The sequence below is a fragment of the Oncorhynchus tshawytscha genome, linkage group LG31 (assembly GCF_018296145.1).
Source record: "Oncorhynchus tshawytscha isolate Ot180627B linkage group LG31, Otsh_v2.0, whole genome shotgun sequence".
NCBI lineage: Eukaryota > Metazoa > Chordata > Actinopteri > Salmoniformes > Salmonidae > Oncorhynchus > Oncorhynchus tshawytscha.
The window spans coordinates 8,861,295-8,989,195 of NC_056459.1; the positions used below are offsets into that span (position 1 = coordinate 8,861,295).

Below are 127,901 nucleotides of genomic sequence, written 5' to 3' on the forward strand. Positions count from 1 at the left end.
CTCGCATGGAAAATTGATTGGCATGCATGGTTATCAATGCAATTGACTTTGATGGGAGAAAGGCATCAGCCTATAGCTCAGTGTATCTCAACGTTTCAAATATCTACTTTTACAATTTCTATTGTCTGTGAACAGGAACTTAATGTACATGACCAAATTCAAAATAATAATACAACGTTAATGTAGCCACTGTCCAGCTCTAGTACAAACATGACTGACAGCGACATCTTCTGTCCATATGGAGAACAGCAGCCAAAATGTATATACATGTATACAATGCACGCAGCCAAGTCCGGGGATACCACCATACCATAATATTTTAACTCTTAAATTGCTTATTTTTTATATGAACACATTGAAGAGGAGTATGTAGCTGCTTGTCACTGATGATTAGGCAGTGATACTACAATAACAATGTGACAAAGATGCTACACCCCTTAGAACACCTACAACTGATGCACACCAACAGTCAGTCTTAGGCTACTCCTCTGGATTCAGTGACCTTAGGACCAGGAGTGACATTGAATAAGCAGAGAGGTGGATGACTACACTTTTGATGAAGTACAGTGAGTTCGCCTCTAACTGTCTGTTATGATCCGATGAATTACAAGTGGGGGGGAAATACACATGATAAATTGTGAGAAAAAGTTATTTGCACTCCACTGCAGCATGCTCGCCTCATGTAATATTCATGAGGCAAAACTGGACCGCCATGGTGTCTGGGCACATTTACATACAAATGAGCTGTGAATTCATTATTAATACACCCCTCTGCTGCTGTCTTTGGCCCTGTGCTTCCACGTCTTTTCTTCGGTGCCACTGATGTAGTGGATGCCAATTATAAATGTCACTACCCAATACAGTATCAGTGTTATTGTAAGGCAAAGGAGTATGCACTCCGCTAGTGTTTTTTGAGCACTTCATCAAGTTTGTTGAAGTGATCATTTGTCTTCTTGTTTACGTTACCCTTGTAAATTTGTTGGTGCATGGAGCAGGTTGAAGGCACTGTGTATTTTCGGCACTGTTGCATCATCAGTCTTTTGATATTGTGTTTATTCAAATTCTTTCATGGATCCACCTGGTCTGTATAATAAGGCCCACCTCACCAGGCACACACACACACACACACACACACACAGTCATGTGCTGTTTAAATGTTTATGATTGCATGCACTGTGTAGGGTCTATCAATATTTAATCTATATAGTGATACCAGACCAAAGAGAAAGTTTTGCTTTGTAACTTATTTTTTTGTATGTATGTTACATCACATTCATATGTAAGTACATTTGGCACATCAAGCATGTTCTCTCCATTTTGGAATATCTGAGAATAGACTATTTATCTTGATATATCAATCACAACCTTCTGATATATATTTCAATGTCAGACATCAAAACTAAAGTGATTGAAATCTCACTTTTTCTTCAAACAGTTCAAATCTAGTTGTATTATCTATGGTAAAGAGTAACGCCTTGATCACACCGACAGAGTTTAGCGCAAAATGGTACGCAGATTCATCTGTATATTTGTGCAACGAAAGTTCAACATGCACCTTCTGCTACCATTTCTGTCAAGCCGCCTACCTATACAGTTTGACGCATACGTTCGATAAATCAAATGTATGCACCACACAGAACACACTGCAATTGCCTCTGCAACACTGCAAGGAAAACGCACCAGTTCCATTGGAAATAAATGTACTTCTGCATTTCTACCAAAATGCAATGACAATGTAGGTGTGATCAAGGCGTAGAAAGGGACTTCAGTAACATTATTTTTGGTCTAAACGATGAGACCCAATGATAACGTCAACAGGCACGACTAATTTGATGCTAATTTGATTGAATGCGATTATGAAAATCTAATCTAATTTCAAACAATCTAATCAAATTCCACATGCTCTGATATATTCAAATCCAAATGACTACCCTATTGGAAAGATTAGATCTTTTTAACCGGGCAGTTTGGCCCATCTAATGTCTTGTTCAAAACATAAGAATGACTGTGGTAATCACATTCATCAGACCTATCGTTATTTAGTGATCTGAGATAATGAAGTTCTTCAAAATGTATGTAACCCATACACATCCAATATATATCAAATAGAATAATATAATATATACAGTATGTATGTACAGCGCAGACATTTCTTTCCAGATCATGCATCATCTGAAAATCCACACTAGGTGGGGAACTAGGTCCAAATGTGCAAATCCTTTCTCAAGCTTATTATCAAGGCTGCAAGTTTCTCACGTTCTCTCACAGTGAAAGTAGAACAATAACATTTTCATTTACAAGATACTTCTCTACAAACGGACAACACAAGTGAAAAATATTGGTGTAAAACATGGTAATTGTGGCATCTTTATGTAACGCTGTGACTCAATATGTCATCGGAATGTACCTGTAAATTACCTGGTTGTTTGCTTTGACAGCTCGCACAGTAGAGAGCGAAACATCTGCCACTATGTATTCTTCCCCCGGATGATACTTCTCTTCCTTCACTTGACCTAAATACTTAGTAACCTAGAGGTGATCGTGACATGACTTGTCTGAAATCAGATAAAACATTCCTTATAGGGTGTTTATGTTTTTTGCGTGTTTCAGTTTGTGAAAGTGAAAGAGGAAGAGGGGGAGAAGAGAATTGGGAAAGACCAGGAGAAAGTGATTTGTAACTTTGCCTTTAGGGGATCCTTTTTTTGAGTATGTAGGCAGGCTCCTCTTCACATTATCGCAGTTTCTATTACGTTTCAAACGCTCTTATATCCCACAAGTAACTGAATGAAGTCTAAGGTCAGACAATAGTCAGGCATTCTGTCTTGAGATGAAGTTCAAAGGTACACTTTGACAATGATGTTATTTTATGCCTTCATTATACATTGCTAGACCAACTTTGAGCTATCTGAATTTCTATTTGAACTATTACAGCCTGTAAATAGCACATTGCAGTAGTCTACACTTGTATTCAAACTCCAAAACTGTAATTGCACTTACATCCAACAAAAGGAAGATGATTGATCTACCATCTACAGTTGAAGTCGGAAGTTAACATACACTTCAGTTGGAGTCATTAAAACTCGGTTTTCAACCACTCCACAAATTTCTTGCTAACAAACTATAGTTTTGGCAAGTCGGTTAGGGCTTCTAATTTGTGCATGACACAAGTCATTTTTCCAACAATTGTTTACAGACAGATTTTTTCCACTTATAATTCACTGTAACACAATTCCAGTGGGTCAGAAGTTTACATACACTAAGTTTACTATGCCTTTAAACAGCTTGGAAAATGATAGGCTAATTGACAACATTTGAAGGTGTACCTGTAGATGTATTTCAAGGCCTACTTTTAAACTCAGTGCCTCTTTGCTTGACATCATGGGAAAATCAAAAGAAATCAGCCAAAACCTTAGAAAAAAATTGTAGACCTCCACAAGTCTGGTTCATCCTTGGGAGCAATTTCCAAACGCCTGAAGGTACAATGTTTATCTGTACAAACAATTGTACGCAAATATAAACACCATGGCACTATGCAGCCGTCATACCACTCAGGAAGGAGACACGTTCTGTCTCCTAGAGATGAACGTACTTTGGTGCGAAAAGTGCAAATCAATCCCAGAACAACAGCAAAGGACCTTGTGAAAATGTTGGAGGAAACGGGTACAATAGTATCTATATCCACAGTAAAACAAGTCCTATATCGACATAACCTGAAAGGCCGCTCAGCAAGGAAGAAGCCACTGCTCCAAAAAAAGTCAGACTAATGTTTGCAACTGCACATGGGGACAAAGATCGTACTTTTTCGAGAAATGTCCTCTGGTCTTTTGAAACAAAAATAGAACTGTTTGGCCATAATGACCATCATTATGTTTGGAGGAAAAAGGGGGAGGCTTGCAAGACGAAGAACACCAACCCAACCGTGAAGCACGGGGATGGCAGCATCATGTTGTGGGTGTGCTTTGCTGCAGGAGGGACTGGTACACTTCACAAAATAGATGGCATCATGAGGTAGGAAAATTATGTGGATATATTGAAGCAACGTCTCAAGACATCAGGAAGTTAAAGCTTGGTCGCAAATGGGTCTTCCAAATGGACAATGACCCCAAGCATGATTCCAAAGTTATGGCAAAATGGCTTAAGGACAACAAAGTCAAGGTATTGGAGTGGCCATAACAAAGCCCTGACCTCAATCCTACAGAAAATTTGTGGTCAGAACTGAAAAAGTGTGTGCGAGCAAGGAGGCCTACAAACCTGACTCAGTTACACCAGCTCTGTCAGGAGGAATGGGCCAAAATTCACCCAACTTATTGTGGGAAGCTTGTGAAAGGCTACCCAAAATGTTTGACCCACGTTAAACAATTTAAAGCCAATGCTACCAAATACTAATTAAGTGTGTGTAAACTTCTGACCCACTGGGAATGTGATGAAAGAAATAAAAGTGGAAATAAATAATTCTCTCTACTATTATTCTTGACATTTCACATTCTTAAAATAAAGTGGTGATCCTAACTGACCTAAGACAGGGACTTTTTACTCAGATTAAATGTCAGGAATTGTGAAAAACTGAGTTTAAATGTATTTGGCTAAGGTGTATGTAAACTTCCGACTTCAACTGTACCTGCCACATGGTTTATAAGGGGGCTGTTTGCTTGTTACTGGGATGGTGGAGCCCTGTTTGTTATTGGGATTGTGGAGGCTTGTTTGTTATTGGGATGGTGGAGGCCTCCGCTTGTTATTTGGATGGTGGAGGCCTGTTTGTTATTGGACTGGTGGAGGCCACTGTATGTTATTGGGATGGTGGAGGCCTGTTTGTTATTGGGATGGTGGAGGCCTCCAGAGAAGATAAGTACTTCCGCCTTTGTTTCAGAAGCAGCCGCAGAGATTCTCACACCAAGGGACAACAGAACACCCAGGAGCGTGACACCCGCTTCTTGATGCCATCTCTGTGATTGTGTTTTTCTTTTGATGGCCTCAAAGCTCCACTGTAAAGCCAAGTGTCATCACCTACTGTAGTTTTCCTTAAGGCATGGTAGTGGTTTCCCTATGGCTATGAAGCACTTGAATGGAGGTAAATGTAGTAAATGCCTGGGCTGGGCTAATCATCTGGAAATTAAGCTTTGCCCCAAGGTGGGTTTGAGGGCAAGTTGCTCAATCTGGGCTCTGGCTGGCTGTTGGGAAGCAGCAGGATGAAATGGAGGAAGAGCATGATTGGAGATCGTAGAGGAAGAAGAGCGCGATTTTATCAGATACTACTTAACAAAAGCCTTGCACACTTAATTGCACATATTTCGGTGTGTATCTTTCATGACTGTGGCAATTACATTCAGTCCATGGTGTTCACAGCAACGATCTTTCATCACCTGGAGAAAAAAGGCAGACCAATGTACAGGGGTACCTGTCTGTCTGTATGTCTGTCTGTCACTAGGCCCCACTTAGCAGCGTGATTCCAGGGGATCTAACATCTGGCCTGGAGACTTCCTGGGTGCAGATCATGCAATTACACCTCCCCTCGGGAGGCGGCAGAAATAATAGCGAGGCAGACTCTACTCTCACTCTGCAATTAGACAGAAGGAGAACGTTTCTGGTGTCACACCGTTTCGGTGTGTGTCAGTTCCATCAGTTCATTTGGTTGTATGTCCTATGTAGAGTGCAAGATGCTGATGACGAAGGTAGAAAAGGGAAAAAGGCAATGTACTGAAAAAGCTGTGATAGTGTATAGCTTAGTGATTAAAAATAAGAAAGTATTGCCCACTGCTTGCTTGCAAAGTTTCAGTGCATCCCTTTTCCAGTGCCGATTGCTAAGAAAACCACGACAAGGATTAAGGATGTCATCTAGAAGACTCTCAGCTATAGCAAGTACACATTGCTTTGGAGTTGCCATCTGTGCGGGTCCTCTAGTAATGAAAAGTATTTTAACTGAAAATGTCATTTAAGTTCTACCATTGGTTCAATTGAAGTGCATGCTATTAGGCCTGCTAGTCGGAGAAAACAAACACATCCATATGAACAAAGAAGCAGTGTTGAGAGTACCCACTGTGACTAATGGTTATACTTCAATTTTATTGTTTGAAAAATCAATACCAAGTAAAAAATAAATTACTTTCTTGATAGAACCATATTCTGATGAGAGGGGCCACAGTGGCCTGTTCCACATAGTTTATCTCTTGAGCTCTGCAAGGCTAATAGACCACAGGCCTAACAACTCATCACAATACTTTAGGGGTTCTGGAGACCATATTCCGAGACACTTGCAATAAAACAAACATTTATTAAAAAATAATTTAACTAATAATCTTGTTATATTACATGTTTAGCGCCTTCTCAAACACCCTTTGAAGACATATCCTAAAAATACAAAGAGAGACATGTTTGTAGCGAACACTGCAATGGGGGTATTAGTTGGGCTATATGGCTTGACCCTGTCAAGATATGAACACATATATGTTGTATCCTTTGGCTGGGGACAAAATAGCACTATAAATTGATATGGAATGATTAGATGATAAACAAACACACATGCAAATATTACAATATGGGACATTTCCTCAAAATAAATAATAATAATTCGAGAATAACTAGTCATATTGAGTCTGTTTATAATGTTAGTTGGGTAGTTATCAATATAGGTAGTTATATTCACTACTAATATGACCAAGTAGTCGATCGTTAATATTCTATTTTATTTTCAAAATGTTCAAATAGCACTTGCTATCCATTCTTGAGTAATATCCTAGCCATAAAAGCTCCCATTGAACTGAAATATTACTACTATACTATTTACTATACTATAACATACTAAACTATATTATATTATACTACACTACACTGTAGGCCTTCCAGTATTTACTAAGATCATAAACGAGCACTTGAAGTAAACTGTGACCAGGAAATTGATAAATTGCATTAAATGAGATTAGGTGGTATGCTGAAAACGAAAATAAAACAACAATACAAATGTATCTCTTGATGTAACTGATTTACACACACAAAAATCTGACCACACTGGAACCAACAGTACATAACCCCTATCTACACCACCAACCACAACACTTCCAGAGAGAAGAAAAGGAGAAGATGGTCCCTCCCACTCTCTCCTTCAACCTCCACCACCCTTCCCCTCCTATATGTCCCTTTGACATTGACATCAGGCACTTTATGATAGTCCTTAGACCCCCCTTTGGATATTTCTCCCTCCAACTGAACAGTCCCAACTCCTGTCGTGTATCCCCGACTTCCGCAAGGCTCTCCTTAGCTTGTTCTCCCTCATGGGACAACCATCTTCCTCTCCCCTGGCTCTTCTTCTTTCTTATCATTCTTGTCAGCCAGGCTCCTGTAGGAGCGGTGGATCCCGGGGGACCTCAGCACCTCGTCGCCCTGGGTGAGGCCTGGGTCCCCGGGCACGACCGGTCGAGGCGCCGGGTAGTTGGGCTGATAGTACTCGGAGGGGTAGCCCCCCTCGCCATACCTATAGGGGTCCTCCTCCTCCACCTCGTCATAGTTCTGGTAGGTGTTGGGGGGCAATTGGACTAAGGGAAGATTGTGGCGGTCAGATGTGTCACCACCGATGCCACCCTCTATAGCCACCGTGGCCACCCCCAAAGCGTGCATGTGTTTGTTTGTTTTTGATTGGGTTAGCGGGACAGGACAGGAAGGAGGCAGAGACACACAGGAAGAACAGTGTTAGCGTCGACATCAAAGCGGCCAGAAGAGTTAAAGAGGAGTAGGGAGGAGCAACACTGACAAGGTAAGGAGATCTAAGTGGTTCTCTTACTAAATATATGAGAAAGCTCAACTGAATAACGCATCAAATGACAATCAGTATTAGTCAACCACTGGCTCCTTTTGGAATATAAAAACTGTACACATTCACTGCAGAAGCGTAGAGAAGCCTTGGATAAAATATATACTAAACTCAGCAAAAAAAGAAACATCCCTTTGTCATGACCCTGTCTTTCAAAGATAATTCGTAAAAATGACTTCACAGATCTTCATTGTAAAGGGTTTATACACTGTTTCCCATGCTTGTTCAATGAACCATAAACAATTAATGAACATGCACCTGTGGAACGGTCGTTAAGACACTAACAGCTTTCAGACAGTAAGCAATTAAGGTCACAGTTATGTAAACTTAGGACACTAAAGAGGCCTTTCTACTGACTCTGAAAAACACCAAAAGAAAGATGCCAGGGTCCCTGCTCATCTGTGTGAACGTGCCTTAGGCATGCTGTAAGGAGGCATGAGGACCGCAGATGTGGCAAGGGCAATAAATTGCAATGTCCGTACTGTGAGACGTCTAAGACAGTGCTAAAGGGAGACTGGACAGACAGCTGCCCATCCTCGCAGTGGCAGACCACGTGTAACATCACCTGCACAGGACCTGTACATCCAAACATCACACCTGCCGGACAAGTACAGGATGGCAACAACAACAGCCCGAGTTACACCATTAACGGACAATGCCTCCATCAGTGCTCAGACTGTCCACAATAGGCTGAGAGAGGCTGGACTGAGGGCCTGTAGGCCTGTTGTAAGGCAGGTCCTCACCAGACATCACCGGCAACAACGTCGCCTATGGGCACAAACCCACCGTCACTGGACCAGACAGGACTGGCAAAAAGTGCTCTTCACCGACGAGTCTCGGTTTTGTCTCACAGGGGTGATGCTCGGATTCGCATTTACAGTCAAAGGAATGAGTGTTACACCGAGGCCTGTACTCTGGAGCGGGATCGATTTGGAGGTGGAGGGTCCATCATAGTCTGGGGCGGTGTGTCACAGCATCATCGGACTGAGCTTGTTGTCATTGCAGGCAATCTCAACGCTGTGCGTTATAGGGAAGACAACCTCCTCCTTCATGTGGTACCCTTCATGCAAGCTCATCCTGACATGACCCTCCAGCATGACAATGCCACCAGCCATACTGCTTGTTCTGTGCGTGATTTCCTGCAAGACAGGAGTGTCAGTGTTCTGCCATGGCCAGCGAAGAGCCCGGATCTCAATCCAATTGAGCACGCCTGGGACCTGTTGGATTGGAGGTTGAGGGCTAGGGCTATTCCCCCCAGAAATGTCCAGGTGCCTTGGTGGAATAGTGGGGTAACATCTCACAGCAAGAACTGGCAAATCTGGTGCAGTCCATGAGGAGGAGATGCACTGCAGTACTTAATGCAGCTGGTGGCCACACCAGATACTGACCGTTACTTTTGATTTTGACCCCTCCTTTGTTCAAGGACACATTATTCAATTTCTGTGAGTCATATCTGTGGAACTTGTTCAGTTTATGTCTCAGTTGTTGAATCTTGTTATGTTCATACAAATATTTACACATGTTAAGTTTGCTGAAAATAAACACAGTTGACAGTTTCTTTTTTTGCTGAGTTTAGCTTGTATGCGCTGAAACATAAAAATGCATTTATGGCTAAATGAGTTATTGTCTCAGGCTCAGGTAGAATGTTTTTCTACAAAGAGAAGGACTTTGAACATCTTTATAGGAAACAAAGCAGTAGTTGTTGTTGACTGAAAAAAAACAGGGGATATTGGAAGGGGGTAGAATGAAGTGACAAGCCTGTCTAGCCTCACACCTCCACTACAACCCTTTTTGAATGCTGCTCGCTACCAATACTTTTGTTGGACTTCAGTAAGAGAAAGTAGAGGGAGAAAGAGGGAGACACACACATACCACAGGTCAGACAGACAAGACAAAATCACATGCTGGTATTACTCACACCGAGGAGTACATGGAGAACACCGCCGGCCTTTCTAGCCGTACAGTGTGCTCACCGTACCGTCTTTTCCTCAGAGAAAAGGGTGATAGAGACAGACATCATTGATGGTCTAGGTGTCCATGCACACATGCATTGACAGTTAGGGCGCTACAGATTGTATCCACACTCACAATATCCAGTATATTAGATGATGAACCATCTAAGAAATAAGGCTGAGGGGGTGTGGTATATGGCCAATATACCACAGCTAAGGGCTGTTCTTTTGTACGACAAACACGGAGTGCCTGGATACAGCCCTTAGCCGTGGTATATTGGCCATATACCACAAACCCCCAAGGTGCCTTATTGCTATTATAAACGGGTTATCAATGTAATTAGAGAAGTAAAAATACATGTTTTGTCATACCCGTGGTATACGGTCTGATATACCACGGCTGTCAACCAATCAGCTTTCAGGGCTCGAACCACCCCGTTTATAATGTTGAATTAATCATGATCACATGACTGTAAAGATGCAGAATTGTCTTTTTGAAACTTGGTAAAATATGGCCATACTTGACGCAATAGCGTGGTATGTACACGAACATACTGAAATATGACTTATCGTGATAAGGCTTTAAAAGTTTATAGATATTTTGTCGGAATAACTATTTTTGACATAAATACATGTCACAAGCATTGACAAATATCTATTAGGTCTACAGAACTTTAAACAAGCAAGATTGTTTGAATTCAATTCCACAACCTAAGATACTGGGATAAAGACATGGCGGCAAAATTTTTTTTCTCTCACATACCATTCATTGTATGAATTCAACACATTGTAAGTCATTGTTTGCAAGCTAAATTCTGCATCTTGGGTGCATTTTGTATTTCAAGGTGCTTAAATGACAACAGGAACTATTGGATTCATAAATAAACCATATGCTCAAAGACATCTTACTGTAAAACCATCAGATAATAGAATGGGCAAAAAAAAATCCTGAGCTGTCAAAAACAGAGAATAAAGGACATCCACTCATTTATTTTAATGAGGTTCCATACTGAGGTTAATCAAGGGAGTCTCAATTGATTTGAATTCGAAGTCTATTAAGTATAAAGTAAATCAGAAAATAAATGCCAATTACTTAAATATATCTCAGTATGGGCATCCAAATTAAATTTGGGTAACTGGTAAGTTAGTACTACAATAGAGTAGATGATTCTGAGAACTTTCTTTTCAAGATAGGTCATGTTTAGGGTTTAATATTTTCCCGGTATTTTACAAATGTTCCATCGCGAGAATAAATCAATTTTCTCCTGGGTAACCCGGAATTTCCCACCAAAACCTTAAGTATCATTCTAAAGCATTATAAAGCATATATATATATGTCTGAATTTGATTAGAGGGTTGATCAGCATGAACATTCAAGCCTGATGCTACGTGAGCCTGGTGGGCCAAACATTAAATACATGTTATGAACCCAAGCCCCAAAAAGTCCAAATGACAGTCCCATTATCAAATCAAATCAAATTGTATTTGTCACATAAGAATGGTTAGCAGATGTTATTGCGAGTTGTGACGGCCCTGAATTATTCTGAACCGTCTCAGTGCAGCTCCTTCCAATAGGGCGCTTTCCCTTTAATTCCCAATTAAATAGCCAGCATCAGCTGCGCAAAAGGGGGGTTGTGATGGAGACGTGAATGAGGATGTGTTCAACCCTCAGTGCCGAAGCTTCTCTATTCCGTTTGTTTTGTTGCCGTTAAACGTGTGTTTTGTAGCCTAAGAGAGTTTACCCAGGATCGGATCCACTCTTTGCGTCCATGGACTACACCTCTCCGTTCTTCGTGGCCTTTCTCCGCTGGAGATCTATTGGCGGATTGGATTGTCTGACTGACCGACTGACTACCACCTTTTTGTATACGGTATTTCATTTGTTTTGATGCGATGTATACTTTGATTTATGTAGTTAGTTGTAGTTGAGGACTTAGTAAGAGTTGATACGCTTTAAAGTTCTGTGGTAAAATAATTGTTATATTGATTGTATGTTTAATACTGGGTTTACGCTACACGGAATGAACGGACAAACATTGCGTGACAAAAGTCACTTGAGTTCACTGAACTCCTTTACCGGGCTGGACTCTTTTTAGGCCCGAGGTACAGGACATTTCTGGAGGAACCAGAACTCATTGTGAGATTATTATATGTGTGTAATCATTGTTGTTGCTAATACAACCCACGCAAAAGAATATAGTTGTTTTTGAAGTTCTTTCCAATGTTTTAAGGGTTTATGAAAAGTTTATTTCCATCCTGACTTTTACATAAGTCCTTTGTATTGGTGTAGACTTGACGGACCAGATGGGACTCATCCCCACCCAAACTAAAAGGAGAAACTAATGTTTTCTCTGGTAGGCACAACCTACCTGGCACCCCTATAAATAATAACCTCAAGTCAAAACCGTTACAGAGTGTAGCGAAATGCTTGTGCTTCTAGTTCCGACAGTGCAGTAATATCTAACAAGTAATCTAACAATTCCCACACAACTACCTAATACACACAAATCTAAAGGGGTGAATGAGAATATGTACATGTCAGTATATGGATGAACGATGGCTGAGCGGCATAGGTGCAATAGATGGAAAAAATACAGTATATACAGTTGAAGTCGGAAGTTTACATACACCTTAGCCAAATACATTTAAACTCAGCTTTTCACAATTCCTGACATTTAATCAGAGTAAAAAAAGTCCCTGTCTTAGGTCAGTTAGGATCACCACTTTATTTTAAGAATGTGAAATGTCAGAATAATATCAGAGAGAATGATTTATTTCAGCTTTTATTTCTTTCCTCACATTCCCAGTGGGTCAGAAGTTTACATACACTCAATCAGTATTTGGTAGCATTGCCTTGAAATTGTTAACTTGGGTCAAACGTTTCGGGTAGCCTTCCACAACCTTCCCACAATAAGTTGGGGGAATTTTGGCCCATTCCTCCTGACAGTGCTGGTGTAACTGAGTCAGGTTTGTAGGCCTCCTTGCTCGCACACGCCTTTTCAGTTCTGACCACGAATTTTCTGTGGGACTCAGGGCTTTGTGATGGCCACTCCAATACCTTGACTTTGTTGTCCTTAAGCCATTTTGCCACAATTTTGGAAGTATGCTTGGGGTCATTGTCCATTTGGAAGACCCATTTGCGACCAAGCTTTAACTTCCTGACTGATGTCTTGAGACGTTGCTTCAATATATCCACATACTTTTCCTACCTCATGATGCTATCTATTTTGTGAAGTGCACCAGTTCCTCCTGCAGCAAAGCACCCCCACAACTTGATGCTGCCAACCCTGTGCTTCACGGTTGGGATGGTGTTCTTCGGCTTGCAAGCATCCCTCTTTTTCTCCAAACATAACAATGGTCATTATGGCCATACAGTTCTATTTTTGTTTCATCAGACCAGAGGAAACAAAAGTACGATCTTAGTCCCCATGTGCAGTTGTAAACTGCTTTTTTTATGTCGGTTTTGGAGCAGTGGCTTCTTCCTTGCTGAGCGGCCTTTCAGGTTATGTCGATATAGGACTCGTTTTACTGTGGATATAGATACTTTGCACCTGTTTCCTCCAGCATCTTCACAAGGTCCTTTGCTGCTGTTCTGGGATTGCACTTTTCGCACCAAAGTACGTTCATCTCTAGGAGACAGAACGTGTCTCCTTCCTGAACAGTATGACGGCTGCGTAGTGCCATGGTGTTTATACTTGCATACTATTGTTTGTACAGATGAGCGTGGTACCTTCAAGCTTTTGGAAATAGCTCCCAAGGATGAACCAGACTTGTGGAGGTCTACAATTTTTTTTCTAAGGTTTTGGCTGATTTCTTTTGATTTTCCCATGATGTCAAGCAAAGAGGCACTGAGTTTAAAGGTAGGCCTTGAAATACATCCACAGGTACACCTTCAAATGTTGTCAATTAGCCTATCATTTTCCAAGCTGTTTAAAGGCACAGTCAACTTAGTGTATGTAAACTTCTGACCCACTGGAATTGTGATACAGTTAGTTATAAGTGAAATAATCTGTTTGTAAACAATTGTTGGAAAAATGACTTGTGTCATGCACAAAGTAGATGTCCTAACCGACTTGCCAAAACTATAGTTTGTTAACAAGAAATGTGTGGAGTGTCTGAAAAACAAGTTTTAATGACTACAACCTAAGTGCATGTACACTTCCGGCTTCAACTGTACATGTGAGAAGAGTAATATAAAATATATAAACATTATTAATGTGTGGGTCTCTATGTAGACAGCAGCCTCTCTGAGTTAGTGATTGCTGTTTAGCAGTCTGATGGCCTTGAGATAGAAGCTGTTTTTCAGTCTCAGGGTCCCAGCTTTGATGCACCTGTACTGACCTCGCCTTCTGGATGGTAGCGGTGTGAACAGGTAGTGGCTCAGGTGGTTGATGTCGTTGATGATCTTTTTGGCCTTCCTGTGACATCGGGTGCTGTAGGTGTCATGGAGGGCCGGTAGTTTGCCCCCGGTGATGCGTTGTGCAGACCGTACCACCCTCTGGAGAGCCTTGAGGTTGAGGGTTGTGCAGTTGTCGTACCAGGCTGTGATACAGCCCAACAGGATGCTCTCGATTGTGCATCTGTAAAAGTTTGTCAGGGTTTTGGGTGACAAGCCAAATTTCTTCAGCCTCCTGAGGTTGAAGAGGCACTGTTGAGCCTTCTTCACTACACTGTCTGTGTGGGTGGACCATTTCAGTTGGTCTGTGATGTGTATGCTGAGAAACTTAACTTCAAATCAAATCAAATTTTATTTGTCACATACACATGGTTAGCAGATGTTAATGCGAGTGTAGCGAAATGCTTGTGCTTCTAGTTCCGACAATGCAGTAATAACGAGCAAGTAATCTAACTAACAATTCCAAAAAAAACTACTGTCATACACAGTGTAAGGGGATAAAGAATATGTACATAAGGATATATGAATGAGTGATGGTACAGAGCAGCATAGGCAAGATACAGTAGATGATATCGAGTACAGTATATACATATGAGATAAGTATGTAAACCAAGTGGCATAGTTAAAGTGGCTAGTGATACATGTATTACATAAGGATGCAGTCGATGATATAGAGTACAGTATCAACGTATGCATATGAGATGAACAATGTAGGGTAAGTAACATTATATAAGGTAGCATTGTTTAAAGTGGCTAGTGATATATTTACATCATTTCCCATCGATTCCCATGATTAAAGTGGCTGGAGTAGAGTCAGTGTCATTGACAGTGTGTTGGCAGTAGCCACTCAATGTTAGTGGTGGCTGTTTAACAGTCTGATGGCCTTGAGATAGAAGCTGTTTTTCAGTCTCTCGGTCCCAGCTTTGATGCACCTGTACTGACCTCGCCTTCTGGATGGCAGCGGGGTGAACAGGCAGTGGCTCGGGTGGTTGATGTCCTTGATGATCTTTATGGCCTTCCTGTAGCATCGGGTGGTGTAGGTGTCCTGGAGGGCAGGTAGTTTGCCCCCGGTGATGCGTTGTGCAGACCTCACTACCCTCTGGAGAGCCTTACGGTTGAGGGCGGTGCAGTTGCCATACCAGGCGGTGATACAGCCCGCCAGGATGCTCTCGATTTGTGCATCTGTAGAAGTTTGTGAGTGCTTTTGGTGACAAGCCGAATTTCTTCAGCCTCCTGAGGTTGAAGAGGCGCTGCTGCGCCTTCCTCACGATGCTGTCTGTGTGAGTGGACCAATCCAGTTTGTCTGTGATGTGTATGCCGAGGAACTTAAAACTTGCTACCCTCTCCACTACTGTTCCATCGATGTGGATGGGGGGGGTGTTCCCTCTGCTGTTTCCTGAAGTCCACAATCATCTCCTTAGTTTTGTTGACGTTGAGTGTGAGGTTATTTTCCTGACACCACACTCCGAGGGCCCTCACCTCCTCCCTGTAGGCCGTCTCGTCGTTGTTGGTAATCAAGCCTACCACTGTTGTGTCGTCCGCAAACTTGATGATTGAGTTGGAGGCGTGCATGGCCACGCAGTCGTGGGTGAACAGGGAGTACAGGAGAGGGCTCAGAACGCACCCTTGTGGGGCCCCAGTGTTGAGGATCAGCGGGGAGGAGATGTTGTTGCCTACCCTCACCACCTGGGGGCGGCCCGTCAGGAAGTCCAGTACCCAGTTGCACAGGGCGGGGGTCGAGACCCAGGGTCTCGAGCTTGATGACGAGCTTGGAGGGTACTATGGTGTTGAATGCCGAGCTGTAGTCGATGAACAGCATTCTCACATAGGTATTCCTCTTGTCCAGATGGGTTAGGGCAGTGTGGTTGAGATTGCATCGTCTGTGGACCTATTTGGGCGGTAAGCAAATTGGAGTGGGTCAAGGGTGTCAGGTAGGGTGGAGGTGATATGGTCCTTGACTAGTCTCTCAAAGCACTTCATGATGACGGATGTGAGTGCTACGGGCGGTAGTCGTTTAGCTCAGTTACCTTAGCTTTCTTGGGAACAGGAACAATGGTGGCCCTCTTGAAGCATGTGGGAACAGCAGACTGGTATAGGGATTGATTGAATATGTCCGTGAACACACCGGCCAGCTGGTCTGCGCATGCTCTGAGGGCGCGGCTGGGGATGCCGTCTGGGCCTGCAGCCTTGCGAGGGTTAACACGTTTAAATGTCTTACTCACTTCGGCTGCAGTGAAGGAGAGACCGCATGTTTCCGTTGCAGGCCGTGTCAGTGGCACTGTATTGTCCTCAAAGCGGGCAAAAAGTTATTTAGTCTGCCTGGGAGCAAGACATCCTGGTCCGTGACTGGGCTGGGTTTCTTCCTGTAGTCCGTGATTGACTGTAGACCCTGCCACATACCTCTTGTGTCTGAGCCGTTGAATTGAGATTCTACTTTGTCTCTGTACTGGCGCTTAGCTTGTTTGATAGCCTTGCGGAGGGAATAGCTGCACTGTTTGTATTCAGCCATGTTACCAGACACCTTGCCCTGATTAAAAGCAGTGGTTCGTGCCTTCAGTTTCACACGAATGCTGCCATCAATCCACGGTTTCTGGTTAGGGAATGTTTTAATCGTTGCTATGGGAACGACATCTTCAACGCACGTTCTAATGAACTCGCACACCGAATCAGCGTATTCGTCAATATTGTTATCTGACGCAATACGAAACATCTCCCAGTCCACGTGATGGAAGCAGTCTTGGAGTGTGGAGTCAGCTTGGTCGGACCAGCGTTGGACAGACCTCAGCGTGGGAGCTTCTTGTTTTAGTTTCTGTCTGTAGGCAGGGATCAACAAAATGGAGTCGTGGTCAGCTTTTCCGAAAGGGGGGCGGGGCAGGGCCTTATATGCGTCGCGGAAGTTAGAGTAACAATGATCCAGGGTCTTTCCACCCCTGGTTGCGCAATCGATATGCTGATAAAATTTAGGGAGTCTTGTTTTCAGATTAGCCTTGTTAAAATCCCCAGCTACAATGAATGCAGCCTCCGGATAAATCGTTTCCAGTTTGCAGAGAGTTAAATAAAGTTCGTTCAGAGCCATCGATGTGTCTGCTTGGGGGGGGATATATACGGCTGTGATTATAATCGAAGAGAATTCTCTTGGTAGACACTCTATACTTCCGGCGCCGACAGAGATGGCCGCCTCGCTTCGCGTTCCTAGGAAACTATGCAGTTTTTTGTTTTTTTACGTGTTATTTCTTACACTAGTACCCCAGGTCATCTTAGGTTTCTTTACATACAGCCGACAAGAACTACTGAATATAAGATCAGCGTCAACTCACCATCAGTACGACCATCAGTACGACCAAGAATATGTTTTTCGCGACGCGGATCCTGTGTTCTGCCTTACAACCAGTGTAACCGAGTGGATCACATGCAGCGACCAAAAAAAAAAACGACTCAGAAAAAGAGGGAAACGAAGCGGTCTTCTGGTCAGACTCCGGAGACGGGCACATCGTGCACCACTCCCTAGCATTCTTCTTGCCAATGTCCAGTCTCTTGACAACAAGGTTGATGAACTTTCCACCTTCTACACTGCTGTCCCTTCAATGTGGATAGGGGGGTGCTCCCTCTGCTGTTTCCTGAAGTCCACGATCATCTCCTTTGGTTTGTTGACGTTGAGTGAGATGTTGTTTTCCTGACACCGCACTCCGAATGCCCTCACCTCCTCCCTGTAGGCTGTCTTGTCGTTGTTGGCAATCAAGCCCACTAGTGTTGTCTGCAAATTTGATGATTGAGTTGGAGGCCTGGGGGCGGGCCGTCAGAAAGTCCAGGACCCAATTGCACAGGGCGAGGTTGAGACCCAGGGCCTCCAGCTTGATGATCACCTTGGAGGGTACTATGGTGTTGAATGCTGAGCTGAGGTCAATGAACAGCATTCTTACATAGGTATTCATTTGATCCAGATGGGATAGGGCAGTGTGATGGCAATTGCGTCATCTCTGGACCTGGCGGTATGCAAACTGAAGTAGGTCTAGGGTGGCCGGTAAGGTGGAGGTGATATGATCCTTGACTAGTCTCTCAAAGCACTTCATGATGACAGTAGTGAGTGCTACAGGGCAGTAGTCATTTAGTTCAGTTATCTTTGCCTTCTTGAGTACAGGAACAATGGTAGCCATCTTGAAGCATGTGGGGACAACAGACTGGGATAGGGAGCAATTGAATATGTCTGTAAACACACCAGCAAGCTGGTCTGCCCATGCTCTGAGGACGCGGCTAGGGATGCCGTCTGGGCCAGCAGCCTTGTGAGTGTTAACACGTTTCAATATTTTACTCACATCAGCCACAGAGGAGAGGGGGAGGCGTAGTCCTTGGCACTGTATTATCCTAAAAATAATTATATTATAACATAACTCAAAAGAAATTAGTTTGCATTTTGCGCAGTCCAGGCAGTGCTGAGAGGGATATTTTAGCCTGCTCTTTGTTCGGGGAGCCGCAACAGTGGCACTATATTATCCTCAAAGCAGGCAAAGAAGGTGTTTAGTTTGTCTGGAAGTGTGATGTCGGTGTTCGTGACGTGGCAGGCTTTCTTTTTGCAGTCCCTGATTTCCTGTAGACATATGCCACATATGTCTTGTGTCTGAGCCGTTGAATTGCGACTCTACCTTGTCCCTGTACTTGCATTTCGCTTGTTGATTGTCTTGCAGAGAGAATAACTACAATATTTATATTCAGTCATATTCCCATTATCCAATACATACAGTGCATTCGGAAAGTATTCAGACCCCTTCCCTATTTCCACATTTTGTTATGTTACAGCCTTTTTCCCTCTTCAATCTACACACAATAACAGGTTTTTAGAAATCTTTGCAAAAAAAAAAACACGTATTTACATAAGTATTCAGACCCTTTGCTATAAGACTCAAAATTGAAGGGCCTTGGTCAGGGAGGTGACCAAAAACCCAATGGTCCCTCTGACAAAGCTCCAGAGTTCCTCTGTGGAGAACCTTCCAGAAGGACAACCATGTCTGCAGAACCCCATCAATTAGACCTTTATGGTAGTGGCCAGATGGAAGCCACTACTCAGGAAAAGGCACATGACAGCTCGCTTGAAGTTTGCCAAAAGGCATCTAAAGGTCTCTCAGACCATGAGAAGCAAGATTCTCTGGTCTGATGAAACCAAGATTGAACTTTTTGGCCTGAATGCCAAGCGTCATGTCTGGAGGAAACCTGGCACCATCCCTTCGGTGAAGCATGGTGGTGGCAGCATCATGCTGTGGGGATGTTTTTCAGCGGCAGGGGCTGGGAGACTAGTCAGGATCGAGAGAAAGCTGAACGGAGCAAAGTACAGAGAGATCATTGATGAAAACCTGCTCCAGAGTGTTCAGGACCTCAGACTGGAGCGAAGGTTCACCTTCCAACAGGACAACGAGCCTAAGCACACAGCCAAGTCCCTGAAAGGCCTTGAGTCGCCCAGCCAAAGCACAGACTTGAACCCAATCAAACATCTCTGGAGAGACCTGAAAATAGATGCTCCCTATCCAACCTGAAAGAGCTTGAGAGGCTCTGCGAAGAAGAATGGAAGAAACTTCCCAAATAACACAACTGACTAGGTTTCCCAGTGCCAACCTTGTAGCGTCATACCCAAGAAGACTTGAGGCTGCCAAAGGTGCTTCAACATAGTACTGAGTAAAGTGTCTGAATACTTATGTAAATGTGATACTTAATAATCTTTGGTTTTTGTTTTTTGCTTCGTCATATTGGGGTATTTTGTGTAGATTTATGAGGGGGAAAAAACGATTTAATCCATTTTAGAATAAGACTAACGTAACAAAAAAAGTCAAGGGGTCTGAATCCTTTCCAAATGCACTGATATATTTTATTTAACCTTTATTTAACTAGGCAAGTCAATTAAGAACAAATTCTTATTTACAATGACAGCCTACCCCGGCCATATCCGGCTATGATATACAGTAGACTACTGCACATTATGCACGGCAGAAAAATATAAAAGCCCATAGTTGTACTTGGCTATGCTCTCTTGGGGAAATAAATTTAACTAGCTCCAGTAGGCTAATCTTTTTGAGTGTGTATTGTATTGCAATATACTGAATTACACAAATCGTTCAAACCATGGTAAAGCAGAAGAGAACATGCAATTCTGGTGCGAAACATGAGGCCTAAAAAGTTACAAGTATACGCTAGCAAATTTGATTTTAATTTTGAAATATAAAGGGCTTGTAAGTAAGTATTTCAGTGTAAGGTCTACTACACCTGTTGTATTTGGCGCATGTGACAAATAACATATGAAGAATTTGTCACATGCGCCAACAATGCAGTCAAGAATAAATAAATAAAACATACATTTGTATAATTAGTAGGTTGACGCATATATAGCGTCAGAGGAAGGCCCCAAAAATTGTCAAAGACTCCAGTCACCCAAGTCATAGAGTGTTGTCTCTGCTACAGCACAGCAAGCGGTACTAGACCGCCAAGTCTTGGACCTAAAGGTTCCTTAACAGCTTCTACCCCCAAGCCATAAGACTGATGAACAATTAATCAAATGGCCAGCCGGACTATTTACATTGACCCCACCCTTTGTTTTTACACTGCTGTTTATTACCTCTGCTGTTTATTACCTCTGCAGTCACTTTACCCTTACCTACATGTACAAATTACCTCGACTAACCTGTACCCCTGGCGCACATTGTCTCGGTACTGATACCCCTTGTATATAGCCTTGTTATTGTTATTTTATTGTGTTACTTTTTATTTAATTAGTCATTTTATTTATTTAGTAAATATTATCTTAACTCTATTTCTTGAACGGCATTGTTGGTTAAGGGCTTGTAAGTAAGCATTTCACGATAAGGTCTACACTTGTTGTATGTGCATGTGACACATAACATTTGATTTGATATATCTTTCATAATATTTCCCCTAATGTTATTAGCCAACATACTCTTTCTCACTCTATTTTTGCTTTATTCCTTCCTCGCTTTCAACAGTTAAATGGAAAACGTTTCGTGGTCATAATCTTCCTCATTCTAATGTTATCCTTGAATAATATAGGACTAGAATTAGATGCAGAAGGCTAAATAACTGCTATAGCCTACCACCATCGCACATTCGCTCTTCCTTCAAACTACCCGTGAGTTCTATCGGCTGGAGGTATTTATCAATCAGCAAAAAAGAGCTTGCACCCCTCTTCGAATAGTCTATTGGTATAAGAAATGCTAAAAAAGTTATGTCCAGCAAGCTATTTAGTCTAGCTTTTCCTGCATGGGACTCCAAGAGCTAAGGAGAGTTTATTAAGGAGAGGTCTGCGGAGCACAGGTGCTTGCATACTGTGCAAGAGACAGAGGCATTAAGTTAGAAGCTTATTATACATAATTAGCTAAATATAAGGCTAATACTGCATTGAATTTATTACCTGAAAGAGGTAGGCTAGAACATATACTGTATATAGGGCTATGTATCAAATATAGAAGAGGATTATCTATTTTGTATGCAATTTGAATGGAATTGATGGAGAGAGAGAGACTGCGAGAGACTGCTTGCACGTGTTCTGATTTAAAGCAAAGATATTCGAGTGATATGCTTTTTTCCCCTGCAGCTGCAAATAATAAATAAAAATCTTTACAATTACAAAACAAGGTGACACCCGAAAGTCAGATGGATATGGGTAAATTAGAGGCGCATTCGGTCTTTATATTACTGTAGCATAGGCTATGCTGCAGCAAATGTAGGCCTACCTGTCTCACGAAAAAAAGTGACCACGATGAGATGATACAGTAGGTCTACATGCATTGTGAATTGCGCTCCATACAGACATGGGATGTCTGTCCCCACACTGAGCGTTAATTCATCATGCAGAGGCTGTAGAGAGGCCAGATTTAGACATTGCATATCCTTTAACAGTTCCATTTCACGCCATGCTGTTCAGACAAATAATTTATAATAATTGACAGTTTTCTCACAGTTATTTATCCTGGGAAAAGGGAGTGATTTTGGGAGGTAACCGGGTTACCCCCATTCAACCCTAGTCATGTTGTCTTAGCTTCACCTTGAAATACAGTGAGTGTGGATAAAGGTGTGATTCGGGTCAACACTCTGGCGGATTTAACCCAATGAGAGCTCTTTGCTCAGGTCTCCCTGTCAAAGAGCTTCTGATGGATTAAATTCGTTAGTGATTGATTGACAAGGTATGATACAATACATCAGATATAAAGACATTAAAAAAAGGCCAGATTCAGTCCGAACCCTTTGACATATTCTCTGATTACAAACCCTCAGCCTTACTCAAGACTTTAGGGTTTTTAAAGCATTCTCAGAGAGTGTATCCCCAGGTAAGTGTTATCTACCCAACAACATGATGGGAATGACAATGGAATTCTCTATATATGGCAAAAACAATTAGATCTAATGTATTGGACTTTGTATTTTATATCATTTTATGTTGCCTTGTTGTGTTTTGGTGTGTTTACAGTGGTAAGGGATGACGATTGTCATAATTACCTCCTACGTTGTAGCCCACACAGGAGTTCTGGTCACAGTATCCAGGAGGTCCAGCCGACCCCACTGGTCCAGGGATACCCGGCCGCCCAGGGGTTCCAGGGTTCCCCGGCCGACCAGATGGACCCTGACTACCTGTCCGGCCCTGACCCATTGGTCCTGGAGGAGAGGTAAGGAATGGTGAGGAGAAGGCGGAGAAAGGGAGAAAGGGAGGAAGTGTGTTTTAATACAACAAATACATTTTCAATTAACAATGAAGGTTTTAACTTTGAGCTACATTCCGAAGTGAAATCATCATGTGAAATGTTAAGACAAACCTTTGAAACATGATGGCATTATTATTGTCTTCATTGTGACTAAGAACACTGCATATAGAGGTAGAATTCACCAAGTTAAAGGGGTAGTTCACCCAAATTACACATTGGTTTCCTTACCCATTTGTGGCACAAATCCCAAACAAGTCACGGGACCGATATTAGCATCATGTACAAATAATACGAAAGTATCTAAAATGTATTATAAAGCTCAACAAAGTCATTTATAGATGTTTTGAAGATAATGTGCGAAAAATGCTAATATCAGTCCCATGACTTGAATGCGATTTGTGCCGCAAATGATAAAACATTAGCATGTGGAAGCAGTGGCAGATAAATTAAACCAAAGTATGGATTGCTGTCATATCTTATCCATAGACTGCTTACAGGGTTAGGGAACCAATAAATAATTTTATAATTTGGGTGAACTATCCCTTTAAATCTAGTAGTGTGCTTTGAAACAGAATCCATGATTAGGCCACTGATTGGCCAGACTTCCGCACATTTACCATTACCCAGCAGTCAGTACCAATAAGCATAAGCGTTTGTGTCTTTTCATCAGACCCAAAATGCTATTATTACTGAGCTGTCTCCATCAGGAAATGCTATGAATATCCTTTTTCAAATATCCTTGGGGGTACTCATCTCCCGCATGCCAGATTCCTGAAGTGTTCTCTGAGTTCTCTCCTGTGGCCCAACCTGGCAACTGCTTCAGGATTTCAATCAACACACTGTATCAGCTAGACCACAATCAATACAGGAGTCAATAGCTATGCCCTCTAATAAGGTTTCATTAAACCAGTAAGGGCAGCTTAATGAATAACAACCAAAGTAAATTAAATCAAACTCAAGCTACCCTCTCCATTTCATATTTTACCCTTGAATCAAGACGGGAGTGCTTAATCAAAAACAGATCGGATGACTTCCTATTTTCTAATCCACCTGCTCAACAGATGTTGATTTCCTCTGCAGAGGCTCGGTAGCAAAGGAAGTCCCTGGAGGAAAATTGAAGTTGGAACTGGTGCATTTTTTTTTTTGGGGGGGGTCAGCGGGCATTGTTTTGGTTACCTGGGGGCCCGACAGGGCCTCTGGGACCCTGGACTCCTGCGCCTGGGCTTCCCTTGTCACCCTTCTCTCCTGACAAACCTGGACAGACAGAGACCAAAGGGACACACACTTTGACAAAATGCAGAGAAGTGGGCATGCTTATCTCCTTTCCGTATTATATCACCATCAGCACTAAAAGTAGCATGAACAATATTGTAGATCTACCTGTGTAATCATTTATTCTGAATATATTAGTGTGTCACACCCTTATCTGTTTCACCTGTCTTTGTGCTTGTCTCTACCCCCTCCAGGTGTCACCCATCTTCCCCATTATCCCCTGTGTATTTATACCTGTGTTATCTGTTTGTTTGTTGCCAGTTAATTTTGTTTCATGAAACCTACCAGTGTTTGTTCCCCTGCTGCTGTCTGTGCTTGCTCCTTTTTTCTAGTCCTTCCCAGTTTTGAATGTTCTGCCAGCCCTGACCCTGCCTGCCATTCTATACCTTGCCCCACCTCACTGGATAAATGTTTTTTGTTATTTAAAAAAAGATGTTCTCTTTTTCCTGGTTTATAATTGGCAGTTACAGTCTTGTCCCATTGCTGCAACTCCCATATGGACTCAGGAGAGGTGAAGGTCGAGAGCCGTGCGTCCTCCCAAACACAACCCAATTGAGCCGCACTGCTTCTTGACACAATTCCTGCTTAACCCGTGAGCCAGGCGCACCAATGTGTCGGAAGAAACATGTACACCTGGCAACTGTATCAGTGTGCATTGCGCCTGGCCCGCCACAGGAGTCGCTAGAGCTGCGACAGAGCCTGGACTTGAACCAGGATCTCTAGTGGTGCAGTGCCTTAGACCAATGTGCCACTCGGGAGGCCCTGCCTCACTGGATTATTGACCCCTGCCTGCCCTGACCCTGAGACTGCCTGCCGTTCTGGACCTTTTGTACCTTCTCTGGATTACTGACATCTGCCTGCCTTTGACCTTTCGTTTGCCTGCCCCTGTACTAGAAATACATTTTTGTTTCTTCGACACTGTCTGCATCTGGGTCATACCTGAAACCTGATAAATTATGTTTTAATACGTTACCTGGCAGTATCATTTACTGTAATATCGTATCCCACAAGCTTATGGCATAGGTTACATGACTATATCTTCACTTGAAAGCTTAAGTTAAATCGGAGCCTTCTCTATACAGTACCTCTGGCTCCTGCTTGTCCATTTTCTCCGTTGGACCCGGGGAACCCTGGTCTGCCCGGGGGCCCCTGCTCTCCCTGTGGTCCTGGGCCGCCCTGCCGCCCAGGCTCTCCTGGGGGACCTGGAACGGTGCGGACGGAGACGGGTGCGCTGGGGATGTGGTTAAGGATGGAGCTGTAGCGAGCCATGTGACCTGTGGGACAGACGTCAGGCAGAGGTCAGTGGCGCATGAACGGATGACAATGGCAAAATACCCTTACACTTCCATAAACAACACTCACATTTCATGTACTGTATACCCCTTCCACAGAACACACTTACACTCAATGACACAAGACCTATGAAATCACACATCCACACACACACAGGAAGAGAGCCAGATGGAGGATAAAAAAAATGACTCACTCTGTATCAGTTGCTCACAGACCTGCCGGGCGATTGCTTGGACCGATGCCTGGGATTGCAGGTCACCCTGGAGAGGAAAAAACACATGGTGACACCAAGTCCACGGCTACACTCCAACCTGTTTTATCATCCCCACAGGTAAAATATCCTCCACCATTACTTAGGTAGAAAGCATGCCAGCCATGAATTTGACATCAACTCTTTAAATTGGAAAACATAGCTGTTGTGGCCAAGCCTAGATGTTGCCTTTTGAGCCTTGTCTAAAAACCTTATTAGCCATTCAATGCTGTTACGGCGACACCAATCCGTAAAGTACTTAAAACAAACCGCCCTTGCTGTCTCTGCCTGGCCGGTTCCCCTCTTTCCACTGGGATTCTCTGCCTCTAACCCTATTACAGGGGCTGAGTCACTGGCTTACTGGTGCTCTTTAATGCCGTCCCTAGGAGAGGTGCGTCACTTGAGTGGGTTGAGTCACTGACGTGATCTTACTGTCTGGGTTGGCGCCCCCCTTTGGTTGTTCCATGGCGGAGATCTTTGTGGGCCATATTCGGCCTTGTCTCAGGATTGTAAGGGGGGCTGTGCTTTGGCAAAGTGGGTGGGGTTATATACTTCCTGTTTGGCCCTGTCCGGGGGTATCATCGGATGGGGCCACAGTGTCTCCTGACCCCTCCTGTCTCAGCCTCCAGTATTTATGCTGCAGTAGTTTGTGTCGGGGGGGCTAGGTTCAGTTTGTTATATCTGGAGTACTTCTCCTGTCTTATCTGGTGTCCTGTGTGAATATAAGTATGCTCTCTCTAATTCTCTCTTTCTCTCTCAGAGGACCTGAGCCCTAGGACCATGCCTCAGGACTACCTGGCATGATGACTCCTTGTTGTCCACCTGGCCGTGCTGCTGCTCCAGTTTCAACTGTTCTGCCTGCGGCTATGGAACCCTGACCTGTTCACCGGACATGCTACCTGTCCCAGACCTGCTGTTTTCAACTCTCTAGAGACAGCAGGAGCGGTAGAGATACTCCTAATGATCGGCTATGAAAAGCCAACTGACATTTACTCCTGAGGTGCTGACTTGCTGCACCCTCGACAACTACTGTGATTATTATTATTTGACCATGCTGGTCATTCATGAATATTTGAACATCTTGGCCATGTTCTGTTATAATCTCTACAGCCAGAAGAGGATTGGCCACCCCTCATAGCCTGGTTCCTCTCTAGGTTTCTTCCTAGGTTTTGGCCTTTCTAGGGAGTTTTTCCTAGCCACCATGCTTCTACACCTGCACTGCTTGCTGTTTGGGGTTTTAGGCTGGGTTTCTGTACAGAAATTTGAGATATCAACTGATGTAAGAGCTATGTAAATAAATTTGATTTGAACACTAGAACAATAGCTCTTTAAAACATAACTGCTGTGAAGTAGAAACCCCTTTTCTACAGCTGAGTAACACGGCTCTAAAGCTTTAGCTTAGAAGGTATGCAAAATGGGTTCTGGTTGCAGTACAACGTGTGATATTTCTCTTCAGAAAACTTGTTGTAATGGTAATTGTTTACTGTCAGACTGTCAGAGAACCCCTATAACCCCAAGCTGAGGAGCAGCAATTACTTGAAAGGAGGGCATTACTTGTTTTGACAATTGATGTTAAGAACAGTACTTACACCACATAATTATATTATACAGAACAAGGTAAGTATCATAAGATATCTCAATTATATTTAATAAATGCTGTTTTGGCATGAATGGGTGGTTGCCACTGCTGCCAAAGCAATATGTTTGTTATCTATGACTTACTCTTTCTCCCTTCTCTCCTTTGTTTCCGGCGGGACCCTGCAACAGAACAAGAGGTAGAATGACAATGGACAGAAAATAATGAAGTAAAACTGTACAAATTGTTTGAGTTGTCAATTGCTGTTGTCATCTTTTTCCTTTTTGCTAAGGTCATTATTTGAACCCTGGCATAACCATTTCTCTGCAAAGGTCATATAATAACTATGCAGTACCAGTTATTACATAGAGGCACTACTATGTAATAACTGCTAACCTTCTCTGGCTCTTGGTCTTTGGTTGGACGATAAGCTGTCCTAAAAAATTCATGTAGATAATCATGTGAGGAAGTTTAACTGAAATTGTGATTTTATTCTCGTAACAAGGCTTGCTTCCCATTTGAGGCTAGAAAGATGCTTGTTCAAGCCACTTTTCTTTTGGAAATTAATTATGGTGACTTAATATACAGTGCATTTGGAAAGTATTCAGACCCCTTGACTTTTTCCACCTATTTTTTTAATGTTACAGCCTTATTCTAAAATGGATTAAATTGTGTTTTCCTCCTCAATCTACAAACAATACCCCATTATGACAAAGGGAAAACAGGTTTTAACTTCACTGTGTAGTTCCTTAAATAATTTTCCCTGTCTCTGAATATCCCCACTGAACTGTTACCCTCTCTCCCAGATCCTTACACATACACATAGAAATATGGTATATTCCTGACCATGTGACCTGCCCTAGAATAATGCCTTGTGTTCGTTAGAGTGTGTAACTTCCGTTGGTCAAGTCATGCAGTCAGGAAAAACTCTGGGTCTAATTATGATAGATACACTGTACTGTAGGACTATGTACAATATATTTACATACTATATGGCTTTGCTGTCTCCCAAGACCTCCCTCCCTAATCCTACACAAAGCGAGCAAAGCTGATTGAAATTACATCATACTGACGTATCTTGTTGTAATGATGCAATTTCAATCAGTTCCGCTTGCTGGGTATTTCCTCAGCTAGTGGATCAGCTCTGCTTCAGTAGTAGAAATGGACATAGAGGTTCAGATAACTCACAGGAGGTCCCTGGTTTCCCAGTGACCCTGGAGGTCCACTTGACCCTGGTGACCCAGGAGCTCCTGGAGTGCCCTGTGGGTGAAACACAAACAAACAAATTGTCATCTCACTGATTGAGCAATCACTCAAACGTACAATGTGTAACTTTAGTTTGTCCAGTGGTAACTTGAGGTACTACAAAACATTTGGCCAAGAAGCAAAGAAGAAAACAGTGACATTCGCCAAGGAGCACAAACAATTAACCTACAGGGACAGTACCTTTGACAAGAAAGTATTGTAAATTGCAGATTTAATTTTACAATTCATTGACATTCAATCAAATGAATTCATCAGTTCCTGATGCTAAATCCAAACAATCATACTCACTATAGTCCCTGGAGGTCCTGTTCGCCCCTGGGGTCCATCTTTACCAGGAAGTCCCTGTGGAAAGGTGTTACAAGTACATATTAATGCCTATGAGACTGTGCTATTATGGCAGCTCATATACCACAACTTCATATTCACATAAATCTATTCCTTTTGATTACAATGCTTTCAGAAAGTATTCAAACCCCTTGACTTTATCCACATTTTGTTACGTTACAGTCTTATTCTAAAATGGATTCAAGTTTTTTTCCCTTCGTCAATCTTCACACAGTACCCTATCATGACAAAGCAAAAACAGTTTTTTATACATTTTTGCAAATGTATGAAAAATATGAAACTGAAATATCACATTTATACATTAGTATTCAGACCCTTTACTCAGTACTTCGTTGAAGCACATTTGCCAGTTATTACAGCCTTGAGTCTTCTTGGGTATGACGCTACAAGCTTGACACCTGTATTTGGTGAGTTTCTCCCATTCATCTTTATAGATCCTCTCAAGCTCTGTCAGGTTGGATGGGGAGCGTTGCTGCACAGCTATTTTCAGGTCTTTCTAGAGATGTTAGATCGGGTTCAAGTCCGGGCTATGGCTGAACCACTCAAGGGCATTCAGAGACTTGTCCCAAAGCCAAGCATGGACATGGCTGTGTGCTTAGGCTTGTTGTCCTGTTGGAAGGTAAACCTTTGCCCCAGTCTGGGGTCCTGAATGCCCTGGAGCAGGTTATCAAGGATCTCTCTGTACTTTGCCCGTTTATCTTTCCCTCGATCCTGACTAGTCTGTCAGTCTCTGCCGCTGAAAAACATCCCCACAGAATGATGCTACCACCACCATGCTTCACCGAAGGGATGGTGCCAGGTTTCCTCCAGACGTGATGCTTGGCATTCAGGCCAAAGAGTTCAACCTTGGTTTCATCAAACTAGAGATTTCGGTGTCTTTTGGCAAACTCCAAGCGGGCTGTCATGAGCCTTTTACTGAGGAGTGGCTTCCGTCTGGCCACTTTACCATAAAGGCCTGATTAGTGGAGTGCTGTAGAGATGGTTGTCCTTCTGAAAGGTTCTCTCACCTCCACAGAGGAACTCTAGAGCTCTGTTAGAGTGACCATTGGGTTCTTGGTCACCTTCCTGACCAAGGCCCTTCTCTCCGATTGCTCAGTTTGGACGGACGGCCAGCTATAGGAATAGTCTTGGTGGTTCCAAACTTATTCTCTTTAAGAATGATGGAGGCCACTGTGTTCTTGGGGACCTTCAATGCTGCAGATATTTTTTTTATACCTTTCTCCAGATCTGTGCCTCAACACAATCCTGTCTCAGAGCTCTACGGACAATTCCTTTGACTCATGATTTGGTTTTTGCTCTGACATGCACTGTCAACTGTTGGACCTTATATGTCCAATCAATTAAATCTAACCAAAGGTGGACTCTAATCAAGTTGTAGAAACATCTCAAGAATGATCAATGGAAACAGGATGCACCTGAGCTCAATTTTGAGTCTCATAACAAAGGGTCTGAAAATGTATGTAAATAATAACAAAATGTGGAAAAAAGGGAAGACGTCTGAATATTTTCCGAATGCACTGTAAACAGACCGACAAGACCTTACCCTTGTTCCTGTTTGTCCCGCTCGACCTGATGACCCAGGAGATCCAGGAATGCCCTGCAACCGTAGAGAGAGAAAACAAAAAGGTGAAAACAAAAAGGCCAGTTAAGGGTGTCAGCATGAATACATTTGTATTGACAGGCTCGGATGGTTGGACCATTATCCTAACTCATTACAGATAATTCATGTTGTGAAGATGGAGCTGTTTGTAATACACAGTCTCTTGTATGACCTTCACAGCCGTCAAAGTCAAATTCCCTCACTCAGACACAACGAGTACTGAATGCCAATGGCATGGCTCAAAGCCCATTACAAACAAAAGTATACATCTCCCAACCTCTACAGTTATTGACAGGATCCATCTTAATTTGCTCAGAGATTGATTATAATGAAAGTGTATTGCATCTTAGGCATGAGTCATTACAACAGAGGGGAAATAGCTATTGCTTTGTAAAAACTGCTGTGATGTCTTGTTACGGTCCAGGCAGGCGCTGCCCATAACCACAGATCTAGGATCAGATTACCCAAACGCCAATGCTCAAATTTACCATTAGGAGGATGGAAAATATCTGACCCTGTATCAGTGGTTAAGACCAACTTCTTCATTCTCCTCTTATTTATTACCTGTGCAAATCCTTTAATGCATTGAAATAAAACTGACATCACATCAACCAAACGGTAGCAGAAGCTCTTTCACTCAAATTATGCAGCAACTCTCTTACCAGAATTCAGAATGACATGTTCCCATTAACAGTTACCTTACAGAGATAGATATTCAATATGCCATTCAAAAGATCTCCCTTTGGTGCAATGGTGTCATTTGAAGACTGAATGCCATTTTGTGATGAGGGAAAGTGTGTCTGAAAGGGCAGGAAGTGAATGGTGGTCTTTACCTGTATTCCTGGAGCGCCAGCTAAACCCTTCTCACCTCTTTCTCCTGGACCACCCTGAAGTTGGAAAAAATAACAATAAATATCAACAGCAAATATCAAGCTTATTTGGAGGCTATTTCATAAGTTGGGTTCGTCACTATCTGGTCACAGTGTGCTTTCTAACTACAAATGCCATTTGTTTCCAAACCCTTCCAGTAGCTGTACCTTTACTTATCCCCTACCTGTCACCATAATTTTCATGCCCTGACCATAGACAGCCCTTGGTTCTCTAAGGAGTTGTAGGTCAGGGCGTGACTAGGGGGTGTTCTAGTTCATTATTTCTATGTTGGTGTTTTGTATGGTTCCCAATTAGAGGCAGCTGGTAATCGTTGCCTCTAATTGGGGATCATATTTAGGTAGCCATTTTTCCCACCTGTGTTTGTGGGATATTGTTTTGTGTATGTGCATGTGGCACCACTACTTTCACGTTTCGTTGTTGGTTTATTGTTTTTGTTTGAAGTTTCTCCGTAATAAAGATGTGGAACTCAACATACGCTGCGCCTTGGTCTGTCTCTTATCACGATCATGACAATAATCCTGAATTAACAACAAATAGATCATGTCTTCAATATAGCACTTCTGTATGTTATACCATCAAATACTTTACCATAGGCTGGCTTAAACATGGCCTTAGTAAAGTTAAGAGATCTGGGCGTATCCTTTAATGTTTTACCTGTCATTCATTAGTCATTGATCTGTTAATACCAATGCAGGTGTAACCCAGTACTTCATATTTGACTGTTCTGTTTACAAGTCTATTAGGTTACGATACATCCTCCCTCCTTTACGGCTTACGTTTAACAACATCCCTTGGGCAAGAAAGAATCAACATCTGAGTATTACAACACCTTTTAAAAGGCAGTCTTTATAGCATGCCTAGGTAAATCGGGTACTGTAGCTACTGTATGTTATGTGTGTTGGGATACTAGACTCCTCTAATATGTTCAGTATTAGATGGTGTGTGTCTCAATTAATGTGTATGTGTGGCTTACCGGAGGGCCCATGATGGTACGTCCGCTGGGCCCCTGTGGTCCAGGAGGCCCCTGCAGCCCAGGAGAACCAGCGTCCCCAACTGGACCTATCGGTCCCTGTCACAGAGACAGAAGAACACATTGATAAAGTAGATTAGAATATAGTTAACATTATACTATAGTTCTAGTTAAATCCCCTGCTTTCTACAGTTATTACAGCAATCTAGTATCACTGGAACAAACAGAGGAAATACACACCAAATTACAAAGTAAAATCTAACTGAACACTAGTATTGTAAACATTTTTTATTTACATATAGGCCAATAATAAGATAAGATCGTCACCAGACAACATTTTAATCAACCATCTCCCTGACCACCTTCCTCTGATCAAGCCGTAAACTGTCCCTCTCCATCTTTGGAGAACGCATGCACCCACATGATCTGGCCACTATTGGCTAACCTAACCAGTGGTGGAAAAAGTACCCAATTATCATACTTGAGGAAAAGTAAAGATACCTTAATAGAAAATGACTCAAGTAAAAGTGAAAGTCACCCAGTAAAATACTACTTGAGTAAAAGTCTAAAAGTATTTGGTTTTAAATATACTTAAGTATCAAAAGTAAATGTAATTGCTAAAATATACTATAAGTATCAGTAAAAGTGTAAATCATTTCAAATTGCTTATATTAAGCAAACTAGACGGCATTATTATTATTATTTATGGATAGCCAGGGGTACACTCCAACACTCAGACATAATTTTATACACCTGTCAGCAACGGATGTGGCTGAAATAGCCGAATCCACTAAATTGTATATATTTTATTCCATACAACTCTCTTCATCCTTTATACATTACCTGACCTAGGTCTGGGTGTCTGAGAGGGGGCTTTAGGCTAACTCAGTGATTTAACTGCAAATCAGAGACCCGCGAGGCTGCTCTCTGTCTGTCTTGTCATGAGCCTACCAGTCGCAGGTCATTGACTTTCATGGGAGCACGTTGCATCTCCAATGAATATGAAATTCATGAGAGTAGAAAGACAGCATGGGTGCACTGCGAGGACGGCTGCATTACAAGGACCTTTACATGCTATAATAACACCCCATTCAAACACCAGTACAATTTTCTGGGACTTTCAAGACCCGTGCAATCCAAGTCTAATAGCATGAGAGAGTGAGAAATGAATAAAAGATTAGAACTTTGCAAAGGGCATTTATAGAAAGAGTGGGTTTTCAGCTTAGCAGTACACAAGGGATATTTTATGGAAGAGAGGTATCCAAGAGGGTATGTGTCTGGTATCCATCAATGAGGGTATGTCCCCCCACCCACCCACCCACTGAGTGCTTGTGGAATTGTTACAAGCTGCATTGACTTTCATTGTGTTTTTATTTACATGAGTGTGTGTGTGTGTGTGTGTGTGTATACACTGTACCACAGCTCCTGGTTCTCCACGGTCCCCTCTCCCTCCTCTGATCCCAGGTCCTCCCTGTTGATAACACAAACACCCACACACCCTCTGTCACACTCCATCAAGATAAGGACCACAGACCTTAAAGACACACACTATCAACACATCCTAAACACACTATCACACACCGGGTGTATGTACTCTCCATCCCCATATGTCACACTGTGTTATGTTCATCAGCCACTGAATGCAATGAATGAATGAAATCCTAGCTCAACAACAGCTGTAAGTAACACATGATGCTGATTAAGGAGAGAAGGAGGGTCCTCACAGGGGGTCCAGTGGGGCCAGGGGGACCTTTGCTTTCCTGGCTGCAGGTGCAGGCCCTCGGCATGGCAGGACAGTCCTCCTCCTTCCTCTTAGAGATGAGACAAATACCACCATAACATGACTGTATGACAATACATGCAACACAAGAGTACAATGACCTAATGATTATGATAATGACCAAAGCATAATGATAATGACAATAATGCTAAAACAAATAATAGGATAATGACCTTATGATAATACAATAACAAGATGACACAATATGACATCTATGACACTATCCTACAACATCCTACGACACATTACAACAAAGGTTAAGGTCATCCCACGTCAGTCAGTAGATGAGATCAGTAGCGAGGTGTGAACTCACCAAACCAGGAAGCTCACAGCACTTGTCTCGGCTGGCCCAGGACGTGCTGCAGACAATGTCAAACGCCTGCAGTTGGAACTGAGGACAAAAAGAGCAACAAACACACACATATTTTCTTACATTCACTACAAACATGTTGTTACTTGACTAATTGTCTCTTGATAGAACTAGCAGCAAGCTGTGAATCTCCTAAATAAGACCTGAGAGAAAGTATGATAATTATTCAGTATTACGCATTGTTAACAGAATTGTTGCACATCTCTTATTGAGGAGGAAGAATCTATCAATAATTGGTCTCTCCAAACAGATTGCTCTGTTTTCTCCTGTCCTGAAAGGGGTCAATTTGAAAGAAAAGTGTGAAGAGTTTTTGTCAAATAAAGAAAATGATCAAGCCTATCAGAGAGTACATCTCACTGCTATTCCTGTATGAGGATATCTGGGCAATTTATGGAACTGGGAGATTAGATATGAAAAGTACAGTTGTTTCTATGACTTGTTTATATTTAGTGGAAAATAGATCTTGACGTGCTGATGTGATTATACTTTATTCAAACTCTCTGTCTTAATGCTGTTATAAGAATTCATAACCTAGGTAGTTTATCACCACTCTATTGAATACTCCATGACACTAAACACCATAGTGTATGTTAGAATTCAGCCCGACTGCATATAAAATAAGAAGAATCAAGGGGTTAAAAATGCATAGAAATCTAATTACGGAATATTGACATGGATATTGAATGGGGATGTCCTTAGAACTATAGTATATTCTAGTAATTCTACATCGATGTCAAAACGTCTTCTTGAATACCCTCTCTGATCTATATGTCACAGCTTACCGGTGCAGAGCTGTCCTTCTTCCCCCTGGAGCGCACCATGCGTCCCAGCACCTCCAGGCCATCCGTGGTGATGTTGCCCGCCGCGTTGATGGCCTTCTCCCCTACTAGCTTACAGTCAATGACAGCCTTGGCGCTGGTCTTGCTAATAGCCATGTGCAGCTACAGGGAAAATGAAGAACCAGACCTGGGTACAAATACTATTTTAAATCTTTCAAATACTTTGAGCATTTGCCAAAGCCTGCCTGGAGTGCCAGTTTGGCAGGGTTTACACTTTTGCGGCTATTCTTTTGGTTCCATGGCGCCAGGCAAGCTCAATTCTAAACACAGATAAATGATCCTAAATGATTTGAAATAGTATTTGAACCCAGGTCTGTTTGGAACACCGACGCAGTGCGGTTGAAACATCTTATATGCGCGTCTCAATAAATCACTGGGGAGCATTAAAGAGTTACGGTTTCAGAAAACAGAAAGAGGTTCAAAGAGACACAGTCTGTAAAAGAAGGACAGATTTCTGCGCAAGCATTCCACTAGTCACCCGAAACAAGAGTCGGTTTTGAAGTCGGTGGATTTCAGACGTTTTTCGACCTTTGACACATCAAGTTTCTCCTGTATGCTTCGTTGGAAATGTCTCGTGGGGGAAATATATGGGGGAATTTCAAGACATTACTCGAGCAAATATCTATTCATACCTGATTATCAACTGTGAACGTATGTCTTTATGAAACAGCACTTTCAGCTTTGTTTGACATTGGTGCATTACTATGTTAAAGGGCTGATAAGGATGGAACTGTAGCATTTCCTTTGTATTTACCTCTTTTTTTGGACAAAAACAGATTCCCGATGAATCATTTGAATTAGGCGTCTTAAAAAAAACACCTACTGCAATGCAAGGAGTCAGAGAAGTATCTAGCCGTTAGTCAAGTCTTCTTGAGAGGTAATCTAATATGTTACCACATTATCACCAAGCCTGATGGGCGAAGTGCTGACAAGATGACACATGAGAATACTTATGGATTGACAGGGGAAAGAATTGCAGTAATCACTGGTGATAATTTGCTGAGGAAAAAGGCAACAGTGGTTTACATGAATCTAGGCCATAGTCACTTTCAGTCACATCAATTTCCTCCTCCCTGCATAGTTTAGTTTGTTTAGCTTGTTTGAAAGTGGCTCTGATTCAAATGTGCATACATTATCCTGGCAATATTTCGGGTGCCAGCTTCATTCCACATGGTTAGCATTTTTAAAAATATTTTATTTTATTTCAGCAGATAGCAAGTCAAATATGATGGCCATTTCTTGTGAACATTAAATGGCACAGTACTACCCACACTATATTTTAATGCTACAGCTACACATTGTTTAGTGGTCCTGTGTGGCTTAGTTGGTAGAGCACAGTGCATGCAACACTAACGGTTGTGGGTTCATTTCCCACTGGGGCCACCTGTGTGCATGAATAAAAACATCTGGCAAATGGAATATTATATTATTATTGTGCAGCAAAAAAGTTGAAACTATTTGAATAGTCAAAACAAGTGATTTAAGAACTGCATCAAAAAAGGTAGGTGTTTGTTTCAGGTGCTACATCTCACTCATGGATGATAATGTAAGTTGCCAAGCAAAGTTTTGGCATCAATAGAAAGAGGATGATTATGACATAGGCAAGTGGGTGACTTGAATACACTATCAGATAACTGTGCCAGTGAAGAGAAAAAGAATATCATCATTCACTTAAGCAGCAGGCCATGGATGTGGGCAAAGGTATTGTTAGAACATAAGAGTCTACAGGCATGTCTCAGGCCTAAGGTATTGTTAGCCCTGATAACATAGGAGTCTACAGACATGTCTCAGGCCTAAGGTATTGTAAGCTCCACTGAAAGCCAGACACGAGTGACTTAACATCACTCAACAAGCTGGCTTATAGCCAGGAAGCAGGACATTCCCTGCGGTGTTAGGGTGATGTTGCAGCAGCGTTGCACTGAGGAAGTGAGATAACAAAGAGTGTTTTTGAACTTTGACCTTGTGGAAACTGCCGTAGAAGAGCTTCTTGATCTCAGGTCCCTCGAAGGTCACAGTCTGAAACTGTCCTTTGTAGTCATGGTTGAAGAAGGTGAGGGTCTTGCCACCGTCTAGCGTTGAAAAGAGAATGTTTGCCTAACTTTCTGCAGTTTCATAACATATTCAGTACAAACTCGAAAATAGTGAGGAATGTTCTTGTTTCAAATAGAGGAGGCATAGATGGTTTACTAGACCTGTAGCCTACTACACATTGATAAAATGTTTCAACATATGAATGATTTACACACAAATCATTGTGCTGCTCACAATTGATATATGAGCAAAGACACCTGGCAAAATGTCCATTGCTTTGCCTATCTTATGACAGCAACCAAACAATGGGAACTTGACACACGGTCCCAGCTAAGACCCAGTCCCGCCCCCCGGCATCCTACTCACTGTCCAGGATGACGCCCACCAGGGGCTCGTTGTCCTTGTTGAGGATCTCCCACAATGCAAAGGGCTCCTTGGGCGTTTCAGGCAGCAGGCGGAACAGCATAGTGATGGTGTAATCAGAGGGCAAACCCTCGGGGTGGATAAACCTGGGGTGGAAAGTTCCCAGAACAATAGGCCCCAGTCTGAACATACAGTGGCTTTTGTTGTAGCACCTTTACAGAGCTCAACTGCTATCAAACACCATTTCAAAAGCTGTTTCAACTTGCCAATTCAATTCCTTCAATAGTGTCATTCAATTCTTAAAAGAGGCTAAGAGCAGGAAGCTAATTGTTTCTTCATACTGTATATGTACCACATTTGCTGCATTATAATTTGAGAATGAGACACAAAATGACTATGTTTTCTGTGATGTGGGATTGTTGCAGATGAAGGAGATGAAATACACCAGATGAGGCCAGCTGTCTGTCATTATCACCACCTCTTCATTGTAATAACAGCATTTTCAGGCCAAGTGTCAGGAAAAGAGAATTCAATTCAGGGGAGTAGAGTAAGTTGTATGTTGTAAGGTGTTGTTTATGTTATCATTGGGTAAGTGGTGCCAATACTTACCGCTGTCATAGAGTAGCTTTACCTGTATCATGCTCATTGTACTCACTGACGTTTTGTCGCTTTGGACAAGAGTGTCTACTAAATTCTACATGATTGATAGAAGGCAATGTACTGTTATGCCTTTTAGTTAAGATGCTAGTGTCCATACTTGGTGGGCTGGGCAAGGAGGGAGTTGTTGTGCAGGCGGAAGCAGGGGAAGCTGTTGAAGGTGCCAGGCTCCATGGACACTCCTGATACATGTCCATACAGACCCTCCACCAGGCCAAACATCTCCATCATCCTGAAACCTGCAGCCACAACATAAACAACCATGAGTTGGTTTAAAAGCAGACATGTCCATGCACAGTACTACTGACAAGTAAAAATACTTGTGACTGGCTCTGTTTTAATCATGACTTCTCAATTCTGAGCTTCTACTTCTTATCATTAAGATATTCTGACTTACATGTGCACTCGGAAAGAGGCCATTTTACGTAGTTTTAAGTCCAGAGTTTGCACTTATCTGACGTGCACTTAGCAGGAGTCAACTGTACTGTACCTGTCCAGTTTACAGTGATTTTGTGCATAACAGTTATACTGGGGTCATAACTAGTCAACGGGTATGAGAGTAGAGAGGTCTTGACTGTGCCCTGTGTGCCAGGACACATGAATAAGTAAGTATGCTCCAGTCTCTAACCTGGCAAGGTACTGCCACTCATCGCCACCGAAGGACAAGCTGAAAGACAAAACATTTATGTCACTGCATGGATAAAAATGCACACAATAATATGCCCTCTGTGCTTTTATATGACAGATTTAGATTGTGCTCCTGTAGGACTCACTGGCAGTGGCAGCCTCACAAACAAAAGTGACCAGCTTTTCCTCAATTTTCTTGAAGGCGTCTAAATCATCCACAAAGAAAACGTGTCTCTCGCTAGGCTTGCTGGCGATGCTCACCAGCTCCCCGTAGTCCGCATCCGCAAAACCAATGGCAAAAACAATGTACCCTGTGAAGAAGGTAAGCATACAGTATTGCCAATAGTGTGTTATGTACATGCCTAACTAAAACATTTTGTTGGATTAACATATACAGATACTTTTTTTGTGTTGTAGAATGTTCTTTTCATGTACCACAATCTATTCAATGAAATTATTGCATCATGTGCCTCACCTTCCATCTGCATCTCTTTGGAGACCTTGTTGACATCGTCCTGAGAGCGCCCGTCAGTCAACACCACCAGTACTTTGGGGATGCCCCTCCGGATACCTCCTCCCACTGTGAAGATGGTGTCTTTCACATGCCGGATGGCTAGCCCTACAGTAAGAGAATTAGAGGGAGTGATGGAGGGAGAGAAAGAGAGAGGGAGGATAGGAGGGGAAAATAAAGAAAGGAGTTACACTCAAAGCGATATCGACAGCAGGATATAGCCAGGCTCCTTGGTAGAGGATCGTGGTGTTGGGTTATCAGTATCACTGCAAAAATATTCAGCAACAACACATTTTCTTTGTTATTATTCCCACCCCACCTGCAACAATACACATTACACACAAATACAGCATATTCAAAGGAGAACACAATGCAACAATTAGCATTACCAAGCGGACTTCTTCGTTGCACCCGTTTGAAAAAAACAAACATTGTTAGATGAATGCATTATCGCTTCCCTTGGGGATCCACTGATTAATGACAGCATCTCACTGTTCTTCGGGAACCTGGGCTTGATTACTCTGGCCTGCTTGATTACAATTACTGATTATTTTTCATCAGGTTACAAAAGGAAAGTCAATAAAGGGTATTTCTGTTCATCTGGCATCCACAGCTGTCTCAATGGGATTCAGTCATCCTGTTAATTTACTGTTATGGTAGTCCATTTAGACATAAAAAAAAAAGAAAAGAAAAAGGAACTTAAAGGGAAACTCCAAAATATTTCTACTTCATATTCAACATTTCCAGCACCACCCCAACATCAACATATGTCAAAATGGTGCGTTTCTATGTTTTGTCGTAAACAGGAAGATAAGTGTTTCCAATGATTTCATCGGTGTGCGTCGTATGATTTTGACCAATTGTGAGTAAGTATGTACTACTAATTACCTACTAATTGTCTACTAATTGGTTGATGATGTCATTGGAAACACGTTTCTTCCTCTATTTTTTTTTTCTACTAACGTGCCATTTTCACATATGTTGATGTTGGGGTGATGCTGGAGATGTTGAATATGAAGTAGATTTTTTATTTTTTATTTCCCATTAAAGTATGCGTCAGAGTAATAGTATGAAACTCTACATTGGTAGAGAGTGAATAAGGTTTGACAAAGGTTTGCCTTGATGGTCAAAACATTGTTTTTAATATAGTGAATAAGGCCCGATGTCCACTTGCCTGTCTTGGTGTTCCCTCCCTTATAGGAGATGCGGTTAATGGCCTCTAGCAGCCTCTCCTTATTGTCGTACGAGTTAAGTTTGAACTCGGTTCTGGCATCGTCACTGAACTGGACAATGGCCACCTGATGGGAGAAAGATATTTTGAGTTCAATTGAAAATGTGGCATTTCAGAGTTTTGTGTGTGTGTGTGTGCGGGGGGGGGTAAATGAGTGGACTAATAATGGACAGCATAAATGTATTGTTCATAAAAGCACACGTGACACATAGTCAAACATAGGTGTTCCAAGACCATTTATGACAATTTATTTGAGTATATCACTTCCAAGATGAAGTTAAATACTGTACAGATGTAGAATCGTAATTTGAGCTAATTTGGTACAGCAGGAAAATAATCTTGCAGCAACAGGAAATAGGAAGTATTATGTGGACTATAATTAATGGACATTTTTTTAGAGATTGATACAATTTACAAGGGAAAATAAAATCTGAAATGTCAAACTTCAGAAGCCTATTTAAAACCTCAAATACACCATAAGTTTTATATTTCCTGGATTGCAGGAAAGTTCTCCTGCAATTAAGGATCCAATTAAGATCCTACATCTGTAAGTGCTAGCTGGCCACAGGACCATTGGTTAGTCAATATTTACCTGAGTACCATCTGGTCCAATGATGTCGAGGGCTCCTGTGGTGCTGTACAGGAAGCGGATGATTTTCAGGAAGTTGTCATCCCCGATGCTCCAGGAGCCGTCCACTAGAAATGCCAGGTCTGCCTTGGCCGCCTTGCAAACTGTCAGGTGAGAAAAAGGAAGAGAGAGGAGAGAGAAAGAAAGAAGTACATAAAAGTAAGCGCAGGGAGGATGAAGAATGTTGAGATGAGGAAAGAGGGGAGAGGGATGAGGAGTAAGAAAAGGAGAAGAGGAGAGGGTAGAGATTGGAAGAGTGAGAGAAAGTAGTACACAAACAGAGAAAGAGACAGAGGGAGACAGAAAAGGACATTTCCATTTCCAAGCCAATTTAAATTCAGTGCATACAAAAAGAGTTCTGACAGACAGCATTTTTAGAGGTAATACAAACGGATACTAGCCTCAGCAAGCAGCAGTGGAAGAATCACAATGGAGAGTGAAGAGAGTGTTCTCTTTCTGCACAGTTTACGAGAGAGGAGCTGTGATGATTGGCAATTATCTCAACAACTTCCCTCTCTAATACCAGGGCCAGCCAGGGTCAGATTGACCAGTATAACACCTAAGTTCCTGTTGTTTGCTTTCTTTTTTTGTTCTGTTCTGCTCTGTGATTTTCAAAGGAACCAAAGATAATAACCAAGTTGCTAGTATGTGGGATGCAAAGTAAACTAAAAGTTGCATTTGTTGATATTTCCTATGCCAACAATAACAATAATAAAAAACGATTTACAGGCTTTAAAATGGACTTGGTCTGAGTTCCAACAGAGAGGGGAGTGAGTTTTCAATTAACTTTTACAAAACTCATCCCAGAAAACTGCTAAAATGATTGTTCTCAAAAACGGCAAATAAAGGTAAACATTTACTTATTTTCTACACGTTATATCTTCAGATAATATTATGTTGCATGTGTTTGTTGGAGAATTGTAAACTCTTGAAATATTCTGACTTGATACAAGACTGTAACACAAGTTCCGGCTTACAGTATTATCTCAGACTCAAAAGCTCATAATGGGACCATTTTTGGGAGTCTGAAAAGATTTGTGATTATTCCAAAAGCACATTAAACAGCTTTACTATCGTTTAAGATGTCTGTAGTCATGACTGCAATAGACACTGCGTATATGAACTTATATTAGATTCACAAATTGACGTTTGAATGTCAGTCAGGGACCGGTTGAAAATTGACCCAGCAACTTGACAGAGTGATTTCCATGGTAACTGCCTGTTCTGAGGGCTCTCTGATTTACCTTCAATATCTTTAGTCCTGACTGCGCTAGTGCTAGTTATTCCATTGGGGGCATTGCCTGGAAGCCAAAGCCCTTCGAATTTCCTTGAGCACCAGACAAAATTATGTTAAGGTTAATGCCACTCAAAGTGAGTTGCACACAAATACATGTGTAGATAATCTACCATAGGGGATATCTCTACAGTATATGTTCGCCAATGCCTGGTGACTTGTGAGCATTCGGGTGCAAAATGGCTACGATACACCACCCAGGTAGATGTTTACAGTGGTGGTGGACAGTATGAGTTCCCTTTACCCCAATAGGGCCCACAGGTATTTGTTAACAACAGGCCTTTTGTCTTACCTTCCTTGACTGAGGGTATACTGGGAGGAGCGGTCGTGGTGGGTGGTCTGGTGGGTGCCGGGGTGGGAACAGGGACTGCATGAAAGCAATGACATAAGACACACACAAATCATTATAACATCCTTATTACATGTCTATGTCACCTCACCTGACAAACATGCTTGGTGAGACTTTCATTTATAGTAAAAAAAAAATCCTCACACAGAAGATCCCTCATTGATACTACCATCAAACATAATATATATAATCAGTCGGATGGTAGAAGAATCAGAAGGAATTAAGAGAGTAAATCTGAGATGGTAGCTTATGCTTAGAAGCATGCTGAGTTTATGATTAAGTTACCCATGTCATTTTCTAGCTTGATCACTACCAGCAGCGGTAAGTCAAATTGAAATGAATTGTCCTGTTTTTTTCTAGCTCAGAAACCCTGCTGAAAACCACATAGACTTTATCGCCATAGTAATTCAGCTACCTCAAACTGGGAATTACTTTTGATGGCAGCCTGGGGAAACGCTGGGCAATTTAAAAAGGCCTTTAAGCTGTAATCTGTATCAAAACAAAGCTATAAATTGGTGTCTAAACTCAACGTAAATCAACTCAATGCAAACAAATGCCTGGTCGGTTGGACAGAGTGCCTTGATTACTGTTGTGAGTTGGCCACAGACCCAATCGCAATTCACTCCTAATCAAATCAAATATTATTGGTCATATACACATGGTTAGCAGATGTTAATGTGAGTGTAGCGAAATGCTTGTGCTTCTAGTTCCGACAGTGCAGGGAGGAATTAAAGTGCCTCACAGGAGACTAATAATGTTGTGAAAATGTTGTGATTGTCTGTAAATCATGCAGCTGTATGTTTGGTTTGGATAATCTTCTAAGAATGTTGCTACAGTCTAGAGGGAATCATTTTTAGTACAAGTATGTTCTCAGTGTTTTGTCCATGTTGAGGAATGTGTCAATTGTTCTTAGGCTTCTTATCAGCTTCCTGTGGACTGATGTTGTCACAACATTGTGACAATGTTGTAACTATGCTGTGAGAATAGTATGTAGCAAGTTGGTTGTAGTAGTACTGTATGTCGCACCACCCACCACTGCGACTTGTATGCTCTAGTCGGCTGGCCCTCGCTACATATTCGTCGCCAGACCCACTGGCTCCAGGTCATCTACAAGTCCATGCTAGGTAAAGCTCCGCCTTATCTCAGTTCACTGGTCACGATGGCAACACCCATCCGTAGCATGCGCTCCAGCAGGTGTATCTCACTGATCATCCCTAAAGCCAACACCTCATTTAGCCGCCTTTCGTTCCAGTTCTCTGCTGCCTGTGACTGGAACGAATTGCAAAAATCGCTGAAGTTGGAGACTTTTATCTCCCTCACCAACTTCAAACATCTGCTGTCTGAGCAGTTAACCGATCGCTGCAGCTGTACATAGTCTATCGGTAAATAGCCCACCCATTTTTACCTACCTCATCCCCATTCTGTTTTTATTTATTTACTTTTCTGCTCTTTTGCACGTCTGGCACTGCAAGATTTTTGTCCCTGGCGGCGTAGTGTGTTACTGATGGTAGGCTTTGTTACTTTGGTCCCAGCTCTCTGCAGGTCATTCACTAGGTCCCCCCGTGTGGTTCTGGGATTTTTGCTCACCGTTCTTGTGATCATTTTGACCCCACGAGGTGAGATCTTGCGTGGAGCCCCAGATCGAGGGAGATTATCAGTGGTCTTGTATGTCTTCCATTTCCTAATAATTGCTCCCACAGTTGATTTCTTCAAACCAAGCTGCTTACCTATTGCAGATTCAGTCTTCCCAGCCTGGTGCAGGTCTACAATTTTGTTTCTGGTGTCCTTTGACAGCTATTTGGTCTTGGCCATAGTGGAGTTTGGAGTGTAACTGTTTGAGGTTGTGGACAGGTGTCTTTTATACTGATAACAAGTTCAAACAGGTGCCATTAATACAGGTAACGAGTGGAGGACAGAGGAGCCTCTTAAAGAAGAAGTTACAGGTCTGTGAGAGCCAGAAATCTTGCTTGTTTGTTGGTGACCAAATACTTATTTTCCACCATAATTTGCAAATAAATTCATTAAAAATCCTACAATGTGATTTTCTGGATTTTTTTTCTCATTTTGTCTGTCATAGTTGAAGTGTACCTATGATGACAATTACAGGGCTCTCTCATCTTTTTAAGTGGGAGAACTTGCACAATTGGTGGCTGACTAAATACTTTTTTGCCCCACTGTATATCCATTATAACATCTAATACTGTTCCACAGTTCTTTTCTAGTCTCTGCCTCTTATAGAAACGGTCTGAGCAGATGTGTGAGCCATTGCGGTCAAAACTGGGTGTCTGTGAGAAAGCGCGTCAAGTCTAAAAGAGATAAGACACAGACCCCTGCAGGAGAGTAAATAGATAAGAGACTAGTCAGACATACCACTGTAAGCCACACGTGAATCGAAAATTACTGCCGGGCCCTTAGAAAACACTGGACTATTGTTTTCCCCTGCAAGTTTGTATAACTGTATATGCATGGGTTTGGTCTCATGAGTAGAAGGTGTTGATGTAGGCGGTTACATCACTAGGGGTTGACTGCAAGTATATTAAAGCAACTTTGACATGTTTTATTTTGCAGAACTTACTCTGAAACATACAGTACGTGCTGTGTTTCCGTTGTCAACTTCTGTCTGCAATTGCATTAATAAAAGTTTGATTTGATTTGCTTAAAGAAGATATTGTCTGACTGCTGATTTCACCAATAAGCCAATGATGGACAAGAAACAAGGAACCTACCCAGACAGCGGGGATACTTAGGAATAGATTTCGTAAATTAAACACATTTTTAGCAGGTGATTTTACAGTCTTTAATTTTTTTTACTAAACACTTTGGGGGGCCAAAATACATTTTGGGTGCCAGTTACGGCCTGCGAGCTGCCTGTTGCCAACCCCTAAGCTAGAATGTTGAGGCTGGGCGACAGCGACAGGTCTTTACAGTGGTGATGTTGGAACATATGTTGTCACAATATTGTCACAATATCGTAAGAAACCTTTCTGAGCATAGTAGCAAGTCGGTTGTAGGGCTATCGTAGAGTGTACACTAGCAGCTGTTGAAGATAACACCTACAGGTCTTCTCTGTGGTGGAGACTGCAGGTCCCTCTGTATCCTGGAGTTGGGCGTACACACTGATCTTGTACTGCATGTTAGCTGTCAGGTCATTGAAGCAGTGCCGGGTGGTTCCTCCTCCCAGTCTTGCCTCCTGCTTATATCCATCTAAAATGAAGACAGAATTACCATCACATACTGTACATAGTTTACCACTAGTTACCATCACAATCAATGCTGTTGTCATTAGCAGGAGCATGTTCACCATAGAAATGTATGTCATGAATTCCAATTCTTAGAATTCCAATTCAAAGATGTCCACATTCTATTGTACAACCTCTCTTCCAGGGTTTGGGTCTACCATATTTCTTTAAAGGGATACGCCGTGATTTTGGCAGAGGCCCTTTATCTATTTTTTCAGAGTCAGATGAACTCGTGGATAAAAAATGTATGTCTCTGTGTCCAGTATGAAGGAAGTTAGACATAGTTTCACGAGCCAATGCTAACTAGCGTTAACAAAATTAGTGGAAGTCTATGGGTCTCTAGCAAAGCAAGCTGGTAGATACACATAGACATTTCAGTCATTGAACTAACGCTAGCTAGCATTGGCTCGGAAAACTACCTCTAACTTCCTTCATACTGGACACAGAGACATAACATCTGACAGTGCATTCGGAAAGTAGTCAGACCCCTTGACCTTTTTCTAAATTTTGTTACATTATAGCCTTATTCTAAAACAGATTAAATGGTCGTTTTTTTCTCATCAATCTACACACAAGCAAATACAGGTTTTTAGAAATGTTTGCAAATAAAAGTTTTGGCAGCGATTACAGCCTCGAGTCTTCTTGGGTATCTAAGATGGCACCGACAGAGAGGGCTGCCTCGCTTCTTGCTCTTAGGAAACTGTTAGTTGAGAATTATCTGTCAATTGAATGATTAGAATATTCCGCCCTGAAACATATAATTGTATGGAAATAATTAGAACGTATAAAATCATAGTCAATAAATGTGTAGTCCTAGTCAGAATTAGGGTAAAACAATATGTCTTTATGGTATTTTAAAACACAGACTGTCTGAGCTCGGTGCTGACCTGACTAGAGATTTGGGAGAGAACGGGGAGTACGTCTCAAGGACAAGGTCACTAACCTCTGTCGGCTGGGTAGTGAGACAGACAGTGTGTGCGTAGCAGGACATTGTGTGCGTCTGTTTGTGTGTATGTGTGTGCGTCTGATTGTGTGTATGTGTGTGCGTATGGTTGTGTGTATGTGTGTGCATGCGTATGAAATCAGTATAAAATGAATTGCTTTGTACTGTGCACGCCAGAACGTTCCCGTGAATAAACCTTTTTGACTATTTTAGCTGGGCCTCCGTCTGTTTCATTCGACCAGGATCTTACAAATTCTGGTTTGCAGACTGAGAGTAATATAATTAAATTGGCTTATGTACATGGAGAACATAATTCTCTTATCAGAAACTTTACAGTATTTAGTTTTTTTCATGTATTATTTCTTACATTTTTAGCCAGGAAAATGTTTTGTGTTATTTCATACAGCCGGGAAGAACTATTGGATATCAGAGCGGTGGTAACTCACCAGCACTACCAGCATTACGACCAGGAATATGACTTTCCCAAAGCAGATCCTTTGTTCGCACCCCCCAGGGCAATTTAACTGATTCCAGAAACTGACCAAAAACGATGCCGGCGGAGGTACTCGAAGTGGTCTTCTAGTCCGATTTAGGAGGCGCACACACCACCCACCGCTTCCGAGTATATTACTCGCTAATGTTTAGTCTCTGGATAATAAAGTTCACGAGCTCAGGACGAGGGTCTCTTTCCAGAGAGACATCAGGGATTGTAACATACTCTGCTTCATGGAAACATGGCTCTTTCGGGATATACTGTATGAAGGGCATGTTTCATGATTAACGATGGTGTAATTGTGATAACATACCTCACAAGCAAATGCGGACCGTATTATCACCGTATTATCTTTGGTTGATACCATGACGGCCCTCAAAGAACTCCACTGGACTTTATGCAAACTGGAAACCACATAACCTGAGGCCGCATTTATTGTAGCTGGGGATTTTAACAAAGCAAATTTGAGAAAAACGCTGCCGAAGTTCTATCAACATATCGACTGTAGTACTCGCGCTGCTGCAACACTCGACCACTGTTACTCCAACTTCTGACATGCCTACAAGGCCCCCCCCCCGACCTCCTTTCGGCAAATCAGTTGTACCCACTGTGACTATTAAAACCTACCCTAACCAGACACCGTGGATAGATGGAAGCATTCGCGCAAAACTAAAAGTGTGAACCACCGCATTTAACCTCTCTGACCAAGGTCCTTCTCCCCCGATCGCTCAGTTTGGCCAGGCGGTCAGCTCTAGGAAGAGTCTTGGTGGTTCCAAACTTCTTCCATTTAAGAATGATCCAATCAAGTTGTAGAAACATCTCAATGATGGAAACAGGATGCACCTGATCTCAATTTCGAGTCTCATAGCAAATGGTCTGAATAAATATGTAAATAATTTCAGTAAACATTTTTTTAAATATATTTACATAAAAAAATTAAAACCTGTTTGCCCTTTGTTTATTATGGGATAATGTGTGTAGATTGATGAGATTTTGTATTTTATTTAATCCAGTTTAGAATAAGACTGCAATGTAAACAAAATTTGGAAAAAGTGAAGGGGTGTCACGCCCTGACCTGAGATGTCTCTGTTTTCCTTATATTTTGTTTAGGTCAGGGTGTGACTAGGGTGGGTACCCTAGTTTTGTATTGTCTAGGGTTTTTGTATTGTCTAGGGTTTGTGTATGTCTAGGGTTTTGTAGGTCAAGGGGTTTTTGTAATTCTATGTTGGCCTGATATGGTTCCCAATCAGAGACAGCTGTTTATCGTTGTCTCTGATTGGGGATCATATTTAGGTAGCCATTTCCCTTTGGTGTTTGTGGGATCTTGTCTATGTGTAGTTGCCTGTCAGCACTCGTTTGTATAGCCTCACGTTTTGTTTTGTTATTTTGTTAGTTTGTTCAGTGTTTCATTCTTTAAATAATAAGAATGTACGCATACCACGCTGCGCCTTGGTCTGATCCTTATAACGAATGTGGCAAGGGGTCTGAATACTTTCAGAATGCACTGTAGATAAAGGGCCTCATTGCAAAAATCCCGAAGTATCCCTTTAAGCATCAAGTAAATATCAATATCTGAGCGTGACACAAGTGAAGCATCTTCTGAATTGGAGGACTAGTATTATTACAGCCATAATGACAGATGATACCAGGGTACAGTTGGCATATTTTGTCATCACTGACAATGTAGCCGAGTAATACATAGAACTTAAAGGTGGGGAGATTCTGACAAAGTAACAGCCTCATTACAAACACATCCTATTCAGTAATTTCCAATGACTACTGTGTCTAACACTGTATTAAGTCATCAAAAAGCACAGAGCTGAATATGCACACAGTATTAGCACCTATTGAACATGCTAAAGCTGTGTCTTAAACATGTATCAAGACCTGTGCCTCTTACAAACTGTGGGGGTTATTCAAAAATCTGGCAACCCAAGCGGTGGCCTTAATCTGAATAGAATCTCATTATTAGGTCTCCTGTATAGGTGGCGGGCTCATTTCTCACCCCATAATTTTTATTTCGGAACGTTCCCCTTAAGGCCTCAATTCAAGCCATTTTCCAACATACACCGAGGTGGTATTTTCTCTGGGTAATTATATATTTATCTAGCCATCATAAATCCTAATTTGGGCCTAATGCCGGCTGATAGATGTAATATTTCAGGAGCTCCCAAAGGTAATGCTGCGAAATTGCAATGTGTGAAACGCTACATGATAATAATGAAGTTTTGGTCTCAGTGTTAAACTTGATGAATTGCTTGCATTATTTCCCTATCTGACAGATTATACTCATATTTGGATCGACACAGCATTGATGTGACATAGACATTTTAAATGTTCTATAACTGAAATATTGTCACGCCCTGACCTGAGTATTCTTTGTTTTCTTTATATATTTTGGTTAGGTCAGGTTGTGACGAGGGTGGTATATGTGTTTTTGTCTCATCTAGGGTTTTTCACTGTCTAGGGGTTTTGTAGATTTATGGGGTTGTTTCCGTCTAGGTGTTTATGTAGGTCTATGGTTGCCTAGATTGGTTCTCAATTAGAGGTAGGTGTTTATCGTTGTCTCTGATTGGGAACCATATTTGGGTAGCCATCTTCTTTGGGTATTTTGTGGGTTATTGTCTATGTTATGTTGCATGTTAGCACAGTGTTCATTAGCAGTCACGGCTGGTTGTTGTTTTGTTAGTTTGTTCAGTGTACTTCGTGTTTTTTCGTCATCCATTAAACTATGCATTCACACCACGCTGCGCTTTGGTCTACTCCATACGACGATCGTGACAAATATTCCACCTGTTGCATAAGTCCCACTAAATGTTAAATGTATATTAGGAGAAATTGTTAATTGGATGTCATTAATTGGCTAGAATTAGATGAATGCCAGGTTATCTCATTAATTCAGGACTTATTTCGTATAATCCTATGGAAGGGCATACAATATGGAATTTAGACCAATTTGAGGGCATTAAAACTTCTCATAAACTTTAAATATCTATTTAGGACTACGGCACTGACTGAGTAGCAAACTCTCACTTTGACATCAGGTTTAATTTCACTTCCAGACACCCACCCACACTGACAGTTGGTTGGAAGTCTCACGTCTGTGAAGTGATAATTATTACTTAGAAGGTAAAAGGCTCCTAGAATCTTTTCCTGAATATAATTGTTTTGCCTAATAATGTGCTGCTTCGATGCAAATTCAGTATCTAGTATCTAACTACAATCTGGAACAAAAGTGTCTGGAACTCCCTGTCAGAGCACGTTGAACAAGAAACCCAATTGTTTTTCTTTCTCATCCTAACATTTTCAAAAATGAGGTGCAATTACGGTCATCCGCATAACAAGTACAGTGCCTTGGGAAAGTATTCAGACCCCTTGACATTTCCCACACTTGTTACGTAACAGCCTTATTCTAAAATGGATTACATTTTTTTTAAATCCTCAGCAATCTACACACAACACCCTATAATAACAAAGTGAAAACAGGTTTTAGAATTTTTTGGCATATGTATTAAACCTAAAAAACAAAAATACCGTATTTGCATACGTATTCAGACCCTTTGCTATGAGACTCGAAACTGAGCTCAGGTGCATCCTGTTTCCATTGATCATCCTTGAGATGTTTCTACAACATGATTGAAGTCCACCTGTGGTAAATTCAATTAATGGGACATGATTTAGAAAGGCACATACCTGTCTATATAAGGTACCACAGTTGACAGTGTATGTCAGAGCAAAAACAAAGGCATGAGTCAAAGGAATTGTCCGTAGAGCTCTGAGACAGGATTGTGTCGAGGCACAGATCTGGGGAAGGGTACAAAAAAAATGTCTGCAGCATTGAAGGTCCTCAAGAACACAGTGGCCTCCATCATTCTTAAATGGAAGAAGTTTAGAACCATCAAGACTCTTCCTAGAGCTTGCCACCCGGCTAAACTGAGCAATCGGGGGAGAAGGGCCTTGGTCAGGAAGGTGACCAAGAACCCGATGGTCACTCTGACAGAGCTCTAGAGTTCCTCTGTGGAGAAGGAGGAACCTTCCAGAAGGACAACCATCTCTCCAGCACTCCACCAATCAGACCTTTATCGTAGAGTGGCCAGACAAAAGCCACTCCTCAGTAAAAGGCACATGACAGCCCGCTTGGAGCTTGCCAAAAGCCACCTAAAGACTCTCAGACCATGAGAAACAATAATCTCTGGTCTGATGAAACCAAGATTGAACTCTTTGGCCTGAATGCCAAGCGTCATGTCTGGAGGAAACCTGGCACCTTCCCTTTGGTGAAGCATGGTGGTGGTAGCATCATGCTGTGGGGATGTAAGCACATTGCCAAGACAACGCAATCTCTGAATGTCCTTGAGTGGCCCAGGTAAAAAAGCCCGTACTTGAACCCGATCTAACATCTCTGGAGAGACCTGAAAATAGCTGTGCAGCAATGCTCAGCATCCAATCTGACAGAGCTTGAGAGGATCTACAGAGAAGAATGGAAAAAACTCCCCAAATAGAGGTGTGCCAAGCTTGTAGTGTCATACCCAAGAAGACTCGAGGCTGTAACCACTGCTAAAGGTGCTTCAACAAAGTACTGTGTAAAGAGTCTGAATACTTATGTAAATGTGATTGCAGTTTTTTATGTTTTTGCTTCGTAATTATGGGGTATCGTGTGTAGATTAATGAGGGAAACAAACTATTTAAACAATTTTCGAAATAGGCTTTAACCATACAAAAAATCAAAGGGTCTGAATAGTTTCGAATGCACTGTATATCTTGTCCCCACTCACACTTCGCTAGCCATCGTTCACTTTTTTAACTATAGGATATGTAAATGTCAAATCAGCTCACCTTTTTAAAAGCCTTGTAGGCCTACTGTACTGTATATGACTCTAAACCAAAACTCTAACCCCAAATACTAGCCCCTGTACCAAACCTGTACAGTCTGTCCTACTGATGTTATATCTTATGCTTTATACTGTATATAATATAACTGTCACACCCTGACCTTAGTGTTCTTTGTTTTCCTTGTTATTTTGGTTAGGTCAGGGTGTGACATGGGTGCTGTATGTGTTTTTTCTTGTCTAGGGGTTTTGTTTGTTTATGGGGCTTAAGTCTATTAAGTCTATGGTTGCCTAGATTGGTTCTCAATTAGAGGCAGGTGCTTATCGTTGTCTCTGATTGGGAACCATATTTAGGCAGCCATGTTCTTTGGGTATTTTGGTGGGTGATTGTTTCCTGTGTCAGTGTTTGTGCCACACGGGACTGTTTCATTGCCAGTTCACTTTGTTGTTTTGTATTTGTGTTCATGTTGAGTTTTCTTATTAAATACCATGGACACTTACCACGCCGCATATTGGTCCGATCCTTGTTTCACCTCTTCAGAGGAAGAGAAGGAAATCTGCCGTGACAATAACATGGTATATCACAGCATTTGAATAATGTTACAAATGACTATCCCCCAGTTCCTTATTCAGTTATGTTGGGATGTGTGAAATCTCTGTCAGGATTACAAGTGAATCCTCCTCCTGGCAGGCTTCCGTGTCCCAACCGTGATTCCCTGCCAGGAGCATAATTCCTGACCGGGATCACATGTGGATTTTAGGGGTGAGCTGACAGCCTTATCCACATGGAGACGTGTGGCCGCATGGTAATCACCTCCTTCCACTAGAGTGGCTGTGTCAGTGTGTGGGAATACCAATGTGGATTTGGTTGCATATACTGTACTGTACAGTGTAAGTCTGCACACAGCATTGTTAATGCTAAATTATAATTATTTAGCCTATTTGGCCTATTTATTGCCTTACCTCCCTACTCCTCTGTACATAGATTTTTCTATTGTGTTATTGACTGTACGTTTGTTTATGTGTAACTATGTTGTTGTTTGTGTCGCACTGCTTTGCTTTATCTTGGCCAGGTCACAGTTGTAAATGAGAACTTGTTCTCAACTAGCCTACCTGGTTAAATAAAGGTGAAATAAAAAATAAAAATACTGTCAAGGAGAGGGTGTGGATATTTTCCTGCCACGACAAATGACTTGCTTTTAGTAAGCTCAATACCGTAAACAAACTGTTGTTGGTTCAAAAGGCACAGGGAAGTTGATAATAGTGTATGTTTGTGTGGTGCTTGGTACTCACTGAGCAGCGACTCGATGACCACACGGTACAGAGTGGCGTGGTGGTGGGCACCCCACTGGGCACACACGCTGTTCATCCTCACCTGGTAGGTGTTCAGATTGGTCACTCCAAGGTACACTGTGACAGAGAGAGACAGGCACATTATTGCTGTAATAGATCCACCACATCACACTGGAAACCATACCACTCCTCTGAAGGAGATACATAGTGTGCGCATGGATGCCAGATCTGCCTCTGCTTGAGCCAACTCCTTTGTTGTTGTCCTGCATGTGGCAGATCCACCATATCATACTGGAACCCATTTCACAACGGGCCTAATACTGAAAAGCATGTCTGTGGATCAGTATCCAGTAGACTGTAATGCTATACTGCAACATATTGGATTGTAATCTTGTCATCGTGACTTGACTTTAACCAGAGCAGTGATGGTAAAAACACCAGTGATAAAATGATACAGCACAAGACCTGCATATCCTTAACAATACCGAGCAGACATTTACCGTCAGGCAGTACATCTATCGCCACACAGCATATGTCTCCATTTGAGTTGGACTCTAAATATATGGAGCCTTGGCTTCCGTAACCCACGCATGCATTTTTCATTGCGTAAAAGTTATTTTGAGAGTTGAAATATGGTGCCGGTATGTTACTCCTAACGATCAACAGTACAAACCATTTATGCAAATATATGCATGCATTTCTTAATCTCATTATTGCGTGCTGCTATGGGTTTGAATATTTCAGTGGGACATACAGTACAGTGTCATTCCAAAACGCTACATATCCAATTTCAGAAATGTTAGTAAATTAGGTTTTATTGTTTAAAGAAAATATGAAAAAGATTGGTATGTTTTTTCACTATTTAATCATGGCATGTTGTTCAATGACACACATGTATTCGTTTAAAATCACTTGATGGTTTCATTTCAGAGAGACAAATAATTATGTTTTTTTGCAAAATGCTATATATCCGCCTCACTCTCAGAGAAATAAGTAGTACAGCTATGTTTTACAGAGTCAAATGTAACAAATAACTACATTTTTAACAAAGAAATGTACAAATTATACATTTGTGACATCAATATTTAAATTTTAAACTAATAATAATAACTCAATACAGTAATATGAGATTTGTATGTATAACATTTGCATTTGACATTGTTGTCATTTAACAGAAGCTCTTATCGAGATCGACTTACAGTAAGTGCATTTATCTTACAATAGCTAAGGGAGACAACCACATATCACAGTTAATATAGGATGCGAACATTGCATCCAGCTAAACAATGGATATATAGCGTTCTGCAAAAAAAACAAACATTTTACTACACATTTAAAATATATGCATCAAAATCTGAGAACAGTTATATTTTACACACACATGAAAGTACCCATAAGCAATCATTTCTGAGGAAAAAACACAAATGTGAAAAATTGGTGGATATAGTGTTTTGGGGAGTAAATTTTGTCCATGTTTTGTACTGAGAGTCACAAAAACAAATTTAACCACAACTGTTTGGTAAATAATCTCATCTGCATACCTTGGAACATGCAAATTTCACAATGCATATGACTAAATTCACAATGTTTAAGGTAGACTGCGTTACATACTACATAACATAAAATATAGCCATTCATTAACTTTCACAACACAACTATATTTAAAAATAACAGTAAGACAAGGAGATCTTGAACATGACATTGAGCCATCCCCATTTTCTCTTATTATAGTGCCGTGTTCATTAACATGCTCACTGTATGTCAGTCAGGCATCAAACTCCACCCAAGAGACACCCCTATACTGATGGCTATATTGCTATCTATGCCCTTCAAAATCGCGCGCTACCCAAGCGTGCTTTGCTTAATTATTATGCACAAGGTGATAGCGTAGTCTTAACACAAACTAATGCGAGTCTCTAGTCTCCACTCCTCCCTACAATCTGATTATCTGGGAGCTGCCAGCTCTAATAAGACAATGATCTCTGTTACAGTGCTGAGTCGCTGACACTGGTACTACATTAGGCACGCATGCCTGGCCACTTGATATCATTGTGGCGTCTTCAGTCTCTGCTGGAGTGAAGCTATGCTACTCAATAATTCACACTGACTCAGACAGTTCCAGTCAACCTACAGGGGCGGCAGGTGGTCTAGAGGTTAGGAGCTTTGGCCCAGTAACTGAAAGGTTTCTGGTTCGAATCCCTGAGCCAAATAGGTGAAAAATGTGTTGACGTGCCCTTGAGCAAGGCACTGAACCCTAATCACTCTGGGTAAATGTAGAGAGGGGTCTAACTCAACCTTACATTGGATTGGAAAGAAGATGATGACTAATGAAAGTGGTATAATATCTAAAAATGTCATTATTTGATGTATATTGTCTTGTTTCTGATGAGCGATCAATGTGACCAAAAATCTTGTAGTAAGTATTAAACTGTTTAGTATAAAGGTCTGTTATGTTCTGTAGGCATGAAGAGGATAAGTAAGTAAGTAATTATGCAGTTACAGTATACACAGTGTCCATTCTGGAGTCCCGTTCTACCTGGAGGCGCTGAGTTAAATAAGTTAAATAAGTTGAATTATCGATTCATTAACTGTTTATTATGCAAAGTATCCATTCTCAAATCCCATTCTACCTGGGGCTAGTCTACTCACATGTCCTGGCCTTGCCGGTGAGGGTCTCGCTGGAGCCGGTAGTGTAGGAGGCGATGACCCTGACGCCGTACTCAGTACCGCTCATCAGGTTCAGGATCAGCATGGTGTTCACGTCCTCGCCCACAAAGGTCTCCAAAGCAGGTCCCGGAGCTATGAAGAAGAGAGGTATGTGTGTGTGTGTGTGTGTGTGAGAGAGAGAGACAGCTCACATTCACTACGACACATACTACAGCACACTGCTTGCAGAACTCGTAGGCTACTCTCGCCTAAGGAGCATTTGAAACATTATTGATTTTTTTTCAGCTGTCTGTGATTGCATGAATTTCATGAATACTGCATCGTATTAAGGGTGACGTTGAGTTGAGTGTAGTCGCTTGTCAGTCAGAAAACAGCTTTAGACATAAATGTGTGGAAAGTTTTAAATATGTTTTGTGTCAATGCGGTTTTGCCCTCTACCAGAGGGCATCCTATCAATAACATGATAGGTATTTCTCTTGTTAATAAGCATTTTGTGTTTAGAAGGTGATGAATTGGACAGATCACATGTGAATAGGATCACAAGTGTAGAAGGGGGCCCAGACGATTATCCTTTGTAGTTAACAAAATATATTGAATGATTAATGCACTTTTTCACTGTGTGTGTGCAGTAGTAGTAGCAGTAATATTAGTAATAGTAGTAGTAGTGATAGTAGTAGTAATAATAGTAGTAATAGTAGTGATAGTAGTAATAGTAGTAGTAGGAGTACTGATAGTAGTACTAATATTAGTAATAGCACTAGTAGTTGTAGTAGTAATAGTAGTAGTAGTAGGAGTACTGATAGTAGTAGTAATATACTAATAGTAGTAGTAATAGTAGTAGTAATAACAGTAGTAGTGATAGTAGTAGTAATAGTAGTAGTAGTGATAGTAGTAGTAGTAGTAATATACTAATAGTAGTAGTAATAGTAATATTAGTAATAGTATTAGTAGGAGTACTGATAGTTGTAGTAGTACTAGTATTAGTAGTGATAGTAGTAATAATAGTAGTAGTAGTAATATACTAATGGTAGTAGTAGTAGTAGTAATAATAGTAGTAATAATAGCAATACTGTAGCAGTAGTAGTAAAATTAGTAGCAGTAATAGTAATAGTAGTATTAATAGTATTAGTAGTAGTAATAGTAGTAGGAGTACCGCTAGTAGTAGTAATAGTAGTTGTAGTACTAGTAGTAGTAGTAGTAGTAATATTAGTAATATTAGTATTAGTAATAGTAGTGGTAGTAATAGTATTAGTAATAGTAGTAGTAGTAGTAGTAATTAGTACTAGTACTAGTAGTGGTAGTAATAGTAGTAGTAGGAGTACTGATAGTAGTATTACTAGTAGTAATATTACTAGTAGGAGTACTGATAGTAGTAGTAATAGTAGTATTATTACTAGTAATAGTAGTGACATTAGTAGTAATATTAATAGTAGTAGTAATGGTAGTAGTAGTAGTAGTAGTAGTAGTAGTAATAGTAGTAGTAGTACTAGTAGTGATAGTAGTAGTAGTAAAATACTAATAGCAATAGCAATAGTAGTAATAGTAATAGTAGTACTAGTAATGGTAGTATTAATAGTATTAGTAGTAGTAGTAATAGTAGTAGTAGCAGTAATAGTAATTGTGGTAGTAGTAACAATAGTAATAGTAGCAGTAATAGTAATAGTTGTAGTAAAAGTGATAGTAGCAATAGTAGTAGTAGTAGTACTAGTAATAGTAGTAATAGCAGTAGTACTAGTATTAGTAGTGATAATAGTAGTAGTAGTAATATACTAATGGTAGTAGTTGTAATAATAGTAGTAATAATAGCAATACTGTAGCAGTAGTAGTAAAATTAGTAGCAGTAATAGTAATAGTAGTATCAATAGTATTAGTAGTAGTAGCAGTAATAGTAGTAGTAGTAGGAGTACCGATAGTAGTAGTAATAGTAGTTGTAGTACTAGTAGTAGTAGTAATATTAGTAATATTAGTATTAGTAATAGTAGTGGTAGTAATAGTATTAGTAATATTAGTAGTAGTAGTGGTAATAGTACTAGTACTAGTAGTGGTAGTAATAGTAGGAGTACTGATAGTAGTAGTACTAGTAGTAATATTAATAGTAGTAGTAGTAATGGTAGTAGTAGTAGTAATAGTAGTAGTAGTAATAGATAATGTAGGGTTTATGTGGGTAAGATGGGCTGTCTTTAGAAATAACCAGTACTGTGTGTGTGTGTGTGTTTGTGGTGGGGGGGGGGCATGAATGTGTGTGTACATACCAGTGATGGGTTTGTACACGACTCTATAGCCCATAGTGGGGGATGGGGGCGTGTCCCAGGTGATACGGAAGCGGTTGTACCATTCCTCCGACACTCTCAGGTTCCTAGGAGCAGACAGTGGCACTGCAGGGCGAATGAAAGAAGAGATGGATAGGTGGGAAATAAGTATTGAGACATGAGACAGATAGATATAGGGAGAGTTAAATGGAAAAAGAACAAAAGAGACAGACAGAAAGTTAGAGAGAGAGAGATAGAGGTATAGAGTGAGTGAGCGATGGACAGAGAGAGAGAGAACAGAACTCACTCAGTAATAAGGTACATTTTCATCAAGTACAGTTATGAATTGTAGATGAGAAACTCTGCGTACATTTGAGTCACTCCATCCTCCTGTCCTAAAAGCACACTGGGGAGTTCTTAAATTAAACACGATACATGTCTGATGGGCTTTAAAATGACTAACTTTTTGAGTCAGACTCACAGCATTGGACTGAATTACAACTGGATTCAGTAGAGTTAGCATGACTTCTCCAGACCTGTTCCATACAGTACAAATCATTCACACACACACATACATATACACACACACACATTCAATGTGACATTGTTGTTTGAGGGATTGCCTCATTCTTAAAGTGGACAATACATTTCAAATTGGTGTCCAGGGATTGTTCTTTTCAGAGCAGGGAAAATAATCAGTAACTACTCATGTAAGCTTTTTAGGAAGATAAAGAATGAAAATGTGAATTCCATTCAAAAATGTTTGTTAATGATGTGAGTGGTTTCAGCTTCTGACAACCACCGGGGGCAGGCTGCTGGCCATGTTGACTCCAATGCTTCCCACTGTTCTGTCAAGTTGGCTGGATGTCCTTTGGGTGGTGGACCATTCTTGATACACACGGGAGACTGTTAAGCGTAAGAACCCAGCAGCATTTAAGTTCTTGACACACTCAAACCAGAGTGCCTGGCCCCTACTACCATACCCCGTTCAAAGACACTTACTTATTTTGTCTTGCCCGTTCACCCTCTGAATGGCACACAATCCATGTCTCAATTGTCTCAAGGCTTAAAAATCCTTCCTTAACCTGTCTCCTCCCCTTCATCTACATTGATTGAAGTGGATTTAACAGGTGACATCAATAAGGGATCATAGCTTTCACCTGGATTAATTTAGTCAGTCTGTCATGGAAATAGCAGGTGTTCTTAATGTTTTGTACACTCAGTGTGCAAAGAGCGTGCAGAGTTGTCATCAAAACAAAGGGTGGCTATTTTGAAGAATGATTTGTTTAACACTTATTTGGTTACTACATTATTCCATATGTGTTATTTGATAGTTTTGATGTCTTCACTATTATTCTACAATGTAGAAAATCGTAAAAATAAAGAAAAACCCTGGAATGAGTAGATGTATCCAAACTTTTGACTGGTACTGTATATCTCAGAGTCCGTGTCACCATGGAGAGAAGGTCATGCAGACAGACTTACAGGTGCGTCCCATGCGGCTAACACCGGGGCCGTCTCCGTCGGCGTAGACCGGGGTGACCGTCACCTTGTACTCCATGTCAGACAGCAGTGGCTGCAGCAGGAGGCTGTTCTGACCACCTGGGACCATTTTCTAGAACACACACACACATTTGCCAATCACAATATGAGAACAACAAGGTTCTGGTATTGTCTGGAGTGGAGGGACATGCTGGGTCAATGTGACTGGTGATTAAATGTACTGGAGTTGTAGCAGACCTGTCTGACCATAGGAGTTGGCAAGACAGCCAAAAATATCTGGTATCAGGCTACCTAATAGGAGCTCTGTGATATCTTTGTTTTTAGTATTAACAGAGAAATTGATCTGACTTCCGTTTTCACGTCTTTTACATGACACAATTTAGCAGCCGCTCTTTTCCAGAGCAACTAATAGCAGCAATTGGGTTTGTGCCTTGCTCAAATCGGCTCTGAACCAGTGATCTTTTGGTTACTGGCCCAACGCTCTTAACCGCTAGGATACCTGCCGCCAAGCAAATCTTCATCTCCTTACGTTATGTGTAATAACGTGTGATAGTGCATGAATGAACATGCTGCAATGAAGAAAACCATTCAGCAAATGACTGAGTAAACTGAATGATTACAAGACACAGATGAAGGAAGTTGATACTGTATTCAGGAGAATCTCTAGTCTAGGGCATGAAGGGGAATCAGTGAATGACAAAGAAGAATTCCTCCCAAAAATAGCTAAGAACATGTCAGGAATGCACTTGAGCAAAAAAAAAGATCTGAATCATACTGGCTCTGGTTGCGTATGAATCTCTGTATGTACTGTGGCAGACAGCAGGGAGAGCTGAGGGGAGTGGTAATTGAGGAGAGATATCTTGCAGGTACCTGGCTCCACCCCCAAGCCTTATATGGACTTCCTGCCACAATGAGGAAAGGCTGTGGGTCGTTAAGCCAGGGAGTGCTTGGGGATAAAGGAGGATAGCAGCCTGCACAAAGGGGCAGAGGTGAGTGACAAGAGTGGGAGAAACGAGAGCAAAATCTGTGTGATTGCCCGTTGTGACCTGGACTGTCGGACTACAAAAGTAAACAATTAAAAGTATGTTTTTTTGTACTTTGCCCCCAATTCATGAACAAATGTAATTAATAATAGTCTATACCTCCATTTCAAATTCAATGTCTATCTAAACACTGATTTCAGTACATTTAATTGGAAAAATAGTCAAACAAGATACTTAAACTTTCAGGAGTTAGGCTATATAAGTTAATTGACTAATGTACGGCACAACGCATACCTCAACATGTGAACACTGTGAATTCATAATGTAGGCTGTCTAATTTCAGAATCACCTAGAATGTCTGTCATTTCTGGACTGCAGCCACTCCTCCTCTTCCCTCTCTCTCCGTCTCTGTTTCTCCCTCATCCACTCTCCATTCCTCCTCTCATTCCTGTTTGCATTCCGAGCGCGTGCGGTCTAGCCTCGCCTCCATCCCAAAAAGTTCCACAGCCGTGACAAGTGGCGAGTTTGACAAATCAATTTCAGGCCAACTTGATGAAAATAGCAGCTATCTTTTTCGAAGGGGGGGACCGCAGGACGGAGTGTGACCCAAGTAGCCAAGTCCCAGTGCTACCGCCGTTGCCTAAAAAAAATTATAACTTGGTCGCTCCCTCAAACTATTTATAATTTATCCGGTTGAAACTAGTTGGGAATGAAGTATCTGTGAAGAATGCAAACTCTCAATCCCCTTGACTTTACTACAAAGTATGGCTGTGGGTTCCACTCTACTGCTCTTATTCCCTGGCTGGCCTTCAATAACCTGTGTTTGGATGGGAGCTGTTCAGGCTGTGGTGCTGAAAGTTGCCAGTAAATTCAGAAACAAAATGCGAGGTGTCAGTGGCTTTTCCCGGTTTTCCTGTACTATAGCAGTGGACTAGGAATGAATTGGTGTTTTGTCATTGAAAGTCATGATTGCATTGTAAAGTTATCTTTCAATGAGGCTGTAACATTGGTTTGGGATGCCGCATTACAAAACCAGCAAGGTTTATACAAGAGATAAGTACTACTTATCGACTACATTCCCACCACCAGTTTTCAAATACAAAGTGGACTACAACATTCTGATATCAATAGATAAGGAATCTGATTAAACACTATATCACTATGCATCTGCCACAAACGCTTAAAGACTACCATACAACCCCAATTTCTCCCATACATACAGTGCCTTGCGAAAGTATTCGGCCCCCTTGAACTTTGTGACCTTTTGCCACATTTCAGACTTCAAACATAAAGATATAAAACTGTATTTTTTTGTGAAGAATCAACAACAAGTGGGACACAATCATGAAGTGGAACGACATTTATTGGATATTTCACATTTTTTTAACAAATCAAAAACTGAAAAATTGGGCGTGCAAAATTATTCAGCCCCTTTACTTTCAGTGCAGCAAACTCTCTCCAGAAGTTCAGTGAGGATCTCTGAATGATCCAATGTTGACCTAAATGACTAATGATGATAAATACAATCCATCTGTGTGTAATCAAGTCTCCGTATAAATGCACCTGCACTGTGATAGTCTCAGAGGTCCGTTAAAAGCGCAGAGAGCATCATGAAGAACAAGGAACACACAAGGCAGGTCCGAGATACTGTTGTGAAGAAGTTTAAAGCCGGATTTGGATACAAAAAGATTTCCCAAGCTTTAAACATCCCAAGGAGCACTGTGCAAGCGATAATATTGAAATGGAAGGAGTATCAGACCACTGCAAATCTACCAAGACCTGGCCGTCCCTCTAAACTTTCAGCTCATACAAGGAGAAGACTTATCAGAGATGCAGCCAAGAGGCCCATGATCACTCTGGATGAACTGCAGAGATCTACAGCTGAGGTGGGAGACTCTGTCCATAGGACAACAATCCGTCGTATATTGCACAAATCTGGCCTTTATGGAAGAGTGGCAAGAAGAAAGCCATTTCTTAAAGATATCCATAAAAAGTGTCGTTTAATGTTTGCCACAAGCCACCTGGGAGACACACCAAACATGTGGAAGAAGGTGCTCTGGTCAGATGAAACCAAAATTGAACTTTTTGGCAACAATGCAAAATGTTATGTTTGGCGTAAAAGCAACACAGCTCATCACCCTGAACACACCATCCCCACTGTCAAACATGGTGGTGGCAGCATAATGGTTTGGGCTTACAGCTGTAATCACAGCAAAAGGTGGCGCTACAAAGTATTAACTTAAGGGGGCTGAATAATTTTGCACGCCCAATTTTTCAGTTTTTGATTTGTTAAAAAAGTTTGAAATATCCAATAAATGTCGTTCCACTTCATGATTGTGTCCCACTTGTTGTTGATTCTTCACAAAAAAATACAGTTTTATATCTTTATGTTTGAAGCCTGAAATGTGGCAAAAGGTCGCAAAGTTCAAGGGGGCCGAATACTTTCGCAAGGCACTGTACATATCTAATCATTGGAAGGTCACCAAGAGCAGTGCGTTCTCAAGAGACACTGGCTGAATGAATGGCATCAATACAACACTAATCCATTCAGACAATGTAAGCTTATCGCTAATGGGAGAGTGAGGGGCTGGTTTTATTGTAGTGGCCATATAAGAGGGTCATACTAGGAAGCGTGGGGGGGTCATACTCTGTTTATCTTAAATATGAATTAGAGGAATGGCTGACATTGAAAAGTGCTAGGCTGTGGAGATCTTGGGAATCATACTAACGGAGAAGAAAGGAATTCTTCTTGTTTGCGTCTTACCGTCTCCTCGGCACGATCGCCCCTGGTGGTGACATAGGCGACGCGGTACTGACGCACGTTGCGGTCCTGCAGCTCCCAGGACACCTCCATGCTGAAGGTGGTGTGATCGCTGAGCAGGAGGTTCCTCACACCCAGACGCACAACTGGGTGAAGGAGGGAGGGAGGAAGGGAGGGAGGGAGAGAGGGTACAGGAGGTTGGAGGAAGGTAGAAAAAGAGGGTAGTGAGGGAGAGTAAGGGTGGAGGGAGGGGGAGGTTGGAAAAGGATGAGTTGAGAAAGGGAGGTGGAAAATGGGGCGAGGAGAGAGACACCAGGTGGCTTTACTATGCAGACGGTGTGGGTGGATGCATACATTTGAATAAACACAATATCATTAGACTAATGACGCAACAGTGCAGAAAGAAACAGCAAACAAAAACACAGAGATCCTGGTGAGATCATAGCTATATATTATTGATGAGGTGAGTTGCAATTTTAAACCAAGTGAAAAGCACTATTTAAATGCAATCCATTATCATTACCATCACTATTATAATCAACAGGACAAGTTGGGGAAAATACTATTAAAAGCTCCCGCAAAAATCCCTTTATAAACATCTTTACAGTATGTCATGACGTTGGCCTGGGGGTAGGTTTATGACAGTCATAAATACCTCTTCCCCCCCTTTCCCTCTCTCTACCCTACTGATGTGACATTTGAAAATCCCTTGGTTAACATAGAGATTCTGGAAACATCAGAAGGTGGGGGGGAAATTAACTATATTCTGGTAATCCGACCAATTGTACATATGCGGTGGTACTTAATGAATATGATGTCAGTTCGGTTGTCATCTGAGACATGCTCATCAATGATATGATGACATAAACTCTACAGTGGAAAGTCTGCACATTGTAGTTATCGGATTCACATGGAATTGTTGTTCAATTTAAATGTTTGAATATCAAATTATTGGTGAAGAGATCAAATGTAATTTTAGCTTCCAAATGAGAGATTTGGGTTTTCATAAGGTTAGGGCTCTGCTCAATCAGTGGCCCGCCCCTGTGAAGAGACATGGGTTATAAAACTTTTAAAACACACCCTTCTCGCTCCACTATATAAAGCCTTGACGAAAATATAACCTCCTGTTCCGAGGATGTGAGGACGACGGTCCATACGTTAAAATGACTAACATGTCAACTACAGAACTAAGCCAACCTCAGCGTGAGCTTTGGTTGCGAATGGTATGAACTTTGAACTCTTATTCACTATAGAAGTGATACCTCCTAGCCGTTGAGTTAGCAACAGCAGCTGCAAACGTGGGCTACGAAAGAACAGACAGAGTATCCCGTCTACCACACAACGATGTTACTACAACGTATCCAATTACCACCAGAGACATTCTTCAAAGGACAAAGGACTCGGTTGGGCAACACGGCCTTCCATCTACCCCCAACCTACCGAAGTGCAGGTCAGAGTAAATATTTATTGCATTTTCCTTTTCCAAATGGGCGGTAATTTAGAATGCATAAGATACTGTATTTACAATAGAGACATCGCTTCTCCCATTGTTCCTCAGTCTTCCCGCTCTTTTTCTCAAACCCAGCCCCTTTTCTTTGTGTAACCAGCTGTCAAATCTGTTCCCTCCGCTAGGGACGTTTTCATTCATGATATATTTTGTAATCAAGGTATCATTCATTCTGTGTATATGTAATTCTGTGTGATTAGTTAGGTATTTCGTAAATAAATGATTAAACCCAATTTTGTATTGCTGATTCAACTTGTTTGCAAGGGTTCGTGAAGATAACCAAGAATTTACAACTTTCAGATGAGATATTGAGAGAGACTGCTATTGATGTAAAATATTACTAGGTCTTTAAGAGTTTATTCGGAAGATAAAAGCTCTATAAATATTATTTTGTGGTGCCCCAACTTTCTAGTTAATTACAGTTACATGATTAGCTCAATCAGGTAATATTAATTACAGAGAAAGGATCTTATAGAATAGCATGTCATATCACTTAATCCGGCATAGCCAAAGACACGACAAGTACAAGACCGAAAAAATCTAATTTACCTGCTGTGGTGGTAGCTTGTGTGGTAGTTGTGGTAGTAGTAGCTTTTGTGGTAGTTGTTGTTCTTGCCACTGAAAAACAGACAAAATGGTCAGATCAATTAAGTAAATGTGTACATTGAGTCTTCAAAAGAAAAATAAGAGGGGAGTCTATAGTTTAGACTGTTTAATGACAATGTTTCAGCACCAAGGTCTTTCTCAAGACCAGTCTCACTGTAGCAAACATACAAGACATGGGTATGTATCTAAGCTGTGTGTGATGGACATGCACGATTCTAACAAATGCATTGAAAGTCACAAAGTGCTTAATCGTAACCCGCCTCAAAGCCCCCAAAGAGCAAGCAGTAGCACAGTGGCAACACTAAATCAATACAATCCCCAATGTTCAATTGACCCTGATTGGAGTGGAGTTTTCTTTAATTACCTGTTGACTCTGTGAGGGTCACGGCGTTGCTTTCTTCCTCGTTTCTGAAGACAGCAAACAGATTGACCTCGTACTCAGTAATGGGCCTCAGTCCAGTCAGCAGGTGGCTATTCATTTTACCGTTCACTAGCATCTTCACCATAGAGGGAAGGAGGGAGGAGAATGTAGTGAGAAGTTGAGTCAACATCGGATATTTCTGCTGCTACCAAATGCACTTACGGACGGACTGGAATTCTACAGTCACCAAAAGGGCTTCAAAATAACCCTTCAAACACATACTGTAGAAGATAAGTAAGCAATCCATATTTGTATCTAGCATGACTGGCTTTGTGTCAACATTCAATGAGTGCCTGATAGATGGTCAATCTTAAACTGCTCAGGGATGTGATAGAAAGTATGCCAAGCATTGGGAGGTGAGTTATACAACTTCCAATACAGCATGCATAACCTGAGAGAAATCACGTAGCTGAAAACCTTCTAGCAGAGACAATTCAATTGCAGTCATAGATTCTGTAGCCGATGTGAGACACCAGAATGAAACATAATTGCAGTAACAGACAGAAAGAGAACTGTGCATCCATTCAACCAGCCAGCCAGTCAGTCAGTCAGCTAGATAAGACAGCCAGACACAGACCTCTTTAGTGTCTCCTCCTCTGATGGGGGTCCATGTGAGTCTGTAAAGAACCACATCTTGGGCTGAGTGTTCCCAGGTGACCCTGAAGCTTTCTGTGGAGACTTCACTGCTCCTCAGGTTCAGAGGCTCTGGGATCGTCTCTGGTTTAGACACAAAGGGTAAAGAAGCCTCAAAATAATGGAAGGAGTTCCACATCATTTTGGCATCCCACATATGAGTGTTCATATTCAGTCAGCACTCTCTTTTAGATACACTTTATCACATGTAAGAAAGTGTTCATGACTTACATCAGTGTTTCCTCTTCAAATGCAGCTAGATAATTTGGTAGCACTTTCCAGAGAAATAGAATGCCCATCCATCACGGAATGTTGAATTGAATGGGAACGTCCGTTTTAATAATTATATTTCTATGGCACATTCTAGAAGCCACAGCATTTATGGACTTTTTTGTATTATAAAGGCTGTTGTTGAAAGCCAAAAGCTGCCAATAACATTGCTTATACAGGTAGAGGCAGTCTTACTAGTAGTGAAGCTGTCAGTCAAGGGCTCTGCCTGGCCCTCGTCATAGATAGCAAAGATGGCCACCGTGTACTCGGTCAATGACGTCAGGTTCCTTAGCAACAGGGTGGTGATACGGCCAACGTCCATCTATGGCCACCGAAGAGAGAGGTCAGGGTTAACGGTCAGTGTGAGTCCCTCTATGTGACAATAAAACATATATACTGTATATAAATATATTTATTTATTTTATTTATCCTTCCAGTGATGCCTACTTTTCTATACATCAGGCAGAATCATATATCAGATTATATATCACATTCTATAAGGTTTATAAGTTAGCAAAATGCTAACTGTTTTTTGAAAGTTATTTCTTTAGGGGGAAAGTCTGCGACATTAACATTAACACAATCTATTCATGGGCTTAAAGTCCAGCTACGTTATTGGCCAAGTGCCGTGAGCACTCACCTCATTGGTCTGCACTCCATTGGTCTTGACGTACATGATGCGGTAACCGCTGGCCTTCTTGGACGTCGCCTCCCAGGTGAGTCTGGCAGAGCTGTGGTCGACGTTGGAGAAGCGCAGGTTCCGCGCCGGGGTCAGGGGTACTGGGAGAAGAGTGGGGCAGAGAACAGGAACACGGCTCACAGGTCAACCCTAATACGGTTGCAATTAAACACAAGAACCTGAGTCACCCTCCCGCCGGTGCATGACGTGACTCTTTTTGTTTGAGAGTTCCTCTCAGAGGAACAAAAGTGCAGAAGAATGGCCTTTTGCGCACAAAACACATTCTCTGGCAACGTTAAAATTTAACAAGGAGCTTCACTTTAGGTAGGGATAGAAGTCCTGCTTAGAATTACTCCCTGGATTTTCTTGCTGCGCTTCATTCACCTCAATTTAAATCAGGGTCAGCGTTTAGTTATAGACACAGGGAGCATGAAAAGGATGCAGTGAAGGTGAACTGAGTTCATGAGGGAATTGGAAATAAAGTTGGAGAAAAAGGTTTTAAAGTTTGGCAAGGATCTACACTATCATTCAAAAGTTTGGGGTCACTTAAATATGTCCTTATTTTTTAAAGAAAAGCTAATTTTTTGTCCATTAAAATAACATCTTAGAAGGCCAGCATCCCGGAGTCACCTCTTCACTGTTGATGTTGAGACTTGTGTTTTGCGGGTACTTTTTAATGAAGCTGCCAGTTGAGGACTTGTGAGGCGTCTGTTTCTCAAACTAGACACTCTAATGTACTTGTCTTCTTGCTCAGTTGTGCACTGGGGCCTCCCACTCCTCTTTCTATTCTGGTTAGAGCCACTTTGCGCTGTTCTGTGAAGGGAGTAGTACACAGCATTGTACGAGATCTTCAGTTTCTTGGCAATTTCTCGCATGTAATAGCCTTAATTTCTCAGAACAAGAATAGACTGACGAGTTTCAAAAGAAAGTTATTTGTTTCTGGCCATTTTGACCCTGTAATTGAACCCACAAATGCTGATGCTCCAGATACTCAACTAGTCTAAAGAAGACCAGTTAAATTGCTTCTTTAATCAGGACAACAGTTTTCAGCTGTGCTAACATAATTGCAAAAGGGTTTTGTAATGATCAATTAGCCTTTTAAAATGATATTCTTGGATTAGCTAACACAACGTGCCATTGGAACACAGGAGTGATGGTTGCTGATAATGGACCTCTGCACGCCTATGTAGATATTCCATAAAAAATCTGCCGTTTCCAGCTACAATAGTCATTTACAACATTAACAATGTCTACACTGTATTTCGGATCAATGTGATGTTATTTTAATGGACAAAAAAAATGCTTTTCTTTCAAAAAACAGGACATTTCTAAGTGACCCCAAACTTTTGAACGGTAGTGTATTCCAATGCAGTTTGCATACAGGAAGAACAGATCAGTGGAGGATGCAGTCCTGACGTTGTTGCACAGTGCCATGACACACCTGGAGAGGGCTCACTCTTATGTGTGCATCCTTTTCCTCGATTTCTACGCTGCTTTTAACTGCATGCAGCCTCACCTTCTTTCCTACCTATAGATTGACCCCAGCATTACCTTGCGGGTGCTGGACCAAGTTCAACAACACAACATCCCTTCCTCTGTGTTCATCTACCGGTTCCACCCAAGGAACTAGCATCTCCCCAGTCTTATTCTCTATATACACCAATGACCTGAGTGTCTCCGACAGGGACTGCTTGGCAGTGAAATATGTAGGTGACAGCGCCGTTGTCGACCTCTCAGATGACTGCATTTCCCAACAGAAGTGAACAGGATTCATTACTGGAGCAATAACAACTACCTCACACTCACACTCAACATCAACAAAACAAAATAACTGCTCATTGATTTCAGGAGAAAGGCAGACCCAGTGAGCACAGTAAACAGGTAGAGAGAGTGGGGAGTTTACCTGGTCACTGGGCACAGATGTCAGTTCAGCGTCTAGTTTTGATGTACATTTGGTTGAATTGTCAACTAGTGTGAATTCAATGTCAAATCAATAACAAGTTTCACCATGTCATTGGAATTAGGTTAAAAGTAGTGTGAAGAAAATATGAAATTCCCAACGTTGAGGACTTTTTAAAATTCCAATCAGTTTTCCACGTTGATTCAACGTCATCACATTGAATTTTTGGGTTGAAATGACGTGGAAACAACATTGATTCAACCAGTTTTTCCCCCGTGGCTGGGAATCATCATGGACAGCACACTCTCGTTTAATGCCAACACACAGAACATCAATAAAAAGTGGCAACAACTCCTGCACAGACTGAGACAACTGAAATGTCAACACCTGTATACTCTCCAACTACTACACTTGTCATATAGAGAGTGTGCTGACTTTCTGTTCCTGGTCTGGTACAGAGGTCTGTCAGTGGCTCATAAAGGTGTCCCCAGGAAGACTATGAACCTGGGTTCCAAGCTCTGTGGGCTGCAGTGCAAGGGGCTTCAGGGCCTCTACGATAAATGGGCAAGGGCCAATGCCAAGCGCATCAGAGAAGACCCCACCAACAATCTTGCCCAATGTTTCGAGTTGTTGCCCTCTGGAAGGAGATTAAGGGTCCCCACTGTTCAGTAAGAATAGGAGCAAGGCAAGTTTCATTCCATCAGGCTGCTGAACAGTGGGACATAGGACAGATGTTGAGATTAGTTGAGAATACACAGTATGTTATTTAGATCATGTTACGTACCTGAATTCTAACAGTGTTTAAGACCGTGTTTATCTTTCCCATTCTATTAGGGTTGAGACATATAGGCTGGATCTACACCACATCCAACAAAGTTTTATTTTGAGTGAACTATCCCTTTAAGGCACTATCCTGTAGCCTTAAAACAGACAAAATGTGTAAGGACAACTACTTTCTAAACTGTTTTTAAGTCTCTGTATGGGTCGTTCCACCAATTCCGTGCCTTTTGAGAAGTATAACTTGGTCCAAAAAAAACTTTTGATTTTACTATATTTTAACATTCTGTCATAAAGGGCACATGTTCAACTTAATAAAAAACATGTTTTCCCAGAACATCAATAAAAAGTGGCAACAACTCCTGCGCAGACTGAGACAACTGAAATGTCAACACCTGTATACTCTCCAACTACTACACTTGTCATATAGAGAGTGTGCTGACTCTCAAGAGGTTACATACAAAAAATGACTATAATAAGTGCCTATTAAGTGCCAAATAATGTAACTGGGTTGACCGTAACAAGGTTGACAATTTCATCTTAACTCATCCATAAATCCTATTGTGACAGGTGGAATGGAAACTTGATGTGTGAAACAGGGAGTAGCAATTGAATGTAAGTTTTACAAAACAAATGAAATTGTTAAAACATTTCTTGCCAGTCTATCTAGGGTTGATGTGTTATGCTCGACCGGCTGTTTTCCACCACAAAACACTAGAAAATTGACAAAAACAATATATCCAGCTCACCTCCTTTAACACAATGATTTGACTATTAGATGTTCAATGTTTCTTCAACAAAAATTAAGGAATAGTTTCACAATATTAAAACGAGACTTCGGTTCACGTAACAGGGTTGAAATGAAGGACACATGTAAATTAATCACTAATCACATTAAATAAATAATAATCTTCAGAAATGACTTTGTTAAATCAACAAATATCTAGGGCTTTACAATGATGGTGAAAACGTGGAGTAATTCTGGTGTTAAGGGGATTTATATCTTCCTAGAAGTGACAGAGGGTGCATGGAGGGACATGTCAGAATGCTGAATTTTGGCACTTTAGCAAGTCATTATTCATATAAAAAATCTGATTGATTGAATTCTCCATGTGGTCTATATTAACGGACACTTCATTCAATATAGCAGTTTTGTAAAATGCAATATGGGTGCACAATTTCTACTAAAATATCAAAGGGATGCAAAAGGCACTCATTTCGTGGAATGACACAAAGTTGAAGTTGGAAGTTTACATACACCTTAACAAATACATTTGAACTCAGTTTTTCACAATTCCTGATATTTAATCCTAATAAAAATTCCCTGTTTTAGGTCAATTAGGATCACCACTTTATTTTAAGAATGTGAAATGACAGAATAATAGTAGAGAGAACGATTTATTTCAGCTTTTATTTCTTTCCTCACATTCCCAGTGGGTCAGAAGTTTACATACACTCAATTAGTATTTGGTAGCTTTGCCTTTAAATTGTTTAACTTGGGTCAAACGATTTGGGTAGCCTTCCACAACCTTCCCACAATAAGTTGGGGGAATTTTGGCCCATTCCTCCTAACAGAGCTGGTGTAACTGAATCAGGTTTGTAGGCCTCCTTGCTTGCACACACTTTTTCAGTTCAGCCCACAAATATTCTATGGGATTGAGGTCAGGGCTTTGTGATGGCCACTCCAATACCTTGACTTTGTTGTCTGAAGCCATTTTGCCACAACTTTGGAAGCATGCTTGTCCATTTGGACCAAGCTTTAGACCCATTTGCGACCAAGCTTTAACTTTCTGACTGATGTCTTGAGACGTTGCTTCAATATATCCACATAATTTTCCTGCCTCATGAAGCCATCTATTTTGTGAAGTGCACAAGTCCCCCCTGCAGCAAAGAACCCCCACAACATGATGATGCCACCCCCGTGCTTCACGGTTGGAATGGTGTTCTTTGGCTTGCAAGCCTCCCCCTTTTTCTTCCAAACATAACAATGGTCATTATAGCCAAACCATTCTATCAGACCAGAGGACATTTCTCCAAAAAGTACGATCTTTGTCCCCATGTGCATTTGCAAACCGTAGTCTGGCTTTTTTATGACGGTTTTGGAGCAGTGGCTTCTTCCTTGCTGAGCTGCCTTTCAGGTTATGTCGATCTAGGACTTGTTTTATTGTGGATATAGATACTTTTGTACCTGTTTCCTCCAGCATCTTCACAAGGTCCTTGGCTGTTGTTCTGGGATTGATTTGCACTTTTCGCACCAAAGTTCTGTCTCTAGGAGACAGAACGCATCTCCTTCCTGAGCGGTATGACGGCTGCGTGGTCCCATGGTGATTATCCTTGCGTACTATCTGTTTGTACAGATGAACGTGGTACCTTCAGGCGTTTGGAATTGCTCCCAAGGATGAACCAGACCTGTGGAGGTCTACAATTTTTTCTCTGAGGTCTTGGCTGATTTCTTAAGATTTTCCCATGATGTCAAACAAAGAGTTTGAGTTTGATCACTGAGTTTGATGGTAGGCCTTGAAATACATCCACAGGTACACCTCCAATTGACTCAAATGATGTCAATTAGCCTATCAAAAGCTTCTAAAGCCATGACATAATTTTCTGGAATTTTCCAAGCTGTTTAAAGGCACAGTCAACTTAGTGTATGTAAACTTCTGACCCACTGGAATTGTGATACAATGAATTATAAGTAAAATAATCTGTCTGTAAACAATTGTTGAAAAATTACTTGTGTGACTGACAGATTGTCAACTTCAACACTAACATGATGACCCCAAATAGCTCTGAAATGTCAAATCAGCACAAACACCATTGTTTTGGCAGCCTGTTCGTTCGGTCTTGTTCTAAAGCTTGCCAGGGCTTGATATCGCTCATTCAAGATACAGGCAGAAGTATGCAAATTCACTAGGCCTGATGGCTAACCAAACATCTAAACACCTACAGTAAATATCTCATGCTCAGCCGGTAGATATCCATCTCATGTTCTGATAGAGATTTACATTTATTCTGACAGCTTCATCTACTCATGTTGTTACAAGCGACACACCTGTTTTCTTACGGGTAGCTCAGTATTTCTGGAATTGTCATGTGTGGGTATGTGTGTGTGTGCCTGCTTATGCATGCGTGTGTGAATCTGTGCATGCACGTGCATGAGTACGAGTGTATGAGGCGGTTACTCACGCGTGGTCTCCTGACTGGTCATAGGGTCACTGGCCTCCTCTCCGTACATGGCGTACACCGTCACTGTGTACTCTGTGTCTGGGGTCAGGTTCTCCAGTTCCACTTCGTTCACCGTCTCAGCCACTTTCACCTGTACAAACAGTCATCAGAGACCTTAGACAAGGTGACAGACAGGTAAACAGAGAAGTTGGCAAAGGAGCAAGATATATACAGGGGGTTGATGAAGACAGAATCAAGCATCAAACAGACGAGGGCAAGGTGGTCAGACAGCCAGATAAAGTGGCAGCGAGCCAGCCAGCCAGACGTGATACATAAGAATGTGAAATAACTGCTTTTTAGAGAATGGAGCATTCTGCCCTAGAATTCCTTTTGTTTTATGCTAATCTAGCTAGAGGCTGCAGCATTTAACTAAACAACTGAGATATGCACTTAAAACCTGTCTGAATCGATCGACAACAGCCAGTATAACTTTATTTGAAAAAGGATTCAAGTGTTGTGCCCCAACAGGCTGAGCAAGTGAAACTGTGAACCTGAACTGATGACTGTGCCTAAAGAGTGTTATTTTTTAATGAGCACTAACAGGATGGGTGGAATTTGTTGGGTGGAGGAACTTCTCTCTCCCTCTCCATCTCACCTCCCCCCTTTCCATTGCACTAGTTAGAGCAGTGGTCACCAACTGGTCGATCTCCAAGCCATTCCTAGTCGATCACCAAACATTTCTGTAAGAAAAACAACGATAAAGCCCTGCGTTCCTATTTTTTTCTTCGTTTTGTGCTGTTGGTAATAGGTGCACTTGATTCAGCAGCCCTAGCAAGAGAAAAAGGTTATGAACCATTTCATGTGTCTGAAGGTAGAACCTACCTGGCAGGCCCAGAGAGTAAATCAAGTGCACCTATAGGCCTACACCTGGCCAATCAGATAGCTCAGATCACCGTGTCTGCACAGTTTCCTCGCACCATAGACCATAGCACCATAGCATCGAACGCACAGCAAAGTTGATCATGTGAGATTATTAAAAGGTTAAAATCATGACTAGAGACTTGCTGTTTTTATGACTAAGTTCATGATTAAGTTGTTATTCAGCACTGTCAACTGTTCAACAGTTTTATAAGCCATAAAATGCACGCTCGCTACTTCCACTCACGCTACAACCAGCACTGCAGCTGCACAGCAAGGTGTTTCCATAAACTTGCGTTGTTATTATTAGCGGCTTGTGTATTTTTTCATATCGAGGAATATTTCACTTCTCTGGTCATAGGAGAAACACCATGAATTGGTGCATGAGGCAGAAATAATGCAGTGCGACTTAAGTTTGGCCATCAGGAAGACTGTGTCCTCTTTTTTCTCAGCGGAGTGAGGGAGTGAGGAGAGATGGTGAGTCGAGTGATAGACAGCCTCACCGCTGCTCCCTCCCCTCAGACTGACCATCAGATGCAGGCCATCAGTCCAGTAAATAAAAAAACACATTACTATGCTCACTAAGCTGTGCCTCAAGTAATACAACACATTATCTATTACCAGTGTGATCATATACCTACAATTTCTTTTAGATAATTTCAAAACGTCGAAGAAGAACAACATTGGCAGGGCAATTCAAGTGTAGCCAATATGCAGTGATAATGTATTGGGCCTATAGTCTACTGCACAAACCCCTTTTTAGTTGGTTAATGTTGCATAGGGTTACATTTTTTAAGTCAAGTAAAAAACAAATTGGAGCGGTAAATCTAGGTTGGTGACCACTGAGTTAGAGTGTCTTCTAAATATTTCCTTGCTTTGAGTCTAAATTCCCTCTCTTACTACTTTACTTTCCTCTGTATTTAAATGTAACCACTCCATTTCTTACATCCTCTTCTCTCTCCCTCTCCATCTGTCTTCTTTCCTTTTCTTTCTGACAGTCTTTTCTCCTCCGCTCTGTCTTTATTTTACCATCTCATTCCTCTTCTCTCTCATTTTCTCATCCTCCTTTCTCTATCCTCCCTTCTGTCTCCTTTTTATCACCTCCTTCTCATCGGCGTCGTCTCCCTCGGTCAGCGGGGCATAGAGGATCATGAAGCCAGAAGCCCCCTCTGCGACCCTCCAGCGGGCCCTCATGGTGTTGTGGGTGATGTCAAACAGCTCCAGGTTGTTCACCGTGGGCAGGGCCACTGTAACACACAAGGGTCACATAGGTCATATATGGGTGACAACATAGAATTACTAGAACATGCAACAACATTCAAGTCAACGTTTGGGATTACAATTCCATATCAATCAAATTGAGTGTACCCATGAGGGTGCAGTCAAGTTGCTGAGGTCAGAGGGGCTTCAGCCTGTTCTAGTAATTTTATTTCTATGGGTCACACAGAGGTCACACACAGTTCCCGCAGGGTTAAGACAAGGACATGACTTAGACCAGTAGACCAGGGTTAGCAAAACCCTCTTCATGGAGAGCTCAGATAAAATCACATTTTATTCATCACATGCTTTGTAAACAACAGGTGCAGACTAACAATGAAATATTTACCTACTGCATATGCACGTTTTTGCTCCAGCCCTGTTCTGTCTAATCAGGGGTTAGAGGTAGGGAGGAGGTTAGGACACAGTTAGCAGTCCATTTTCCCTCTTCATATCCCAGCAGCAGTCGGGCCAGGTGCTTGGAGTGCCGGTAGGGAGTGATTGCTCACAGGTAGGAGTGATTATCTAGCTGAGACGCTGATTGGGAGTGGCCTCCTGACCAGGCAGGGTTTTACCATTTGTGTCTGAATACTTTTCCTTTGTTTGGCATGTCTTTTTTTATACTATTATCTTTGTCACCATTTGAACCTAATAACCTGCTTGGGCTGGCCGACTACAGAGTCCTGACTGAGCTCTCCCTGGACCCTGGTGAGTAGGCTATGCTGTCTCCACTAGGGACAAAGACATACAACACCCTGTTCGCTTACCTCGACTCAAAGGTTAAAGACTTGTTAGTATGTCCTAGCTTCCCTTGATTGGTCAGAGTTTATATGCACTCTTAGAAAATAAGATGCTATCAAGAACCTAAAATGGTTCTTCAGCTATCCCCATAGGATAACCCTTTGAAAACCCTTTTTGGTTCCAGGTATAACCCTTTTGGTTCCAGGTATAACCCTTTTGGTTTCATGCATAACCCTTTTGGTTTCATGCATAACCCTTTTGGTTCCAGGTATAACCCTTTTGGTTATAGGTATTATCCTTTTGGTTCCAGGCATAACCCTTCTGGTTCCAGGTAGAACTCTTTTGGGTTCGATAAAGAACCCTTTCACAGAATGTTCTACATAGGGGGCCAAAAGGGTTCTATCTGAAACCAAAAAGGGTTTTTCAAAAGGTTCTCCTATGGGTACAGCTGAATAACCCTTTTGGAACCCTTTTTTCTAAGAGAGTAGGTTTGCTAACCAGTTTTGTAACATGGTAAATGGAGAAACAAAAGTCAAATTGTAAACAATTAAATCAACAGGCGTAACTCACAATTCACACAGCAAAGTAATTTCCATTCCTGTTAACCTGTTTGGCCGAGAGTGGCCACATCCCCTCCCTTAAATTACCGGTCTATAGAAATACATAAATATAGGCCTAAATGCAATACCGGATACTTAAGCGCTCCAAAAGTGAGAGCATTTACAGCATTACTGGATGGCGTAAATTGTCTTTCTTCCACCTCCATCTATATGTCAGTCTGACAGCGGTAGGTTACTCACCACCCCTTTTAACCCCTTTAAGATCATTTGTGTACTTAGTATTCACAGATATCCAAGGGGGATTTCAATGTCCTTCATCAATTTCTAGCCCTCACTAAATCAGAGGAGATTCAGTTTTGTAACTAGACTTACATGTGGTAGCGCTGCCTCGGAGGGCCTCGCTAGCTGAGCTGGCGTAGATGGCGAACACGGCCACCTGGTACTCAGTCAGGGAGAGGAGGTAGTTGAGCACCACTGTGTCCACTGTGCCCTGCACTACCTTCTCCTCGGGCTGGCCCCCGCTGGCAGGGTAGTACACCACCCGGTACTTCTCCACCGTCCCTTGGGCGTGGGTCCACGACACCCGGAAACTCCTGGCTGTCACCTCTGAGGTCACCAGGCCTCTGGGAGAGGCCATGGTGACTTCTGGGCCTCTGTCGCCTGAGAGGATGTAGGGTGGGTGAAGAAAGAGAAAGGGTGAGAGGATGGATTTGTTTGCTTTCATGTGGATTTTTCCAAAATGGCTGAAGTGACATATTTCAAACACTGTTTGTTTGTAAAAAGGGATACTATATGACTAAATGTCTATGATGCTCACCTGTGATGTAACCAGACCTGCGTTCAAATACTGTTCCAAATATCTCAATTACTTTCACATACATTTGAAGTAGGTATTCAGATAGATTTTTGTTGAAAAGACAAGTATATTTTAATGTATTTGGAAATAAACTTGAAAAGTATTTGATAATACTCAAATATACTCCCATGCATTTAACCCAGGTATTTGAAAATAGTATTTGAAATAAGTATTTGAAAATACTGTCAAATCAAATTTGGTAGACTATTTGGTTTTTACAAATAACCATTCAATGAATGACTCAAATAGAAGTACTTGTTTTGGGTTGTGCATTTGAAAATACTCATAACCACAGATTTTAAATACCAGATACTGAAATACACATGTACTTGAACCCAGGTCTGGATTTAACCTTCTCAATTCTCTTTTCTGAATCTACTACTCTTCTTGAATCGGACTCACCTTTGATGGCCTTGTCGAGCTGTTCGACCCGGTCACAGACAGTCCTGGTCAGACGCTCCACGATAGAGCTCATGACGCTGAAGTCGGCCACGTTGTAGACATGCGTCTCCTCTGGAGGCGAGCCGATGGCCTTCAGCTCTTTCTCATCGGCGTTCTTCACACCTTTGCAGAGAAAGAGGTAGAGAGCGTGAAGGAGGAAAAGGGGGAGAGAGAGAGAGCGTGTGAGAGGGAAAGATGATCAGGATGAGTAGAATGAGACATCTCTAGATTACATATCATTACACTGAGCAGGTGTCAGAACACGTGGCTTCACACTCAAACCAGTTTTCATAAATATAAATGTTAAAGGTGAAAGATTGTCCTCCATCCATCAAGAAAAGTGCATCTGCATTCAAGCTATACCTTTAACTACAGAAATATATGAGCATTTAAAGAGAACAAAGATGAGGCTTTGTCTCATACCAATGGCAAACAGCTCTATTCCCGCCTCTCTCAGACTCTGAGCCGGGGGTCTGACATCGTCTTGAGACTTCCCATCTGTGATCAGGATTCCAATTTTGGGAACGCCGGCCCTGGATCCGGACTCAGGTTTATAACTGTTCTCCAGGATGTACGTCAATGCAAGACCTAGAGAGAAGAATATCAGCATACTGTCTAACTCCTGCATACACAGTGGTTCTTGAGGAGTGTCACATACAGTATTAGCATCTTTGTTAGATTATTGGGTTACCTGTCTAAATCTCAAAATGTCATGGAAAACAGATGAATCATGTTATCGGGACATCTAATACAATGTGGTAGAATAAAATAATGAACGTCATTTGTGCCAGGTGGGTAATGTATATTATGTGGAGTTCAGTAGTATTACAGAGTACAGAGGACGAAAGGATTATTTTCTAGTACCCGTCAATGTGTTCCCTCCTTTGTAGGGCAGGTTCTTCACAGCGTCGATGACTGCTTCTTTGGTGGTGAAAGTGTTCAGGTGCCACTCCATCCTGGGGTCACCACTGTACTGGGCCAGACCTGTGAACAGGGTAACACTATGAGCTTCTCTCAACACACATTCACACTCCATTATTGTACTGACGATAATCATTTATTACCCAGATGAAACACAGCAACACAACAACACAGAAACTACAGTACCTGTGACTCCAGTGGGTGGAATAGGCAGGATATGGCCATGGCCATATGGCTAATTGGCTATCACCATCTAATCATGAGCGCTTTAGCAATACTGCTTTCTCATAATTATAATGATGATGACAATGATAGGTAAAAAACATCACCGATGATGATTATGATGATAAAGAAACCAGTAGAATAGATGACAGATTATTTCCAAACCTATCCGTGTCTTGTCAAACTCCACATGGAAGGCGCTAACCAGATTCTCCAGGAACATGCGGACCAGACGGAAGTTTATCCGTCCGATACTCCATGATCCGTCCACCAGGATCACAATATCTGCAATGGCCGGGGTCTTACACATGAACTGCTCTGTAAAGGAAAGAAATACAGACCAAATCTGTTAATACCAACATACTAATGACAAAGCATTAAAACATTAGCCTAGATAAAACACAAGAATGCACAACACACCACTACTGTAGCATAAAGGGGAAAGTAAGGTCACTGAAGAGAGTAACTTATCAAATACAGGTAAACTGAATCAAACAATTAAAATGTTATCATGATTTTTCTAAATTCATTTTTCATTATTTGACGTGCAGCTTAGGTCCAAAGCATTTGTTTATTCAGTTCAAACCATCTTCCCACAAAATTACCTGAAGGACAATTTAGAGTATAATTAATGCTAAATTATTCTGGTGCTTACGAATACACCCAGTCAATGAAAGAAAATATGCCTTAATTAGGTGACATTTTATTTCAACACTTTGCTACATAGCCTTTCACATAATAATATATCTCATTATGCCTCCTCTCACAATCTGTGCCAATCCATTTAAGTAGAGACAGGCCTGTCATTAGAGCACAAACAGACATGACAGCAATGCGCTATTATCCTGATCCAACACACTCAGTGTGAGGGAAAAGCATTGACCCAGAACTCTCTGTGTGGATTCAGAAGGTTTCTGCAGGATATGCACAAACCTGCATTGAATATGCTTATGTATCTTAAGTTCAGGAAAAAACTCTTGACTTTCACAGTTCAGAAAACTGTCAGACTTTCAGTCTTACGCAATAAATAATATACCCGGAATCAAGATTACTATTTTTGTTGTACAGTATATTTCTCCTATACTAACTGATGTGTGTGTGTGAAAATTGTGAAATTGTGTGACCAGCAAAGACACAAATAAGAAAAGGGCAGCAGTTTATTGATTAAAAGCAAAATACTGTAAAAGTGATCCAACATTCCATAACCCTTTATGGTGGATTACAATGATTGATTTCAGATTCTGAATGGTATAGTGCCTTCAGAAAGTATTCACACCCCTTGACTTTTTCCACATTTTGTTGTTACAGCCTGAATTTGAAAATGTATTAAATTTAGATTTATTTTGTCACTGGCCTACAAACAACACCCCATCATTTCAAAGTGTATTTATGTTTTTCCCTTTTTCTATTACAAATTTGATTAGAAATGAAAAGCTTGAATGTCTTGAGTCAATAAGTATTCAACCCCTTTGTTATGTCAAGCCTAAACAAGGTCAGGAGTAAAAACGTGCTTAACAAGTCACATAATAAGTTCCACGGACTCACTCTGTGTGCAATAATAGTGTTTAACATGATTTTTTTAATGACTACCTCATCTCTGTACCCCACACATACAATTATCTGTAAGGTCCCTCAGTCGAGCAGTGGATTTTAACCACAAAGACCAGGGAGGTTTCCAAGGCCTCGCAAAGAAAGGCACCTATTGGTAGATGGGTAAAACATTTACAAAAGCAGACATTAAATATCTCTTTGAGCATGGTGAAGTTATTATTTACACATTGGACAGTGTATCATAACACCCAGTCACTACAAAGATACAGGCGTCATTACTAACTAAGTTAACGGAAATGAAGGAAACAGCTCATTGATTTCACCATGAGGCCAATGGTGACTTTAAAATAGTTAGTTTAATGGTAGTGATAGGGGGAAAAAGGATGGATCAACAACAGTATAGTTACTCTACAAAACTAACCTAATTGACAGTGAAAAGAAAGAAGCCTTATACGGAATAAAAATATTCCAAAACATGCATCCTGTTTGTAACAAGGGACTAAAGTAATACTGAAAAAAATGTGTCAAGGCAATTAACTTTTTGTCCTGAATATAAAGTGTTATGGGGTAAATCCAATACAACACATTACTGAGTACCACTCTCACTCAGTGAATGTGCTAGAAAGCTAAATAGTTAACTAGCTAGGACTCGTTTTGAAAGTTGGATCCTCTTATCCTTTTGAGGCTTTAAAAGTGGCCTTTTCTCCCCAATTTTCCATCTTGTCTCATCGCTGCAACTCCCCAACGGGCTCGGCGAAGTCATGCATCCTCCGAAACATGACCCACCTAACTGCGCTCCTTAACACCCGCCAGCACCAATGCGTCAGAGGAAACACCGTTCAACTGGCGACAGGAGTCAGCCCACCACAAGGAGTCACTAGAGCGCGATGAGCCAAGTAAAGCCCCACCAGCCTAACCCGGACCACGCTGGGCCAATTGTGCGCCGTCCTATGGGACTGCCGGCCACGGCCGGTTGTGGCACAGCCCGGGAATGAACCCAGGTCTGTAGTAATGCCTCTAGCAGTGTGATGCGGTGTCTTAGACCGCTGCACCACTCAGGAAGCCCCGCTGCATAACTTCTGAGTGACAGGAAGCATGAGCACCACCACCAATCAACCTACACCACTGTACACACCCCCGTTACTATGACAACTAGCATAGCCTTGTTAGCAAATGACTGCTGTCTGAACACACACAAATCCAATTTGGTCACTTGTAACTTGCTGTTTGGACAGCCAGTAGTCCAAAACAGATTTGAAAAACAAAACTGATTTTGAGCATTAAGGCCTGAACAAGGCTTTAAAGACTCACTGCTGTAAACGCTGCCAAAGGTGATCCTACAAAGTTTTGACTCAGGGATGTGATTACTTATGTAAGTGAGACCTTTCTGTATTTAATTTTCAATAAATGTGCAAATATAAAATCACTTTGTCATTATGGGGTATTGTTAGTAGATGGGTGAGAAAAATATATTTCATCAATTTTGAATTCAGGCTGTAACACATCAAAATGTGGAATAAGTCAAGTGGTATGAATACTTTCTGAAGGCACTGTATATGCCACTTTTCCCATTGAGCATTCCATGCACACAGCTGCAGTGGTACACAGATTCAGTCTCAGAGTTCGGTGAACAGACATCTTCTGGAAGTTTTGCTCATTATCTCTGGGGAGAGAGAACATACAGAACATCAAGGCAATGTAGAGATCATCATTTAAACATGGTTACAATCAAAAAGGTGTTTCAGTTATCAAATCCATGCAAAACATACACAAATGCAACAGTTGTACATACGTTTTTCATTGGAAAAGAGAGAATATAACTCTATAAAAATATTATCCCCCAGATAAAAAGACTGCTTACCAGGCTGGAACATGTTACGAAACCAAGAGTGGTCTACCTACCACTGAGTGGTCTACCTACAAGTCTGAGTGGTCTACCTACAAGTCTGTACAATCCTGGAGTTTCAGTTTCCAGATTATACCAGAAAACCAATCAATATGTCATCATAATAGATAGACCTTAGTAAAGGAAGTAAAACGTCAAATAACTTTTACAGTATAAAGTGCTTTGTGTGTCAACCTCATAAAATAACCTCCCAAAATTGAATTCTGTTTTCTGAACATTCAATTGGAGGGAACAATTTTGGACTGAGTGAAAGAGCATTGTCTGAGTGCCTTTAATAGCAGGGCAACAAACATAGCCAGGTGGATAGATAGGGGGGAGAGCGAGAGAGAAGGATACTGAAAAGTAGAGAGTTGGATAGTAAGAATGGAGAAAGGGGTGAGGGAGAGATTATTTTAGAACATAGCTATTAGTGGATAACCTCAGGCACTTGTGGCTCTGACGGGTCACAGTGTCAACAGTCAAGGCCAAGGCGGGGTCAGGGTTAAGGCGACTGCGGTAACGCCCTAGGGGGAGAGGGAGCCAAGAGTTCCCATTTCTCCATGTCAAAGCTCCATGCACCTTTCTCTCATCCCATCCAGATTTATAATGTGTGTAATTTACACACACAGAGGAGAGAAGACACCATAACCTCAAGCTAAGGGCCTAACATTCCTCTTAAAAGACATGAAAGGGCAAAATAGTTGTGTGCAGAAGCCAGTTGCAGATTCCACACGTGTGTGTCCAATAGGCAGGTATCCCCAAAGGTCTGCTCATTCATCTACAGTATGAACAAATTGCAGCGTTAAAGTGATGGATTAGTGAAAGCTACTTATGACAAAAGTGACACGTGCACACACATACGCACACACACATTTATTCCTATAAATAATCAAGTAAGAAGAATATAAAATCCTGTCACATATACCATGAATGTACGCAACTACAACTACCGCAACAACTCCAAACGAACTACTATAGCCCCCTCTGACAATAATAGATGTGATCAGCCAGTGGAGCTCAACACCAACCCTCCCCCCATACCCCAATAGCAAATCAAACCCTAATCATCTCATAGGGTTGACATTATTCACAGGAGCTGTCTTCGAGGAGCTCCACCATACAGGAGAATAATTGCATCACGCAGACCATACCATCATGAGGAATCTCCATGCTTCCCTCCCACAGGCATCTCACAGACAAGAGGCAATAAATACAAGCCTCAAAATAGCCAAGCTAGTTGTCTCTGAATTCTATACTAGTATATGGAATATTGGAATATGTGGCTAAAATATGTAAGGGTTTAGATATGGGCAGTGCCTTATTAATAGTGATGGGATGGTGTATGCATTCATTATTCCTTAGGGGGTCGAGGTGGATTTTCCCTCACGCATTTCTATAAACAATGCAGGTATAGGCTAATGTCTTTCGATGGGTAATTTTAAAAAGAATCAACTTAAAATCTACTTCAGCCTCTGCCTGATAAAGGTTGTTGTGACAGAAAAATCACCTTGTTCAAAGCCTTTTGTCCAATAAAATCCAAAATGTGTCTACAGAATGTATGGCCTTCTGTCTGCATATTTCCACCATACCTCATCATACCATAAGCCTATTTGTGAAGATGTTAAGCTGAGAGGCCATACGGCCACACTCCCAGTGAGTGATGGGACTACAGCGACTGGGGCAGAGTGGAACAGGTAAAACCTCACCTCTGGGTATTGGCTTTGTGATTGTGAGGCGATGCAACATATGGAGAAAGGGCCACGCTGTCGATCGAGCGAAGATTAACAAGTAACATCTGTCAGCATCATCCGGCAGAGAACAAACAATGAACAGACAATGTGACATCGTTCAGACGTTGTCGTGGGAACCCGGGGGAAATTACTGTAAGCCAGATGCATCCTGCGAATATTCAAATGCACTTCTGTCGCTAGAAACAGTTAACAACAGACGGGAAGTGTTGGGTGATGTGACAGGACCTGTGTGCGTGTGTTTAAGAGTGAGAATGTGTGTGTGTGTGTGTGTGTGTGTGTGTGTGTGTGTGTGTGTGTGAGAGACCTCTCAGAAAGTGTAATGAATGATGAATGATGCTGGTCAACAGAGGCCAATTCCTCCAGACCATATGGACGTAATCACATGGGATCTTCTCTCTGGCGGGGGTTAACTAGGTGCCTTTAAACTGGTGCCTGCCTACCCGCCTGAGAGCATCTGTCACCTGTCACATTCCTATCCCCTCCAAATGACTCTGTTTCAATGTCAAGTTACATTGATGGAGCTTTTGCTCCATGCTTCATAACTCAGTAAAGCCTGCACTTACATTAATGGAATCCCAGACTCTCTCTGGCTAGGCTACAGCCCTCTTTTGCTCACTTTCAATTTGGCTATATGAACAGTACATCCGTCTGCGATGAGGCATGCTTTGTTGATTCATCATGGTTTTGTAGAATGGGGAAATTAAATTGCGTTGAGTTGTTTATTTATTGCTGATTTTGTACATAATAAATGCTGTAAGTTTGCAGTGGTATGCAATGTATCCATCAGCTAGAGCGGGGATGGGCAACTGGAGGCCCGCGGCTCCCCTTTTGTAAGTCCGCGGATCAATAGTAGAATACACAAGGTGCAATTTTGAAAATTGGTTGTGCATCAGCAGTTTTTCTCTTGTTATGTCAGTCACTGACAGTCACTCAAATAGCACAACAAAATTTAGCTTTGAGCCCCCAAAAGGCTACGGCCGACTCTGACTGCATGTGTGGGTATAGATGTGGGTACGCAGCCCCGCGATCCACTGCGGCCCCTCAAGATGAGTTCAGATTTTTTTGTGGCCTCCAACCCCATCAATGTTGGCCATCCCTGATCTAGAGCCATATAGAGTAAACGGGTTCCTTTCACAACAAGCTGACTGACCGAGCCAGCCAGGTATTTTTTTGTGCCATGAAACTGTTATAAAACCTGTCATAACACCATCCTATGAATGACACAATGCCTGTCTCAATAGGAAGTAGTATACCTAGTATCCCTATCTCACTCATCATTTTTTGACTGATCGCTGTCATTTCCGGTCACAACTTGCAGACTTGTTTACGTGCTGTTGTGTGTTTTGTTGCCAACCTTACTTTGCTACCTGACAACTTTACAGTTTTACTTTTTAATTACCATTTATATTTTTTGTTTTTCCCTCACTCAACTTTTTATCATTAAACTTTTTCACTCCGGACGCTTTATCTGGACATGGTTCGTCAGGACCTCCAACAGCCGAAGCTAAGTAGTAACATTAACATGATGCCTTCTAATTGCAATCGCTGTACTCATAATATACAGGAGAACGGTCGCCTTATGGCTAGGATAGCTGTGCTGCAAGCCCAGCTTCAGACGCAATCGTTAGGCAAGGGTAATTTCAGTGTAGGAAAGGATGAAACAGCGTCTGTGCCACCAGTAAGTACAGATAGTAACGTTCGTATAAATCCCCTCGCACGGTCCCCGCAGCCGGACAACTTTCTCATGTCTTCTGGAGGGAAATGCTTTAGGAATGCTCAACCGGTGTCGCTCATTCAGCTGACAGAAACTTTCAACCGGTTCTCCCCATTAAGCAGCGAGTCAGAGTCAGACGCTGAGCCTTCTCTGGTCTTTACTCCTCCTGTACGGGGTCTGAGACGCCGAAGCCTCCCACCATTAGCTCTGACAAATTAAAAACCCTAGTCATTGGCGACTCCATTACCCGCAGCATTAGACTTAAAACGAATCATCCAGCGATTATACACTGTTTACCAGGAGGCAGGGCTACTGATGTTAAGGCTAACCTGAAGATGGTGCTGGCTAAAGCTAAAACTGGCAAGTGTAGAGAGCATAGGGATATTGTTATCCACGTCGGCAAAAATTATGTTAGGATGAAACAGTCAGAGGTCACCAAGCGCAACATAGCTTCAGCGTGTAAATCAGCTAGAAAGATGTGTCGGTATCGAGTAATTGTCTCTGGCCCCCTCCCAGTTAGGGGGAGTGATGAGCTCTCACAACTCAATCGCTGGTTGAAAACTATTTTTTGCCCCTCCCAAAAGATAGAATTTGTAGATAATTAGCCCTCTTTCTGGGACTCACCCACAAACAGGACCAAGCCTGGCCTGTTGAGGAGTGACGGAAATTTCAATTCACCAACAAAAAAAGAAACAGTTTTCGTCTTTTGAGCTTCTAGTCATGAAATCTATGCAGCCTACTCAATCACTTTTTATAGCTACTGTTTAAAGGCCTCCTGGGCCATATACAGCATTCCTCACTGAGTTCCCTGAATTCCTATCGGACCTTGTAGTCATAGCAGATAATATTCAAATTTTTGGTGACTTTAATACTCACATGGAAAATTCCACAGACCCACTCCAAAAGGCTTTTGGAGCCATCATTGACTCAGTGGGTTTTGTCCAACATGTCTCCGGACCGACTCACTGCCACAGTCATACTCTGGACCTAGTTTTGTCCCATGGAATAAATGTTGTGGATGTTAATGTTTTTCCTCATAATCCTGGACTATCGGATAACCATTTTATTACGTTTGCAATCGCAACAAGTAATCTCCTCAGACCCCAACCAAGGAGCATCAAAAGTCCTGCTATAAATTCTCAGACAACCGAAAGATTCCTTGATGCCCTTCCAGACTCCCTCGGCCTACCCAAGGATGTCAGAGGACAAAAATCAGTTAACCACCTAACTGAGAAACTAAATTAACCTTGCGCAATACCCTAGATGCAGTTGCACCCCTAAGAACATTTGTCATAAGAAACTAGCTCCCTGTTATAGAGAAAATACCCGAGCTCTGAAGCAAGCTTCCAGAAAATTGGAACGGAAATGGCGTCACACCAAACTGGAAGTCTTCCGACTAGCTTGGAAAGACAGTACCGTGCAGTATCGAATAGCCCTCACTGCTGCTCGATCATCCTACTTTTCCAACTTAATTGAGGAAAATAAGAACAATCCAAAATGTATTTTTGATACTGTCGCAAAGCTAACTAAAAAGCAACATTCCCCAAGAGAGGATGGCTTTCACTTCAGCTGTAATAAATTCATGAACTTCTTTGAGGAAAAGATCATGATCATTAGAAAGCAAATTACGGACTCCTCTTTAAATCTGCGTATTCCTCAAAAGCAATTAATCTTGATGGTTGTGCAGTCGTCTCAAATAAAACTGTGAAGGACCTCGGCATTACTCTGGACCCTGATCTCTCTTTTGACGAACATATCAACATTCAAGGACAGCTTTTTTCCATTTACGTAACATTGAAATAATCAGAAATTGTCTGTCCCAAAAATTATGCAGAAAAATTAATCCATGCTTTTGTTACTTCTAGGTTAGATTACAGCAATGCTCTACTTTCCAGCTACCCGGATAAAGCATTAAATAAACTGCAGTTAGTGCTAAATACAGCTGATAGAATCTTGACTAGAACCAAAAAATGTGATCATATTACTCCAGTGCTAGCCTCCCAACACTGGCTTCCTGTTAAGGCAAGGGCTGATTTCAAGGTTTTACTGCTAACCTACAAAGCAGTACATGGGCTTGCTCCTAACTATCTTTCCGATTTGGTCCTGCCGTACATATCTACACACACGCTACGTTCACAAGACGCAGGACTCCTAATTGTCCCTAGAATTTCTAAACAAACAGCTGGAGGCAGGGCTTTCTCCTATAGAGCTCCATTTTTATGGAATGGTCTGCCTACCCACGTGAGAGACGCAGACTCGGTCTCAACCTTTAAGTCTTCATTGAAGACTCATCTCTTCAGTAGGTTCTTATGATTGAGTGTAGTCTGGCCCAGGAGTGTGAAGGTGAATGGAAAGTCACTGGAGCAACGAACCGCCCTTGCTGTCTCTGCCTGGCCAGTTCCCCTCTGTACACCGGTTCCCCTCTGTCCACTCTGCCTCTAACCCTATTACAGGGGCTGAGTCACTGGCTTACTGGTTCTCTTCCATGCTGTCCCTAGGAGGGGTGTGTCACTTGAGTGGGTTGAGTCACTGACGCGGTCTTCCTGTCTGGGTTGGCGCCACCCCCTTGGGTTGTGCTGTGGCTGAGATCTTTGTGGGCTATACTCGGCCTTGTCTCAGGATGGTAAGTTGGTGGTTGAAGATATCCCTCTAGTGGTGTGGGGGCTGTGCTTTGGCAAAGTGGGTGGGGTTATATCCTGCCTGTTCGGCCCTGTCTGGGGGCATCATCGGATGGGGCCACAGTGTCTCCTGACAGTGTCACCCCTCCTGTCTCAGCCTCCAGTATTTATGCTGCAGTAGTAGGGCTAGGGTCAGTCTGTTATATCTGGAGTATTTCTCCTGTTTTATCCGGTGTCCTGTGTGAATTTAAGTATGCTCTCTCTAATTCTCTCTTTATCTCTTTCTTTCTCTCTCTCGGAGGACCTGAGCCCTAGGACCATGCCTCAGGACTACCTGGCATGATGACTCCTTGTTGTCCCCAGTCCACCTGGCCGTGCTGCTGCTCCAGTTTCAACTGTTCTGCCTGCGGCTATGGAACCCTGACCTGTTCACTGTGATTACTATTATTTGACCATGCTGGTCATTTATGAACATTTGGCCATGTTCTGTTATAATCTCCACTCGGCACAGCCAGAAGAGGACTGGCCACCCCTCATATCATGGTTCCTCTCTAGGTTTCTTCCTAGGTTTTGGCCTTTCTAGGGAGTTTTTCCTAGCCACCGTGCTTCTACACCTGCATCGCTTGCTGTTTGGGGTTTTAGGCTGGGTTTCTGTACAGCACTTTGATATATCAGCTGATGTAAGAAGGGCTACATGAATACATTTGATTTGATTTAGTGTCCAGCATAGAAGTTCCAATGCTCCATTTGTCCATGAAATTATTTTCACTTAACAGTTTTCCTGCAAGTCTTAAATGGACAGCATAAAGGCTGAATATCAAAGGTACTATACAGCCTGTTACCAAACAAATTAATTAGAAGGAATTATAAATTAACATTGATGGAATCCTGTGCCTTTGACACCGAACAGAGAAGTCCAACAGTTGTACTAGTTCAGCCTTCAAAACCATGTCTGTGACTGTGCCCATGGTTACAGAGATACTGTAGCTATATTATTTTACCTTGGGTTGTTCTTATGTCTTATGAAAACACTTTGTTTTCCAGACAGCCAAGAGAATTAGGAAAGTAATCCATGCCTGTTAGTGCTGAATTAGTGAAAACTGTCACATTTTTATCCACTACTGCACAGATATTCAATCACATCTTAACCAACAGAAAGGCAAGATAACGATGTCCTCCTTCACTAAACATGGCCTCAAACGATACCACTACCATTACATCTTCTGTCCGCATCTCTTAGCTGTTATTCATGAGACTAGAGAGAACCTCTCTGTCCTCTAAGCAGCCCTGTCTGTAGGCTACTGGAGACCACTAAAAGTCTTTCATGCTTAAAATATAACCTGTGGTTCCTGGGGGCGACAGTACAGCTCGTTAGGGTCCCCTGATGAGTGGGGGACATCAGGAGCAAGCTGTGATCTCATTATCTCGCCGGCCTCTCCGGATACGGTCCAATTGCCTCCGTGTGAACAAATGACCGTGTAATTAAAGTTAAACAAATGGGACATGTCATCGCAGCGTAATACTGTCTGGTTGTACCACTTCCCCAACCACCTGCTAGTTAAGGGACATTGAGGAGGCGTAATATTTTCCTTGACCCCAACGCGACAGGGCAGATAAGGTAATGCTAACTTGAGCAGGTAGCAGGAACTGAAAGCAGTCTAGCTGAAAGGTAAAGGATATGGTCTGGTACTGGTTGCGGTTATCGGTTCAGATATACTGGTAACTGCTAATGCTGCTGCCTATAGAATATACCTAAAAGCTGGCATTGGAAGCACAAACTGGAATGAAATTAAGAGGTTAAGTAATGCCTATGATAATGTTATGGCACTGTAATATACCACACAGCACACGCCCATAACCGTCTATTCCTCTTGAGCCAAAAGGGGCTGAAAATAAATTTGTCATTCATAAATTACGCCATTTTATGCTTTAACTGACTGACACCAATCATTTTTCTGCTCAATAATGTGTCAATGAACCCCGAGCCCCTGCACAACATAAGCGCTGCCATGGTGACGCATGAGTCATCTGGCCTTAATCACTTGTATATGTCCCTTATGACACCACCGCCATGCCGAAAGTGGCCCCAGAAGTTTGGCCCCAGAATATTCAATTAGGGCATCAATATCAGGGTCCAGTATCCTTCCTGGGACCAGTTCAGAGAGGATATACATGGAGCTAAGTGCTAGGTTGTGTGGGACTGAGGCATCTGCCAGGCCTTGGGCACACCTGTATGCCCTCTGGCAGCCCTGCACACCCAGGCAGGCAGGCAAGCAGGCAGGGAGCTACAGGGGCTTTACTTACCAAGGCTGGAGACATCCTTGAACGGGCCCCACGATAACATAGCAACGGTATTCTGAGAGTGTGGGCAAGGAGATAGCTGCCTGTGTCAATTGTCTACATGCAATGGATAGAGCGAGGGAGAGTGCAGAGGGAGGGAGAAAGAGAAAAAGGAGAGAAACAGCGAGGAGGAATAAATGAGAGCTTGAGAGGAAAAGAAAGAGGAGGAAAAGAGAGAAAGAAGATGGAGTGAGGGAGAAACCAAAGCAGCATCATTATATCTTGAGTTAGTTTCCCCCTTCTGTCTTTTACCCATAGGCATTTTAGAGACGGCAGGTGATCCATCGCAGATCTCAAAGCACCACAGGGATCCTTACACCACATTCCATAATTGCAAAGCCTTCCCTCAACTACTTTTTGACACCTCGGCCAAATCATAGCTCTTTATGCCAGAAACACAGACGAGGTCCAGGTCGCCATGAGACACACACACCACAGGAGTTTTATAAACACTGTTACTCTCTTTGTCTGAAAACAAACTCCTAAATCTCCCACTAATAGCCTGTTTCAGCCCACCAACAGCTCTTACAAAATCAGTTTTTTTTAAATAACGCTGAATACAGGCAAGTTGCAATAATGTGGCAGAAATTTGTTTTCTTGCAGACAACTCTGTTCAGACACTTTGAGATCAATCTGTTGCAAAGAATCAATACTTAGTCCCTTACATCTCTTTTATCTGTTTGAACAAGTGTTAAAACACCTCTGCAACTATTGCATACATAACATCTGTAAGGGTAAAGGTTATTTCATTTGGGGCTGAATCCTCCTATTCAGTATTAGCCCTGAGACATAGCTGTAGACTCCTATGACACTACTTCTTTCTATCAGGGTTAAGGCACTATTTATTTGATGTAATGTATGTGTGTATTCTACTGTTGTTTCTTCTCTGAAAATTGTATAGACATCTACAACCATGTTTGGTGGTTCGTGATGACTGTTGGTAAACTTAGTCATTCCTGTTTTTAGATCCTGGGCGATAATTTGTCATGACAGATTTATAACAACGTCATGCTCATTTTAAAAGGAAAATAGTTCAGGTTTACCTTGGTTTTGTGCAACACAGCAATCACAAATAGATCATTGCTCCAAAATGCTTTGAAATGATCTGTGCTTATTTTTAATTGACCATTTTCCAACCCTGAACTTTCCTTCAAAGTCTACTTGAAATGAAGCACATTGCAGTTGTTTCTCCAAAGAGCGAGTGGGAATGAGGATCACATTCAAGGCCTTTCTTCTTCAGAAAAGTTCAAACAAAAATATCACAAGGGCAATGTTTTCTAATTGTCGCATCCACTTCCAATGACAAATGTACAGCAGTCCACTCCACCGCCAGGGATAGCCTCAGCACCAACCAAGAGGCCTCTGGAGCTCAAACTTACTTGTGTGTAGTCAAGTGAATCTTCTCTATGCTGAGATCCTGGTTGAAATCCAGGTTTGGAATTGCGATTTGAAGACTGAGCCACAGCAATTTCCAGATTTCAGAGGTTGGTCACTCATACCTTCCACCTTACCTTCAGATATCTCATTGTTCTCCTCAGTGACACTGGTGTCTTTCTGTTTTTTGGGTCGTACATTCTGGGGCTGTACGTTCTCATTGTCAGGCTCTGAAAGTTGGGCAGAAACAAACCAAACACATTTCCATTGACACATTATACTGTAGAATACATTTTGTCAAAGATGTTAGAACAATGGCAATCACACAGATCAACTATTTCCTTTGATAAACAACCTCATGAAAGCATAGAATAAGCTGTAAAAGTTAAAAGGCTCTTCTCACTCTTAAATGTTCCTTGAAGTGGCTTGCTCTCCTGAGCACCTTTCACAGCAGTGACCTTGACTGTGTACAACTTTCTGGGGTCAATGTCTATGATCACTTTGGCTTCCTTTTTTGTAATCTCTAGTTCAGTCTCTGCATCTGTAATTGGAAGAAAGTAACAAACAAGACCAAACTTAGAAATTGATTTCACTTGTGTTCTGATTTGTTTATTAAATGCATTCTATTGAAAATTAGTTTATCATAATAAAAAGAGTTTAAAAAAAAAAAAATCATTTTCAATGAGACTTTTTTGAAATCTCCTTTTCAGGTGAAATGTCAGGAATGACAATGATGTTGAGTTGACGTGCTGGTCGCAATGAAGGATACTACTGCTACGGGGGTATATTGGCAGTAAACGAACTAGTCAGCGGCTAAACGGCTGCTGCAGGACAAGTAAAGAGAGGCCTCCGCGCTCCAACACACCTGAATTATTTTAAGCAGTACCCACAGCACATGAAGAACCTCAGTTGGACTCACTCAACTGTCTCTCTCTTCAAAAACAACTTAACAGGGCTGTTTGTAAAAAAAAAAACAGGAGAATGCTCTCACAGTGTCGCCTACTGATTCAAAATCCATTTAGATCAATTGACACTGGCAGAGCATTGAAGCACTTAAGGTAATGTAGCTAAGTAGCTAAAATGTACTATTTATGCATTGACCTTAGGTTTCGTCATTCTTGTTCTGCATATCAGAACAGAACTACGGAATTACAATTATCATGACATTTAACACTCATATTTCACATGTTCACTGACACGTACAGTTCCTCCTTTATTACAATTATGGTACATCTGCTTTGCATGACCTGAAGGCAACACGTTGCAAATGGAAGTGAGTGGGCATGTAGTAGAAATGGGGGTGTCATACCTTGCCAGATCTTGTTTAAAGATGATTCAAAAAACTATGTAATGAGGGGGTGTGTCCATCATAGGTCATTCATAGGCATTATTGACCAATACTTCCGAATGTACCACAGCATACTTGAAAACCACTGATTGTTTTATATTTTTCAGCAAAATGTCTGTGTTGATACAGCACACTCCGTATACATGATACATAATGCATCAGAAATGCACAGTGGTCACACTTACAGTGCCTTGCGAAAGTATTCGGCCCCCTTGAACTTTGCGACCTTTTGCCACATTTCAGGCTTCAAACATAAAGATATAAAACTGTATTTTTTTGTGAAGAATCAACAACAAGTGGGACACAATCATGAAGTGGAACGACATTTATTGGATATTTCAAACTTTTTTAACAAATCAACAACTGAAAAATTGGGCGTGCAAAATTATTCAGCCCCCTTAAGTTAATACTTTGTAGCACCACCTTTTGCTGCGATTACAGCTGTAAGTCGCTTGGGGTATGTCTCTATCAGTTATGCACATCGAGAGACTGAAATTTTTTCCCATTCCTCCTTGCAAAACAGCTCGAGCTCAGTGAGGTTGGATGGAGAGCATTTGTGAACAGCAGTTTTCAGTTCTTTCCACAGATTCTCGATTGGATTCAGGTCTGGACTTTGACTTGGCCATTCTAACACCTGGATATGTTTATTTTTGAACCATTCCATTGTAGATTTTGCTTTATGTTTTGGATCATTGTCTTGTTGGAAGACAAATCTCCGTCCCAGTCTCAGGTTTTTGCAGACTCCATCAGGTTTTCTTCCAGAATGGTCCTGTATTTGGCTCCATCCATCTTCCCATCAATTTTAACCATCTTCCCTGTCCCTGCTGAAGAAAAGCAGGCCCAAACCATGATGCTGCCACCACCATGTTTGACAGTGGGGATGGTGTATTCAGGGTGATGAGCTGTGTTGCTTTTACGCCAAACATAACGTTTTGCATTGTTGCCAAAAAGTTCCATTTTGGTTTCATCTGACCAGAGCACCTTCTTCCACATGTTTGGTGTGTCTCCCAGGTGGCTTGTGGCAAACTTTAAACAACACTTTTTATGGATATCGTTAAGAAATGGCTTTCTTCTTGCCACTCTTCCATAAAGGCCAGATTTGTGCAATATACGACTGATTGTTGTCCTATGGACAGAGTCTCCCACCTCAGCTGTAGATCTCTGCAGTTCATCCAGAGTGATCATGGGACTCTTGGCTGCATCTCTGATCAGTCTTCTCCTTGTATGAGCTGAAGGTTTAGAGGGACGGCCAGGTCTTGGTAGATTTGCAGTGGTCTAATACTCCTTCCATTTCAATATTATCGCTTGCACAGTGCTCCTTGGGATGTTTAAAGCTTGGGAAAACTTTTTGTATCCAAATCCGGCTTTAAACTTCTTCACAACAGTATCTCGGACCTGCCTGGTGTGTTCCTTGTTCTTCATGAAGCTCTCTGTGCTTTTAACGGACCTCTGAGACTATCACAGTGCAGGTGCATTTATACGGAGACTTGATTACACACAGGTGGATTGTATTTATCATCATTAGTCATTTAGGTCAACATTGGATCATTCAGAGATCCTCACTGAACTTCTGGAGAGAGTTTGCTGCACTGAAAGTAAAGGGGCTGAATAATTTTGCACGCCCAATTTTTCAGTTTTTGATTTGTTAAAAAAGTTTGAAATATCCAATAAATGTCGTTCCAATTCATGATTGTGTCCCACTTGTTGTTGATTCTTCACAAAAAAATACAGTTTTATATCTTTATGTTTGAAGCCTGAAATGTGGCAAAAGGTCGCAAAGTTCAAGGGGGCCGAATACTTTCGCAAGGCACTGTACCTTACCCTGAATCTTATAACAGTCAAGTCAATGTGCATTTTTAAACCTGACGAAGATGGGAGTGTAAGGGCTCTATTTTCGGCTGGTGTTAAGCCAGCGCAATGTCAAAATCACGCTCATTGGCAATTTAGACCGGCGCTCGGCTCCTTTCAAACACATGCGCCAGGATTGGTAATTTACCTTTATTATATGAGCTCTCTTGCGCTGAGGTGGGAGGGGTGGCAAAGTGTGTCCTTAAAAACGTACACCAAAGTGCCAATTTCAGGCAGCGCTGGTGGGGATATTTAAGAACAACCAAAAGCTGGTCTTAGCAGTAACGACATGGATTTTGACAGCAGAAACGCAGCCTATCCTTCCGTGATGTACAGAGCCCATATGCGCAAATATGCACATGGAACAAGAGAGGTGTTCTTTTTGTGTCCCTAAACCTCAACCTCATTTCCTTTCATTTGATTAAAATCCAAGCATTGCTTCCCCTCCTCTCAATGAAGGCTGTTTTTTTTGTCCTGCCCAATGCATTCAGTAAGTACCCAAGACTATTGATTAAGGGTTTGGCCCATGAGACCGCTTTGAAATACATCTTAATCACCAAAGATGTATTAAAAGATCATATTTGGGAGCAGTAAAAATAAAAATGTGAGCGGATATCCCCTTTTTATTTATATTTCTTATCCTGGCCATGCATTAGCCAAGGAGACTATTGATAAAGGGTTTCTAAAATAATGGTCTACTTGTGAAGCTTTTGCCATCATGCTTTTGCATTATTCACAATTCACATAGGCCTAACTGCAGTGAGACTCCATTCAGCTTGTATTCATCCCCATTTCCAAAGAGCGCCTCTTGTCTGGCTACCAAAGACGTGCTCCGTCAAAACATATTCAAATGATTCAGTCAGTCCTATAACACCATATCAAGGGTAGGCCTAGGCTATATCTTGCTTATTGAGAACATGCCTCACACATACAAAACAATTTATGGGATGCATAAATACATTTAGGCCGATGTTCGTTGAAGCCAATTTCAACAATGTTGACTGTCAATTACTCATTACTGTAGCATATGCTATTTAATAAATGTAATATCAATCCACAATGGACTAGGATGAGAATATTTCGTGCCCCCTGCCAAATTGACAACAATGCAAAGACTGTCAATAACCTAAAGAACTTGTCACTGCATGCAGTATCAAGCCATGAAGCGTATTGATTGGCCAAGTCCTCATCACACCTCCAATGTATGTATTAATCAAACCCTAACCCTTTCGTGCCACTACCAGCTACTACGGCTATAATTCTGGTTGTGAAAATAGCAAAAATATTTCTGACACACCCCTAAACCTATAGAGCTACTGCCAGTGCTAAGATTTACCATTACATTGGGTTTGTTAAAATAGAGCCCTAAGTGTTGGAGAAGGGAGTAAGAGTTATTACCCACAATCCAGTGCTGCATTCAATTCCACCCCAATCATGATGATTTGTGTATGTCTGCGGGTGTCACCCTCTGTCAAAGCAAGTCTTCTTCAACGAACAAAGGCTCACTGACTAGCCTCTCTCAGGAGCTCCCATTTCAACCCACACGTAATATAAAAACTCTGACTGACTCCGCAATTGGAATGCCATTCTGAGCAATGACAAACACTGAACTGCAGGGGTGGAGAGAAAGAGAGAAGAGGGAAATCAGACTTGGTTTCAAATAGCATTAGTTTTCTTTAAAATACTAAAATACTTCCGCTGCGCTAGATTGAGCTTGCCTGGTGCAAAGGAACCAACGGAATAACCCCAAAAGGGCAAGACTCGCCACCCGTACTCCAGGTAGGCTCGATCAAAAGCTCATAGCATTTAAAAAGACAAACAAATACTATTTGAACCCAGGTCTGGAAGAAAAGGTTGAAATATCCTCCATTCTGCAGCTGGCATGAAGAGAAGTTCACCAGAGGAAGCCAGCTTGGTGGGGAAATGTGCTCGTTCAGCAGGGTGCCAGGGGTGGGATGAGATTGTGTCCCATGCCCAGGCTGGCCTCAGGCAGTTTAGATACAGCTGCTTCTGCTCTGCTCACTGAGTCTTATCTGACGCTTACTCCATTATCTTGATCAACACCAACTCAAGGCCAGGCAAGCCACTGAAGCTACAGCTTCAAGCAAGGACAAAGTAAAAGCCATGGTAGAATGTCATGGAGTCTATCTATATATTGAGAATGGGCCATTTATTAATATGTTTCCTTAAGAACAACTTGAGAAGTGAAATGGTAGGCTGTACTACACAGTGAGTCACCTAATAGGTGTATCAATCATAGTGATTATTATAGATTACAAAATCGATGTTTGGGGTTAATTTCTCATCGTGACTATAAAATACAGGAAAATCACACACTCTGAAGTACTCCTATTTCTTTACTGCAAGTGCACACCAAAAACATTGGCTCTCTCACTGCAATAAGAAAATGGGTGTACAAAAGTGTGTGCCACTCTCCTCTTTTCTTCATGAGTATTACCCATCAGTCTGTGTTCTTCAACTCCGACTCCAACTATCATGACTATAGTCAAACCTCCAGAAGACATTCATGTCATAGGAGATGAGTAATAACCCATCTGATGTTTAGTTGATATGTAATTATGTTTTCTACACTGCAAGTATAAAGCTGTTGTGAAACACGCAACATAAGTTAGACAGCCTCCTTCAGGGCCGAATCGTAACTTGATCGTTCGTTCTCATTGCTGGACCTTACCTGACTGTGTGCTATAAATAAATCTGTAGCTTTCAAATTCTCCTTTCGGTTCTTTCCATGACACATGCAGCTGGGTTGCGCTCAGGACTTTGAAACGAAGTCTTCGTGGGGTGGCAACTAGACAAAAAAAGACAGAAAACACAGTTTTACAATAACTGACTAACTCAAGAAGCGTTTGTATATAGTATTCAAAAGTAATATTGAATGCATGGTTAATGACACCAAGACAGTGGTTGGAGTTCAATGAGGCGTAAAAACCAATGTTTTTGGAGAAAAAAATTCTCCAAATTCAGTAACTAGCAGAGTGTGAAGGGTTTGGGGATTTTTTTTGCCAATGGAAATGCATGAAACTCAAGATTCCCCAGTTAAAAGTGATTATGAAACAGTTAGATTGAACTCCAGCCAGTGTTTGGCGAGGTAACAGGCACTCTCCATCTGTGTTTGAACAGTCCTAAAAGATTGAATCTTGGCCAATTAAAAAGATACAGATTCAAAGAGTACCACAGATGTCACAAAAAAGCAAAGTCACATTCTCTCCCTTCCTTTGCCATTGATAGCTCTCATATCTCTTTTGGCGGGGGGTCTTTTGTGAAGCACTTATCTCAGCACCAAAGTACCATCCCCGATCTCATCATGATTGCATTTCACCGGAGCAGTCGAATTGAGATTGTATTACAAAGAGTGTGCTCTTTACTTTGAGGCCTTTTCAGAGTAGAATGTGCCTTTTTTTTCAATTGCAGCAGCGACAAATTGAAAGGCACTGGAATAGCATTTATTCCTGTCTTCAAGAAGATATCTATCTGCAAGTAGAGCGATATACCACTTTCACCACTTCCTCTTGGGTCAACATCCCATCAGCTCTGCACATCAGGCAGTAATAGGCATTACCAAATCCCAAAGAAAAACAAACAAACCACCCAAAAAAAACATTCCCCATCCGATTTGGTAACAACAGAAAAGACTGCAAACAATCACACAAACTTGTCTTGTTTGTGTCCTCATTAAGAGCAGGCAAGATATATTTTGCCAATGTATCCTTTAAATACCTTCAGACATTAATGTAGGTATGGAAACAATACAATCAAGCACATAGAAAGGGGTAACTCATCAGAAGGTAAAGAGCCCGAAGATGGTGCATGGTGCAAACAGGCAAATGATAATACTGTACCGAGCTCACCAACCTGAAAATGGGGGGTGGGTATTCAGCAGGGCTTAACTCTCTCTGAAAAAAAGATACCTCTTCTCTGAAGAATGTCACTTCCCCGGGTGAGAGAATTAGAAATTGTGTTGTTTGTGTGTGTGTGTGTTTTTTTAAACCTTCAGAGACTTGTTGCATTCATTTGCACATTTCCAAAACAAACTAGTAGTACAACATCTCCAAGACAAAAGACTTGCCTGTGTGAAGATAGGGTTAAGTTCTTATATATATTTTTCATAGCTGTCTTTTGCAAACAGCCAGAAGGCTGGTGAGTGTTTATGAGGCCTCAAGCACCCATGGGAAGTTTGGAACAAGTCAGACATGGAAAGTGTAATGCATTTTAAATAATCTGTGAAAATGTGTTACTCCAGTGCCAGCCTCTCTACACTGGCTTCCTGTTAATGCTAGGGCTGATTTTAAGGTTTTACTGCTAACCCACAAAGCATTACATGGGCTTGCTCCTACCTATCTTTCCGATTTGGTCCTGCCGTACATACCTACACGTACTCTACGGTCACAAGACACAGGCCTCCTTATTGACCCTAGAATTTCTAAGCAAACAGCTGGAGGCAGGGCTTTCTACTATAGAGCTCAATGTTTATAGAATGGTCTGCCTATCCATGTGAGAGACGCACACCTGGTCTCGACCTTTAAGTCTTTATTGAAGACTCATCTCTTCAGTAGGTCCTATGATTGAGTGTAGTCTGGCCCAAGGGTGTGAAGGTAAATGGAAAGGCACTGGAGAGACGAACAGCCCTTGCAGTCTCTGCCTGACCGGTTCCCCTCTCTCCACTGGGATTCTCTGCCTCTAACCCTACTACGGGGGCTGAGTCAGTGGCTTACTGGTGCTCTTCCGTGCCGTCCCTAGGAGGGGTGTGTCACTTGAGTGGGTTGAGTCACTGACGTGATCTTCCTGTCCGGGTTGCCGCCCCCCCTCGGGTTCGTGCCATGGGGGAGATCTTAGTGGGCTATACTCTGCCTTGTCTCTGCGTAGTAAGTTGGTGGTTTGAAGATATCCCTCTAGTGGTGTGGGGGCTGTGCTTTGGCAAAGTGGGTCGGGTTATATCCTGCCTGGTTGGCCCTGTCCGGGGGTATCGTCGGACGGGGCCACAGTGTCTCCCGACCCCTCCTGTCTCAGCCTCCAGTAATTATGCTGCAATAGTTTGTGTCGGGGGGCTAGGGTCAGTCTGTTATATCTGGAGTATTTCTCCTGTCTTATCCAGTGTCTTGTGTGAATTTAAGTTTGCTCTCTCTAATTCTCTCCTCTCTCTTCTCATGCAGGACCTGGGCCCTAGGACCATGACTCAGGACTACCTGGCCTGATGACTCCTTGCTGTCCCCAGTCCACCTGGTCGTGCTGCTGCTCCAGTTTCAGCTGTTCTGCCTGCAGCTATGGAACCCTGACCTGTTCACCAGACGGGCTACCTTGTCCCGGACCTGCTGTTTTCGACTCTCTCTCTCTCTCTACCGCACCTGCTGTCTCGAACTCTGAATGATCGACTATGAAAAGCCATCTGACATTTACTCCTGAGGTGCTGACCTGTTGCACCCTCTACAACCACTGTGCTTATTATTATTTGAACCTGCTGGTCATCTATGAACATTTGAACATCTTGGCCATGTACTGTTATAATCTCCACCTGGCACAACCAGAAGAGGACTGACCACCCCTCAGGGCCTGGTTCCTCTCTAGATTTTTTCCTAGGTTCCAGCTTTTCTAGGGAGTTTTTCCTAGCCACCGTGCTTTTACATCTGCATTGAATTCTGTTTGAGGTTTTAGGCTGGGTTTCTGTATAGCAGTTTGTGACATCGGCTGATGTAAAAAGGGCTTTATAAATACATTTGATTGATTGATTAGAAGGAGGGTCATATTGGGTGATTGGCATATGGCCACATGCCGTTGGGTGACAGTGGCCTGTGTTACCAGACCTCCTTCCCTTGTTGATCGCCGTAAGGTCTGGATGCTTTCAGTTAAACCTCTCCGGTGTACTGTACTTTGAAGGAAACTTCTATGGAAGCCAACTGACAGGCCACCCAGACCTGTAAAAGGGACAGGTTGTTTATCTTAAACCAGAGGGCAGCTCTTCAGAACAGAAGGCTTCTGCCGACAACTAATGGATGCTGTCCAAGGTGTAATGCTACAATACAACTCAAAGCGGCACTATACTGTAGCCCAGGTTAGCATAGCGCAGAGTCCACTCTTAGCACAGGAATGCTGTGGTTTGTTTCACTTGAGGACGGCAACGGTTTCAAGACAAGCCCAGATAAACAAACTAAAGCTGTTTGAGGATGCAGTTCTTGTTCTTCTTCGCATCAACAAGGTTAAGGTCAAAGGCAGATATATACAGTAAGGGTAGGTAGTTCATGTCAAAGCACATTCTGAAAGCACTTGAGTCGACTGCAAATGGAATGTTAATGATGTGATATTATACACAAAAATGTGCCAATATACCAGAAGATAGTGACTTTTCCCTTTGAAGTAAAATAATCACAAAGTGACAGCAACACAAAGACAAATGCTTTGACAAAAGCTGCACATCAAAAAGACACACACCAGATGACAGAGGATAAGGAGCAGCCTATACAATTGTGTTTACCTTGACCCTGAGCTTGCACAGGTAAGAGAGAGATAAGAACCAGACAGAGTAGAGGACTCCATACCCACATCTTCAGTCCTATAGCTTGCATCCTTCACACTGGTAAAGGAGAGGTGCTCAGAAAACCTGAGGAGACATTAAAGGGAATGACAATGCTTGATGTTATAGAAAAAAATTACTTCCATTATTAAAGGGATAATTTGGGGTTTTCACAATTATCTATACCTTCCAAGAGTCAGATGAACTTGTGGATACCATTTTTATGTGTCTGCGTCCAGTACGAAGTAAGTTAGAGGTAGTTTCGCGAGCCAATGCTAAATAGCGTTAGCGCAATAACTGGAAGTCTAGAACTGGAACAGCTTGACTGAAAATCTCAAACTATCCCTTTAATGCATTTTCAAAATAAGGGATGGAATTAGAAAAGTTCTTATGGATGTAACAATTCCCAGATATGCATAGGTCCCCGATTAAGTGCGTAGGTTTGTGGACCCCAAACAGGTCCAAATGTAACAACATTACAAATCGCCTGTTCACAATTTTTTTTTCTCATATTACATTCTTTCTACCTTCCAAAAACCTAATATTTTGTGACAACTGATGCGTCCTCTCCTTCACTGTTGAACTAGATGTAACTGTGTTGACAGTCATTGATCTAAATGTCATTTTGCATGCCGAACAACCCCAGGCAATATCAGTAGTCTAGTCGAACAGCACATTGTGCCCAGATTCGCATGCTGACCAATGCGAGGTATGCGGCATGTTCCTGATCTTGCACATCTGCGTGGCACCTTCAGAATTCAAACATTAAAATGGCTTGCGTGTGTGATATTAGGCATTATTAGTTGAGTGACAACCTATGTAATTTGCTAGGTTATTGTTATCTATGTGCTTTTGAAAATGGTGTTTTACCGGTATAAAATTAGGCTACCTGAGACACAACCCAGTGTTGTTTCCTCATAATTTCAACCCAAAAAAAGCAATGTGATGACGTTGAATCAACATGGAAAACTTTTTGGATTTGCTAAAAGTCATTAACGTAAGGGCATTTTTTTTTTTTTTTTAACCCATCTTTTAAACGTAATCCAATGATGTTGAATTCACGGTAGTTAAAAACTCAACCAAATGTAAATCAAAACTAGACGTTGAACTGAGGTCTGTACCCAGTGGAAACTCTCATCTGGCTATACCTGCTGAACAGGGCTTACTACAATAGATTTTATTTGTATTGTTCAGGTTCACCATCAGCAATAGTTTTGGTAGTTTTACTTTAAACAATCAGTGTATATAATTATTTGTAGATACACAAGGTAAAGTTGATCATTTCATAATGAGGACAGTAATCACACGAGGCACACTGCATGGCCAAAGCAAGAGGTGAAGAGAAGATCCCTCAGTAAAAACTTCCAAATGGTCAAAACAATTCCATTTTGAGATGGGGTGGAATCCAAAGTTGTGCAATATATTGGCTATGTCATAACTAATTTGTAAACAACTAATATTGATACATTAGTAGCTCAAACACATAATATGCAAAAATGACAAGTTAATTAGTGGGTGACAATTTCAGAACCAAAGTGGGGGGGTGGACAAAAAACCTAGGCTACATTGCCCCCCAATCTGATAGTGGTATTGGGATGGTAGATGCCTTGTCTCCCTTATGGCTCAGCTAAGGTGCCCAGATAGTACATACACCATATACATACATACTTTACACACACACACCACACACCACTCACACACACACAAATCCAGCTCAGAGAGGCCCATTTCATGAGCTCCATCAGCAGCAGATTTGAATTTAGAATAGAAAATGTACGTGTTTACGCAACAAATGTTAGTGCATCGTATCGTATTACATCAAACCAAATCGCTTCGACTCGTTCTCTAATCAAACCAATTCGCATGGAATCATTTCAAACTAAAACGTATTGTTCCTGTATCGTATTGGAGCTCATGTATCTAGCACGGGAGGAGGTTGGTGGCACTTTTGGGGGGGAGGTCGAGCTCGTGGTAATGGCTGGAGCGGAGTTGGTGGAATGGTATCAAATACATCAAACACATGGATGAATCATCTTGAAAGGGAAAGATGCACATCCATATAAGTTATAGAGCAATACAATAAATATAATTAATAAACTTCAAAGAATGTAGATACAAAAGTGAATTCCTATTTAAATTTCAAATAACTTTGGAAACAACGAACTCATCAAAGCATTTAAACTTTGACATAACCATACTGAAACCCATAAACCATTCAAAGGATCTTTGAAACGTGGCATGATCCTGCAGAGTACCGTGGCAGGAATAAAATACATGCAATTATGCAAAATTATTTAGTATATATTTTTTTTAATGAGGGTGTAAAAAAAAAAGATGATGTCACACCTTTACCTTTATCTCAAACTTATGCAAACATTTCAACAGGAATACTTCATCATTAGGCCAGCTGACATGTCAAAGCAGCACTTCAATTCGCCATGCCTAATCATTCTCCTCCGCTAATAAATAGCATTCTAATCGTTGCATTTTGAGAAATTGCAGGAGTAACCTACAGGCAAAGCCCAGTAGTAGTCAACTATCCTCGATGATGGTTCGTGTAGGCCTACAGATTTAGGAAAACATTGAAAACGACTGTACGTTATATTTTAATTATAAATGAGATAAACAAACAGTATCGACGAAATACAACAGATAAAGTAAATTGACAAAAAACAAATTTGCATAAATTGTCAAACGCGCCCCCACGACCACCACTGACAGGTGACGTTCCACTTCCTACCACTTCTACTTTGAATGTGTAGACATAAAACACTGACTTTATCCCAAACTGAAGAAAATATATCATACCTTTTTCAAAACATTTGTAGTATTGCTCCAAATGGACCCTTCATGCGTGTCTTCCTTCGCCGGCTGTTGGCAAACTATCTTCAGCTCGTGCTTCTTCAGTGTCAGATTTGCGAAAGTGGGTGTATCCCGCATTGCTATTCGTTCCCCCCTCCCTTGAGCTATTCATTCACCCACCCCTTGAGCTATTCATTCACACATCCATTGAGCTATTCATTCATTCACCTCGTTAAATATCGATAGAGGCAGATAAATGTCTGACCGCCCGCGGGGCAGACTACCTGTTTTTAACATTCATCTGCGAGCTTTTTTTCAGGTATGTATTTTTCGCGCGCTTCTGGTCAGCACGAACGCGTGCAATTGTTCGTTCCTCTTAGGGGAGAATGTACTGATTTGGCTGAAACATTTAGGTAGCTTAATCAGCCAGCCATATGGCATCTTGGCATAATGCATATTATTATTATTATTATATTACATACACACACACATACATTCGTGTTGTTACGTAGGCCTATAACAACAATATTTACCTGTGAACCTGCTACATGAGTGGTTTCCGAGTAGCCTAGTCCTCTCAAAATCTGAATATGTCAACAATTTTAGGTTTCAATTTATAATATCTATTATTTGTTTGCATTCCATCTATCTGGCTGTCATATCATCAGGGTGCAGCAAGTTGTTCTCGGCTAAATATGAAATGGGACATGTATGAAAGTGTCTATCAATCTTATACTTATGTAACCAAAATATGTACCATCAGGGTACGTTTTATTTGATTGGTTGGGTAAGGGCTAAAATGATTTCTGGAAAGTAACTTTGTTAAAAAATACATTTCTTGACCACATCAAATGTGTTAATGCCTGTGGAAGTAAGCCCAGTGGAATCCAGGATCCTTGGGACATCCCTACCTGAAAACCCTAACCTTAACCCCTGCCCTAATCTTAACCTTTACCATAACCCTTACCTTGCCCTAACCTTAACCTTTTTAAATGTCAACTTCAATGGGGTAGGGGCATCCCAAGGATCCATATAGCACGCACTCAAGTTAAGATACTATTAAATTAGAACATATAGCAGCAACCTTAGTACAACCTAGCAACTGCTTCAAGAGGTTTGGACCTATTGGAATAATGGTTAAGGTGTGAACTGATGGTCAGAGTCCCTGGCAGGTTACCCCCGAATTTGCCACATTGGTGTTATGAGTAGGATGGCACTCCAGTGCAGCCTAAACATTTTTTTTATGAATATCCAATCAAGTTTAATGTTTCACACAATTCATTTTTTTATTAAATGGTTCCAAACACACTGTCCATTGATGAATGAGCAGTAGTTTGATGTGAGATGGTCTAATCAAAACAGCTATCCCGAAGTTACTCAAATAAGTTTTAAAAAACTATATTTTTCAACAGCAAGGGCTGTTTTTGCTGTTGAAAAAAATAATTTATTTTTACTTATTTGAGTAACTTCGGGATAGCTGTTTTGATTAGACCATCTCACATCAAACTACTGCTCATTCATCAATGGACAGTTAACACATCATTGACTTAAGGATGACTGAATGCAGTACAGTTAGCATGGGTAACCCCATGCAGTCTTAGGCTACACACCTTTCCCAGTTGGCCCAATGTCCAATGTTTCTCTATAAGCACAGAGGGGTAGTTAGGAACGCCATGTTTTAGGTATAGCCATGACAGCAAGGTCATGGTCATGACAGAGGTGATAAAGAATAATATTTATAATAATCCCCCCACTAGATGGAGTTTGAAATAGCTCACTATTTCTGCCCTTGACACATGCTCTGACCCATCTAAAGAGCATTCTATGCTACTGCACTTAAACCCTTGAGCCCTTAACCCATGTAATGCCCTCAAGAGAGATATCTTAACCTACATTTCCTACACTAACTGGCACGAAGCTGGATATGTTTGTATCCCTCTATTACTCTGTAGTGATAGCAGCTTAATAATAATGCAGGGAAACAATCTATAATGCAGGGAAATAGCTTGTAGTTTGTTATTGGCCATGTACTCTTATAATCTCCACTGGGCACAGCCAGAAGAGGACTGGCCACCCCTCACCCCTCATAAGCTGGTTCCCGTCTAGGTTTCTTCCTAGGTTCCTGCCTTTCTAGAGAGTTTTTTTCTAGCCACCTTGCTTCTACATCTGCATTGTTTACTCTTTTGGGTTTTAGCCTGGGTTTCTGTATAAGCTCTTTTGTGACATAAACTGATGTAAAAAGGGCTTTATAAATAAATGTGATCGATTGATTGTAATATTATTGTGGCAGATGTGACATCAAACAAACATGATGACAAAACAACAAAAAAACATATTAAAGTACTGAAAAAGCCTGTTAAAGAGATTTGGATATTCATTCAATGAAATCCAATTTGCGAATATGAGTTGTATATGTGGTACATACTGCCACCTGGTGGTCAGAGTCATATATAATCTATGGCTCTGTTTACGTTGTTGAATGTTGTTCCTTATACTATAGTTCATTATGTAATCTACGATATTATAGCACCATGCTCTCCTTGACCAGATATTATGTCCACTTAATCTATGAATGCCAATGTGATCCTGTCGATCTTGATCTTCAAGGTAATTTCTTATTTTATTGCTGTTTAAAGTACCTGTCATGGTTCAATACATGCTGTTACTTTATTGCCATTAGATTGAAGCAGAGTAAAAATTCTAGCCATAATCTTGATGTTGCTAAAATAATTTGCTTCATTTGATGTGATTCCTTTTTTTTAAAGATTATAAAATGTATTATTTGCAAGTGATGAATCATATCATAAACATTGATACATTGAAATACACATTTGCTAATATTTTGAATTGAATTACTTTATTTTATTAATTCATTGGCTAATTGAAATATTTACACACTGATCAAACACTAACACAAATGTAGATACTCCTTGCTGGCCTGCCTGCACTAATACCCTCTAAAGATCAGTTGATCATAGCAAATGTATAGGGTCAGGCTACAGTGTATGGCTATATACAAGTACACATCCTTCAGTGCTTTTGGTCCTTCATACCTTATGTTGGACCATGTGATCATGCATTACACTTGAAGTATTCTACAAAATGCACAATATCACTGCTATAACCTATCTATTTCACTTTGACATCATACATTCATTTGTTGTTTAAAAAATAAAAAAGGATTAACATATTGATAGGCTACTACTGACTGATTATTTGAACTTTTGTCAGTATTGTGGGTTTCCAAAAACATTGCAATGGAATCAGATTTGTTTTAATTTGATTTGAGAAACCGAGATGACATTCAAGCCTTTTTATGCAGCTAGGCAGTATGTGGTCTGCAGTTTTACAGCATTGTGCTATTTCCAGGCCAATATAAGTAGAATGTTTAAATTGCTCCTGCTACCAAACTTAAGAATTCAATGCCAAACATATTCAAAGCAAAATGCCAAGCTAATTCAACAAAACAACTTATATTTAAAAACACCTCTGCCATGTCAGAAAGCATGGAGTTGTTTACAATATGTGCCACCTCACTTATCAACAACACCCTAAATACTAGTCTTTCTAGGAAGGATCCCTCTATTGGAGCATAGGAGGGAGTGGATGGAAAAGCAAACAGCAGGGGGATGGCAATGAGTAGGCGAACAGGTCAAAAGTCTAAACCGCCTCAAGAGAACAAAAGCACAAGCTGGAACCATGTTAACCACGGAACACTGGTCAGTCTTGGACTGATGATGTAAACACACGTCTTCACAGTGGGGCCCATCAGGTTTCTGTGGGGTCGCCGTTTCTGTGACCCTCGTCTCAGGTCGATGATGTAGCTAAGTCCATATGGCTCCATATCAAGGTCATAAGGTTTCTATGGATTTATTTGGGCCAATACAGTCCACATTCTTACTCTACGCTTTCCGCCTCCAAGAGCCAATGGGTGACTGAGACCTTAAGTTGACTGTAACCGAATACAATACAACCTCATCCTCAACAATCAGACTCCTCCATAATCTCCATGACCACGGTTCGTTTTCCAGTGAGGATGAGGTTTCTGACCATCTTGTAGTCCAGAGACAGGACGTTCAGACCATTGACAGAGACCACAAACTGGCGCACCTGGAAAACAGACTTTGGTCAAATATTGTACGTACTGAATATAATTTATGAGAGCTGCATATAGCAGAGGAAGACGTTTATTGCGTACCCATCTAACAATATTGATTTGACAAAGCTATCAACCTGGAGGCACTGGAGCTGCTCTTTACACTACATGTCCCACAATGCCATGGTACTCACCTTCACTCCTACTGCTGCTGCAGGCCCACTGGGGTCCACTGCCTGGATGTGACATGGCCTACTCCCCCTGACCACAAATCCCCAGCCCACCGCATCACCCACAATCTGGAGATAGATTGATCAGATTACTTAAAAAGAAAATAGTCAGTGAAATCACAAATATAATGTACTCATGAAAAAGGTTATGGATTTGAATGATATTTGGTTGAGTTTCATGCTTTTGGCATGAATAAGAGATAACACTGTGGTAACGTACTGTAAATGTCCTCTTTATGTATGGGCCTCCTGGTCTCTGCAGCTCCTCTGGACTCACTTGTCTCTTCAGCACTGTCAATGGAACAAACACTTCATTAGCAGGTTCTCAGTGTAATCATGAACAGTGGTGTTTATATTGAATCTGTACAGTAGATAGGACGTGATAGAGCTTTAGATGAAGACCAAAGAGACTCTTACCTGATTTGGGGTTTGACAGCACAGGTGAGGTAGGGGTAAGCGTGGGGCCTCTGTTATAATACCCACTGTTGCCACTACTAAGACTGTTATCATGCGCCCCAGACACCATCTTTCTTTCCTTGGATGGAGTGACTGAGAGGAGAAGAAGAATATATAGAGATATCGGACAGAGAGAACATATACATGTTGTATAATTGAGAGTGATTGACAAAGTGTACTGAGAGGAAAAAGCACTAATAACGAAAGGAAGCCATGTTATTCATTCTGAAATTTCATACACACATTCATAACTGTTTACTGTGCTGTAGTATCTACAATAGAACACATCAAACACACACCACACACCCCCCCCTGTCTCCCATTTCATATCTGAGTGTTTTGAAAGAACTAAGCGTCTGCTGTTAATCAAATATAGCCACACAATGTGCTGTATCAACACTCCCTGACCTGATTGATATCACAATAACACTTCCTGACAAGCTAATATTTATGTACCAGCCTATCCATGTAGCTATGGATACTGCACTTAGCTACATAACAATCATCAGCATACCATTATGGTGGCACATAAAATAAAGGTAGAATTCACCCCCCGTCAAACTCAATGCGATAATGCTTTCATCTATGTTCTGTATCTCTTCTAATTTATAGTTTAATATAATTGGACTGATCTATCATTTGTCATCAATAAAATTGTTCTCAATCTCTCCAAAATAACAAATAAATGTGATCATTTAAAAATACTTAGTAGAGCCCAAGTACAAGTGAAAACAGTTCCACATTTACTTGTGGACAATTTCAATATCCCTAAAATAAACACTTTTCACATATTTGCCTCACATAATAAAAGTAGCCCTTACCAGCTGTCCGAGGTCCCATAATACAATTCAATTCACTTCAAAGGTTTGCCAGCCAAAGTGCCAAGTAACTTGTGAAGTTGCTGTCTAATATTTCTGATGCTGCAGTCAGCTATGGTGCTCCGGTGTAAATGTTAAATGTTAACCCCCAGAAAGAGTAAACAGTCTAGGCTTGCTGGGAGGGAGGGAGAGGGAGGGAGGAGTTGAGGGATGCCTTGTTGCCAGGCTATCCCAGGGTAGGAGATAAGAGCTGAGAAAGGCATTGGGATCACTAATGCTCTAATGGAGGTAGGGACAGACACAGTGGAGTTTTCCACTGGTCACTGTGGTCAGGCAAGATGGAGTGGAATGACTGGACATTATCTGTTACACATACGCAAACATAAACACACACATTCTCTGACATGGTATATGGATGAGAGACGTGGACAGCAGGAAGGTTCAACATTATCAACAACAACAACATCCACAATGACATATAGACAAACAAACTGCTGATAATGGCCTAGTGATAATGGCATTCTGTGAGATAAATCAAGAACATTCCTAGCTGTTGTCCGCATGAGGTATTTGCTTCTACAAATACAATATTCAACGTATTTACTCAATTATATAACAGGCCTATATAATAGCATTGGTCATTTGAAAACAAAGAAGCTATCAGAAATTTAAGAGCAGTAGCAAATAGAACATAATAGGATCAAACATACTTGTTTCTAGAAACAAAAGTGTCCATGAGTTTGCTGGGTGTCATTGAGGTCAATGAACCTGTTCAACCCCTTTTAAAACAATATGATACAGTGATTTTGCTGTATAGTTTACTATCACTGTCCTAGATTATGTGAACTATATCCAAGAGAAAGTTTATTGTATAATTCAATGACAAACCAAGATGATCATCAAACCAAGATGATCATTGACCACACACCAACACTGGGTGCACCATAATCCGTAGTATAACATTAATGACCTCTATTCTGCAACAGCAATGTCTCTTTCCTCTCACATTGCTAAAAGGTAGAAAAAAGTAGAGACATACATCAAATCAAATGTCATTTGTCACATGCGCCGAATACAACATGCTTACTTACTAGCCCTTAACCAACAATGCAGTTCAAGAAATAGAGTTAAGAAAATATTTATTAAATTAACAAAAAAAATGTTTTTAAAATATCAAATCAAAAAGTAACACAATAAAATGACATCAAAATAATGAGGCTATATACCAAGTAAATGTGCGTGGGTACAGGTACAGGGGGGTCATTTGATTAATTGTTCAGCAGTCTTATGGTTTGGGGGTAGAAGCTGTTAAGGAGCCTTTTTGGTCTTAGACTTGGCGCTCCAGTACCGCTTGCTGTGCGGTAGCAGAGAGAACAGTCTATGACTTGGGTGACTGGAGTCTTTGACAATTTTTTGGGCCTTCCTCTGACATCACCTAGTATATAGGTCCTGGATGTCAGGAAGCTTGGCCCCAGTGATGTACTGGGTCGTACGCACTACCCTCTGTAGCGCTTTACGGTCAGATGCAGAGCAGTTGCCATACCAGGTGGTGATGCAACCAGTCAGGATGCTCTTGATCAGGCCTGGGCAACTCCAATCCTCGGAGGCCTGATTGGTGTCACACTTTTTCCCCAGCCCCAGCTAACACATCTGACTCCAATAATCAACTAACCATGATCTTCAGTTAAAAATTCTATTAGTTTAAATCAGGTGTGTTTGCAGTAGCAAATAGGGGGAAAAGTATGACACCAATCAAGCCCCCAATGACTGGAATTGTCCAGGCCTGCTCTTGATGGTGCAGCTGTAGAACTTTTTGAGGATCTGGGGACCCATACCAAATATTTTCAGTCTCCCGATGGGGAAAATGTGTTGTCGTGCCCTCTTCACAACTGTCTTGGTGTGTTTGGACCATGATAGTTCGTTGGTGATGTGGACACCAAGGAACTTGAAACTCTCAATCAGCTCCACTTCAGCCCCGTCAATGTTAATGGGGGCCTATTCGGCCCTCCTTTCCTATAGAACACAATCAGCCCCTTTGTCTTGCTCACATTGAGGGAGAGGTTGTTGTCCTGGCACCCCACTGTATAGCGGTGAGTCATGATCAATAGGCCGATAAAGTCTGATATGGATGACACACTGCCTCTGGTATTTAGAAAACATACAGCTCAATAACTTTATATAGGCCTTATCTTACATACAGATGTACGATCTTCATTTGATCACTATTCTGTTGCCTCAGCAGGAAATACAAATTTGTAGGCTATTCAAGGTTTCAAAAAGCTTCTAAAGTTTGCAATTTCCACTTTAAAATGTCAGACTTGATTTGTCCTAATGAAAAATGCATCAAGCCTTACCAAAACCTGTCCATGAATTATAATCCACATAATGATTGACATTTCTTGTTGCTGCAGGATTATTTTCCTTCTGTAACAAACTAGCACAAATTAAGCTCCTACATCTGTAGACTCAATTCAATAAAACCCACATGTAGTGCAAAGCTCTTTCCCATATGTCTACAAATAAAATAACAGAATATTCCTGGATATTATACTGCTAATACTAACAGTTAGGCTCTGCTCAAAGATAGATGCCTCCGGAATTCCAGAAAGGGTAGTGTGTGAGTCACATAAGGCCACTGTTATATAAAGTGCAGTAAGCTGTAAAGTATGTACTATGCTGTATGTGGACTAACGTCCTTCAAGACATGTCTCCGCATGTCAAGATGACCATAAAAGCCTGCACTGAACAGTGACAAAATTATAGACGATAAGCTAAGTTTAGAGAATTGCAAGATGACAGTACAGTCAACATGATAGTATTACCACGACTTACTGTTTATCAGCACATGTAATACATTCGAACCACAAATGTAGTTTCATTTGTCCTTGCTTTGTATCATGTGTAACAGAGTCCACCCTTGCTACAGGCCCACATGATAGCAATAGCAGGCACACAGTGTCATTTCAGTTGTTTTTTAAACATTTGCCATTTAAAGTCAGTTGACAGATGGTTGAAGGAATGAGACACTTTCCAAGAGAATGGTTGGTCAGCTGGATGTAGTGTTGCAGTGCAGGGCTTGAGCAAAAGTGTTAACAATACCAGGGTTGGTGACCACTGTTACGGTGCTTTTTGTATTAGCCCCATGTGGCTCACTTGGTAGAGCATGGTACTTGCAATGCCAGGGTTGTGGGTTTGATTCCCATGGGGGACCAGTAGAAAAATGTTTGCACAAGTTTCTCTGGATAAGTGTCTGCTAAATTACTAAAATGGACATGTATTATAGATAACATTGCCATCTACTGGCCATAGACGGACTAACAGTGACTACCAAACCACAACCATTTTGTTGATCATGATTATTGAGGACATATAAATTTGTTTCTAACAATGGACAAGTTAAATAACAAGCAGTCCTGATCCAGACAGATTATATTTGTAGTCGTACAGCAACAGTGCTGTAACAAAGAGCATATGACCGTAGGTTACACAGAAATAGAAATTACGACAGTACCACTATTCACCAGCAGAGACAGTATGTTTCAGCATGAGGAGTTCAAGAGTCCCAATGCAGATGGTAGTAGATCATACTGTATTTTTCTTTAAATTCAAATCAATGTCAGATTTAGACTTGGTAAATTATTTTCAAAAATACCTATTTTTAATCAAGCTGTCGACGCTACAGCACCAAAGTGCAAATTTGTTTAAAACGGCAATTTGCAGTTCCTAAAAATTTTTACTTAAAAATTGATAATACAGTTGAAGTCAGAGGTTTACACACACCTTAGCCAAATACATTTAAACTCAGTTTTTCAAAATTCCTGACATTTAATCCTAGTAAAAAGTCTTAGTCAATTAGTCTTAGGTCAATTAGGATCACCACTTTATCTTAAGAATGTGAAATGTCAAAATAATAGTACAGAGAATAATTTATTTCAGCTTTTATTTCTTTCATCACATTCCAAGTGGGTCAGAAGTTTACATACACTTAATTAGAATTTGGTAGCATAGCCTTTAAATTGTTTAACTTGAGTCAAACGTTTCGGGTAGCCTTCCACAAGCTTCCCACAATACGTTGGGTGTCACACCCTGACCATAGTTTGCTTTGTATGTTTCTATGTTTTGTTTGGTCAGGGTGTGATCTGAGTGGGCATTCTATGTTGTATGTCTAGCTTGTCTGTTTCTGTGTTTGGCCTGATATGGTTCTCAATCAGAGGCAGGTGTTAGTCGTTGTCTCTGATTGGGAACCATATTTAGGTAGCCTGTTTTGTCATTGTGGGTGATTGTCTATATTAGTACATTTTGGTATATAGTGGCACAGTCGGTTTTCGTTTATTGGTTTGTGTTCAGTGCTTTCTTTAATTAAAATATCATAATGAACACATACCACGCTGCATTTTGGTCCGCTTCTTAAGACGTTTGTGACATTGGGTGAATTTTGGCCCATTCCTCATGACAGAGCTGGTGTAACTGAGTCAGGTTTGTAGGCCTCCTTGATTGCACACTTTCAGTTCTGCCCACAAATGTTCTATGGGATTGAGGCTGGGCTTTGTGATGGCCACTACAATACTTTGACTTTGTTGTCTTTAAGCCATTTTGCCACACCTTTGGAAGTATGCTTGGGGTCATTGTCCATTTGATGGCATAGCAGTCAATGTCTTTTGTCCTTGTTTCCCATATATATATTTCTTCCCATACCTTTTATATATATTTTTATTTTACAAAAACTCATCTTCAAAACACTCTCCTGCAACCCTCCTCACCAATTTATATAAAAAAGAAAAAGTATTATTTACCTCAAATCTGTAATCCTCCACAGAAGCTAGCCAGAAGCTAGTTAACTTCTTTACTGGCTAATCGTTACTATTCCGCTAACGAAGGTTTGTGGTCATCAGCTATCCTTTAGCTTAAATCTATCGCCAGTTTTGTACGGCGCGGCTCGGACCGGAACTTTCAACCGCAAGCTCTGGACATTTAAATCTGGATCTCGCAGCTAGCTAACTGCTATCCGTGTGACTATTGGTTTACGTCGATTCCGGAGCAAACATCAATTATTCCGGAGCTAGCCAGCTGAAGTGTTCCATCAGTCAATCCTGGGCTACAATCACCTATCCGGACCCGTTTTACTGCCAACACCGGGCCTTCACAACTGGACTACCGATGTTATTATCCAGCTGGCTCCTCCGTCACGACGTTACCTGAACGCCCATCTGCGGTCCGCTAATCGTTGTCTTATCGGCTGCTATCTGAATACACCTATCGGACAATTTTATTTTTTTCTTCTTGGGCCTCTATAACTGTTTTTTTTTGCGAATTGGATTGATCCCTTCTACCACACGGAACCACAGACTTGTGGAGGTCTACAATTTTTTTTCTGAGGTCTCGGCTGATTTCTTTTGATTTCCCCATGATGTCAAGCAAAGAGGCACTGAATTTGAAGATATGCCTTGAAATACATCCACATGTACACCTCCAATTGACTCAAATTATGTCAATTAGCCTATCAGAAGCTTCTAAAGCCATGACATGATTTTCTGGAATTTTCCAAGCTGTTTAAAGGCATAGTCAACTTAGTGTATGTAAACTTCTGACCCACTGGAATTGTGTTACAGTGAATTATAAGTGGAAAAAATCTGTCTGTAAACAATTGTTGGAAAAATGACTTGTGTCATGCACAAAGTAGAAGCCCTAACCGACTTCCCAAAACTAGTTTGTTAACAAATTTGTGGATTGGTTGAAAAACAAGTTTTAATGACTACAACTTAAGTGCATGTACACTTCCGGCTTCAACTGTATGTTCTGAATGATTCATGAGCTTAGTTCAACTGGTGCACCCCATCAGAACCCAAAATATATGCTTGTTTTACTCCAATGTTTGTAAATAATGTAAACAAACACTATTGCCTCAAACTATGGTTATGTTTATACTTTTATATCATGGATCGTCAGTCCTTGCATCCATAGCTAAGTCTATACATTTGAGTGGCTACATTTCTCTAGCTCCATCCCTTACCCTTTTACTGAAACAGTGACAGGGATCACGCTTTGTTATTGTTTCAACTGCTGATTGCCCCTTTAAGTCTTGCAGCACCTTACACCAGTATCTAGCAAAAATTGTCTCTCCCAAAAATATGCCCCCAAATTCACAAATCTTTTGAACATGCATGTCAGATCAATCATCGATTGGATGGGAAAGATTTCAATTGCTACTGCAAGAGATCTGAATGGTTCTGTTCATTCTCCCCTCGATAATGTAAAACATTCAGAACTCAAGTTACCTTTCAAAACAGCAATGGTGGGTAGTTTGATCAGAAACTTGCAAAATATCCCACCGATAACTTTAACTATAGAAAAATGGACAGATGAAAACATACGGGTGCCGAAAGCAGAAGAACAGAAGGGAATTAGTGAGGTTGGGCACTGATGTTGGGCGATTAGGCCTGGCTCGGCGTCGGTGTTCGAATTCATCCCAAAGGTGTTCGATGGGGTTGAGGTCAGGGCTCTGAGCAGGCCAGTCAAGTTCTTTGACACCAATCTCAACAAACCATTTCTGTATGGACCTCACTTTGTGCTCGGATGCATTGACATGCTGAAACAGGAAAGGGCCTTCCCCAAACTGTTGTCAAAGTTGGAAGCACAGAATCGTCTAGATGTCGTTGTATGCTGTAGCATTAAGATGTCCTTTTACTGAAACTAAGGGGCCTAGTCCGAACCATGAAACCAGACCCAGACCATTATTCCTCCTCCACCAAACTTTACAGTTGACATTATGCATTCGGTCAGGAAGCATTCTCCTGGCATCCACCAGACCCAGATCCGTCCATCGGACTGTCCGATGGTGAAGCGTGATTCATCAGTCTAGCGAATGTGTTTCCACTTCTCCAGATGGCAGTGAGCTTTACACCACTCCAGCCGGAGCTTGGCATTGCCTATGGTGATCTTAGGCTTGTGTGTGGCTGCTCGGCCATGGAAACCCATTTCATTAAGCTCCCGACAAACAGTTATTGTGCTGACATTTCTTCCAGATGCAGTTTGGAACTCGGTAGTGAGTGTTGCAACCGAGGACAGACAATTTTTATGTGCTACACGCGCTTGGTGGTCCCATTCTGTGAGCTTGTGTGGACTATCACCTTATGGCTGAGCCATTGTTGCTCCTAGACGTTTCCACATCAAAATAATAGTATTTACAGTTGACCGGTGCTGCTCTAGCAGGACACAATATTGACGAACTGACTTGTTGGAAAGGTGGCATCCTATTACAGTGCCACGTTGGCCTTACTGACTCGCTCAATAACTTTCATTCTACTGCCAATGTTTGTCTATGGAGATTGCATGGCGGTGTGCTCAATTTTATACACTTATCAGCAACGGGTTTGGCTAAAATAGCCGAATACACTCATTTGAGAAGGTGTCCACATACTTTTGTATAGACAGTATAATGTATGTATCAGATTGTGTTTGCTTTCTAACTAACATTAAACGTTAACGTATTGATGCGAACTCGTCATCAGCTATTTAAATGAACAGTTAAACCAGAGAGGTTTCAAACTCTTTGGCTTAACAAACTAATTGGGAATTCAGGAATGTGTCAATTATAAAGCCATTAACCATTTTTAAATACTGAATAGGAACCTAGAGGAGGACAGAAAATAGGGTGTGCTGTTTCCTTAAATACAGATACTGTATTGCAAAACAGTGTTTTTATCCAGATACTGTATTTAAGGAAAGGGTGAATACCTAGTCAGTTGTACAACTGATATGTGTTATCTGCATTTAACCCAACCCCTTTGAATTCGAGAGGTGCAGGGGGCTGCCTTTATCGACATTCACGTCTTCGGCGCCCAGGGAACAGAAGGTTAACTGCCTTGCTCCAGGGCAGAACAACAGATTTTTACCTTGTCAGCTCAGGAACTCAATCCAGCAAACTTTCAGTTATTGGCCCAATGCTCTAACGACTAGGCTACCATATTTAGTGACAAGACATATTTATTTATTCAGTATAGATTCATATTTTTCCATATGGGAAAAACATCATTTTAGATTAATCTATACTGAATAAATATCATGTCTCATCACTAAATATGGTAGCCTAGTGGTTAGAGCGGATATATGTGTGTTTTATTCAATTTAAATAGAGGACTGTTCCTCCCCTTCCTCCAATGACATTCAAGTTCCTAAAAACTGATACAGTATAACATATTTTTGAATCCCACAAATGGTTAAGATTGGAATTGGCAGTAGGGTTATGTGATTTTAGATATGTGGTTAAGGGACCCTCTTCTACTATGTACCTTGAGCATCACAAAGCGCAAACATATCCCATGGCATCATGGATGTGGTAGTTTTGAAGGGCAGTGCATTAGAGGACAAAACTTACGTACAGTAGTTATTGTGCTTTTACCCACTACCAATCCATAGAAAGGTCATTTGGGGGAAGCATGTTTGGCATACCTTTTGAAGTCTGTATCCAAAATGACTACTGAGAAATAATTAATCAATTGGGGAAATTAGTGACATTTTGGCCTTCATTGTTGTAGTGTCTAAAGGAAGGACTGGTTAAGGCCAAAATGTAACACATTTCCCAAATTCAATAATTATTTGGGAAACAGATTTCAAAGGTATGCCAAACATCCTTCCCCAAAATGACCTTTCTATGGATTTCATTTCTTGACTATCCAAAACAAAGTACAAATCTTTGGGCCAATCTCATATGGAGTCACCCGATGAACAATACTAATTCCATGCTGAAACATGTCTTTTGAAGCTGCTTATTGTGCGGAGCATAGAGAGAGCCTCAAACCTGTCAGCCTTTCAAGGAGCAAACTGCCAACGCTCACAATTCTCAAACTTGTGAACTATGGCTTGGCCTTCAAAATACAATAAATGAATAATACCCCTCAACCGGCCTCTCAGCATGCAGTACAAGAAGTTCAAATGTTTTTTTTTTAGTTACATTACATAATTTGAACTACAGTTGAAGTCGGAAGTTTACATACACCTTATCCAAATACATTTAAACTCAGTTTTTCATAATTCCTGACATTTAGTAAAAATTCCCTGTTTTAGGTCAATTAGGATCACCACTTTATTTTAAGAATGTGAAATGCCAGAATAATAGTAGTGATTTATTTCAGCTTTTATTTCTTTCATCACATTCCCAGTGGGTCAGAAGTTTACATACACTCAATTAGAATTTGGTAGCATTGCCTTTAAATTGTTTAACTTGGGTCAAATGTTTCAGGTAGCCTTCCACATGCTTCCCACAATAAATTGGGTGAATTTTGGCCCATTCCTCCTGACAGAGCTGGTGTAACTGAGTCAGGTTTGTAGGCCTCCTTGCTCGACATGCTTTTTCAGTTCTGCCCACAAATTTTCTATGGGATTGAGGTCAGGGCTTTGTGATGCCCACTCCAATACCTTGACTTTGTTGTCCTTAAGCAATTTGGAAGTATGCTTGGGGTCATTGTCCATTTGGAAGACCCATTTGCGACCAAGCTTTAACTTCCTGACTGATGTCTTGAGATGTTGCTTCAATATAGCCACATAATTTCCCTACCTCATGATGCCAACTATTTTGTGAAGTGAACCAGTCCCTCCTGCAGCAAAGCACCTCCAAAACATGATGCCGCCACCCCCGTGCGTCACGGTTGGGATGGTGTTTTTTGGCCTGCAAGCCTCCCCCTTTTTCCTCCAGACATAACAATGGTCATTTACGGCCAAACAGTTCTAAATCAAATGTATTTATAAAGCCCTTCTTACATCAGCTGATATCTGTCACTTCTGACCCTAGTTATTGCGTTGTTTGTTTTAGTTGGTCAGGACGTGAGTTGGGTGGGCATTCTATGTTTTGTGTGTCTAGGTTGTTTTTCTGTGTTCGGCCTAGTATGGTTCTCAATCAGAGGCAGGTGTCATTAGTTGTCTCTGATTGAGAATCATACTTAGGTAGCCTGGGTTTCACTGTTTTGTGGGTGATTGTTTCCGTGTCTGTTTCACCACACAGGACTGTTTCGGTTTTCCCATTTATTGTTTTGTATTTTTGTAGTGTTATCGTCTTTATTAATGATGTTTAACACTAACCACGCTGCATTTTGGTCCTCTCCTTCAGAGGAAGAAAACCGTTACAATATCTCAAAGTGCTGTACAGAAACCCATCCTAAAGCCCCAAACAGCGAGCAATGAAGGTGTAGAAGCACGGTGGCTAGGAAAAACTCCCTAGAAAGAAACCTAGAGGAACCCGGCTATGAGGGGTGGCCAGTCTTCTGGCTGGGCCGGGTGGAGATTATAACAGTACATGACCAAGATGTTCAAACATTCATAGATGACCAGCAGGGTCAAATAATAATAATCACAGTGGATGTCGAGGGTGCAACAGGTCAGCACCTCAGGAGTAAATGTCAGTTGGATTTTTATAGCCGATCATTCAGAGTATCTCTACCACTCCAGTTGTCTCTAGGAAGTTGAAAACAGCAGGTCTGGGACAGGTAGCACGTTGCTGACTAGGTCAGGATTCCATAGCCGTAGGCAGAACAGTTGAAACTGGAGCAGCAGTATGGCCAGGTGGACTGGGGGGCTCCGAGAGAGAGAAAGGTCCGAGAGAGAGAAAGAAAGAAATAAAGAGGGAAAGAGAGAATTAGAGAGAGCATACTTAAATTCACACGACACTGGATAAGACAGGAGAAATACTCCAGATATAACAGACTGACCCTAGCCCCCTGTGTCACGAACGTCGTCAGGGAAATGACCGGACCAAGGTGCAGCATGGTGAGCGTACATTTTCCTTTTATTTAGAATGTCGCCAACAAAACAAGCAACACCACAAACGAACGTGCAGCTTCCTAGGGCTATACAGACCACTAACAAAGATAACTACCCACAACTAAAGTGGAAAAACAGGCTGCCTAAGTATGATTCGCAATCAGAGACAATGATTGACAGCTGTCCCTGATTGAGAACCATACCTGGCGAAAACATAGAATTCCCACCCCACATCACACCCTGACCTAACCAAATAGATAACTCTTAGCTCTCTAAGGTCAGGGTGTGACACCCGACAAACTACTGCAGCATAAATACTGGAGGCTGAGACAGAAGGGGTCGGGAGACACTGTGGCCCCATCCGACGATACCCCCGGACAGGGCCAAACAGGCAGGATATAACCCCACCCACTTTGCCAAAGCACACCACTAGAGGGATATCTTCAACCACCAACTTACCATCCTGAGACAAGGCCGAGTATAGCCCACAAAGATCTCCGCCACGGCACAACCCAAGGGGGGGGGCGCCAACCCAGACAGGAATATCACGTCAGTGACTCAACCCACTCAAGTGACGCACCCCTCCTAGGGACGGCATGGAAGAGCACCAGTAAGCCAGTGACTCAGCCCCTGTAATAGGGTTAGAGGCAGAGAATCCCAGTGGAGAGAGGGGAATCGGCCAGGCAGAGACAGCAAGGGCGGTTCGTTGCTTCAGTGCCTTTCCGTTCACTTTCACACTCCTGGGCCAGACTACACATAATAATCATAAGAACCTACTGAAGAGATGAGTCTTCAATGAAGACTTAAAGGTTGAGACCGGGTCTGCGTCTCTCACATGGGTAGGCAGACCATTCCATAAAAATTGAGCTCTATAGGAGAAAGCCCTGCCTCCAGCTGTTTGCTCAGAAATTCTAGGGACAGTTTGGAGGCCTGTGTCTTGTGACCGTAGCATACGTGTACGGCAGGACCAAATCAGAAAAATAGGTAGGAGCAAGCCCATGTAATGCTTTGTTGGTTAGCAGTTAAACCTTCAAATCAGCCCTTGCCGTAACAGGAAGCCAGTGTAGAGAGGCTAGCACTGGAGTAATATAATCACATTTTTTTGGTTCTAGTCAAGATACTAGCAGCTGTGTTTAGCACTAACTGAAGTTTTAGTGCTTTATCCGGGTAGCCGGAAAGTAGAGCATTCCAGTAGTCTAACCTAGAAGTGACAAAAGAATGGATTAATTTTTCTGCATAATATTTGGACAGAAAATTTCGGATTTTTGCAATGTTACGTAGATGGAAAAAAGCTGTCCTTGAAACAGTCTTAATATGTTCATCAAAAAAGAGATCAGGGTCCAGAGTAACGCCGAGGTCCTTCACAGATTTATTTGAGACGACTGTACAACCATCAAGATTAGTTGTCAGATTCAACAGAAGATCTTTTTGTTTCTTGGGACCTAGAACAAGCATCTCTGTTTTGTCTGAGTTTAAAAGTAGAAAATTTGCAGCCTTATGTCTGAAACACAGGCTTCCAGGAAGGGCAATTTTGGGGCTTCACCATGTTTCATTGAAATGTACAGCTGTGTGTCATCTGCATAGCAGTGAAAGTTAACGTTATGTTTCCGAATGACATCACCAAGAGGTAAAATATATAGTGAAAACAATAGTGGTCCCAAATCGTAACCTTGAGGAACACCGACATTTACAGTTGATTTGTCAGAGGACAAACCATCCACAGAGACAAACTGATATGATACTGATGAGACTGATACTTATATTTTTCTTTCATCAGACCAGAGGACATTTCTCCAAAAAATACGATCTTTGTCCCCATGTGCAGTTGCAAACCGTAGTCTGGCTTTTTTTTATGGCCGTTTTGGAGCAGTGGCTTCTTCCTTGCCTTTCAGGTTATGTCGATATGGGACTTGTTTTACTGTGGATATAGATACTTTTGTACCTGTTTCCTCCAGCATCTTCACAAGGTCCTTTGCTGTTGTTCTGAGATTGATTTGCATTTTTTGCACCAAAGTACGTTAATCTCTAGGAGACAGAACACACTTCCTTCCTGAGCGGTATGACGGCTGCGTGGTCCCATGGTCTTCATACTTGCGTACTATTGTTTGTACAGATGAGTGTGGTACATTCAGACGTTTGGAAATTGCTCCCAAGGATGAATGGTGGAGGGTCTACAATTTGTTTCTAAGGTTTTGGCTGATTTCTTTTGATTTTCCCATGATGTCAAGCAAAGAGGCACTGATTTTGAAGATAGGCCTTGAAATACATCCACAGGTACACCTCCAATTGACTCAAATTATGTCAATTAGCCTATCAAAAGCTTCTAAAGCCATGACATAATTTTCAGGAATTCTCCAAGCTGTTTAAAGGCACAATCAACTTAGTGTATGTAAACCTCTGACCCACTGGAATTGTGATACAGTGAATTATAAGTGAAATAATTTATCTCAACAATTTTTGGAAAAATAACTTGTGTCATGCACAAAGTAGATGTCCTAACCGACTTGCCAAAACTATAGTTTGTTAACAAGAAATTTGCAGAGTGGTTGAAAATTGAGTTTTAATGACTCCAACCTAAGTGTATGTAAACTTCCGACTTCAACTGTAGGTCAATGGTCTTACATTAGTGGGCTGTGTGGTCAAAATTCTACGCAACTCGCCACTACACACTGAGCAATAAACAACATGAATAAGGTAAAACAGTCAAATATTACATCTGTCCATAGGCTATGTGATATTAGTATTATGAGGAACAATTCTACTGGTGCTCTGGTTTTTGTGTCACTGTTTCTTTGGACGAATCACAAATTTGTATGAGTGTACCTACACCTGGCTGCCATCTTTTGGATTTTGGAAAAAGGAGAGGTTCATTTGGCTCTTAGACTTGGCCGAGGCTTTAAGAAGGGAGGGGATGTTGATTTGTCTGCTACCGACTTGTCCACCGTGGTTCTGCCCCTAGTACTAGGCGAAACATCTCAGCCTTTCTCCGCAGACCCAAATCTAGAAGCTGGCGGGAAGCTAGCAGTCAAGCAAGATTTGGTTCTTTTATATGATTAGTCTCCTGTAAACATTACATGGAATACATATTCCAAGAAAAGGGTAACATACACAAATATACAATGCTGTCTTTAAAGGGACAGTCCACTTCGAAATCATAACGTTTGCAGACCTCAAAAGTAGTCTCATTATGATTCCAATGTTTGCGTAGATCCAGCTACATTCCCCCCCAAAAATAGATGGATAAGCACCAAATAAAATCATATATTTTCCATTCACTTTAACTGAGGCATTTGGAACTAGCTGAACTGTCTGGTTGACCTTTGCTGGGATTAGCTGACAGACACCATCATTGTCAGAAAGAAACCCAATGGCATCAATAAGGTACACTGGCTAATAAAGATCAGAGAAATGCCTCATAGGCTGACAAGTAATCTTTACGTTGTTACAGGTGAACACTGTGTGTGTGGTAGGGCAAATATTTACAAACTTTGTCCAAAGTGCAGTGGTGTGCTCTTTCACATTGTTTGAGAGCAATGTCAGCACAAGCTTATTTGAGTATACTCTTGACCTGACTTCCTATAACCATATTACTGTCAATTTTAATCCTGGGCAATTCTTAATAGGTTCAATTAATCTAGAGTAGCAACAATGTTTCCTTTTAGGTCTGTCATAGTGGGTGACACTTTTGACTGTACAAAGACTGAAGCAGGGTGGGTCTTGAGCAATACTGCATGTGGAGCAGTGATAAACTCACAAATTCATAATATTCTTCTTTGTCTAATGTATTTCCTTTAACCATTTCAACTTGTGGTGTGTATCTGGAGTTAGAAAAAATAAACTCCAGGGCTCTTACATGCAGGATTCTCTGGTCAAAAATTGCAAGATAGCGTTGTTAGAGACCATATCCAATAAGTGTCCTTATAGTAAAGTTAGCCAACCAGAGCCTGAGGGGGAACGAGACTGTGTCCAATCCAAGACAGTCTGTCATTTTAGTCCATGTCGGAAGTTGAATGAAGCCCTTTTTCAGAGAGAGAGAGAGAGAGAGGGAGAGAAAGAGGGAGAGAAAGAAAATGTTTAATTAATCTGGTTCCCAGGTGACATGGAAGTTGAAACCCTATCCAATCCAACTTCCTGTAGGATCAGAGAGGTAAGCATAGCTCCATGTAGCAGAGGTTCACGATCCAATCAAATTGTTCCATGGCCATGCCAGATAATGCTCCAGAGGCCTAATAGCTTAATTAGACAGGACAAGCTTTAAGTCTTAATGCTGTGTCATTCAACAGCTACCCATGACTCCCTAACCCTCCAACGGCTGAATAAAAAAACATTGATTCATAAATATTTCATAACATCAGTGTACATTTTAGGGAGTGGATGCCCTCAAGCAAAGGTTGTCCTGATTAGTTTCAAAACAGTAAAGCCGTGACAGAGAGGCTCCTGTAAAGAGCTTGACTGCCATAAAAATACAGATTTCAGAGTATTGGTAACATTGCGGTCTTTATAATTCTGTGAATCAGAGCCCCTGCGAAATGAATGGAATATAACATTGTGTACTGTACTGTATGTCAGCATGCACTGAAAGATGCCCCTGTGGGCGGGTTGAACCCTCTATACTTCTGGGACAGCCTTGAGAGGAGCATTGAGTAACTGTTCCCTTTGCATTGTGACATCCCCCTTTGACTCAGTAAACAGAACAGAATGATCGGTAAACTATACAGAATGGGGAGTATTTGTTGTCGTAAATGAAATCAGGGCCTCATACCTAAAAAGGTATGTGTTACACTGTCAACATCACACAGGCAATTACAAAGGGCAAGTGAAGTTCTTTTCCATGCATTTTCAAAACATATTTCAATAAAGTGTCAATTTCAAGTCAAATCCCTAGCACCACAAGTAGAGGTCGACAAGGGGACACATGCCATATCTGACATATAGTAGAGGCCTAGTTGTTATCTGAATCACTCTGTGCGCTCACCTCCCATGCAAGGGTGTAGATATTTTGAGGGGTATATGGAGGGGTATTTTGAAAACACAGTATAAGTGGAAGGATAAGTGAAAGGCCCCCCATCATGAAAACAGCTTACTTCCTGCATTTCAACACATTTTGCCATAGGGCAGTTTAATAATGCTATTCTACACATTGTGTCATGAATATGAGAGACAATTTTGCAGTTTTAAAGCAAATTCTGGGGCAGGGATTAAAATCTTCTGTTTTATATCTCATCTCATGCTATTCTTCCCATGTTGCCAAGAGGATGAGGGGAAATGTTGCAGTTTTAAACTGTCCAGTGAAAATCTCACTTTTAGAAGTTAATATTCTTTTATCTCAGACCCAAGTAATGTTGTTGACTCATCCTATACTCATATTTGTGGCCACAGCATAAATAGTAGAAAAAAACTCTTTAAAAAACCCACCTCAAACTTGTATCTCAAACATGCTGTTAAAAAATGCTTGCTATTTCCTTATAGAGGAGGATGATCTGGCCAATCACCGTTCTACTCGCAGGAATATTTTGTATGACCGGTATACGCTCACACCATTCTGTTGTTGGGGTACGCCCACACCATTCCAACACAGAAAAGCTGCTGTAATTAATTATAGGTCATATTTCATAGAAATCTGCAAACACTGGACAGTTACTTTAAAGGTAGGCAAAAACGCAAAAATAACCGCTTTAAACTGTATAACTGATCAATGCACCACCATACCAGGTAATTTAATGCTTAAAAATCTAAATAAATGAATGAATAAGACATTTGGCAACAGAAGTGCCATTTCTTACCAGTCTCTACAGCTTCCGTCCAAAAACTAATCCTGTGAAATGACATCAAGACATACTGGAGGAGTTACTGGCTAGCTACAAGTGGCTAGCTTAGTTAACAAACTATATACGTTGGTCGTGGCACACATGACCAAAATCACACATCGATGAACCACCAAAGGCACACCCCATTTCTTTTGTTCGTGCCCAAAGT

At 41.5% G+C, this 127,901-nt stretch overlaps 2 protein-coding genes across 5 annotated transcripts; both read right to left on the reverse strand.

Annotated features, from left to right (window-relative positions):
* Positions 1 to 6,015: 6,015 nt before the first annotated feature.
* On the reverse strand, positions 6,016 to 105,697 carry LOC112233333 (collagen alpha-1(XIV) chain-like). 4 transcript variants are annotated; one of them, XM_042310024.1, is made up of 47 exons: positions 105,580 to 105,697; positions 102,733 to 102,858; positions 98,938 to 99,054; positions 93,453 to 93,590; positions 93,187 to 93,279; positions 79,982 to 80,134; positions 79,538 to 79,657; positions 79,097 to 79,261; positions 78,635 to 78,796; positions 77,749 to 78,036; positions 75,920 to 76,065; positions 73,922 to 74,051; positions 68,023 to 68,162; positions 67,578 to 67,704; positions 67,057 to 67,196; positions 66,423 to 66,555; positions 66,002 to 66,070; positions 63,949 to 64,091; positions 60,184 to 60,313; positions 58,702 to 58,824; positions 56,432 to 56,581; positions 53,783 to 53,899; positions 46,046 to 46,192; positions 42,932 to 43,006; positions 41,310 to 41,449; positions 40,661 to 40,784; positions 39,451 to 39,594; positions 39,122 to 39,286; positions 38,977 to 39,015; positions 38,449 to 38,587; positions 37,695 to 37,837; positions 37,257 to 37,366; positions 35,241 to 35,399; positions 34,402 to 34,479; positions 34,033 to 34,119; positions 33,726 to 33,779; positions 32,312 to 32,407; positions 31,281 to 31,334; positions 30,391 to 30,444; positions 28,791 to 28,844; positions 28,425 to 28,496; positions 27,383 to 27,418; positions 25,604 to 25,670; positions 25,203 to 25,391; positions 24,022 to 24,099; positions 22,643 to 22,798; positions 6,016 to 7,526 (listed from the first exon to the last, which is right to left on the reverse strand). In XM_042310024.1, exons 2-47 carry the CDS (start codon positions 102,821 to 102,823, stop codon positions 7,264 to 7,266), a joined length of 5,598 nt encoding a protein of 1,865 aa, XP_042165958.1. In that variant the 5' UTR covers positions 102,824 to 102,858; positions 105,580 to 105,697; the 3' UTR covers positions 6,016 to 7,263. The 4 variants fall into 4 exon arrangements, with proteins under 4 accessions (XP_042165958.1, XP_042165957.1, XP_042165960.1 ...); XM_042310023.1 differs by having other exon boundaries at positions 6,016 to 7,574; XM_042310025.1 differs by lacking the exon at positions 6,016 to 7,526 and adding an exon at positions 9,286 to 9,626.
* A 2,711-nt stretch (positions 105,698 to 108,408) lies between these two features.
* LOC112233117 (DEP domain-containing mTOR-interacting protein) lies at positions 108,409 to 111,489 on the reverse strand. The gene is made up of 5 exons (XM_024400532.2): positions 111,177 to 111,489; positions 110,317 to 110,448; positions 110,120 to 110,190; positions 109,864 to 109,968; positions 108,409 to 109,683 (listed from the first exon to the last, which is right to left on the reverse strand). The coding sequence occupies exons 1-5, from the start codon at positions 111,193 to 111,195 to the stop codon at positions 109,555 to 109,557; spliced, it is 456 nt and encodes a 151-aa protein (XP_024256300.1). The 5' UTR covers positions 111,196 to 111,489; the 3' UTR covers positions 108,409 to 109,554.
* Positions 111,490 to 127,901: the final 16,412 nt, after the last annotated feature.

Coding starts and splice junctions, on each gene's coding strand:
- LOC112233333 (XM_042310023.1), bottom strand. CDS start 102,823: ATGCAAGCTATAGGACTGAAGATGTGGGTATGGAGTCCTCTACTCTGT. Junction 93,591..98,937: donor TATTTATAGCACACAGTCAG/GTAAGGTCCAGC, acceptor TTCCAATTACAG/ATGCAGAGACTGAACTAGAG. Junction 39,016..39,121: donor TTGTGAGGCTGCCACTGCCA/GTGAGTCCTACA, acceptor TTTGTCTTTCAG/CTTGTCCTTCGGTGGCGATG.
- LOC112233117 (XM_024400532.2), bottom strand. Junction 110,191..110,316: donor GCTGTCAAACCCCAAATCAG/GTAAGAGTCTCT, acceptor TTCCATTGACAG/TGCTGAAGAGACAAGTGAGT. Junction 109,969..110,119: donor ACATAAAGAGGACATTTACA/GTACGTTACCAC, acceptor ATCTATCTCCAG/ATTGTGGGTGATGCGGTGGG.